General features: G+C 33.8%; 1 long non-coding RNA gene across 1 annotated transcript; it reads right to left on the bottom strand.

Moving 5' to 3' along the window:
• Window positions 1-31,179: 31,179 nt before the first annotated feature.
• Window positions 31,180-97,796, bottom strand: LOC145271150 (uncharacterized). Its single transcript, XR_013865712.1, has 2 exons — window positions 97,608-97,796; window positions 31,180-32,938 (listed from the first exon to the last, which is right to left on the bottom strand). It is a non-coding gene; the product is annotated as an uncharacterized LOC145271150 (long non-coding RNA).
• Between the last annotated feature and the right edge of the window lie 46,383 nt (window positions 97,797-144,179).

Raw genomic sequence — 144,179 nt, 5'->3', positions numbered from 1 at the left:
ACGCAGGTGAAAAATGCGGCCATTTTTTTAAAATCGAAACGGAAAACTAAATTATTAAAAAAAAAACAATTGTTTTTAATCTAAGATCCGTTAACACAATAAAAGTAAGACAGACGAAGTTATTTATAATCTAAGATTCCTTAACACAATGAAAATAACACAGATGAAGTTGTTTTGAATGTAAGATTCCTAAGCACAATGTAAATAAGACAGGGAAAGTTATTTTGAATGTAAGATCCCTTAGCACAATGAAAAATAAAACACGCGAAGTTATTTTGAATGTAAGATCCCTTAGCACAATGAAAAATAAAACACGCAAAGTTATTTTGAATGTAAGATCCCTTAGCACAATGAAAAATAAAACACGCGAAGTTATTTTGAATGTAAGATCCCTTAGCACAATGAAAAATAAAACACGCAAAGTTATTTTGAATGTAAGATCCCTTAGCACAATGAAAAATAAAACACGCGAAGTTATTTTGAATGTAAGATCCCTTAGCACAATGAAAATAAGACAGGGAAAGGTATTTTGAATGTAAGATCCCTTAGCACAATGAAAATAAGACAGGGGAAGGTATTTTGAATGTAAGATCCCTTAGCACAATGAAAATAAGACAGGGAAAGGTATTTTGAATGTAAGATCCCTTAGTACAATGAAAATAATACGGAGGAAGTTATTTTGAATGTAGTATCCCTTACCACAATGAAAATGAGACAAAAGAAGCCATTGTGAATGTAATATCCCTTAGCACAATGAAAAAAAGACAGGGGAAGGTATTTTGAATGTAAGATCCCTTAGCACAATGAAAATAAGACGGATTAGTTATTTTGAATGTAAGATCCCTTAGCACAATGAAAATAAGACGGAGGAAGTTATTTTGAATGAAAGATCCCTTAGTACAATGAAAATAACACAGAGAAAGTTATTTTGAATGTAGTATCCCTTACCACAATGAAAATGAGACAAAAGAAGCCATTGTGAATGTAATATCCCTTAGCACAATGAAAATTAGACAGGGGAAGGTATTTTGAATGTAAGATCCCTTAGCACAATGAAAATAAGACGGAATAGTTATTTTGAATGTAAGATCCCTTAGCACAATGAAAATAAGACGGAGGAAGTTATTTTGAATGAAAGATACCTTAGCACAATGAAAATAACACAGAGAAAGTTATTTCGAATGTAGTATCCCTTACCACAATGAAAATGAGACAAAAGAAGCCATTGTGAATGTAATATGCCTTAACACAATGAAAATTAGACAGAGGAAGCTATGTTGGATGTAAGATACCTTAGCACAATGAAATAAGACAGAGTACGCTATATTGAATCTAAGATTCAGGTGAAAAAGTTTTTTTAAATCAAAACGGAAAACTACCCCTCTTTTGAACACTCCTGTGTCTTATATGAGCAAATACGATCGTTTTCTTGAAATTCTATTTTTTATTTCCTTTACTAAATAATTTTCGTAATTTTGATCTTAAAAATATGATTGTTGTAGGGGGCTACTATCAAGGACTTAAGCATCAGGGGTACTGTGTCGGGAGTTGGGCAGCAAGATGTCGGGTCACGTTACACTTGAACTTCTGCATGTCAGTACAGTTGGGGAAGCAGGAACCTGGAATGAAATTCCAGAGTCTAGCTGTTCTGGGGAAGAAACTACTGGAGTAGAAAGCTCTCTTACATTAAGGGATCCCTACTGTGAAGGGGTGGGATTTAGTTGCTTGCCAGGTTTGTCGGGGGTATTTACGTTGAGGAGGCCAAGTGCGTGCAGTTCGTCAGAGCATTCATTGTTAAAGTGCTTGTAGAACAGGCAGAGGAATGCAACATTTCGTCAATGGGACAGAGGCTGAAGTTTAGATGACAGTTCAGGACCTATCAGATTGGCGACTCTCTTTTGAACCCTGTCTAGGAGCGAGAGACTAGTGGCAGATGCACCAGTCCAAATATGACAACAATACTCCATACATGGGCGAATGGTGGCCTTATAGAGGTACAAAATACTTTCGGCCGTTAGTAGCTTTGTAGCGCGGTAGAGAGAACCTACCTTCTTCACAGCGGTCCTGGCAATGCTCTCAATGTAATTGTTCCAACACATGTTTCCTGTGAACGTTAGGCCGAGGAGTTTAAAGGATGTACTTTCAGATAAAGAGTCATTGGCCTTTGCTATTGGTAGTATTGAAAGAAACAAGTTTAGTCTTGGAAGCATTGAATGTGACCATCCATTTTTGCCCCCATTCCACTACAGATCGGAGGTCATCTTCTAGTGTTTCTGCCATTTCTTTAGATATGTGTTCATTTGTTTTCCTGTCATGTCTGTTATAGAGCGTGGTGTCATCAGCATATATACCCACCTCAGGGACAATTTTGTCAGGGAGGTCATTTATGAATATTAAGAATAATGGAGGTCCAAAGATAGACCCCTGAGGCACTCCCGCATTTATATCATATTGTTTAGATGTACGACCATCAAGGACAACCTGGATTTTTCTCTTATCTAAGAAGGATCTAATTATGTTAAGTATTCTTCCAGTGATACAGTATGATCTGATTTTCTTGACAAGACCTTCATGTCAAAAACCTTAGATATATCTAGGGCTACTGCATGATTTCAGAAATTTTGTTCTGATTGTGTAGAATAGACTTCGTGGTTTAGTGGGGGATGCCCTTTTCTCTTCCCTGAAGCCTCTCTCCCACAGAAGAGACGTTGCGAGCCTGTCTTTGTTTTATCGTTATTTCCATGGCAGGTGCTCGTCTGAACTCCAATCCCTCGTCCCCCCTAACCAATCTTTCAGGAGAAACACCCGTCTGCCTGAAACTACTGTCAATAATTTTCCCCACTCTTTATCTGTGCCTAAATCCAAACATAGATTCCATGAGCAAAGCTTCTTTCTTAGAACTGCACGCCAGTGGAACTCTCTGCCGCTTGCCTGTTTCCCACCTGACTACAACTTGGACGTCTTCAAGTCCAACATAAACAAACTCCTGACAAACCGCCCCCTTAAGTAAGACACTCTATCAAAACCCCCAATACTAATGATTACTACAATACTATCTCATTGATTACTGTACACGCAATAACCCTTATCCCTGAGTGGTCTTCGGGCCTTGATAAGTGGTGACGCCCATGTAAAAAGAAAGGCGTCAAAAAAGTTGTATTTAAAATAAATAAAAACTGTTTATTCTTTTAAAATAGTTTTAAAAAATTTTTAAGTTCTGTATAAGTGTTTATTATGAAATTATTCTAACTTTACTGCATTCTCGATCGAACCCTCAAGTTCATGTCATAGTAAAATAAATGGCATGTTTCATCGTTAAGCAAATTTTATAACCATGGTAATCGCTGATGTTAATAGTGTTTTAATTATATATTATTATATACGATATATACGGCATAATCACATTGACACACCGGTTCTCGTCAGATCACCGAAGTTAAGCAACATTATGCCTGGCTAATACCAGATGGGTGACCATTTGGGAATTCTAGGCGCTGTATGTGCTCTCCGCTTATCTCGGCATTGTTTCCAGTCGTCTTGTACCTCAACTTGCCACTGGTATTCAACAATGTCGAATCAGGAGAGGCGTGGTTGGGGATTGCGCAACTCTTGCCACACAAATTTCACGCGCAGGCACCCTTACAGTGGGTATCCATAGTCTGTCAAGACTAAAGGAAGCCTTACTATTATATGACCGGTCCGGAAGCCGGTGATCATTAACCATTTTTAATAAAGGGAGGGGATCATAATTCTATGTTAAATGTATATATTATTATTATTGGGCTGAGATCATAGTGTAGTATCTGTTAACTGTGGCAAGCAGGGCCAAGGGTTAAAACATTATTGATTCGAGCGATGGAGGGTCGCTGGATCAATGATTATGATTAGAAAAATAAACAAATAGGGGAAAAAATGATTGACATAATATCGCAAAAAGGAATGTGAAAATAGATGTAAACATGATTTTTGGTTCGCATAAACATAACTAGATTTAAAAAAAAAAAAAGGTTGTTTTCATAATGTCTTTTTTTTTTAGTTCTTGAGTTGGAAGCCACAGAGCAAAAAATTCTTCCCGTGTTGACGCGAAGAAAACATATGCGAGGTTGCTAAAGAAAAGGTTTAATTTTTATGGAGCAATTCTGGTTTCTGATTGGTTGGTAGCAGAATGTGAATTAATTTCATTCGTCAGTTCTTAGCAGCATCGTTTATAAATAGAATCATCCGACTGTGTGGGATCATTATCACTCCATTGTGATGGGATGTGTCTCCTCGCGGCTTCGGCTGCATGGAGACAGGGTAGTACCAGTCAATGATTCGTCACTTGACACTCAGCCCAACAGGTGAGGGGCCAGGAACCGGCCCAGCACCTGTTGGACTGAGGTACACCGCCTGGGTAATACCTAGGAGGTCCACCCTCCCAGGCCTTGCCACCGGGCTTTCCGGTGGGGCAAGTTTATTGCTTGCTGCCTGAGGCGCCCCGACCGGGGAATGCCGACGGGGTTACTCAGGCAATTTTTAAAATTGCAGGAGTGCCCCTCCTTTAGGGGAGCCTGCAGCGTTCCCACTTTCCAGGCCTTGTGCCAAATAATGCTGAGGTGGGCAGCATTTAAATAACTACCCCATTAGTACTTCAAAATATTGCAACATCCTCCCTATTTTTTATAATGGGGAAGTCCCTTGTGTTTGTTCTGCTCAAAAATAAATATATATTTTTATATTCAATTATACAGAACAAAAATCAGAAATCATTTGGATCTTAGAATTTTAGCATTTAAAAAGACGCCAGTTTTAATTGTGTTCAAATGTCAAAAAGGAAAATTACAAAGATTTTTTTTTCTTTGTTTTTTTTCTTTTTTTTTTCGAAGCAAAAGTATTAGTTTCGCATTAGTAGGTTAAAGTGTTAATACAAATAAAATGGATACAGTTTAACGTCTTGTCCAGGACTATTTTTTTTTTTTTTGATATATAGAAATCTATATACATACATATATTTTAATATATAGAAATCTATATATAATATCGAATTATAAGCAGAATCTCCCAACAGAATCTCCCAAAAATATAGCAACAAAGAATAATTCACCAAACGGCGATACAGCCTGCTTCCCACCGGACTACAACTTGGATGTCTTCAAGTCCAATGTTAACAAATTCCTAATGAACCGTCCCCTTTAGTAAACACTTCATCAAATCTCCACACTAACATAATGTACTTGCAATAACACTTATCCCTGAGTGGCTTCCGGGCCTTGATAAGTGGTGATCACTGTGTAAAAAAAAAAAAAAAACATGTCACATGATTTAACTTACATTATCTCCTCCTCTCTTACTAAAATAAAAACATTGATACATAGGCTATGGTATGTTACTAATTTCTGTCTTGCCGCAAAATGTCGGCGCTTTAAACTGAGTTATCTCCCCTATGGCATGTTCAAAAAAATTCAAACGATGGCTCACTTCAATGCGCTGTCATAAAAACGTGTTTTTCGGCTGTAAAAAAGGTTGTCGAGGTCATTGAAAATGAAATAAACGTTTAAAATCACGGCAAACGAGTAGTTTTGTGGGTTTTTTTTTTATTACATTTCTAGTTTCTGATTGGTTGGTAGCAGAACGTGAATTAATTTGATTCGTTAGTTCCTAGCAGCGGCGTTTATAAACAGAATCTCCCGACTGTGAGGGGCCATACCTCTCATTATTAAAAAAATATAGTAAAAAAAGGATAATAATTCACCAAACGGCGATACAGCAGCCCCAGTACACAAGAATCAACAGTTTTATTTTGTATGTTTACATATCTCATGTTTTTTTTAATCATAGATATTATAATCTAGGGAGGATATAAAAAATGTAAGAATTAGTGACCTCCCCCAAACGCCCCCCCACCCCCACCCTGTAAAAAGCCAAAGGGCAAAAGATAAAGAAAACACAAGAGAAGGATTCATTTTTATGGAGCAATTCTGATAGAAATAAGAAGAGAAAATATGGACATCTCAAGCATGCAAAATACAGACTCAAACATACATTAGTTTGGGGATTGAGTTATGTTTTTAATAAGGAACAAAGAATGATTTTTGCAACCATGTAGAGAAAATTATTAGTAAAAGATATTGCAGCATGGTTGGAGGATTCGACATTCCTATCCTGTTGTGGTTTATTTCGTGAGCCAAGGGAGATAATTCATGTTAATTGCACAAGGGATCATCATCATCATCATCATCATCATCATCATCATCATGACGAACTCCTCTTTTATTTCCATACTTTGCAGACCAGGCGCAAATGCAGACCCCACAATTTTAATGAACCACCATTCTGCCAGATCAAACATACCCATTCCTGTGTCTCGATAAATCTTCTATCATTATAAGATATATTATAATATATATATATATATATATATATATATATATATATATATATATATAAAATCCATTCATGTGAAATCTTTTTATCATTTTTCTTTTACCTCCTATTCCCCTTACCTCACCCTTTTTTTTTTTTAACCAAGTAAGATCTGTGACTTACTTGTAGTTTCATTAAATACTTTTATATGCAAAATCCGATCCTGCATTTTGCTAATTCCTGCCCTCTGATGAGAAGGAGAGTGTTTCTTCGAAACTCCGCGGATTAAGGACTATCCACTTATCTTGTGCTTCCTTTTTTAAAATTAAATATGTTTTTAACTCTTTTTCAAGACGTCTTTTAACATGTTTTATTAATCATTTGTTCATATATATATATATATATATATATATATATATATATAAGATGTCTTTTTTTTTTTCATTTGTCATTCAATGTGACTCTTCCTCACCAGCGTTTCCTGTTTTCCATCAGCTGCCTAAGATCTTCAGGTTCATAGTTAGCGTTGTGTGCTATTTGTTGGATGTACATAGATCTAGGTCATCCTCTGCTTGCGCATTTGTGTTGTGGAGTCCATAGCAATACATCACTCACCAATTCATGCTTGCTCCTCAGACAATGACCAGCAAATCGTAGGTGTCTTTCCCTGCATGGTATTAGATATGGCAGGTAGGTTGCCATAAAGTTGCTGCTTCCTGGGATAATTTTGCCAAGATATATTTAATACTCTTCCTAGCATACATCTAGTTTTCTTCCCAATCTTTTGATGAGTGTCCAGGTTGTAGCACCGTAAACAAGAACAGACTCTACCACTGCCCTGAAAAACTGTTTTTTGTTACTTAACCCCGAAGTCCATACTGAACGCAGCCCATCCAGTGCGGCCCATGCTTTTGAGATGCAAATTCCGATATCTCTCCGTGGAAACTATGTTGCTGCCCAGATACGTAAACTCAGCGAATTTTTTCAGTGTTGATCCAACCAGAGCCCTGATCTCTCCCTTCACATTGAATGTCATAAACTTTGTCTTATCCGCATTTATGTGGAGACCAATGTCATTTGCAGACTTTTCTATCTCACATAACAGTGTTTGCGCATCAGCATTGTTGTTCGCGAACAAAGCGATATCGTCTGCGTAATCTGCATCAGTTATGTGTGCTGATTGATGACGTCTGTTTCTGGATTCATTTAGGCTGAAGTCTAGCATGTTGTGTATATCAACAGAGGTGCGAAGTACAAAGTCAAGACAGACAATGAAAAGAAACGGGATACGAGTATCCTTCTCATAAAACACACAAAGGAGAACCGGAGGTAAACTGTGGCTGTGTCCTGTAAATGACTGCCCATTAGCCGATTAGGATCGGCGCAGCGGCAACTTGGAAGCTGATTGGCTAACTAGAAAATTCAATAGCATATGTGTATAAGCGCGCGATAACCACAACTTTTTTTCATAAGTCTGTTGAATTCTCACGAGAATGAAATGCGGAATATTCTGTGTAGCTTAATTGCCATATATAATTTCATCAGTAGTGTTATTCGCGAACAAAGCAATATCGTCTGCGTAATCTGCAGTTCAATTTAGCAACATTTTCACAAGAGATGGAATACTGTTGCCACATCTGGGCAGGAGCTGCTAGAAAGGACTTGTCCTTCCTTGATAGAGTTCAAAATAGACCTCGTAGCCTTTTGGGGGATGTCATTTTCTCTTCCCTGCAACCTCTTTCTTACAGAAGAGATGTTGCGAGTTTGTCTCTGCTGTATAGTTATTTTCATGGCAAGTGCTCAGCTGAGCTCTAATCTATGGTTCCCCCCTTGCCAAACTTTCACAAGAAACACCCCTCTAGCAGAAAACACTATCACTAATTTCCCCCACTCTTTATCTTTGCCTAAACCTGAACGTAGATTCTATGAGAAAAGCTTCTTTCTTAGAACTGCACGCCTATGGAATTGTCTTCCGTTTTCCTGCTTTCCGGCTGACTACAATATGGTTATGTTCAAGTCTAATGTAAACAAGTTTTTGATGAGCCGTTATATGTATTGGCCCAATATGAACTCAGCCTCATCCTTAAAATGTCCCCTGCTATTCAACAGTAAGCTTTGCCCCACCCCCTCGAGTGTTGATAATCCATTAAATTCCAGAAAGCCCTCAAAATATTTAATCTAATAGAGTTACAATCAAGTTTATGACTTTCAATGTGAAAGGAGAAATCAGGGCTTTGGTTGGATCAACACTGAAAGAAGTCGCTGAGTTTACGTATCTGGTCAGCAACATAGTTTCCACAGAGAGAGATATCGAAATTTGCATCTCAAAAGCATGGACCGCATTGGATGGGTTACATTCAGTATGGACTGAAAAGGCAGTTCTTCAGGGCAGTGGTAGTGCCTGTCCTTGCTTACGGTGCTACAACCTGGACACTCACCAAAAGATTGGAAAGAAAACTAGACGGCACATACACCCGTATGCTAAGAACAATATTAAATATATCTTGCCAAAATCATCCCACGAAGCAGCAACTTTATGGCAACCTACCTGCCATATCTAATACCATCAGAGAAAGACGCCTACGATTTGCCAGTCATTGCCTGAGGAGCAAGCATGAATTGGTGAGTGATGTATTGCTATGGACTCCACGAGACGGACGTGCAAGCAAACGACGACCGAGATCCACGTGCATCCAGCAAATAGCACACGACGGTGAACCTGAAGATCTGAAGCAGCTGATGAATTGGTTGGTTGGTTTTTTTTGTTTTACGGCATATCAACCTTTTTCAGGTTATTTAATGCCGAATCTAATTATTTTGAGGAACGATTTTTAATGGAGTATATTTTTTTTTAAGTCACATTCTATTTAACCCATAATTGGGACCCTAAGAGATACTACCACTCCGGGTCAGAGTGGACCTAGGAGCAATGGCAATTAAAGGGTGGCTCCACACTCCCCAAAGCCTGCAAGGTGGGGCCTCACCATCGGGTATAGTTTTAGGTCATATCCAGGACCGCAGCTGATGGGAGAAAGGAAACTCTGGAGAAGAAGAGTCATATTGGTCCGTACAAGGAGCCTGTTCTGATGATGATGATGATGATGATGATGATGATGATGATGATTTTTCGTCAAGGGTGTGACACTATATCTTAGTGCCCCAGTTGTGGTGGTGGCTAACGCACCCTCCCCCCTGCATGGCCAGGTGGTAATTTGGCCGTAGGTGGAGGGATACGCAGAAAAATGCAATCCCATAACTCCCTTTCTTTTATCAACCTTTTTCTGTCCAGACCGCCATGAGGTGAGCACGTATTTTCTGTCCCTCTGTAAATGAGAAGAGCGAGAGGCCCCCCCTTCTTCGTAAACACTAGATAAGGTAGGTTAGTTAGTTTAAAAAAAGTAAAGGTGAAATCAATTGTAGGATGTGTAAATTGTATGTTAATATTGTAATATATATATATATATATATATATATATATATATATATATATATATATATATAGTGTTATAATGGAATAAATCCAGAGGAAATCCGGGTATGAGAGCTCAATGTGGTAAACAGAGCAATAAGATAAAAATTATAACACGGAAATTACATAATTGTCGATGCAATAATTTATTTCAACCTTATGGTATTTTCAAGCATCTAAATCAGACAATTACATTTTTGATACTGAAAAAAAGAAAAGAAAAGATCGGGCTTCGACACTCAAAAAACCAGAGGTGGCGGTAGTAGCAATCCACTTAATAAATTTAATAGAGAGGGTGGTAGGGATTTAAAAAGATAAAAATTAAAAATAACAAATAAAAATATTAGATTAGACACTTATAAGCGGCAGCTTGATGTAACCATAGATACACACACACACACACACACACACACTCACACACACGCAACACATACACATACACCCACATACACACACACGCCTCTAAGATGTACGTTCTGACATGTAAATGCCTTGACACGCGTTTACTAACCTAGGGAGAGAGGGGCGAAAGTATACGGATATATAGTGAAAGAAATAGAACAGCGCGTAATGGAAAAAAGAAGAAAAAAAGAGGAAGAAAAAAGAGGAGACAGTGATCAAATGTTAAGTGTCATATTAGTCTAGAAACTCTGAGAAAAGTAAGGGAAATATATATATATATATATATATATATATATATATATATATATATATATATGAACAAATGATTAATAAAACATGTTAAAAGACATGTTGAAAAAGAGTTAAAAACATATTTAATTTTAAAAAAGGAAGCACAAGATAAGTGGATAGTCTCTTATCTTGTGCTTCCTTTTTTAAAATTAAATATGTTTTTAACTCTTTTTCAACATGTCTTTTAACATGTTTTATTAATCATTTGTTCATATTATAAGCTCTATTTCCTTTTCGGTTTTATTGAGCTTTTACATCTGGTTGAGATTACTTTACTTGTAAATAATAACTCTTTAATATTTATAATATTATTTAAGTTTACCATTTTGATTACCTTGGTAAACTTATTGTGATTTTTATTTTATATATATATATATATATATATATATATATATATATATATATATATATGAGGTTTCAAGAAATATCATATGCTACTGGTACTGGATATATTTTTCGTGTTTTTATTCAATGTAACATGTTTATTCAGCTCGAAAACCATACAGTGTTTACCAATGTATTGAAAAATTCAAGATGGCGTCTGACTCTCTCTTTAACACGGTAAGTTTGGGAAAAGGTGTTATAAATAAAAAACTGGATAAAATACTGTTAAAACTCGCTCAATATACGTTACCATGACATACGTTGACATATTCGGCGGGTTTTTAATAGTATTTTGTCTAATTTTTTTTATTTATACCACCTTTTCACAAACTTACCATGTTAACGATGGAGTGAGGCGCCATCTTGAATTTTCCAATACATTGGTAAACACTGTATGTTTTTCGAGCTGAATAAACATGTTACATTGAATAAAAACACGAAAAATATATCCAGTTTGGTAGAAAAGTAACTTATCTTGCCTTTTGATAACATTTATTTGTTATGTATTTGTTTTTTGACAACTTTTTCGAATCTATGTGTACAGTAATACAAACCCATGTCTTCATTAACAGCGGCCCTTGAAACAAGGAGATCCTGGTGTGGCACTATATCTTAGTAGTGGTTGTTAACGCCCCCCTCCCCAGCATGGCTAGGAGGTGATTTCGCCATAGGTAGGAGGATACATAAGCAACCAGAATGCAGTGCACCAGTCCAAAATGTGACCGTTTCTAAGACATTTAGTCACGTGGGTCGGTCACTAGTTCGTGACCGACCCACGTGACGGGCTGATCGTGTTATATTGAATATTGATAGAATTTGAAAATTGAACTTATTGTAAGACAATTTAATTACTAAGTATTTAATAATTTTTAGTATAAAAAAAAAATATTGTAAAAGAATTTTATAATTTTTTTATGTTAAGATAGACTTTAAAAATTGAAATTATTGCAAAATAATTTAATTAGTAATTATTAATTAACTTTTAGTAAAAAAAGATATTGTAAAAGAATTTTTAATTTTTTACGTTAATTTAAGAATTGAAATTATTGTAAAAAATTTAATTACTAAGTATTTAATAATTTTTAGTAAAAAAAATATTGTACAAGAACTTTTTAATTTTTTTTACGTTAAGATAGGATTTAAGATTGAAATTATTGCAAAACAATTTAATTACTAAGTATTTAAGAATTTTTCGTACGAAAATAATATTGTAAAAGAATTTTTTAATTATTTTACATTAAGATAGAATTTAAAAATTGAAATTATTGTATAAAATTTAATTACTAAGTATTTAATAATTTTTAGTCATTTTTTTTAAGTATAGATATAATTTAAAAATTGAAATTATTGCAAGACAATTTAATTGCTAATTATTTAATAATTTGCAGTATAAAAAATACCTTAAAAGAATTTTTTCATCATTTTTCGTATAAAAAAAATTGTTGTAAAAGAATTTGTTAATTTTTTTTAAGTAAAGCTAGAATTTAAAAATTGAAAATATTGTAAAAAAATTTAATTACAAAGTATTTAATAATTTTTAGTATAAAAAAATATTGTAAAAGAATTTTTTAATTTTTTTACCTTAAGATAGATTTTAAAAATTGAAATTATTGTAAGACAATTTAATTATTAAGTATTTAATAATTTTTAGTATATTGTAAAAGAATTTTTTAATATTTTGACGTTAAGATTAGATTATGAATTGAAATTATTGCAAGACAATTTAATTACAAAGTATTTAATAATTTTTAGATTAAAAAAATATTGCAAAAGAATTTTTTATTTTTTTTTACCTTAAGATAGAATTTAAAAATTTAAATTATTGCAAGACAATTTAATTACTAAGTATTTAATAATTTTTAGTATGAAAAAAGTTTATAAAAGAATTTTTTAATTTTTTTACCTTAAGATAGAATTTAAAAATTGAAATTATTACCAGACAATTTAATTACTAAGTATTTAATAATTTTAGTATAAATAAAAATATTGTAAAAATTTTTTAATTTTTTTACGTTAAGATAGAATTGAAAAATTGAAATTATTACTAAACAATTTAATTACTAAGTATTTAATAATTTTTAGCATAAAAAATATTGTAAAAGAATTTTTTTTATTTTTTACGTTAAGATATTATTAAAAAATTGAAATTATTGTAAAAAATTTAAAATAATGTAGAAGAATGTAAAGTCATTTAGGTATTCGATCGTCTATTTACTTTTATTTTAAAGTTAATTAGCTCTCTCCAGTTATTATGAAAAAATATCGATTGAAATTTTTAAAAAGAATTTAATTACTAAGTATTTTATAATTATTAATATAAAAAATAATTATTGTAAAAGATATGTTTTTAAAAGTTAAAGTCACATTTAAGTAACCCAATTCGATTGTCTATTTATAGCAAACTATTTCTGTCTCTCCGTAAATGGGGGGGGGCGTCCCCCTCTCTCAATATTAGTTAAGGTTAGTTAATTAGTTTTAACGAAGTAAATGTGAAAATCAATTGTAATATTTAATATTGTAATATATATATATATATATATATATATATATATATATATATATGATGATTGCAACGTCTTGTCAGACGAGTGCCACTCCCTCAAAAATTTCAAATCCACGAGCCCAAATGCCTGAGGGAGTATCTATAGAAATATGATGTTACAGAGTCTTAGCTTTGTACGACAGCTAAGTCTCTCTCTCTCGGTTCAAAATGTTGAGATCCAGCAACAAGCAAGAGCAAGATAGCCAGCAACAAATTAAACTGCAGAACAGCTTAATGCGGGTACTGGTCTTCCGCTTTATGGTTTTTTAAATCAGAGATTTGCTTCTCCTAGAAAGGTTGCCTTCACCACGGCTTACGGGAGCCCTCTCCACCCCAATAAAGATATACACACACACAAATATACACGGTGCTAGTTGGCCGTTGACCCAGAAAAAGAGTTCATTCGCCCTTTGGAAGGTCTTGTTTTTAATCCTTCAGGGAGATTAGCCGCCCTCCTCGCCAAACAAGTCTGGTGGGGGAACCAGTTTAGTCGCCGGTGACCCGACCATGGGGCAGGTAGTACTGAGTTACATGGTACCAGTAGCATATGACATGACCTGATATATATATATATATATATATATATATATTGTAAGAAATTCTCTTACTCGTTTTTGCCTATGGCAGAATGAAAGAGACACAGAAAAGCAACAAAGGCTCACCTTAAATCCAAGAATAATTTTATTTACAAAAGGGTAAAAAAGGAGTCCATATTGCAAAAGAGTGCCCTCTTCAGCCAAATGGCGGGTAGTTCATGCCTTGAAAGGCGAAGGTAGTTTTCTTTTTGTTGAAGATGCTGGTAGAATCGGCTGCTCACAGAAAAGGTTGAGGGTTCTCGAAATCCTTCCAGACTGTTCAATACGAACAACGCACATTGCGATCGATGTTCATAAAATAGTATGCCCCCCTGTGGGCAATGATAATGAAGTAATTATTCCGTAGAACATTTTAGCCTCAGGCTTGTATCAGCATTTAAATGAGCGGAGATAACAAATGGGATAGAACCCTGCCTTAGTTCATTAGGCACGGAGCGAGATAACGCGCGTCGGCTTTGCTCGACACCGAATTGAAATCTGTTTTAAGAAACACAATATTCCCGCCAAATTCTGAATCCTCGGCAGCAACTGAACAATGCAATATCATTGGTCGAAATAATCGCGTGATTTCCAATCACGCGATTATCGCCCTTGCATTCTGAAATTTCTAACAATATATATATAACTACTTAATTTACTCACATAAAATTAATATACGAAAGTATAGATTTATGAATAAACTTTAAGTATTTACTTCAAACGTGCTCAATACATAGGTAGAGCTATATATATATTGCATACATTTTATAAAACAAATTTCTCATATATACTGCGGCCCGTGTTGTGTGTTTTTTGTGTCTGTCATAAATGTTTGCATTAAAGAATGAAGCGGTCCTTAACACAAAGAGATCCTGGTGTGGAACTATATCTTAGTGCCCCGCCCCGATAGTAGTGGTTGTTAACGTCCCACACCCCAGCATCGCTAGGAGGTGATTTGACCATAGGTAGGGGGATACATAAGTAACCAGAATGTAAGCCCACAATTCCTTTCCTTTTCTCGATCTCTTTCTCGTCCGGACAGCATGGGGTGAGAACGTGTTATTTTCCCTTTCTGTAAACGAAAGGGGGGCGCCCCCCATCTCTCTTAGCACTAGTTAAGATTTGCTAGTTTTAATTGTGGAGTTAGTTATCATTTGTAAAATGTTTTTGTAAAAATATTGTAATATTTTCTTGTAAAAAAAAAAAAGTTAATTTTATTACTCATATAAATTGCAACCTGTGTTGTGCGTTTTTGTGTCTACAATGTCTGCATTAAAGAAGGAAGCGGCCCTGGGGACTGGCCCATCGCCACATCATCCATGGGACCATGGCTTTAGCATTGGGATATGGTTTATTCCCCCAAGAATAGTGGTTAATGGGCAGAAATTGGAAGCTATATACGGATTAGAGCTCAGTCGAGCACTTGCCATGAAACTAACGATAAAGCAAAGACAAACTCGCTACATCTCTTCTGTGAGAAAGAGGTTGCAGGGAAGAGAAAAGGACATCTCCTACGAGGCTACAAAGTCTATTTTTAACTCTATCAAAGCAGGATAAGTCCTTTCTAGCAGCTCCTGCCCAGATGTGGCAACAGTATTCCATCCTTGGACGTACCTGGCTCTTATATAGATAGAGAATTGCATCAGCAGTGAGATATCTACTGAATCGATAAAAAGATCCCACAAGTTGGTCTGTTCACTTCGAAGGTTCTTACACCGTTCTCTATCTCTTCTGTGATCCTTCTTTTTGCCGCTTCGAAGATTTGATCAAGTGTGCTCGCCGCCATTTGTCTTTTTTCACATATCGATAAACACTGTATGATTTTCGAACGGATTTTACGTTTTAAAGTAAAAACACTGAAAACTTTTGCAGACTACACACACTATCTTGATTTATATTCAAAATAATTTTTCCCTACTAATTTTTATTTTTCATTGTGCTAAGGGATCTTTCAGTCTAAATAAGTCTCCTTTTATTTATTTATTTTTCAATGTACTAAGGGATCTTTCATTCAAAATTACACACCCTATCTTGATTTATATTCAAAATAATTTTTCCTTACTAAGTTTTATTTTTCATTGTGCTAAGGGATCTTTCAGTCTAAATAAGTCTCCTTTTATTTATTTTTTTTTCAATGTACTAAGGGATCTTTCATTCAAAATTACACACCCTATCTTGATTTATATTCAAAATAATTTTTCCTTACTAATTTTTATTTTTCATTGTGCTAAGGGATCTTTCAGTCTAAATAAGTCTCCTTTTATTTATTTTTTTTTCAATGTACTAAGGGATCTTTCATTCAAAATTACACACCCTATCTTGATTTATATTCAAAATAATTTTTCCTTACTAATTTTTATTTTTCATTGTGCTAAGGGATCTTTCAGTCTAAATAAGTCTCCTTTTATTTATTTTTTTTCAATGTACTAAGGGATCTTTCATTCAAAATTACACACCCTATCTTGATTTATATTCAAAATAATTTTTCCTTACTAATTTTTATTTTTCATTGTGCTAAGGGATCTTTCAGTCTAAATAAGTCTCCTTTTATTTTTATTTTTTTCAATGTACTAAGGGATCTTTCATTCAAAATTACACACCCTATCTTGATTTATATTCAAAATAATTTTTCCTTACGAATTTTTATTTTTCATTGTGCTAAGGGATCTTTCAGTCTAAATAAGTCTCCTTTTATTTATTTTTTTTTCAATGTACTAAGGGATCTTTCATTCAAAATTACACACCCTATCTTGATTTATATTCAAAATAATTTTTCCTTACTAATTTTTATTTTTCATTGTGCTAAGGGATCTTTCAGTCTAAATAAGTCTCCTTTTATTTTTATTTTTTTCAATGTACTAAGGGATCTTTCATTCAAAATTACACACCCTATCTTGATTTATATTCAAAATAATTTTTCCTTACTAATTTTTATTTTTCATTGTGCTAAGGGATCTTTCAGTCTAAATAAGTCTCCTTTTATTTATTTTTTTTTTCAATGTACTAAGGGATCTTTCATTCAAAATTACACACCCTATCTTGATTTATATTCAAAATAATTTTTCCTTACTAATTTTTATTTTTCATTGTGCTTATATAGATAGAGAATTGCATCAGCAGTGAGATATCTACTGAAACGGTAGCATTTTTCCAGCGGCTTTGAAAACAAAATAAATAATTATATTTCGTACTACGATTGTGTCGTGTTGCGTGTTTATTTGCAACCTCATCATTCCCTCCCTTTTATCGACCTTTTTCTATCTGAACCGCGATGAGGTGCGCACATATTTTCTGTCCGTCTATAAATGAGAAGAGGGGGAGGCATGGGGTAAGCACGTGTATATTTGTCGGGTTGTGTGTTTTTTTGTGTCTGCCATAAATGCCTGCATTAAAGAATGAAGCAGCCCTGAGGAAAAGGAAAATTCCAATCCGAATGCGACAAAAGGTCAAGACGTCATCTTGAGAGGATAAAGGAGCCACACGAACCCATCCAACATCTCAGGTATGGTTTTCTTCTTCACAGCATCATGGAACCATGTTTTGAACTCGATCAAAGCAGGATAAGTCCTTTCTAGCAGCTCCTGCCCAGATGTGGCAACAGTACTCCATCCTTGAACGAACTTGGCTCTTATATAGATAGAGAATTGCATCAGCAGTGAAATATCTACTGAAACGGTAGCACTTTTCCAGCGGCTTTGACAACAAAATAAATACTTATATTTCGTATATATTACGATTGTGTCGTGTTGTGTGTTTATTTGCAACCCCATAATTCCCTCCCTTTTATCGACCTTTTTCTATCTGAACCGCGATGAGGTGCGCACATATTTTCTGTCCGTCTATACATGAGAAGAGGGGGAGGCATGGGGTAAGCACGTGTATATTTGTCGGATTGTGTGCTTTTTTGTGTCTGCCATAAATGCCTGCATTAAAGAATGAAGCGGCCTTGAGGAAAAGGAAGATTCCAACCTGAATGCGACCAAAGGTCAAGACATCATCTTGAGAGGATAAAAGAGCCACACGATCCAACATCTCAGGTTTTCTTCTTGATCCTGTTGACTGTTCACAGCATCATGGAACCATGTTTTTATTGTTGGGATATGATTTATTCCCCTATTGAAAGTGACTTCACCATATATTATTTTTCATTGTGCTAAGGGATCTTACATTGAAAGTGACTTCCCCATATATTATTTTTCATTGTGCTAAGGGATCTTACATTGAAAGTGACTTCACCATATATTATTTTTCATTGTGCTAAGGAATCTTACATTGAAAGTGACTTCCCAATATCTTATTTTTCATTGTGCTAAGGGATCTTACATTAAAAGTGACTTCCCAATATCTTATTTTTCTTTGTTATAAGGGATCTTACATTGAAAGTGACTTCACCATATCTTATTTTTCATTGTTATAAGGGATCTTACATTGAAAGTGACTTCCCCATATATTATTTTTCATTGTGCTAAGGAATCTTACATTGAAAGTGACTTCCCAATATCTTATTTTTCATTGTGCTAAGGGATCTTACATTAAAAGTGACATCACCATATCTTATTTTTCATTGTGCTGAGGGATCTTACATTAAAAGTGACATCACCATATCTTATTTTTCATTGTGCTAAGGGATCTTACATTAAAAGTGACATCACCATATCTTATTTTTCATTGTGCTGAGGGATCTTACATTAAAAGTGACATCACCATATCTTATTTTTCATTGTGCTAAGGGATCTTACATTAAAAGTGACATCACCATACCTTATTTTTCATTGTGCTAAGGGATCTTACATTGAAAGTGACTTCCCAATATCTTATTTTTCATTGTGCTAAGGGATCTTACATTAAAAGTGACTTCCCAATATCTTATTTTTCTTTGTTATAAGGGATCTTACATTGAAAGTGACTTCCCCATATATTATTTTTCATTGTGCTAAGGAATCTTACATTGAAAGTGACTTCCCAATATCTTATTTTTCATTGTGCTAAGGGATCTTACATTAAAAGTGACATCACCATATCTTATTTTTCATTGTGCTGAGGGATCTTACATTAAAAGTGACATCACCATATCTTATTTTTCATTGTGCTAAGGGATCTTACATTAAAAGTGACATCACCATATCTTATTTTTCATTGTGCTGAGGGATCTTACATTAAAAGTGACATCACCATATCTTATTTTTCATTGTGCTAAGGGATCTTACATTAAAAGTGACATCACCATACCTTATTTTTCATTGTGCTAAGGGATCTTACATTGAAAGTGACTTCCCAATATCTTATTTTTCATTGTGCTAAGGGATCTTACGTGAAAGTAACTTCCCAATATATTATTTTTCATTGTGCTAAGGGATTTTACATTAAAAGTGACTTCCCAATATATTATTTTTCATTGTGCTAAGGGATCTTACATTGAAAGTGATTTCCCAATATCTTATTTTTCATTGTGCTAAGGGATCTTACGTGAAAGTAACTTCCCAATATATTATTTTTCATTGTGCTAAGGGATTTTACATTAAAAGTGACTTCCCAATATATTATTTTTCATTGTGCTAAGGGATCTTACATTGAAAGTGATTTCCCAATATCTTATTTTTCATTGTGCTAAGGGATCTTACATTGAAAGTTACTTCCTCATATATTAGTTTTCATTGTTCTAAGGAATCTTACATTGAAAGTGACTTCCCCATATATTATTTTTCATTGTGCTAAGGGATCTTACATTGAAAGTGACTTCCCCATATATTATTTTTCATTGTGCTAAGGGATCTTACATTGAAAGCGACTTCCCCATATATTATTTTTCATTGTGCTAAGGGATCTTACATTGAAAGTGACTTCCCCATATATTATTTTTCATTGTGCTAAGGGATCTTACATTGAAAGCGACTTCCCCATATATTATTTTTCATTGTTCTAAGGAATCTTACATTGAAAGTGACTTCCCCATATATTATTTTTCATTGTGCTAAGGGATCTTACATTGAAAGTGACTTCCCCATATATTATTTTTCATTGTGCTAAGGGATCTTACATTGAAAGTGACTTTCCAATAGATTATTTTTCATTGTGCTAAGGGATCTTACATTGAAAGTGACTTTCCAATAGATTATTTTTCATTGTGCTAAGGGATCTTACATTGAAAGTGACTTTCCAATAGATTATTTTTCATTGTGCTAAGTGATCTTACATTAAAAGTGACTTCTATGAAATAAAATAGTTAATTATATTTCTCATATATATTGCGTGTTGTGTTTTTTTTTTTTTTGCGTCTGTCATAAATGCCTTTATTACAGAAAGACGAAAAAAGCAGAATGCCATCAGGGTTAAGATGTCATCTTGAGAGAATGAAGCAGTCACTCAGCCACATCCGACATCTCTGACCCATTGCAACATCATTATGGAACCACGTCTTTATTGTTGGGATATGGTTTATTCCCCCGGGGGAGCTGGTTGCATTTCAAGGACGTTCCTCAACCAAATAACCCTCCCTAGGAAACGATAGTAGCATAGGCTGTCCATAGAGACAATAAATGCACAGTTTGATGTCAGTGTGGGAACTGTACACAATTATTCCTGAGGAACAGAAGATGTGGATGATTTGCGTAAATGCATCCACAATCCATCTTTGTCACAGACTCGGATAGGTTCCTAATAGTGGTTAATGGGCGGAAATCGGAAGCTGTATATATATATATATATATATATAATTTCTATTATCTAAAATCCCACCATCACTATTGCCCCCCTTTCTCTCTCTCTCTCTCTCTATATATATATATATATATGTTATATTCTGGAGGGTATAGGGGTGTCATAAAAGGAAGTGTCAAGAAGGAGATTCGTGTACGTGATCGTCTAGTTTCTAATCTTATTGTTCATGTCTTCGTGAGTGTGTGTTTGTGTACATGCATTTCTTAACATACCTTTTCATTCATGTGTCGTCGGTTGTTCCTCTGGTTTCATCGTCTCTTGGAGGGGAGCTGGCCTGTTGGATGAAGAATTCACTCCAAGATGATAATTAAGGTTTTATGTTTTTATTCACCTTCCAAAGGTCGACACAGAATGGAGGTGAACCTTGCTTGCTTGCTTGCTTGGTACACGTCAGCGTCCTCCCCAGCCCAGGGGGGGGGGACAGCTGAAAAGCCGTCTGTCTTCTTCAACACCCGAAACCAAACTGCCAAGAAAGAATCAGCTAACCTCATCACATGACACCACGTCATCTGGTCAGCTGACCCTTCTTCTGCAAACGTGTCCACTGTCCACGTTATTCACCTCTCTCTCTTTCCCTCCATCTCCCTCTCTCTTTCTCTATTCTCTAATAGAGACACAGAGAGAGAAAATAGAAAGAGTAAGAAAGCCAGAGAGAGGGGGGGGAGATGCTCTTTAACATATAGAACTGTGGGAACTGTACACAATTATTCATGAGGAACAGAAGATGTGGATGATTTGCGTAAATGCATCCACAACTCCATCTTTGTCACAGACTCGGATAGGTTCCTAATAGTGGTTAATGGGCGGAAATCGGAAGCTATATATATATATATATATATATATATAATTTCTATTATCTAAAATCCCACCATCACTATTGCCCCCCTTTCTCTCTCTCTCTATATATATATATATGTATATAAAAGCGAGTCTATAAATATAAAAGCGAAAATGTATCGATCGGCGGAAATGTCTGAAAGCAATCAGCTTTGATAAATGTGGAAATATTATTTCCTTATATCAGAAGACAATTGCTATTCAATTTCGACAAGTGGGGCTGTTTCATCCTACCCCCAACATCTTGGGGGGAAAAAAAAAAATTCCCGCACTAAATGAAATGCTACCCCGCAGTCAAAAGTTGACCTCATTAAGACATTAAAACATGCATCTGCTAATTTAAGTAATTAAATAAATTCAAACGTGTTTCCGTTAGCATCTCGCGGTGGCCCAATGGTTAATGTCGCACTCTTTTTTTTCACACTTTGATTTGAAACTTTGCCTCAAGGGTTTGGTACACAATTATTAATGACGAACAGAACATGTGGATGATTTGCGAAAATGCACAATTTCGTCTTTGTCACAGACACGGATAGGTTCATAAGAATAGTGGTTGATGGGCAGAAATTGGAAGTTATATATATATATATATATATATATATACTAGCATGGGTGCCGGTGTTAACTTTGACTCCTATTATGACCCCTTAAAATTTATGTAGGGCTCAAATCAAGTTATTAAGTTAAAGGATATTTCATTGAAAGTGGAATCACCGTATCTTTTTTTTTTTTTCATTGTGCTAAGGTATCTTACATTAAAAGTGTTTCACCATACCTTATTTTTCATTGTGCTAAGGGATCTAACATTAAAAGTGACATCACCATATCTTACTTTTCATTGTGCTAAGGGACTTTACATTAAAAGTTGTTTAACCATACCTTATGTTTCATTGTGCTAAGGAATCTTACATGAAAAGTGGCCTCAACGTACCCTATTTGTCATTGTGCTAAGGGATCTTACATAATAAGTGGCTGAACATTATCTTTTTTTTTCATTGTTCTAAGGGATCTTACATTAAAAGGTGCTTCACAATAGCTTTATTTTCATTGTGCTAAGGGATCTTTCATTAAAAGTGGCTTAACTATACCTTATTTTTCATCGTTCTAAGGGATCTTACATTAGAATATATAGTCTAAAGAAGCTTTGAATAAAAAAATGCAAAAATAAAAATAAAGAATGCAGTTTCAATTCCCGGAAGGATATATATCTATAGAAGAGAAAGTGTGTGTGTGTGTGTGTGTGTACATATCTCTACGCAATAACTCTGTCAATTTTAAGCCTACAGATTCGAACTTTGGTATACAGGTTACTGAGATTTGGGAAAATCGATGTGATTGGTTTTCGGACAGAAATTTGGCGGTTAAGGGGTCAAAGTTCAACGATTTGACCTTCGAGAACTCTACCAAACTCCTCCTACAATTTTGGGTCAAAACACGTGAAATTTTAGATATAGGTTCCTTGGACATGGATCTAACTTAATAACTTGATTTGAGCCCTAAACAATAAATTTTAAGGGGTCATAATAGGAGCCAAAGTTAAAAGAATTGACCTGTTTTTTTTTTTTTTTTTGCTCAGCATACACCTCAAAACACCGGCACCCATGCTAGTATATATATATATATATAGCTTCCAATTTCTGCCCATCAACCACTATTCTTATGAACCTATCCTGTCTAGCTGAATCAACTGTGAAAATTTTCCCCCACTCTATATCTGTGCCTAAATCAAAACGTGGATTCCATGAACAAAGCTTCTTTCTTAGAACTGCACGCCTGTGGAACTCTGTTCCGTCTGCCTGCTTCCCACCGGACTACAACTTGGATGTCTTCAAGTCCAACGTAAACAAATTCCTAATGGCCCGCCCCCTTAAGTAAACACTTCATCAAATCTCCACACTAACGTAATGTACTTGCAATAACCCTTATCCCTGAGTGGCTTCCGGGCCTTGATAAGTGGTGATCACTGTGTAAAAAAAAAAAAAAAAAAAAGTTCCAATACAACCGCTGAGATAACGACAATTTTTTACTTCGCTTATTCTTAGGTTTTCATTAACACCCCCCACCCCCCTCCAAACACTCGGGCAATGCCGGGTACCCCCCCCCCCTGCTAAGCAAGGGCTTTTAACGTTCGTTTTTCTGATTTTTTTTTTTACTTCGCTTATTCTTAGGTTCCCTTAGGTTCCAATGAAACCGCCGAGATACAACATACGGCTCTTTACAAACATCTGCAACTTTACAACCTGGCAAGGAAGAAGAAGAAAAGAAATAAAACAACATACTGAGGATGGAGTCTAGCTCCGAATTATATTTATTTGTTATAAATTTCAAACAAGTAAAATATTTGTTTATTTTTCTAATATTACTGAATAAGGTCTTTCAAGTTTATCTGTACTCCAGGGCGGATCATTAAAAATTTTGTATACCTCCTGGACAGGTTTTTAATGTTTTTTTTTTTTTTTGAAAATTTGAATTAATTTTCAAAACGATTTTTCTATTATATATATAGCAAACCGAAACATGCTCATGACTGTACAGTAACATATTATTGCTGGTGTAAAAACAAGTTAAGAGTGCACAGTTTGCTATGTCTTTACACGCACCCACATTATTATTATATATATATTTCAATTGGCATATGAACAATTACCAAATTTTCAATTATATAAACCCAGTAAAATTCGGAATACTACAAATAAGACAATATATACATATATGAATGTAAGTATGTTTATGTGTGTGGATATATATATGGGTATATGTGTGTATATATATGTATATATGTATCCATGTGTGAGTGCGTATGTGTGTTTATCTTTCCATGTACATGTGTAAATATTTGTATGTGCGTGTGTGGTTGTGTGTATGCATCTTGATATTTTTTATATATATATACACACGTGTATTTATGTATATATATATATATATGTATATGTTTATGTGTATGTATGTGTGCGTGGGTATTGGCATGTGTATTCACTCATTGTCGAATGTACGTTTGGACTTACCGTGGCCACTGCGAGTGTTCGAGAATGAACCCTTGCCATCAATCATTAAAAGTGACTTCCCAATATCTTATTTTTCATTGTACTAAGGGATCTTACATTGAAAGTGACTTCCCCATATTTTATTTTTCATTGTGCTAAGGGATCTTACATTGAGAGTGACTTCCCAATATCTTATTTTTCATTGTGCTAAGGGATCTTACATTGAAAGTGATTTCCCAATATCTTATTTTTCATTGTGCTAAGGGATCTTACATTGAAAGTAACTTCCCCTCATCTTATTTTTCATTGTGCTAAGGGATCTTACATTGAGAGTGACTTCCCAATATCTTATTTTTCATTGTGTTAAGGGATCTTACATTGAAAGTGACTTCCCAATATCTTATTTTTCATTGTGCTAAGAGATCTTACATTGAAAGTGACTTCCCAAAATCTTATTTTTCATTGTGCTAAGGGATCTTACATTGAAAGTGACTTCCCCATATATTATTTTTCATTGTGCTAAGGGATCTTACATTGAAAGTGACTTCCCCATATTTAATTTTTCATTGTGCTAAGGGATCTTAATATCTTATTTTTCATTGTGCTAAGGGATCTTACATTGAAAGTGACTTTCCAATATCTTATTTTTCATTGTGCTAAGAGATCTTGCATTCAAAGTGACTTCCACATATATTATCTTTATTGTGCTAAGGGAACTTACATTAAAAATGGCTCCCCCTCATCTTATTTTTCATTGTGCTAAGGGATCTTACATGAAAAATGACCTCCCCTCATCTTATTTTTCATTGTGCTAAGGGATCTTACATTGAAAGTGACTTCCCAATATCTTTTTTTCATTGTGCTAAGGGATTTTACATGAAAAGTGACCTCCCCTCATCTTATTTTTCGTTGTGCTAAGGGATCTTACATGAAATGTGACTTCCCAATATCTTATTTTTCATTGTGCGCCCCCCACCCCTATTTTCTCTTTGTTTCCCCCCCCCCTTTTTTCTCTCTCGTATTACTTTTAAAATCGTTGTTCCAAATAATAATAGCCATTTCTATAAGGTCTGACGAGGCTGCTGGATCGTAAATAGGGTCCGGCAACCGAAACATATGTAACCAAACAGATAAAATGGTGATAAAAATAACACGTGTATATATATATATATATATATATATATATATTTTTTTTTTTTTAAAAAAGTAATAGGCGGAAGTTTCTCGAGAACTCTTTCAGCTATCATCTCGTCAGGAGAAAATCGATAGCAACCTAAATAATATTGTGTCGTTTTATTTTTATTACCGTATCTTTCTCTTAAGTTACATTATTGTTTCAGCTACCCAGCCGTTTTTTTTGGCCGTCTGTAGCTTCCTCAGACTTTTACAGAAAAAAAACCCACACTACACTCCTTACTCGTTTTTACATCATCAGTAATCTGTTGCTACATAGTCATGAGCATGTTTCAGTTAGCTAGTTATTAGCAACTAGAGACCTCCTAAGGCAATACAGCTTATACGAAAGCAAAGTTTGCCACGAAAATATCATACATTATGTATATGTATATATATATATATATATATATGTATATATATATAAAGGAAATAATAATATAAGGAAATTCCGTCAATTCATCTATGTATTGTCTGTACTCAGAATTGTTCATGTAACTCAGTAAAGTTTGCCATGAAAATACCAGGTCTTCCGCGCCTCTTCATGTTCGCCCTGTGGTTTGCTGGGACAGGCACATCTACAATCTGGCAGGGTTTTTTCTTTCTTATTAATTTCTGTGACTGGGTGGAATTAGGATTTATTTTTCAAGTGTCGTCTCTTGTAATTTTTAATGCAGCTTCTCTTTTTTTTTACACAGTGATCACCACTTATCAAGGCCCGGAAGCCACTCAGGGATAAGGGTTATTGCAAGTACATTTTTAATGCAGCTACTATTTATTTTTCAAGTGTTTTTAACTATTTGTTCTTATATATATATATATATATATATATATAGTAATTTATAAAATGTATATGATGATTAAGCTACACTGAATATTCAGCGTTTCATCCACTCTAGGACTCCTCAGGCTTATACGCGAATTCTGTGGTTGTTTATTGTTTTTATATGCTCCTCTTCTATCGAGATTTTAGTTAGCCAATCAGCTTTCTAGTATCCACCGCGGCCCTTCCTATCAGCCAATGGGCATGCATTTTATCGGACAAAGGATCTGTTTTAAAACTAGGTTAGTGTTTTTTTTGTTTTTTTTTTAAATGTTAGTTTATATATAAATATATATACATGTGTACATACATATATGCACATATATATACATACATATATATATATATACATAGAGAAGTCTCGAAATAAAGACGAAACGTTGATGAACACATAACATGGTTTGTTCCTTTTTATTTTCTCTATTTTGTCGGAATACTATTTCAATCATTTTCACCATATATATACATACATATATGTGTGATCGTTTATGTATATTCATGTTTATTTAATTTATTTGTTTATTTTCTATTGTTTTTGTTAGTTTTAAAACTATTTTGTATCGCTATCCTAGAGCTAGTTTTATCTTGTGAACACAGTTGTTTGCTATTTCTCTTCTACAGTTTAATAGATGTTGGGGTTCTTTAAAGTACAGGATAGCAAATTTTTCATGAAGGCATAATCTACATGGGTCGTCTAGATGCCTACACGTGGTAGCTTGTCTTATTATTTTCTATTCGACTACCGGCGAATGTCTGCTTTCTTTGAGTTCCCAGTATTTATTCGCTAGTGTTGTTTTTATACAGCGTTTATATATATATATATATATATATATATATATATATATATATATATATCCTCTTAATTTGTTTTGACATCAGCAGCAATATGTATTATCTGAAAGAATTATATATAAACTGTCTAATTTAGTGTGTAAGATCAAAGTGTAGTATCTGTTCTTCGGATGCTGCACTTCTATTTCTTGTTCTCTTTCGGTGGAGGAGAAATCCTTCACGACTGAGACAATTTTTATTTTTGTACCTTTTCTCCACGTTAAAAAACGACCCTGGTGTCTAACTCTGTCCCGTGGGGAGGCATAGTAAATAGGTACATATATCTATATATATGTATCTGTATGCATGTGTAATGGTCGCCATAAATCTTAATTCAGTCAGCAGGAAGTTCTGTCAATTTAGTGTATATATATATATATATATATATAGGAAATTTATTACTGTGAGTCCAGAATGAGTTTACAAATTGTTTCAACTAGAGGAAAATCCTCAAAGAGAGGAAAAATCCAACTAGCATCATCAGAATTCATAGATGGACTAAGTTATAAAGTCAAATAAAAATGGAAAGATCGTAGATAAAGGGGAGTTAGAAAAGAAGGGGGAGTGGTGGGGAGAGGACGTTGGAGTTTAAAGTAGTAGGAGTGTATTAGAAAAAGAGAGGGGTTTATAATTAAATATTAATTATGTGTAAATTCTTATATACGTGTTTTTTAACAGTTTAAAATTAAAAGACGCTACTTTTGTTGATAACGGCATAAGTAACAGTTAATTTAAGTGATCCTTTAAATTAACTGTTACTTATGCCGTTATCAACAAAAGTAGCGTCTTTTAAGTTTAAACTGTTAAAAAACACGTATATAAGAATTTACACATAATTAATATTTAATTATAAACCCCTCTCTTTTTCTAATACACTCCTACTACTTTAAACTCCAACGTCCTCTCCCCACCACTCCCCCTTCTTTTCTAACTCCCCTTTATCTACGATCTTTCCATTTTTATTTGACTTTATAACTTAGTCCATCTATGAATTCTGATGATGCTAGTTGGATTTTTCCTCTCTTTGAGGATTTTCCTCTAGTTGAAACAATTTGTAAACTCATTCTGGACTCACAGTAATAAATTTCCTATATACTGCTCTGACTACACATTGAGCACTTTAGTCCGGTTTTTTTACCACTGGTAAATAAATATATATATATATATATATATATATATATGTTGAATATGAAAACTAATGGCTACACATACGCAAATATGTTTCAGTGACCACCCTGCTAGGGAAAATCACATCATCAGGCCAAGAATATCCACGTGGATATTCTTGGCCTGATGATGTGATTTTCCCTAGCAGGGTGGTCACTGAAACATATTTGCATATGTGTAGCCATTAGTTTTCATATTCAACATATTTATATATATATATATATATATATATATATATATATATATTTATTACAACACTATATATACATATTTCAAGGTCGTACCAGTAGTTTCATTGCACTGAATCAACCATAAGAGGTTGGAAAAAGTCAGCGCAAATTCATCAGCAAAAGCTGAAACAATGCAAAATAAACAAAAAGAGAAAAAAGGTTAAAAGCGTTTAAGACTCAGATTTTAAAATGGAACTTAGTAATCGACGCCAATAGATTCTGATTATGGAAGGAAGAAAGTGCGCATCTGTGTGTGTGAGAGAGAGAGAGAGAGAGAGAGAGAGAGAGAGAGAGAGGAAGAGTGTGCATGCGTGCATGCCCACGTGTGTATATATTTAACACCAGTGGGTATATATATATATATATATATAAAAGTGAACGTGCCTGTCTGTCTGTCTGTGTACATTTCCCTATGCAATAACTCTGTCAATTTTTAGTCTATAGACTCGAAATTTGAAATACCGGGTACTGAGATTTGGGAAAATCGATGTGACGGGTGTCAGCCAGAAATTTGGCTGTTAAGGGGTCAAATTGCAACGATTTGACCTTTAAGAACTCTACCAAACTCCTCCGACAATTTTGGGTCTAGACATTTGAAATTTTAGATATAGGTTCCTTGAACCTGGATCTAACTTAATAAAGTGATTTGAGCCCGAAACTATAAATTTTAAGGGGTCATAATAGGGGTCAAATTAAAAAAAATTTACTCTTTTTTTTTTTTGCTCAGCATACACCTCCAAACACCCGGGCAACGCCGGGCTAAAATGCTAGTATATATATATATATATATAAAATGAAAATTACAATTGAATTTACTAAAATGATCCAAGATGGTAAAATTAAAGTAAATTATAAATATTAAAGAATTAATATTTATAAAATTATCTCAGCCAGATATAAAAGCTCGATAATACCAAATAGGAAATAGAGCTTATAATATGAGCAAACAGTTAATAAAATGTTAAAAAACATTTTGAAATGAGTTAAAAACATATTTAATCTGAAAAGGAAACACTAGATAAATGGATAGTCCTTAATCCGCGGAGTTTCGAAGAAATGGTTTCCTTCTCATCAGAGGGTAGGAATTAGCAAAATGCGGGATAGGATTTTGCATGCAGAAGTATTTGATGAAACAACAAATAAGTCAAAGATCTTACTTGTAAAATTTTGCTAATTCCTACCCTCTGATGAGAAGGAGAGTATTTCTTCGAAACTCCGCAGATTAAGGACTATCCATTTATCTAGTGTTTCCTTTTCAGATTAAATGTTTTTAACTCATTTCAAAGTGTTTTTTAACATATTTCATTAACTGTTTGCTCACATATATATATATATATATATATATATATATATATATATATTGTGTACAGAAAGTTGTTAGTTGAGACAGATCATTGGTACCGTCGGTTTCAAGCCCGATAATAAGGCCCGTTTAAGGTATCCTTATCAAGCTTGATAAGGACACCTTAAACGGGCCTTATTATCGGGCTTGAAACCGACGGTACCAATGATCTGTTGGTTTCAAGCCCGATAATAAGGCCCGTTTAAGGTATCCTTATCAAGCTTGATAAGGACACCTTAAACGGGCCTTATTATCGGGCTTGAAACCGACGGTACCAATGATCTGTCTCAACTAACAACTTTCTGTACACAATATATATATATATATATATATATATATATATATATATATATATATAAAAGTAAATTCTTGGTACAGCAAAATGGAATGAGAAATTTCAGAGGAAACATAATTTAATTTAAATAAAAAGATCAAAGAAACAACAAAAAAACAAGAAACGGGCAGGTGGAATTGTTAAAATTTCCTTAAGGCCTTATCGTCTGACCCTCTAAGAGGAAACGTCAGAATGATAAATTAAAAGCTAAGAATCGAATGAGGAAAGAGGGAAATTGGTTTCAGTTGGAAAACCAGTGAGAGAAAAAAAAAATATACATATATATATATATATATATATCTTTTAACATGTTTTATTAATCATTTGTTCATATATATATATATATATATATATATATATATATATATATATATATGAACAAATGATTAATAAAACATGTTAAAAGACATCTTGAAAAAGAGTTAAAAACATATTTAATTTTAAAAAAGGAAGCACAAGATAAGTGGATAGTCCTTAATCCGCGGAGTTTTTGTTCATATTATAAGCTCTGTTTCCTTTTCGGTTTTATTGAGCTTTCTGTACACAAAATATAAGTACGCTCTTAAAATTTGGATTTTCCTTTTAATTGAGCACTCTGCTGGAATTCTTTTTCCAAAAAAAACTAATCATAATTATATATATATATATATATATATATATATATATATATATATAGAGAGAGAGAGAGGGTAAAAATGATGGTAGGTTTTTATATAATATATATATGTATTACATATTTAGTAACACACACTCTTTATTCGTTTTTACATCATCAGTAATATGTTGCTACACGGTCATGAGCATGTTTCAGTTAGCTATTTATAAGCAACTAGAGACCTCTTCAGGCAATACAGCATATACGAGAGCAAAGTTTGCCACAAAAATATTAGGTCTTCCGCATCACTCCGTAGAATTAGGATTTATTTTTCAAGTGTCGCCTCATGTGATTTTTAACGCAGCTACTCGTATAACCTTTGAACTCGCATAACGGACAAGAATACGTCTTTTCTCCTCTGTGGCGTCGCATGTGAACTTTCCAATTTGTGTGGTCGGCGAAGTTAGCTCCACACACTTCACAGCAAAACGGCTTCTCACCAGTGTGTGTTCGCATGTGCGTGGTCAAACGATAACCGGACGAGTATGCCGACCCGCATATGACGCAGAAATATGGTTTCTCTCCGGTGTGTGTCAAGTTGTGCTTCTTCACGCCATTCACCGACGAGAATGACAAACCACACACTTTACAGATCGGTCTCTCTGGTTTCTTAGGCTTCTGCTCTTCTGTCGTGCCTTCTTCGAGATGGACTCGCATATGCTTCCGCAAGGTGTATTTGTTTGCAAAGGAAGAACCGCACGTATTACACACCGTTTTCTCTTGCGTTTGCTTTTCTTTTAGATGTGTCTGCAGATGCGTCTTTAACGTATATTTGTTGGCAAAGGAAGAACCGCACGTACCGCAAACCGGTCGTTTGCCGTGTTTTTTCTTACTCATTTTCCACAGGAGGTCGTCACAGGAGGTTAGGGTTAGGGTTGTCTTCTTTGATTTAATTTTCAAAAATTCCCCTTAACTTTGCAAAGAATATAATTTTCCTATCCTCGTTTGACCATCTAAATAAGTTTCTTGATCTCTGTTTAACATACATATATATTCAAAATTTCCATTTCATATATATAACACTTGATCCCTGTTTCAAATACATAGATATTCGAATGTTTTATTAAAGTTCTTCTTAACCTCTCAAGCAAAGAAGTTGGGAATAAAATTTTTCTAATATCATTTGACTACGTAAATATGTTATAGTATACTGTTCTTGTGGTCTCTTGGTCTTACTGTATTCCAAGCGTACGTCACGGTCGTGTCCTCTGCTTTAATTTTCAAAAGTTCCCATTAACTTTTCAAACACTGAGTTTGCAAAGAAGTCTCTTTGGTTACTGGATTCCAGGAAAAGAATTGCCTTGGTCTGGTGGAGTATTCAGCTTCATGCTGTTACGTGAGATAACATCACTTGATCTATCGTTTCCCGTGATTTTTATTGCTCATCTTCAAGTGGTAATCCCTTTACAAAAATAGCTCCAAAGGTTTTGCTTTAATTTTCAAAAGTTCCCCTTAACTCCTCAAACACTGAGTTTGCAAAGTTGGGAATATAATTTTCCTATCCTCGTTTGAATATTTAAATAAGTTTCTTGATCTCTGTTTAAGATACATATATATTCAAAAATTCAATTTCATATATATAACACTTGATCTGTTTGAGATACTTAAATATTCCATTAAATTTTTAACACTTTAAAATATTAGCTGTTGCAAAAGATGTGATTATTAATGCTTTAAGTTAATCATTAAAATAGATTTTCTTTAATATAATATCAAAATGAAGTTTCCGTTTGTACATCTTCAAATGATAATCCTGTTCAAAAGAATTCCATGGTTGCGTCCTTTGGTATGAGTTTTCAATTTTCAAGAATGTTTTTCCACAAGCACAAGCAATACGTATCTGAAAAATAAAGTGATTATTTGTTAATGTTAAAAAAAAAATCCTGAAATAGATTGTTATGATTTCTATGCTAACGTTAGTATATTATTCCATTCTTTGAGTAGAGTACATTTATTCTTTATTTTTTATAAAAAAAACTCAATGGGAAACTTGAGCTTACACAACTCTTCAATATATTATAGGTATACTATATTATCCGAACCTGCTCCTCTTTCTTTCTTTTTTTCTTTTCTCAACATATATTATCCTTAATAACAACGTCTACAAAATGTAAATACAGCATTAATTGCACTTTACCCCCCCCCCTCCCCCAGGTCTATGTTGACCCCCCCCTCCTGCTTTCCATCTTCTTACTATCATCAATTATCAACTTTAATCTGCCTACCTATCCATATTATCCGAACCGGCCCCCCCCCTGCTCTTTTTTTTCTCTTTCTTTTCTCAACATATATTATCCTTAACATAAACGTAAATACCGCATTAAATGTATTCCCCCCTCCTCTTCTCCCCCCCAGGTATATGTCGACCCCCCCTTCCTACCCTTCCCCCTCCCAGCATTCGCATCCCTCCCGAATTATATAATTATATGATTTAACTTATGCAGAAATCAATAACACATCCAAAAGATCGCCCTAAAATCCGGCGTCCTCATAAAAAATACGTTGCCATGGTGACAATATTTACCAACTGCTATGATGGCTACTGATTACTTACTCCCTCTTACACAACAACAGATACCATGATGCAAAAAACCTCTACTCCCACTACTCCCCCCCCAAGTACTTTTTCAAAATTTAACGTATCTTTTTCTTTTTTTCAAACGTATCCAATAGACGCCCTTTAGCGTTTTCTCACAACTGAAATTCAACGATAAAATCTCCTCACACTACCACACGACCTCCCTCTCTATTTAATACCCCCCCAAATAACTTTCTATCCATTTCTGTAAGTTTAAACTTCAGTCCACCTATAAATTCCGATGAAATTGGTACTCTACCTCATCTCCTGGGGTGAAAATCCAATGGAAACAATAATGTAAATTTATTATGGGCTCAATAAAAAATTTAAAAAAATTATATATATATATATATATATATATATATATATTATTTTTAAAATGTAATTATCCACTGACACGTGTTTCGTCGTCTACGACTCAGAGTGGCTGTATCTAGCAAGATTCGAAATCGAGACCTCACGGTAATGATTTTCCAGTATATATAGTATCGGCCAAAATATTTCTCAATATTGAATCGTAATTTTTTTTTTTTTGGTACTAGTTTATACACATTGGTTCTATTTGTTTATTCTGAGTATTTCATATTTAAATATACATGAATAATTGTAAATTTTTTTTCCGTTCCTTATATTATGGCCGATACTGTATCTATATATATATATATATATATATATATTTACAAACATTTAAAAAAAAGAACATAGCTGTCCCCCCTCCAATGTTACAAAGGTCCTCGTTGACAACACAAAAATTATACAACGGGAAAATAATGTAAAAAAATTAAAGATTCTTGAAGCGTCGTACATTAGAACTCTTCAACCTAATATAAATGACATTGCATTTCAAAAAAGCAGTAACGTTCTGAAATGTCTTGCGTAGTCCGTGTTGGACGGACTTCGTACATGGTGTCTACGAACTTGCTGGTTTTAACACTCGAATTTTTAATCGACTTTTATTCTTAATCGACTTTTATTTTAACTCATCACTGACTATATATATTTTAGTTTTCATTTTTAATCCTCATTTTCGCAATCCTGTATTTTTAACACCTGATGATGATTCGTGGACGAATCGAAAGCGCTCGTAACAGTAACATGTATGGATCCTTTATCAATATTTTTGATTTTGAAACAAAAAAGACAATACGAAAAATTGAAAAATTAAAAAAAGAATTATAAGACAAAATGTCTCCGTTGTATTTAACAATATTTGCTTGAATGAAAAAATGCTGCCTAAATATACCAATATATATATATATCGCTTATATATATTTATATATATATATTATTTTTAAAATGTAATTATCCACTGACACGTGTTTCGTCATCAACGACTCATCAGAGTGGCTGTATCTAGCGAAATTCAAAATCGGGACCCAGCGGTAATGAGCCTAAACCCTTACCCCTGGACCATCTCGCCAGCTGTCTGGATATATCGCGATTTACTTAGATGCTGTTTTGTTTTGGTTTTAGCGATACGTTTTGAATGAATTCCATCATTTACGAAAGTGCATTTTTACCTAAATGCGAGTTGGGAATAATTTTTCCCTTTAACCAATTTGGTATCCCCACATGGGAAGCGGTATATATATTATTTTTAAAATATAATTATCCACTGACACGTGTTTCGTCGTCTACGACTCATCAGAGTGGCTGAATATAGCGAGATTCGAAATCAGGACCCCACGGTAATGAGCCTAAATCCCAATTTACTTAAATGTTGTTTATGTATATATATAGTTTCCTACCATCACTATTACCCCCTTTCTCTCTCTCTTTCTCTACTATTATATAAAAGTCACTTTCTGTGAGTTCGTTCCTTATAAGTTCCAAAACGGCTGGACCTATCTTTTGCAAATTTCACACACACACACACACATATATATATATATTGCAGAATTAAATTCACAATATTTTATTCAAAACAGGGAATACGATAAAAAGTGAGAAAAATGCCTTACTCCATGGTGTTTCAAAGATAGACCCTTCTCCTCAGAGGAAGAAAAAACGTTAGCAAAAGGAATATAAAAAAAAAATCGAAATTAGCGCAATTTTTGAAATGTTGCGAGTTTGTTTCTACTTTATCGTTATTTTCATGGCAAGTGCTCGACTGAGTTCCAATCTATGGTTCACCCCCTCGCCAAACTTTCACAAGAAACACTCGTCTAGCTGTAAACACTATCAATAATTTCCCCCACTCTTTATCTGTGCCTAAACCTAAACGTAGATTCCATGAACAAAGCTTCTTTCTTAGAACTGCACGCCTGTGGAATTGTCTTCCGTTTTCCTGCTTTCCAGCTGACTACAATAGGGTTGTCGTCAAGTCTAACGTAAACAAGTTTCTGATAAGCTGTTCCGGTAATCCTGCAGTATTTTACACACCGATTTCATGATCTTAGCCGAGCGTTGACGAATACTTTCGGCGTTAACGCCGACAAAAACCGAGAATTTGGAGCTACGGTGCAAGAACGCTAAAAGTATGTGAATAGCAACAACATTACAAGGAAAAGATATTACACACACACAACAAAATGGATAAAATTAATACAAAATATTTGGATAAAATAAATCAAACACTTACCGTAAGTTTTTTTAAAGTAAAATAAATTTATTTTGTTGAATATTTTTTTTTTGGTTCATTTTGTTTTCCGATAGTTTTTTTTTTGGGGGGGGGGGGGGGTAAGCAACAGTAATAAACACTTCAATGTTTTTTTTTGTTTTTAACAAAACGTTATTAAACAGTAACAACAATGTTTTTTTTTTTTCAGTAATGTTTGTAGGGGGGGGACAACAATTACTGTTTATCTTTAGTTCCGACTGGAAGATTTTCTACTGACTGTAGAGGCAAAGTAGGGAGCAAAGGGTTTTCAGAGGATGTGGAAAAAAGCTCCTTCCCAACCGGGTAGCCTTCCGCGATTTGATTTTGGGACACTAAAAACGTCCATGGTGGATGAGGACACATTTAAAATCCATTCAAAATAAAAAATAACTTCGCAGAAATATTGACAAAATTTGTTCAGAATTGCATTAAATTTTAAATTATTTTGGTGTTTTTTTTTTTGGGAGGGGGGGGTAAGCAACAGTAATAAACACTTCAATGTTTTTTTTGTTTGTTTTTAACAAAACGTTATTAAACAGTAACAACAATTTTCTTCCTTTTTTTTATCGCTAAATTAAATAGCTGAAATGAAAGGCTGTGTATTTTTACTTTGAACAATAAAATAACTGAAATGAAACGCTATGTGTGTAATTTCAATGAAAATTATTCGTCTGCTGCGCGTTCGTTTGAAGCGCCCTGATTGGCTGATAGAGTATCGTACCGCTCACCATGTTCCGGCGTTTTAAGTACTTGTAGAACAGGCAGAGAGATGCAACATTGAAAATCGTAGATATAAACAAGGCATAGTGCCACTTTGAAGTAGGGGACTACTATCAGGGACATAATTTGAAGGGAGTTGAGCAGCAAGGTGTCTGTTCACATTACACTTGAACTTCTGCATTTCAGTACAGTTGGGAAAGCAGAATCTCGGAAGGGAGTTCCAAAGTTTAGCAGTTCTGGGCAAGAAACTATTGGAGTAGAAGGCTTTCTTACACCTAGGGATCTCTACTGTGATGGGGTGGGATTTAGCTTCAGTTTTGTCGGTGATGCTCATGGCGAGGGGGTACAAGTGCTTGTAATTTGTCAGAGCATTACACTTGAACTTCTGCATGTTAGTACAGTTGAGAAAGCAGAATCATTATTATTATGATGGCTATATACATACATATATATATATGTGTGTGTTGCGGGGTTCGAATCGTTCGACTGGTGTTAATAGTGTCTGTAGGTATTTAATAATTATTATAGTAAAAAATAAATTATGACAGCCCCTTTAAGAAATTCGTTTCTTATCATTGAGCACTTTCAGTTGAATTAAAGTCGGTCAATTTAGCTCTTATGCATAGATCATCATATAACGATTAGATCACTGTCTGACTGACGTAAATGAACATTTCAAATTAAAATGCTTAAATTCAACATTATTTCATGCGGTTAATTGTAGCCGAATTGATTAGGTCTTTGCTAATCGAGCCAGAGATGTCTCGTGTTGCGGGGTTCGAATCATTTGACTGGTATTAATCGTGACACCCTGCACTGAAGATTCCTGAACGGCTGAAACACTAGTGTCTGTAGAGGTATTTAATTATTATAGTAAAAAATAATTATATATATATATATATATATATATATATATATATATATATATATAGTCATCTACATACAGTACTGTTTCGCGAAACTGATTGAATCCAAAATTCGACGATTTTTATAATAATTTTGCGACGTTTTGATTGGTTGTTTAGCACAGCCGTTGGTTATAAAAAATGATTGACGAATCCATTCGTCTCATACCCCCATCAGAAGTCCATTGTGATGGGATGTGTCTCCTAGCGGCTTCGGCTGCAGGGAGACAGGGTAGTACACGTCAAGGATTCGTCACTTGACATTCAGCCCAACAGGTGAGGGGCCGGGAACCGGACCAGCACCTGTTGGACTGAGGTACACCGCCTGGGTAATACCTAGGAGGTCCACCCTCCCAGGCCTTGCCACTGGGCTTTCCGGTGGGGCAAGTTTATTGCTTTCTGCCTGAGGCGCCCCGACCGGGGAATGCCGACGGGGTTACTCAGGCAATTTTTAAAATTTCTTTAGGGGAGCCTGCGGGGTTCCCACTTTCCAGCCTTGTGCCACATATTGCTGATGTGGGCAGCAATTAAATGTATACCCCCATTAGGGGTCAAAAATATTTTACAAGGATAATAGGCTGCAATGAATAAATTAATACTTTCTACTTGTTATATGTTAATGATGAAATGACATAGCTAACTTTTTTTTGAGATATTGTGTTGAACAAAGATGGTGGCATAGTTCAAATCAGTAACCAAGTTGGCGACGAAGAATCAAAAACGGTACATGGCGTAGTTAACCTGTTAAGTTTTGAGACATTGTGTTGAACAAAGATGGCGGCGTAGTTCAGATCAGTAACCAAGTTGGCGACGAAGAATCAAAAACGGTACATGGCGTAGTTAACCTGTTAAGTTTTGAGACATTGTGTTGAACAAAGATGGCGGCGTAGTTCAGATCAGTAACCAAGTTGGCGACGAAGAATCAAAAACGGTACATGGCGTAGTTAACCTGTTAAGTTTTGAGACATTGTGTTGAACAAAGATGGCGGCGTAGTTCAGATCAGTAACCAAGTTGGCGACGAAGAATCAAAAACGGTACATGGCGTAGTTAACCTGTTAAGTTTTGAGACATTGTGTTGAACAAAGATGGTGGCGTAGTTCAGATCAGTAACCAAGTTGGCGACGAAGAATCAAAAACGGTACATGGCGTAGTTAACCTGTTAAGTTTTGAGACATTGTGTTGAACAAAGATGGCGGCGTAGTTCAGATCAGTAACCAAGTTGGCGACGAAGAATCAAAAACGGTACATGGCGTAGTTAACCTGTTAAGTTTTGAGACATTGTGTTGAACAAAGATGGCGGCGTAGTTCAGATCAGTAACCAAGTTGGCGACGAAGAATCAAAAACGGTACATGGCGTAGTTAACCTGTTAAGTTTTGAGACATTGTGTTGAACAAAGATGGCGGCGTAGTTCAGATCAGTAACCAAGTTGGCGACGAAGAATCAAAAACGGTACATGGCGTAGTTAACCTGTTAAGTTTTGAGACATTGTGTTCAACAAAGATGGCGGCATAGTTCAGATCAGTAACCAAGTTGGCGACGAAGAATCAAAAACGGTACATGGCGTAGTTAACCTGTTAAGTTTTGAGACATTGTGTTGAACAAAGATGGCGGCGTAGTTCAGATCAGTAACCAAGTTGGCGACGAAGAATCAAAAACGGTACATGGCGTAGTTAACCTGTTAAGTTTTGAGACATTGTGTTGAACAAAGATGGCGGCGTAGTTCAGATCAGTAACCAAGTTGGCGACGAAGAATCAAAAACGGTACATGGCGTAGTTAACCTGTTAAGTTTTGAGACATTGTGTTGAACAAAGATGGCGGCGTAGTTCAGATCAGTAACCAAGTTGGCGACGAAGAATCAAAAACGGTACATGGCGTAGTTAACCTGTTAAGTTTTGAGACATTGTGTTGAACAAAGATGGTGGCGTAGTTCAGATCAGTAACCAAGTTGGCGACGAAGAATCAAAAACGGTACATGGCGTAGTTAACCTGTTAAGTTTTGAGACATTGTGTTGAACAAAGATGGCGGCGTAGTTCAGATCAGTAACCAAGTTGGCGACGAAGAATCAAAAACGGTACATGGCGTAGTTAACCTGTTAAGTTTTGAGACATTGTGTTGAACAAAGATGGCGGCGTAGTTCAGATCAGTAACCAAGTTGGCGACGAAGAATCAAAAACGGTACATGGCGTAGTTAACCTGTTAAGTTTTGAGACATTGTGTTGAACAAAGATGGCGGCGTAGTTCAGATCAGTAACCAAGTTGGCGACGAAGAATCAAAAACGGTACATGGCGTAGTTAACCTGTTAAGTTTTGAGACATTGTGTTCAACAAAGATGGCGGCATAGTTCAGATCAGTAACCAAGTTGGCGACGAAGAATCAAAAACGGTACATGGCGTAGTTAACCTGTTAAGTTTTGAGACATTGTGTTGAACAAAGATGGCGGCGTAGTTCAGATCAGTAACCAAGTTGGCGACGAAGAATCAAAAACGGTACATGGCGTAGTTAACCTGTTAAGTTTTGAGACATTGTGTTGAACAAAGATGGCGGCGTAGTTCAGATCAGTAACCAAGTTGGCGACGAAGAATCAAAAACGGTACATGGCGTAGTTAACCTGTTAAGTTTTGAGACATTGTGTTGAACAAAGATGGCGGCGTAGTTCAGATCAGTAACCAAGTTGGCGACGAAGAATCAAAAACGGTACATGGCGTAGTTAACCTGTTAAGTTTTGAGACATTGTGTTCAACAAAGATGGCGGCGTAGTTCAGATCAGTAACCAAGTTGGCGACGAAGAATCAAAAACGGTACATGGCATAGTTAACCTGTTAAGTTTTGAGACATTGTGTTGAACAAAGATGGCGGCGTAGTTCAGATCAGTAACCAAGTTGGCGACGAAGAATCAAAAACGGTACATGGCGTAGTTAACCTGTTAAGTTTTGAGACATTGTGTTGAACAAAGATGGCGGCGTAGTTCAGATCAGTAACCAAGTTGGCGACGAAGAATCAAAAACGGTACATGGCGTAGTTAACCTGTTAAGTTTTGAGACATTGTGTTGAACAAAGATGGCGGCGTAGTTCAGATCAGTAACCAAGTTGGCGACGAAGAATCAAAAACGGTACATGGCGTAGTTAACCTGTTAAGTTTTGAGACATTGTGCTGAACAAAGATGGCGGCGTAGTTCAGATCAGTAACCAAGATGGTGTCCAAGAATTAAATGCAGTCCGTGACGTAGTAAATGACGAACTGATTGAATCCAAAATTCAACAATTTTTATAATAATTTTGCGACGTTTTCATTGGTTGTTTAGCACAGCCGTTGGTTATAAAAATGATTGGCGAATCCATTCGTCTCATACCCCCATTAGGAGTCAAAAATATTTTACAAGGAGAATAGGCTGCAATGAATAAATTAATACTTTCTACTCGTTATATGTTAATGATGAAATGACATAGCTAATATATATATATATGTATAGCCTGACGATTGGGGCGCTGGACTGTAGAAACATAGTCTTCAGTTCGATCCCTAGAAATGGTTGAGCTATGCTGATGAGAGTTAATGAAACTTGAAACACGCATGTACGTAGATTACTGTTTTAAAATAATAAAAAAATAAATTAAAAAAAATATATTAACTAATTAGAGCGACTTTCTAAAATCTAGCTTTGAGGTGAAGCCATTATTAACCGAATCTATCGTTTAAAAAAACAACAACAACAACAAATATATATATATATATATATATATACTAGCAGGGGTTACCCGGCGTTGCCTGGGTGATCGGCCCCCTTCCCACTCCGAGGGGTAACAAAAAAAGTCACCCCTCTGGATTTACATGCTTGGTGCCGGCCTCCCCCCCCTTCAGGGAGAGATAATCCCCAACCCCACCTTCAGGGAGGAGGGTGCCTGGAGGCTTCTCCCCCACCCCCCAAGGAAAAAAGTCACCTCCTCCTGGCCTCTTCGCCCCCCCCCACCCTTGGGGGGGGGGGACACCAGCTCCCTCCTTTGGGGGGAGAAACTGCCAAGCTCCCCCCTTTCGGGTGAGAAAATGCCAGGCTTCCCCTTTTGGTGGGGGGATGGTGGCCAGCTCCCCCTGCTTGCCCGTAGGTGGGTGGAGGATCGGACGGACTTCCGTTAGGAACCCACCCTTGGGGGGGGGGGAAGGAAAGGGTATAGCCCCTCCCCGCTTTGGATAGGATTTAATAAACAAATAGAATTACAAAAAAAAGTAGAATCGATCAGGATCGAACACGCAAACTAACGGTTAACATACCCGAATTAACGATGATGCTTTTCCTTTGTTTCTAAAAGGGCCCTCCTCTGATCATGTCAATTTTTCTGACTGTCTTTGATGACTCTTGAAACTTCCTGTCTTGGTCAGACTTAAACAAGCTGCTCTATTGAAAAAGTCCGTTTTTGCTATGACGCCAGACGTGTGGTTCTAAAACGTGACCAACTCACGTGGCTTAGCCTACGTTTCCCAAATCCACTTCTGCATACAAAGCATTCTAAACTAACCTATTGTTTCAATTCTGTTGTCATAATATAATGAACAATTACATTCTTTTTACAATAGAATCAATATCTAACTATTTGCAAAACAATATCTAAATTCTAACATTGGAATTAAGGAATTTATTCTGAACGTTGTTTACAAGGTACGAGTCTCGACTTATCCTAATACCACTTTCCACTTATCTAATGTTCTTCTCATTTTAAGGAAAGGGAGGCAACCCTATTCCTGTAACATTGATAGCCTGCACAAATATTCGACCACAATGCTTACACATTATAGTATTTAAGGCGTTGCGTATTTTTCATATACCTCATTATAAATCTGAAGTTTACAATGTGATAACATGCATAATATTGCCATCAATCGTATTAAAAGAAAGGCATGTAAACATCATTTGTAACACACGCCAATGCAGCAGTAATAAAAGCAGACTGAAAAAACTAAATGACACTGAAATTATACCAAAAATAGTCAGACCGTTATCATTCCAAAGATCAGGATCGAACACACAAACTAACGGTTAACAGTTTAGTATGCATACCCGAATTACTCTCTTACCTTTAATAAATAAAAAAAATAAATAAAAAATGTAGTAAAAGAAAGTATAAGCAAATGAATGGATAAACGGGAACATACCAAAGTAATAAAATGAGAAAATGAAGAAAATCAGATTTACTGTGTGTGTTTATGGTGTGAAAGTCAGCGGGCTTGGTTGCCATAGCAACGTGACGTACACAAGGACGGTAGTGAACGTGTGTATGCACGCGCGTGTGCTGGGAATAGTAGTAGTACTAATAGTCTGTCCTTTGGAGGACAGCGTTTGTTTTCGTGTTGTGTGTACGTGTGTGCGGCTAGCGCCAGAGTGTGTGTGTGTGTGTGTGTGCGCTTGTGCTGGGAATAGTAGGTGTCGGAGGTTGGATTGTGATGGCTGGTGTAAGTTTCGTAATTTTGTAATTTGTAAGTGGCAAGTTAGGGAAAAAATAGACCCTCCCAAGATGGACAATAAATAAGGGCATAATTTTTTATGGTAAAGTTAAGAACGTAGGAACCATAGTTTTTTAGGAGATGTGATTATTGGATTAACCAATCAGAAACCGTCTGTGGCACACACATCTGTTTTTATAGATATATAGATAGATAGATAGATATATATATAGTAATCCACATACAGTACTGTTTTGCTGTATCACAGCTCATCACTGCGGCTAGATAGGCAACTACCTCAAGCCAGGATTGAAACCCGACCGTCTGTACGACAGTCAAGGCTCCTAGCCATTACGCTATTGGCGGCTGCTGGGCGAGTAGTGAGTTTAACGATGTCTTGACATCGTTCGAAATACCTTTGCTCGATTTGTTTACACATGGGCATGCCTGTACAAAGACAAGTTTGGAAACTTATTTAAGGCACAGCGCAACGTAATTACATCAGTATGTGAATAAAATTCACGCCTCAATTAGTCCGTCAGGTTTGTGTTCTAGCTCGCGACAGAGTTTTTTCACCTTAGAAAACCTGACATATATAAAGCACCACCTGTTTCCTGTACGCATTGTAAACCCCAGTCGTTTCATCATTTCACAACAGAAGTCAACAACTGTCGATTTGCCAAACGTTCGGTGAATTTCAAATTTACGTTCTTTAAAAGTGAATAGAATATTATTTGTTATTTTTTTTGCTTTAGATAATAAAATATAGTAATCTATATATATAAAAGCGAAAATGTATGTATGTATGTATGTACGCTTTTCCTCAATGTCCACAAAAGGCTTCTTTCAGAGAAGCGCTCGCTCGCTTCACAACTTTAAACTTTTTATATCATCTATAAATTGTAATATCTCAGTTAACCATGGAGCTCGCCTGTCTATTTAATTTTATTGACTTTCAAACGTTAATTATTTGACATTTCCCGCATTGGCACGCGTTACATTTGGTTTTCGGTATAAACAAAAAGCGAAACTCGACTCTAATCACAGGCCCCGCGGACAAGATCAAAGTGTAGTATCTGTTCTCTGATACATACACAGCGATAGGCAGTCGTGTTCTGGCGACACATTCTCGTGCCCGGAGAGCTTGTTGGGTAGCGTTCTGTCCGCACCCCCACTTTGTCTGTCTTTCTCTGCTCTCCCCCCTCCCCCACGGGGGGGGATCCGAGCTGATAATTTACGACCTTCCCGCGAGGGAGGGTCGGAAACACTTTCTCTCTTCCCTCCACTAACCTCCCACTCCCTCTCTCAGTTCTATCTCCCCTCTTGCCGCCTTTGGCGCCACTTCTTTTTGGCGCCAAAGTCGGCTCCCAATTTGGACGCCGACTCCACGTCACTCATTTTGGTGAATTATACAGAAGAGAGAGAGCTTTTTTCAAAAATGGACACCCCCAGCCCGGGGACCACCAATACAGATACCCCCAGCCAGGAGGCTACCACAAGAAAAACTGCTCCCCAAGAGGACGGCTCCCCAACAGGGGAAGCAAAAAGCAACGGGGCATACCGCCCGGACACGAAACCGAAGGACGCCCCCCAGAAGGGAGAAAACTCACCAGCAGCTCCCCAAGAGGGCGACTCCCCACAAAGGGGAGAAAAAACAATGTTGGACAGGGCATCCCGCTCTGACAACAAAAATCAAGAGGCAGTAGCCCCAAAGGACGATAAGAGAGACAGTGCTCCCCAGGAGGGCTACTGCCCCAAAAGGGGAGCAAATCAAGAAAACGAGGGGGCATACAGCCTAAACCTCCCCAAAACAAAAGTGGCAAAAGCTCCCAAGGACAATGCTCCCCAGGAGGCCGACTCCCCAAAAAGGGAAGTATTTCCTGGAAGAAGTATAGAGCAGGGAGAGTCGGTCCCAAAGGAAAGCGGAAAGGGAAATGCCCCTCAAAATAGCAACCCTTCCGCCAAGGAACAGCAAAAACAGTCCAACCTCACCAAAGATCCAACACCAACAAGAGGGTTGGCATGGGGGAAGACTGTAGAGAAGCAACTGTCCCCTCAAGAGTATAAAGACTTGTACTTGACCAAGTACAGACAATACATAGAGGGGGCAGAAATTAAACCAGTGCCAGGCGCTTGGGAGGCAATCGAAGACAGAGTGCTCTCCCTCATCATCTCGGATATGCCGGAAAACCGCCTCCTAGGGATGAAAAAGGAAGACATGGCAGGGCTCCTACATAAGCTAAATATCCCGGTATTATACCTGTACCAGAGGAGCTACGCCATGTGGGACATCCTCCTACCCACCAAGGAAGATGCAGAGAGACTCTCCCTCCAAGAAATAAAGCATGGGAGAGTCAAACTAACACCTGAATACCAGGGCAAGAGAAGGACTCGGGTGCAGGTATTTAATGTGCCAACCCAAATACCTGCGGAAGTATTAGGATGCCTCTTCAGCCAGTACGGTGAGGTAGAACAGGTGACCCCAATACGGTCAAAAACTGGGACTCACCTGGGCTGCTACACAATAGCAATGAGGCTGAAGAGGAAAGGTTTTCAGGCAATACCACCGCTGCTGACATACAAAGACGCCAGCATAACGGTAGTGGTGGAGGGCCGTCGTCCACACTGTTGGTTCTGCCAAAAGCAGGGCCACATGGCTAGGAGTTGCCCCCAAAGGGTAACCCCTAATCCAATAACCCAAAAGGCGGTCACATCCACTGAGACAACGCCCGCACCAAAACAGGCGGTAACAACCCCTGCAACTGCAGCACCAACCCCAGCTCCAAGGAAAACTCAAACCACCCAGGAGGCCAAGGGGGAAGAATGGAGCACGGTAGTGAGACAAAAGCGGAAACACTTAATCCCTTCTGCCACCGTCCCACCACCAGCCCAAAAATCGAGGCAGGAGCCTCTGCAAATGCAGAAACAACAACAGCCACCGCAGCCAATGCCGCGGAAACAACTGCAGCAGCAACTACTGCAACAGCAAAATCAGCAAGTGCAGCAGAAGCAGCAGCAGCAACGACACCAGCGAGAGCAGCAACAACAAAAACAGCTGCAGCAGCAAATAGAGGAGCAGACACAACCAACGGTCCCCACACCAATCGAGACGGGGATCAAGCGGAGAAAAGACTGCTCCTCTGAGGATGAATCCGCAAGTGAGAGGGAGAGGAACTCAACCTCACCTCTCCCCGGTTCATTCGAAAGAATGAAAAAGAAAAACAAAAGAAGAAAAGAGGAAGAAAAGGTGGCCCCCACTCCCTGTGAACATACACCACCCCTAACAACAAAATCCACTTCCACCCCCAAACCACACACTGCAACAACACCAGACACCGCACCAACACCAGACACCGCACTAACACCAGACACCGCACCAACACGAGACACCACACCAACACCAGACACCGCACCAACACCAACACCAGACACCGCACCAACACCAAACACTGCACCAACACCAACACCAACACCAGGCACCACACAAACACCCGTCCCCACACCAAGGCAAACTGAGCCACTACCCCAAAAAGAAAATGAAAAGAATGAACCGAGGGAGAGGAGAGACACCTCTGCCTCTTGCAGACCAAAGGTCCTTGCCCCTGAGGAACTATGTTATGTAGACCCTCTATCTGTGGCCACAGACATTTCCCATCGGCAGAGGAAAAACTTAAAACCTCTGCTCGATTACAAACAGATAGAGGGGAAAGATGTAAATATCCCCTCAAATTTCCCGGACGCCCCACTCCTAATAACCTTTGTCAGAACTCCAGAGGCCTGCAAGACCAACTTGTGGACAAGGCTGCAGGCCGCTGAAGGGGCGTTTCCGGGAATTGAACTGGTTAAAAAAAATGACCCTTCTCTTGATGAACTGTCAAAACAATGCAAGGGAAGGGTCCCAGTGTTGGTCCATCCGTCACTCTATAGGGCCCTTAAATTGACCTACCCTTTGGATGTCGGCGGCATTGTGAGAGAAGGTCAGGACATGAAAAACCTGACCACCTTGAGCATTGCACACAACGTCGGTGTCCTTTCCCCGGCTGACTTCGGAGCTGAGTGTAACACACCTTAAGGTAGGTACCATGGCTTTGAATTTGGCTAGTCTGAATGCGAGGGGCTTGAGATCATCGGGCCGGGCGGCTCGCCTCCGGCACGACCTCTTGTCCCTGGGAGTGGATGTCGCTGCGATTCAGGAGACGCATTTCGTTTCCTCTGTGGACTGTCAGGTGCTGGCCCGAGACTTTGAGGTTTTCTCAGCATATGGCAGCCCGCGGGGGAAGGGAGTTTCCGTGCTGGTTAAACGTACCCTGTCGGCGACGGTCGACGTTGTCCATAGAGATGCAGTGGGTAGGCTGGTTGTGGCCGATGTTGCCGTAAAAGATTCTGTGTTTCGGGTGATTGCGGTTCATGCGCCCAGCACCGCTCGTGAGAGGGTCTCATTCTTCAGTCAGCTTGACGCGTTTGTAGATTGTCGGAAGCGGGTAGTGCTAATGGGGGATTGGAATTCCATCTTAGACCCCGACATAGATAAGGTAGGAGGCGGAGCTAGAGGATCGGAGAGGTGCGAGTCCAGCCTGGCTGATCTGATGGCTAGATGCGGTCTGGTCGACAGGTTTCGGGTCGAGCATCCAGGGCGGGAGATGTGGACGTGGACCAATAGTGTTTCCTCCTATCCAAATACTTATTTGGACAGGATGTTAGTTAGGAGAGGCGAAGTAGACTTCTTATCTTGTCCCACGTTCACTTGGCTAGGCCAGACGGACCATAAATTAGTTATGGCCCGGCTGAAGCTAGGAAATAGGCCTAAGTTAGCGGGGTACTGGAAGTTAAACACCTCCCTTCTGGAGAGACAAGACTTCCAAGATCAGTTAAGAGAATTGATTAAAAAGGCACTAGTGGGGGCGGTTACCGGGAGTAAGTGGTGGTTAGGTCTCAAAGCCAAGATCAGAAGCTTCTCCGTCAAGTATGCCCAGCGCCTCGCACTAGATAAGGCCAAGACGAAGAAGAAGCTAGAGCAGAAACTAGCCCAGGCTACCGGGGAGGGTGATAGGGTTAGTCAGGAACTAGCTAAGCAGGACCTTCTACGCGAGACTAGCGAGCGTTACGAAGGCCAAGTAGTTAGAGCTAGGCTTAGAAAGATAGGCAACGAAGCAGTCAATTCTGATGCAGACGTGCGCCGTGAGGTTTCTAGGCGTGGCTCGGACAAATATATTGCAAAAATCAAACATCCGAATGGACGCACCCTGGAATCGACTCGGGAGATCTGCGAGGGGTTTCGAGAACATTTCGAGGAGCGTTTTACGCAGCAGCCCGATCTTCCGGTCCTTGAGTTTAGCGACTATTTGGCCGACTCTCCCCGCCTCGAGGCGGCTAGAGCGGCTGGTTGCGAGGGCCGGGTGACGGAGCAGGAGGTCTTTACTGCGCTGAAGCAGGTCAGCTGTGACAGATCGCCAGGACTTGATGGTCTGCCATACGAACTGTACTTGAGGCTGTCGCCCATGTTTCTGCCTCTTCTGACGGATATGTTCAACCATTGGTTTGCTCAGGGATCCATCCCAGGGCAGGTGACCAAGGGAGTGATCACATTGCTGAAGAAAGGTGACGGGCATGGAGGGGAAGAGTTAGATGACTACAGGCCCATAACTCTGCTAAACACAGAGTTGAAGATTTTGGCCAAGGTCCTGTCGAATCGGCTGCAGGTTGTTATCGACGAGTTGGTTGAACCAGAACAGAACTACGCTGTGAAGGGGAGATCGATTCAGAACAACTTGCACCTGATCCGCATGATCCTAGAGGGGGGAATAGATGACGACACAGAAGCCGCGCTGATAAACTTAGATCAGTCCAAAGCTTTCGATAGGGTCGACCATCGTTTCCTGGCATCTGTCTTAGAGGCCGCCGGTTTTAAACCGGACTTTTGCAAGTGGATCTCCATAATGTATCGGCAGCCCATGGCTGTCGTGCAAGTGAACGGAAAGCGCTCGAAACCCTTTGTTATCTCTCGGTCGGTTCGTCAGGGTTGTCCGCTGTCGCCCCTGCTTTATGTCCTGGCTTTGGAGCCTCTTCTCCGCAAGCTGAGACATGGGGAGGCAAATTCGGCCCTGCGCGGAATGGCTCTGCCTGGCGGCTCAGCTGCCAAGGTATCCGCGTTCGCCGATGATGTCACGATCTTCGTGTCGGGCTCCAGAGACATTGAGGTCGTGTCGGAGGCACTCACACAGTACGAAAGAATTACAGGGGCCAAGATAAACCGCAACAAGTCGGTAGGACTGCGGTTGGGCGCATGGAGTGGCAACGCAAACCTCCCTGCGCCCTTCAGCTGGACAGATGGCCCGGTCCGGATCCTCGGCGTGTGGTTCGGACCGGGTCTCCAGCTTGACAAGAATTGGTTGGAGGTACGGTCAAAGGTGGAGGCTGCAGTCAGTTCGTGGCTTCCTAGGAAACTTTCCTTAAAGGGTAGAGCTGAGGCGTGCGCCACTTACGTCTTTCCTCTCATCCTTTACCGACTGGCCGTACTTCCCCTGCCTGCACAACACCTAAAAGCTCTCGTCGAACTCTTGTCCTCGCTCCTTTGGGACAGAGGAAGACACTGGGTGAGCAGACAGGTCTGTATTCAACGTCCGTGTGAGGGAGGCTTGGGAATGCCGGACTTGAAGTGTCATCGAGATGCTGAGAGACTGGCCTTCCTGAGCAACTATATGCAGGAGGACCAACCGTGGCACCCCGTGGTTACTGCCGCCTTCCCCGACCTCGTTCTCGACCCTTCCATCGAGAGCCGTCGCAGGCCGCGGGGAGAATCTGCCTACATGAAAGAGTGCCGAGCCGCGCTAAAACGACTACCAAGGTCCAGTGACCTTGTGACTGCTACCCGTAGAGAACTCCACAGGGATCTAGTGAGGGAGGCCGCTGACGACCCGCTATGCGCGCGTTTGGGGTGGCAGCAGAGTGAGATCCGCTCCGCGTGGAGCTGGGCGCCAGGTTCGAGTCATCTGAACAATTCGGAGTTCTCTCTGACCTGGCGATTGGCCCGAAATGCACTTCCACTCAACAACATACAATGCAGTTCTGGGTTTCTGGAGTCGCCCGATTGTCCCCGTTGTGGGACAACGGCTGTGGAAACTACGGATCACGCTTTCTTTGATTGCCGCGAACTCCGCCAGTACTGGTCGTATGTCAGTGGGGTGACGGCTCGCATCGATCCTGAGCATCCTCGCCCAATTACTGTATCCAATGTTGTGGACAACGTGAGGCCGCCGTGGGACCGGGAAAGACAAATGGTCTACGTTACGATTCTGGCCGTGGCGAGAATGGTGATTTGGACGTCGCGTCTGCAAGGTTGCCGGGGGGTGTTGTCTTTTTCTGATCAAGATCTGATCGCGTTCTTTAAACACCAACTACGGGTGAAGATCAGATGTGATAGAAGAAGGCTGCATCGCGCGGCATTTGACAGAAGATGGATACATGTGGCAAGTCTGTGTGTACGAAGAGGAGCCAAATTCGAATACGTGTTCCCCGCCTAGGTGTGGAACGCGCAGTTCTGTAAAGTTAAATTAAACAAGTAGTCTCTCAGCTAGCTGAGTGTGTGTTCCATCCCTCCCCGATTAGGAAGCCTCCAAGATCCCCATCCCCTCTTACCTGCAATTTTTGTTTTTCACCCCTTCCTCTAAATTTTACCCATCTTGGAGAAAAAGAAATACAAACTAACCTCCATCCCTTACCCACAAAATTTTCTTTTCTCCATTCACCCCCATCTAGAGGGCATCCCCACCTAGAGACTGACCCGCAGAAGCGAGGTTCCTTTTACAAACCTAGTGGAACGGGCAGTCTATCAACTAGACGGGGTTGGGAGGGTCCTACTAATCACCTTTTGTTTTTTCTTCCCCCTCCCTCGACACAAATGAATTATTGTTACCATTTTATTGTTATCTTTTTTGTTTTTACACGTCAATAAAAAATGTTTTAAAAATTGGGAGTTACTAGGACGTCCCCCAAGATGAAAGGGTGAATGCGGTATTATGGTGAAAGAAGATACTAGCTGGGAGAAACTTTTGACTTTGTTTAGTTCTGGAGCGACAAGGATGACCAACGACCCCCAAAATCCCCCCTTTTGAGTTGGCCATGTGCCTAAGTTTTTTGTTCACCGTTAATTTTACTGTATTTTTTTAACATGAATAAAAGATTTAATATCTCAAAGTGTAGTATCTGTTCCGGCAGATGCTGCACTTGGGATGGTTTGTACCAGTCAATGGAGGGGAAACCCTCTATACTGGGACAATTATTATTTTTGGTAACCAGAGTGCCCCCTTTTTGCCTACTTTTAGGGGAGCTGGTTTTTACCTCACATTAAAAACGGCCTTGTGCCTAATTTGCTCAGTGGGGGAGCAAATAAATACCATCTGTTCCGGCAGATACTGCAAGCTATGACTAGCTATGACTAGCTCTGACTAGCAAAGACCAGATGTGGGGGCAACCCCACATGCCTGACCTTTAACCAGCTCCCATTTCCCACCTCTCGGGAGCTGGTCCCCTTTTCCCTTCCCCCTCCCTTCACTCCTCACATTAAAAATTGGCCTTGTGCCTAATTTGCTCGGTGGGGGAGCAAATAAATACCATCTGTTCCGGCAGATACTGCAAGCTATGACTGGCTATGACTAGCTATGACTAGCAAAGACCAGATGTGGGGGCAACCCCACATGCCTGACCATTAACCAGCTTCCATTTCCCACCTCTCGGGAGCTGGTCCCCTTTTTCCCTTCCCCCTCCCTTCACTCCTCACATTAAAAATCGGCCTTGTGCCTAATTTGCTAGGTGGGGGAGCAAATAAATACTATCTGTTCCGGCAGATGCTGCACTTAAGATAATTTGTACCAGTCAATGGAGGGGAAACCCTCTATACTGGGACAATTATTATTTTTGGTAACCAGAGTGCCCCCTTTTTGCCTACTTTTAGGGGAGCTGGTTTTTACCTCACATTAAAAACGGCCTTGTGCCTAATTTGCTCAGTGGGGGAGCAAATAAATACCATCTGTTCCGGCAGATGCTGCAAGCAAAGACCAGCTATGACTAGCAAAGACCATATGTGGGGGTAGCCCCACATATCTGACCTTGGTCAAGGTAGGGATCACCCTACGACCACAGTTACTATCCAGCTCCCATTTCCCACCTCTCGGGAGCTGGATCCCCCTTTCCCTCCCCCTCTCTCCACATTAAAAAACGGCCTTGTGCCTAATTTGCTCAGTGGGGAAGCAAATAAATCCACACAGGCCCAGGCGCCAGCTTCGGCGGCCCGGGCGACAAGATCAAAGTGTAGTATCTGTTCCGACAGATGCTGCAAGCAAAGACTAGCTATGACTAGCAAAGACCATATGTGGGGGTAACCCCACATATCTGAACTTGGTCAATGTAGGGATCACCCTACAGACCACAGTTACTATCCAGCTCCCATTTCCCACCTCTCAGGAGCTGGTCCCCCCTTTCCTTCCCCCTCCCTCCATCTCCACATTAAAAAACGGCCTTGTACCTAATTTGCTCAGTGGGGAAGCAAATAAATACACACAGGCCCAGAGCCAGTGGTCTCTAGAGAGCTAAGTAACATTTGGTCAATGTCGACTTCGTCATATCAGACGGTAGCTTTCATTTCGAGATGAGGGAGCGGGTTTTTAAAAACAAACAAACCGATTTATTGACCTCATTAAAAACTGTCCCGCACAAAATGCTAACTGCTGAATAGCTATCACCATCACGTCAATCAAAAACGCACACCTGTTTTTCTTTCACACTTTACTATTTTCCAACTGCTCATCATCAAGGCTTTGTTTTTTTTTCACAGGCACCTGTTTTTTTTCACATTTCGGGTTTTTTTCACACACACCCACAAACACCTGGGCAACGCCGGGTACCCTTCGCTAGTCTATATATATATAAAAGGCAAAATGTGTGTGACCATTTCGTGTATGTCTCGCAAAGGCTTTTCTCGAACACGCTCCGGGGGGGGGGTTACTATTGCTTAGAACTGTTTATATAGGCCGTAGATAATAATATGTAGGATTTGAGAATGCATGTAGCGTCTAGATTTATTTACGTCAATTTTTACAAAATTATTGCTATTTTGGCTTCTCGCGTGTTGATTGGGCTTTTTAGTATAAATAAAGTGAAACTAAACTCAAACGGACGTATTCTTGACATTGCGCCGGGAAAAACGTCCAGAAGCAATCAGCTTTGATCAATCTTGTATATCAGACCGTTGCTATTCAATCTGGACAATTGGGGGTGGGGGGAGCTGCTTTTACCTCCCCAACATCTGTTGGGGGAAAAAAACAGTAAAATTTGGGTAAACAAACCCAAACGCTGTGTGACTTCTATTTGACCTTCTTAATTAGGTCAAATGGAAGCAGCAGAGTTAACTTTTATTGCGCACGTCTGTTTTTATAGTTAAATAAATAAATTCAAACCTGCGTAACGTTGTCTGTCGCCGTGGCTCAATGGTTAACGTAGCACTTTTTTTTTTTTCACACATTAATTTCCAACTCAAGGGTACGGGTTCGATTCTCATACTCACCGACCAAAACATTTTTTTTATAATTAAATCCCCCCCCCCCCGGAGTTTTGATTTACCTCAAGACACCCGGGCATCGCCGGGTACCCCCCCCCCCGCTAGTCTATATATAAAAGTGAAAATGTGTGTATGATGTATGTTCGCTTTTCGTGTATGTCCAGATTTTATCAATGTGGAAATATTTTCCTTACATCAGACAATTACTGTTCAATTTGGACAAGGGGAGCTGGCCCCCCCCCCAAGATCTTAGGAAAATAAAAAAAAGCGTTCCCGCAGTAAATGAAATACTATTCCGCAGTCAAAGTTGACCTCATTAAGTCATTAAACCGTGCACCTGCCAAATCTAAATAAATTAAATAAATTCAAACATGTTTCCGTTAGTATCTTGCGGTGGCCCAATGGTTAACGTCACACTTTTTTCTTTTTTTTTTTCACACTTTAATTTCCAACTTCGCCTCAAGGGTTTAGGTTCGATCCTCATACTCACCAAAACTTTTTTTTTTATTTTAACCCCCCCCCCCCCGAGTGTTGATTTACCCAAAACCCCACACACCTCCAAACACCAGGGCAATGCCGGGTATAGGTACCCCCCGCTAGTATGGTTAAAAAATTGAAACATATCTGTAGTTGTTATTTTTTTTTTGCTTTATACAAGTTTTTTTTACATGGTAGTCACCACTTATCAAGGCCTCGAAGCCACTCAGGGATAAGGGTTATTGCGTGTACAGTAATCAATGGGATAACATCGTAGAAATCGTTAGTATTGGAAATTTAGTAAATTAAATTACTTAGGGGACGGTTCATCAAGAACTCGAGAATAAGGGTTAAAGGCCTCTCGAGGATAAGGCTTGATGCGTGTATTGCGTGGTAATAGCTAGTAGTGAAAATTTGGTATGATTAGATTATTTAAGAGAACGGGTTTTTCTATTTTTACACAGAAATGATCATTTATCAAGGCCCGGAGGCTACTCGAGGATAAGGGTTAGTGGGCATACATTAGTCAATGTCATTATAGCACAGTAAACATAAGTAGTGGGAATTTTGTAAATTGGATTACTTAGGGGGACGGTTCATAAAGAACTTGTTTACATTGGACTTGAAGACAATCAGATTGTAGTCAGCTGGAAAGCAGGCAATCGGGAGAGAATTCCACAGGCGTGTAGTTCTAAGAAAGAAGCTTTGTTCATGGAATCTACGTTTAGGTTTAGGCACAGATAAAGGGTGGTGGAAATTAGTGATAGTGGTTTCAGATAGATGAGTGTTTTTCGTGAAAGTAAGGCCAGGAGGGACCATAGATTGGAGCTCAGACGAGCACTTGCCATGGAAATAACGATAAAACAAGGATAGGCTCGTAATGTCTCTTCTGTGGGAGAGAGGTTGCAGGGAAGAGAAAAAAGCAATTTCCACTAAGCTATGAAGTCTATTTTGAACTTTATCATGGCAGGATAAGCTGCTTCTAGCAGCTCCGGCCCAGATGCGGTAACAGTACTCCATCATTGGATGTACCTGGCTCTTATAAGTGTAGAGAATTGCATCAGCAGTGAGATATCTACTGGAACGGTAGAACAATACTGCCATTTTCCCAGCAGCCTTGGACACAGATTTGATGTACGTGTTCCATCTCAGATCAGGAGTAAAGGTCAAAGCCCAGAAGTTTGTCAAAACATGAACCTCCCCAAGATGAGAGCCATTCATTTCAATTGATGCCAGACGGGGATCAGAGTGTTGATGATGTAAAGATAGAAGCTTAGTTTTAGATGCATTAAAATTAACCAGCCGCCTCTTTCCCCATTGCACCATGTGCTCAAGATCAGAGGAGAGAGAATCAAAGAGAACTTGGTCGTTTGTGACCTTTGAAGTGTTGCCATAAATGGTACTGTCGTCAGCGTCTACAAAACGAAGCTTTGTTCATGGAATCTACGTTTAGGTTTAGGCACAGATAAAGAGTGGGGGAAATTTTAGATAGCGGTTTCAGCTAGATGAGTGCTTTTTTTGTAAATGTCAGTCCAGGGAGGACCAAAGATATATCTTTTGTTTGGTATTATTTCTTCAAACGATAATCAAGCAGATTTTTAAAAGAATATTCGATTAAGGTTTACTTGTAGTTAGGAGATTCAGAGTTCTTATCGTGTTGCGGTTACCACCTGACGAAGGCCAGAAGAATAGTTGGCCGAAACGTCGTGAAACAACAATAAAGAAAAAGATGAGGATAATAGTCCGCAATAAATAAATTAATAAATAATACTAATCTCAATAATGAATTCCAATTAAAATTTTATATAACCATTCGGTACGGACCCGACCATAGAAGATCAGATAATAAATAAATGCTGATCTATAAGAACAAAAAATCCAACCTTGATTGCCCTTTGGGGCCCGTGGCGCAGTGGATAGAGACGTTGAATGTCTACGGTTCCAGATTAGAATTGTCTTAAGATAGCGGTTTCAGTCCTACCCAAACCCGGCCAGAGCCTTATTTGGCCAAAACGTGGTGAGACGACAACTATGGAAGGCAGTAATTGCTGAGGATGCAGTTAGGAGATTCGGAGTACCTATCCCGTCGCGGTTACCACCTGACGAAGGCCAGAAGAATAGTTGGCCGAAACGTCATGAAACAACATCTAAGAAAGATGAGGATAATAGTCCGTAATAAATAAATTAATAAATAATACTCATCTCGATAATGAATTCCAATTAAATAACATCGATCTTTTTACTTATATATCTATATGTATATTATTGCTCTGCAACAGTATTGAGCACTTTCTTCAAGTTTTTACTAATTACCATTTAATAAATAAATACAACCCCTTACTTGGCCAAAACGCGATGAGACGACAACTATGGAAGGCAGTAATTATTTATTAATTTTTATTTATTGCGGACTTTTCTTAGTTGCTCTATATAAGTAAATTGTACTTTTTTTTTTACACAGTGATCACCACTTATCAAGGCCCGGAAGCCACTCAGGGATAAGGGTTATTGCAAGTACATTACGTTAGTGTGGAGATTTGATGAAGTGTTTACTTCAGGGGGGGCGGTTCATTAGGAATTTCATAGAGAATTGCATCAGTAGTGAGATATCTTCTGGAGCGGTAGAAGGATCCCACCATCTTTCCAGCAACCTTGGCAACAGACTTGATGTACGTGTTCCATTTCAGATCAGGAGTAAAGATCAAACCCAGAAGCTTGTCAAAACATGGGGCCTCACCCAGACGAGAGCCATCCATCACAATTGATGCCAGATGGGGATCAGAGCGTTGATGATGTAAGGATAGGAGTTTGGTTTTGGATGCATTAAAGGTAACCAGTCACATCTTCCCCCACTGAACCACGCGCTCGAGATCAGAGGAGAGAGAATCAGAGATAACTTTGTCATTTACAGCCTTTGATGTGTTGCCGTAGATGGTCGTGTCATCAGCATAGATGTCAACGAATGATTTTAGTATGTGTTTAGGGAGGTCATTGATGTAGATCAGGAAGAGAGTTGGGCCCAGGATTGACCCCTGAGGGACTCCAGCATTAATACTGCACGCCTCTGATTTTTGTCCATCAACCACTACTCTTATGAGCCTATCGGAGAGAAATGATTTAATGATTGAGAAAACATTTCCAGTTATACCGTAGCTGGAAATCTTGTGAAGTAGACCCTTATGCCATACCTTGTTGAAGGCTTTTGATATGTCAAGAGCAATTGCCCTAGAAAGGAAGCCTTTGTCAAGAGATTTACTAATCCTGTGAGATATAACCGTCAGCCTTTGATGTGTTGCCGTAGATGGTCGTGTCATCAGCATAGATGTAAACGAATGATTTAAGTATGTGTTTAGGGAGGTCATTGATGTAGATCAGGAAGAGAGTTGGGCCCAGGATTGACCCCTGAGGGACTCTAGCATTAGAATGCACATCCACATCAGAATAGACGTTCGCGATATAAGAATAAATAAACAATATAAATAAAAACTATTAAAAACTCGTTAGATCACTGAAGTTAAGCACCTTTTAGACAGTCAGTACCAGATGGGTGACAATTTGGGAATACAAGGTACTGTATGTGGGAGGATGTCAACATTTCCCGCAATAACTGCAAGGACCTAACGTCCTCATCTCCTCCAACAGGTATATATATATATATATATATATATATATATATATATATATATATATAATATACATGCGACTGGTGGCAGCTTGTGAATTTCATACTCCCATGGAGCTTCCTTCTTTTGGAAGAAGCCGGTTAAACTTGCATAGGGTTAGTGCTGCTTGATATTGGTTGTCATCGAAATCGGTGAAATCGTTCATTTTTTTTTAAATCAAATCGATTGATTGCCTGCTCTAATTGGAGACCCATCGCTGTGCACTGAGAGGAAGCTTCATATACCTCCTTGCAGTGACTTAGTCTACTTAGTTCACAATACATTGTAGTCTATATTGCACTGTAGAGAATCTAGTGTCGAGTTCATAAAATTATCTGTAACTGATGGTTTCACTTTAAGATTAAAATGCAAAAGTCAAGTTTCGTAGTTCTAGCTAAAGTTAATACATAACCCTAAATGTATTACTTCTTAACCAGCTTTTTAAACGAGTTAAAAATAACCAGACTTTTTCAATTTGATAAAAGTTCCATTATAGCATATTTATTATAGGGTGGAGCTAGAACTGTTTAAAATCCCAGCTCAACCTAGATAAAGGCAAAAAGTATTCATATGACACTAAGAACAAATACAGAAGAAATGTTTGTTTGTTTTTTTATTCTATATTTTAATCAATCTTATTGAATACTAGCGGGGGTACCCGGTGTTGCCCGAGTGTTTGTTTCCGGGACGGGGGGGGGTTAAAAAATGTTATGGTAGGTAAGTAGGAAGGATCAAACCTGGAGTCATGAGTAAAAGTAGGAAAATAAAGTGTAAAAAAAAACAAAAAAAAAACATCTGCAACGTTAACAGTTCGGCCACCAAGAAAAGTCCATTCCAGTTGTTTAGGAAAAAAAAAAAAAAAAAAAAAAACGACTACGGTAGGTCGGCGCGAACGTGAAAATATAATGTGAATTGTCCAGCACGCTAACTACTACGCCACAGAGCACTGCAGCTTAGTTTAGTGATTTTAAATAACTTCACATGAAAGAACTACGAAGCCAAGCCGGTGTTCTCTTCTCAACTGTTCCTTATGAACGATCCCCAAACGGTGTTAAGTGGTGGCAGGGGGAGGAGGAATTTATTAGAGAGAAAATATTTTACCACTTCCATTGATCTTAACCGATTTTGGCCGTGACTTCTCAGCAGAAAAAGTATAGAAATCTAAGATTATCGAGGAATTTGAGAAATAATAAGCCTATAACACACCTCAGATATTGTTCTGCCGTTTGTGCATATTATATTTGCATGAAATATCTTGATTTTTTTATCCTATTAATGTCAAAATCAGATGGGAAAAAATGAGTTCATTTTATTTATATTTAGAAGATATATATATATATATATATATATATATATGCACCAGTCCACTACAAGTTTAAAAATTGAAAAATATTTAACTCGTAAAATTCAATTGATTTCATTACTGTTTTGTAAAAAATAAAAAAAATTTTTCTATTACATTTAAAACAACTTTAATAGTTTATTTTGGAAGTATAATCCATAAAGAAAATAAACAACCCACTTTTAAAAGAGAAATTACGAGTTTTTTATATTTCATTCGCAGTTTCGTGTTAGGGGTGTCAAAAATTCCTACAAAAATTCTGATACACCTAGTGCTCCACGGCTCCACTTCAATAATCACTTTTAAAATGGCGACTTTTATAGGTTTTCGGGTATGCTGAAAATGAATATCTTATTAAAAACAAACACAACCTTAATATTAGCAGGAAACTTTTGTGTGTGTGTGGTCAAATCTTCCACTTTTTATAATATAGTATCAACAGCAACAAAACGTAAGTAAAATAATATTTCATTTTTTTTTTTTTTTTTTTTTGTAAATATTCAGATACGTTACAACAGAACACCGACAACTCTAATTTGTTTTTGTTTTTTAGGGATAATCGAGGTCGCTGACAGCGAATCTGATAATCAAACCCGGGGCAAATTTACCGTTTGCATGGTATTAACCCCTGAACCCACAGACTACTTTCCGTAATAATGGCGTATTTATTATTTGACAATGATTATAAGAAAATATTGCCACGTAATATACACGAGGCAAAGAAAGCAATACCACGTCACGCTGTTATGGCTCAGCTGAAGCTAGGAAATAGGCCCAAGTTAGCGGGGTACTGGACGTTAAACACCTCCTTTCTAGAGATACAAGACTTCGGAGATCAGTTTACAGACTTAATTAAAAAGGCACTAATGGGGGCAGTTACAGGGAGTAAGTGATGCTGCAAAGATCAGAAGCTTCTCCGTCAAGTATGCCCAGCGCCTCGCACTAGATAAGGACAAGACGAAGACGCAGCTAGAGCAGAAACTAGCCCATGGCTATTTATTATCTGATCTTCCATGGTCTGGTCCGTACCAAATGGTATATATATCATTTTAATTGGAATTCATTATTGAGATGAGTATTATTTATTATTTTATTTATTGCGGACTATTATTCTCATCTTTTATTTAGTTGTTTCACGACGTTTTGGCCAACTATTCCTCTAGCCTTCATCAGGTGGTAACCATGACGGGAATGGAACTCCGAATCTCCTAACTGCATTCTCAGCAATTACTGCCTTCCATAGTTGATGTCTCACCACGTTTTGGCCAAATAAGACTCTGGCCGGGTTTGGTCATTTATTAATTTTTATTTATTGCGGACAATCTTCCTTAGTTGTTTCACAACCTTTCCGTCAACTATTCCTCTGGACTTCATTATCAGGTTGTAACCACGACGGGATAGGAACTATGAATCTCCTGATTGCATCCACTGCAATTACTGCCTTCCGTAGTTTTCTGGCTTGTCCAGTAAAGGCAATGATTTTTGAGAATAAAAAACGTTAAAAATTAAATCTTACGGTATAACTGGATGATATAATTCTGGATAAATATAATTCTTTGACAATAGAAGCGTACAGGTTGTCATTGACAGATGTACATCCAAGCAGCGTAACATTAATGCAGGAGTTCCTCAGGAGTCGATGTTTGGGAAAATAAGCTCCCCATAAAAAAGGGGAGTTTCCAAATGAATAGCAATTGTCTGGTATAAGCCCCCCCCCCCCGCATGGATCGTTCGTTTTCAGTTTTGCTTTTTTATACGGAAAAGCCAAACAAAACACGCGGAGAGTATAAAATATCTACGGAACAAAAATCTTAACAAATCATAGAAAGTGTTTTCAATCGATATTTATTCAATAAGGGACCAGTTTCTCCAATCTAGCAAAAATTGACAAGCTTTCCGGAGATGAGCTTTCCTAAATTCATATATATATATATATATATATATATATATATATATTAAATCCCCGAAACAGTGTTTCATGGTAAACAACTGATGATCCCTTGAAAAATAAATTATTTGTATTATAGTAAATTCGAGAGCGAGTTGGTGCAGTGATTGCAGGTGATTAAATGACTTACTGACTAGATGGTTTTCTAATGAATGATAAAAAATATTTTTTTGCATAGTTTTAAAGGTTAAAAACTTAAACGACTATATATATATATATATATATATATATATATATATATATATATATATGAAAGGCAACATGTGTATTAGTGTGTGCATATTTTGAGTATGTCCACCAAAGGCTTTTTTCGGGGGTTAGTCAGGAACTAGCTAAGCAGGACCGTCTCCAGGAGACTAGCGAGTATTACGAAGGTTAAGTAGTTAGAGCTAGGCTTAGAAAGATAAGCGATGAAGCAGTCAATTCTGATGCGGATATGCATCGTGATGTTTCTAGGCGTGGCTCGGACAAATATAGTGAAACATCTGGATGGACGCACCTTGGAATCGACTCGGGAGATCTGCAAGGGGTTTCGAGAACATTTCGAGGAGCATTTTACTCAGCAGCCTAATCTTCTGGTCCTTGAGTTAGCGACTATTTAGCTAACTCTCCACACCTCAAGGTAGCTAGAGCGGCTAGGTGCGAGGGCCAGGTGACGGAGCGGGAAGTCTTTACTGTGCTGAAGCAGGTCAGCTGTGACAGATCGCCGGGTCCCGTTGGTCTGCCATACGATCTATATTTGAGGCTGTCGCTCATGTTTCTGCCTCTTCTGACGGATGCGTTCAACCATTGGTTTGCTCAGGAATCCATCCCAGGGCAAGTCACCAAGGGAGTGATCACATTGCTGAGGAAAGGTGATTGGCATGGCGGGGAAGTGTTGGACAATTACAGGCCCATAACTCTGCTAAACACAGTTGAAGATTTTGGCCAAGGTCCTGTAGAATCGGCTGCAGGTTATTATCGGCAAGTTGGTTGAACCGGAACAAAACTATGCTGTGAAAGGGGAGATCGATTCAGAACAATTTGCACCTGATACGCATGATCTTAGAGGGAGGGATAAATGATGACACAGAAGCAGCGCTGATCAATTTAGATCATTCCAAAGCGTTCAATAGGGTTGACTATCGTTTCTTGGCATCTGTCTTAAATCAAACTTCTGTAGGTGGACCTCCGTGATGTATCGACAGCCTTCTATTTTTTTTCAGACCAGCTACCGGCCCCTTTTGGGCTGGTTAAAGCTTTGCTTTTTATTGTTCTGCCTCCTGTAGAGGCCACTAACTGCCTTGTTTTCGATCTTTTTCAGGTTGTCTCTCTTCCTAGGCTCGACTTAAGCAGGTGGCCGGTCTGCGTCTGAGGTGGTTGGAGTCACATCCAACAGAATCCTCAGCCAGGCCAAATCGGCGGGTCTGAGCCAGGGAGAAGACGCAGAGGGGGAGGGTAGCTGGTCCGGGCTTCAGTGCAGAAATGCCTAGCCTGGGGTCCAGTTCCCAGAGGGGGCTTTGGCCCAATCTGGGGCCTGGATCAGGCCCTGAAAAAGTTCCACCACCCCCCGACACGCGGTCCACGCTCCGCTCCTTTGCCTAGCCCGGGTTCTAGTGGTTGTGTCCCTGACATGCCCACTGGTTCAGGCCAAGTAGAGAGACCATCAGGTACGGTCGGTGCTGCCCCCCACACTAGACCCGGTGCTGGCCCCTGCACAATCACTGTAGAGGAGTCCGTCGCACTAGGCGGCGGCTCCTGGAGTATTTCTGACACTGCTGTCCCTGGCAGTGGTAGGTTTAGGCCAGCTGGGAGAAGTGATCCGGCTCGGTGGGATCGGCAGAGGAAGAGGGCTTTAACTGTTAGCCCTCCCGCCCATAGTAGGACAGAACTCCTAGGGACGGGATTAAGACCTTCCACCTCTGCCGATTTCTCAACTTTGAGAACCACCGACCCGGATCAGGCGTTTAAGAACGATGTGCTGGACGACCGGGAAGAGGCCATCAATATGCTCTCACGGCTGGACTCTCAGCTTAATTTCACAGTGAGCCGGGATCTGCAATGCAGCAGCGATGAAAGCGGCCAGGAAGAGAGTCCAACGGCAAGAAAATAAGTAGCGAGAGCATCCCGTTCCAGGAGGAAGAAGGGGGCTGCTCGCTCAGACCAAAAGAGAGGGGCAGTTGGTGTCACACCAACCCCAATACCATCGTCCCTGGCTGAGAGCCCGGCAGGTTGGCCAACACTGCAGGTTGTCGCACATGTTTGTCCCGATTCTGACGGGTGTGTTTAACCACTGGTTTGACACGAAATCTATCCAGAGTCAGGTTACCAAAGGCATGGTCACACTTCTGAAGAAGAAGGATACACATGTTGGGGGGTTGGATGATTTTAGGCCCATCACGTTGTTGAATACGGATATTAAAATTCTGGCCAGAGTTCTGGCGAATCGTTTGCAGGTTGTTATCACTGACTTGATCGAACCGGATCAGAATTACGCTGTGAAGGGGAGATCAATTCAAAACAATTTGCATTTGATTCGTACAGTCTTAGAAAACCTAGAAGACGACACTGAAGCCGCACTGATCAATTTAGATCAGTCTAAGGCGTTTGACAGGGTGGATCATCGTTTCCTGATGGCTGTTCTAGAGACCGCCGGCTTTGGGTCCACCTTCTGCAGATGGATTTCCATTTTGTATGCTCGGCCGACGGCAGTTGTGCAGGTCAATGGGGTGCGGTCGGCGCTGTTCGCAGTTTCTATATGTCCTCACGTTGGAACCATTCCTTAGGAACGTGAGGTCTAGGTTGGCTGGACCGGCCCTGCGCGGTATTGCTCTTCCTGGCGGTGCGCGAGCCAGGGTTTCCGCATTTGCCGATGATGTCACCGTATTCGTTTCCAGCGTCGTAGATATTATTACGGTGATTAAGGCTCTCAAGCGTTATGAAAAAGTTACAGGGGCTGTAGTCAATCTCAGCAAATCCGTTGGCCTGAGGTTGGCCGCTTGGCGGGGCCCGAATGCTCTGCCTGGTGCATTTGTCTGGACGGATGGCCCGGTCTGGATCCTTGGTGTTTGGTTTGGGCCCAGTCTCTGTCTTGATAATAATTGGTGGGAGGTACAGACCAAGGTCGAAGCATCTGTGAGGATTTGGCTTCGAAGGGGATTGTCCCTTAAAGGTAGAGCGGAGGCATGTGCTACTTACGTGTTTCCGCTGATCCTTTACCGACTGGCTATACTTTCTCTGCCTGCGGTCCGAATGGCGACCTTAACGCGTGCACTTTTTTCACTGTTGTGGAATGAGCGACGGCCGCTTGTCCGTAGACAGGTCTGTACTCAACGTCTTGAAGATGGGGGCCTGGAGATGCCTGACCTGGCAAGTCATAAAACGCCGAAAGGTTGGCATTCCTGGGTAGAACTCTGATTGGGGTCCCGCGGTTGGTGAGGCTTTTCCCAACCTTATCCCCAATCACTTAATTGAATGCCAAAGAAGACCTAGAGGGCAGTCAAAATTCCTCAACGAATGCCGAAATGCGCTTAGAGCAATGCCAGGGTCCCTTGACCTTGCACGGCCTAGAAGGGCATTGTATCGGGTTTAGTGGTGGAGACCGCTTCAGACCCGCTTGGGGAGCAGCTGCAGCTGTCGGAGGGGGAGGTCCGATCTCTATGGAATTGGGTGCCAGGCCGGGGATATCTTAACAATTCCGAATTTTCCCTGACCTGGCGATTGGTTAGAAACGCTTTACCCCTCAATGACATACTGTTCAGAATTGGTAGTACGTTTAGTCCTTTTTGTCCACGGTGCGAGGAAGATAGTCTGGAAACTGTAGATCATGCATTTTTTACTTGTTCCAAGCTCCGTGAATTCTGGGGGTATGTCGGCGAGGTCACGGCATGCATCGTTCCCGATCAGGTGACGATCCTGGATTTAGCATCCATTGTCTATAACGCAGATCCCTTGTGGCCTAGGGAGGAACGAATGGTGTTCCTAGCGATCTTGGCCGTAGCTAGACTGGTAGTGTGGGTTTCACGCATAGAGATAGGGCGTGGGGGGGGGGGGGGAAGCCGCCTTCTCATTGGGATCTGATTTTGTATTTTAAACACCAACTTAAAATCAAAATCAGATGCGATGGAAGGAGGTTATCTCGCTCACAGTTTAGTAGCAGGTGGATTCACACCCCTAGTTTATGTGCGTTCGTGCAAAACAGGCTTGAGTGCGTGTTCCCTGCCTAGGCATGGCACACGCCGACCGTAAAAGCAATCCCCAGACAAGATCAAGACAATCCCGTAGTGGATCAGTCCCTTAGCTAGTTGGTATAAATGAGTTCCATGTCCCCAATCTTTATTTTAGGTGTTAGGATACTTCCAAAGAAGCCCAGTCCTGATTAATTTATTTTAGTCCAAACCCGTCCCGATGTTATTTTTCTTGGAGGTCACCGAATATCCCCATGCCCCCCCCCTTTATTTTGTCCGTAGTTGTGCCCATTCCCTCTTAGGAAGTGCCCCCTTGTTTTCGGCTGATACCTGAAAACAGGAAGCATTTCAAAATTAAATAGGTAAGGGTGGGTCCTGATTAACACATTCATCGCTTAACGTTTTATTTGGTTCATTTATTTTTTATTACTGTTATTTTTCTTTATTTTGGGGTGTTTTTAAGGCTCTCATTACCCCCCGCCCATCACCCGCAGATATCATACGCATCACAATTTCCATTTTGTCATTATTGCATTGTAAATAAAAGTCATTATATATTTTATTTTAAAAAAAAAAAAAAAAAAAAAAAAAATTGTACATATTGTCATCTGGGGCTTTAAGTAGATCCAACCCCTAGAGTGAATGCGGTATTGTGGTGAATGCAACTAGTTATAGGAAATAGACCAAGTGGACGACCCCCGACGCCCATCCCCCCCCACACCCCCCCTTTCTGGCCTCATGCCACATTTAAAAAGAACTACTTGCCTATTTCATATAATTTTAATTTTAAAATTTTGTAAAATCTGTGATTTTTCTTCTTAAATAAATACTTAAATAAGTAGAAAAGAGGTTTTAATATACCTGCTCTGTTCACTCATTGAGCACTCTTTTGATAGACACATGTTGTTTCATTGGATGTACTTCTAGGAAACTAAACTCTACTGGCTATATATATATATATATATATATATATATATATACTTGTTGATTGTTATATAAACATGCTCACATCCCGCTGCTACAAATAGCCACTTGTTTCAATCAAACAACAGATATCATCAGGCAGCGACTTGACTATTCAAAAGTTCAATGAATAACCTATTATTATTATTAATAACCTAGATTATTCATTGAACTTTTGAATAGTCAAGTCGCTGCCTGATGATATCTGTTGTTTGATTGAAACAAGTGGCTGTTTGTAGCAGCGGGATGTGAGCATGTTTATATAACAATAAACAAGTATTATCAGCTCTTTTTATTGAGCACTATCTAACAACCTCGTTGAATTCATTAGTCCATTACTTTTGAATAAAAAACCCCGAGTATATATATATATATATATATATATATATATATATATATATATATATATATATATGCAACATTTCTTGTGAAAATGGACCCGTGTGATTGTGTGCGTACGTGTGTACACACAAATAAAAATCCAAATAATACGAATAACCAATCCTCATCTAATAAAAATCCAGAAACGTCAAAAATTAATTTTATCATTTGACTAACATTAAAAAAAAAAAATTATTTATGATTTAATATTAAAATCTATGAATAACAAGACACAATTATACGTGAATAACCTAATTTTATTATCTGTTAACGTTTTCATCTGAAAATAGCAAAAATATGAACACAGGAATTACGAAAATTAAATTTCACAAAAAAAACGTAATTGGCATGATGTAAGGAGAGCATTTTGTTTATCGTTTGTGTCAAGGTGTCTAATGTTGGCATGTGGCCAATGAAAAATGCAACCTATAAGAAAAGACAGCTTTTATCAGTTGATGGATGGCATTTTTTAAAAGTGATATTTCCGATGTATGGATTCGATTAAAGTATTTTATATATTCTCCTGAACATTATCCTTCGTCATCTAATGCTCAGTGTATTTACAAACAACATAATTTTCTAGGTATTCAATAGAGCAGATGGCTGACTTATTTTTCTCTTCTTGCTAACGACCTGGTTTATGTTGTTAGCAAGTAATTAGCAAATTTATTGCAAGGCACAATTGATGGATGGCATTTTTAAGTAATATTTCCGATGTATGTATTCGATTAAAGTGTTTTATATATTCTCCTGAACATTATCCTTCGTCATCTAATGCTCAAGGGTTGTATTTTAACACAAACAATATTCTTTCTAGGTATTGAATAGAGCAGATGGCTGACTTTTATTGTTCTGTTCTTGTTAACGACCCAGTTTATGTTGCTAGCAAGTTTGCGTTAAATACAGAAAATTAAATTTCACAAAAAAAACGTAATTGGAATAATGTAATGCTTTAAGTTTTTTGCTTTTTTTTTTTTTTCTGCCACTGTGGAGATTCTATACGCCACTTGTAAATAAACATACATGTGATGTATCTATTTACTATGCCTCCCCACGGGACAGAGTTAGACACCAGGGTCGTTTTTTAACGTGGAGAAAAGGTACAAAAATAAAAATTGTCTCAGTCGTGAAGGATTTCTCCTCCACCGAAAGAGAACAAGAAATAGAAGTGCAGCATCTGAAGAACAGATGGTGTTTATTTGCTCCCCCACTGAGCAAATTAGGCACAAGGCCGATTTTTAATGTGAGGAGTGAAGGGAGGGGGAAGGGAAAAAGGGGACCAGCTCCCGAGAGGTGGGAAATGGGAGCTGGTTAAAGGTCAGGCATGTGGGGTTGCCCCCACATCTGGTCTTTGCTAGTCATAGCTAGTCATAGCTTGCAGCATCTGAAGAACAGATACTACACTTTGATCTTGTCCCGAAGGCCAAGAGATGTATATCGGTAAGTAAATAACCCAAATCGCAGAAGAGCGGCGAGATGTCTTCAGAACCATCGAAACGAGCCAAGTTCTTCTCAAGTAGGGGAGAATGTGATTCAGCATGAAACAAAGGTACGCAAATGTCAAAAAAGAAAAAAAAAAAAAAACTGGAAGGAAGCAAAGGAGGAAGGGGGGGCGTAGAGGGGTAGTTGAAAAGAAGAACGAATTTATACGAGAATAGATAGATAGATAGATAGATTTTCAAAATAGGAATGTCCAAAAGTAAGGACAAAATTGAGGAAAACAATGTAAACCGTTGTTGGAAAGCGTACATGGAAGGTCGAGCCTTATTGGCTGTGGCACTGAAGCCATGGTTTCTCTTTCAGGGACTTTCATTGGACCGCTAAAAACTTCCTGCGCGCGCAGTTTTAAAACAAAAAAAACATTTTCGCTCTCTTTGCAAAAAACTCTACTCGAGTGTAGACGTTAAATAAAGTGTCTCCCTAAAAGGCACAGCCTCGAGGTCAACTGTGCTTGTAGCATCATCCCCCTTTTCCTTTAACCAAGTATTTTCTCCTATTGTGATAGGAATTTTTTAGACAAATATCGTCTTTACTAGAACTAAAACAGTTCAGCTCCGTTTATGGAGTTTTATTCTTTCAGATACCATAATTAAATGGTTTCTGTTCCCTTTTACTAGCTTCTCCGAAGAGAAGCAATTTAACTCTGCAAAACTACCAGACTCTCAGAGACGCGAGAAATTGGGCATATTTTTCGCAAACCTACCAAGAAGGCTGAAATTCGTCATCGCAGGTAAGACTTGCTTTTATCCATTGTCCTTTTTCTGCACTCTGCCGAGTTCTAAGGCGTGTGAGACAATTAATTCTCACACCGTATGCTATATTATAATTTTTGATTTCCTCTAAAGAATAAGTCTTACACCCCATTAGAGAGATTTCAGAGAAAGTGAAAGGTTCCTAGAGTGTTGTAGGCAGGTTTGTTAAATCCTACAATGATACTGGCAAAATAGTTAGTGATTTTAAAACCGGCAGATTAAATAAGGCTATCAACAATTTCTCCCACTCTTTATCTGTGCCGAAGAAGAGACGTTGCAAGCCTGTCTTTGCTTTATCGTTATTTCCATGGCAAGTGCTTGTCTGAGCTCCACTCTCTCATCCCCCCTCGCCAATCTTTCACAAGAAACACCTGTCTGCTCAGCATACACCTACAAGCACCTGGGCAACACCGGGCAGAAATGCTAGTAATAATATAAACACTCGTCTAGCTGAAACCACAGTCAATAATTCCCCCCATTCGTTATCTGTACCTAAACCTAAACGTAGATTCCATGATCAAAGCTTCTTTCTTAGAACTGCACGCCTGTGGAATTGTCTTCCGTTTTCCTGCTTTCCAGCAATGTGAACAAGTTTCTGATGAGCCGTTCCACTTAAGTTAACAAATTTACCGAACTTCCATTACTATCGATTACTATATTGTCTTTTTGACTACTCTACACTCTTTAACCCTTATCCTTGAGTGGCCTATCGGCCTTGATAAGTGATGAAGCCTATGTAAAAAAAAAAAAAATTTATAGGAGTATAGATACTGAGAAATGCCTAGAGGATACCAAAAAATAGAATAAATGCAAAAAAAAAAAAAAAAAAAAAAAAAAAAAAGAGGTATTTTTTTTACGACCTTCCCAAGCATAGTAGAAACACCACCGACTACCCTGTGTTAAGAACGGCTTTTTGGGGTGCTTATAATATGCTGGGGCATGTTGTAAATATTTACCAAAAAATAAATTAAACGCCTAAACAATAAGACAATTTGGATACTTTTACAGTTTAATCAACATTAAAAAAATGAAAATATCAAGAAATGGTTATATTGTACGCATCCGTTTTGGATTGAAGATCTCCGAAAAAAAAACAAAAAAAAAATTCACTTAATTTGATCGAATAGTTTTTTTTTTTTTTTACAGCGGAAAAACGTCTTTATGATAACATGTTGGAGGTAGCCATCTTTGAAATTTTTGAACACGCTACGGGGAGATAACTCAGTTTAAATCGCCGACACTCCCTCCCCATCTTTAATTCTAGCTTTTCTTCCTAAAAATCGACCCTTTTGCTCGGTATCATAACAATTTGGGTTTTTTTTTTGTAAAAAAATTATTTGATGAAATTAAGTGACTACTCTACACTCTTTAACCCTTATCCTTGAGTGGCCTATCGGCCTTGATAAGTGGTGACGTCTATGTAAAAAAAAAAAATTAAAAAAAAAAATAACGAAAAGAAAATTTTCTTGTCATAGCCCTAGTATTTACTAACTTACCGTTATTTCACCAGCACATATTTACGTATATTTTTATCGTCCTTTTTCTTTGTTATGGTGTGTCGTATCTGGCTTTCGATTTTGCACTTTGCTCTACAAAAAAGCTTTTCTGACCAATTCTGTCACAAGTCAGACAAGTTTTTATTCGTTCGCTTGGCCTTCGGGACAAGATCAAAGTGTAGTATCTGTTTTTCAGATTGCTGCACTTCTATTTCTTGTTCTCTTTCGTTGGAGGAGAAATCCTTCACGACTGAGACAATTATTATTTTTGTACCTTTTCTCCACGTTAAAAAACGACCCTGGTGTCTAACTCTGTCCCGTGGGGAGGCATAGTAAATAGGTACCACAAAGCACGGCTCGTAACTGATAAATTGGACTTGGTGATTACTAGGGCTAGGATAAAAGAATATTCTTCGTATTGTTCTGACTCTCGAGTGTGTATCCGTTGATATCTTATACGCTTTTATATAGAGTAATGTAGCTCCCGGTTGATTAACTGTGTTAACTAAAACGTTGTAGATCTTGTTTGTTGCTGTCCTACTCACTAGATAACATTTTTTGTGACGTCATCCAGTAAAAAAAAAAAAAAAAGAGAAGATAATCCTGTACTGTGGATGATGTCATTCATTAAATAGAGAGAGAGGGGGGGAGAGGGGGGAGGGAGAGAGAGGGAGAGAGGGGGGAGGGGGGAGAGAGAGAGAGGCGGGAGAGAGGGAGAGAGAGAGAGAGAGGGGGGGGAGAGAGGGGGGAGAGAGAGAGGGGGGAAAGGGGGGGGAGAGAGGGGGAGAGGGAGAGAGAGAGATCTGTTATAACATTTCATTTCAACAAGCAGTCATCTAGTTGCTTAACTGTCTAAACACTTTGAGATCTACTATCTGTAAAGTACTCAAAAAAAAAAAAAAAAAAAAAAAAAAAAAAAAAAAAAAAATTATTTGATGAAATTAAGTGAAATTTTTTTTTCGGGGGACTTCATTCCATAACGGATACGTACAATATAACCTTTTCTTTTATATATGGTGTTTTATTATATATTATCCTTAAATATATGGTCTTTTGTTATATATATATGGCGTACTATTATCCTTATATATATGATGTTTATGTTTATATATATATATATATATATATATATATATTATATATATATATATATATATATATATATATATATTATATATATATATATTATAAGGTAAAATTAAAAGCCAAGAACAATGCGAGATTTTTTTTATATAGAGTAAAATTAAATGAAAACAAAAGAAATAAATTTCTTTTTTTTTGTTGTTTGTTTTTTCTTTTTCACACAAATTTTAACTCTTGTTTTCATTTAATTTTACTCTATATAAAAAAAAATCTCGCATTGTTCTTGGCTTTTAATTTTACCTTATAATTTTCTTCAACAATGCTTCAAGCAAACTACAATCTACTTATAAGTGAAAGTGTCTGTGTGTGTCTGTGCACATTTCCCTACGCTATAACTCTGTCAATTTTAAGCCTACAGATTCGAAATTTGATATACAGGGTACTGAGTAGTGATGGGACGATGCCAAAATTTTTCCCGATTCCGATTCCGTTCAAAATTTCCGATTCCGATCCGATTCCCGATTCCGATTCTTGTAAAATTTATACATATTTAATTAGAGATTTTTTTTTGTTTGTTTTTTCGTAAATTTTCAAATTATTACATAAACCCCTGGTTAATGTCCGCGTATATTTTATCTCAAATGTTTGCCTTGTAATTGATTAAAAATTGTAACACAACAAAACATTTATTTTGATTTTAAAACAAAGCTATATTGTACCAGTTCGTATTTACTGTATAACATGCTACTTACATGAATAGTGGAAAATATTCGAAGATTGGTAGGCAAAATAAGAAAACGATGTAAGAACAATATATTTAACAACGCCACTTAGCAAAGCCACATCTCATTGTTACGAACGAATTTCTAAATAATAATATTACTATTATGAAAACCATTTTTAACGTGAGATTGCGTGAGCTTTCTGTGCTTTCTCTCGCAGCTAAATCCCTATTCCAAAATGAAATATTACTTTTATAGATTACGTGTTAGAACATTTTTTTAATTGGCGGAAAGAAAAGCGATCATTTAGAATTTAGAGTGTAAGATCAGTTTCGAATATAAATTTAACGTAAAATGATCATCATTGCTGGCCATCCTAATTCTTTATGGCTATTAACTAAAGTGTTTCCCACTAAATTAAGTTCGGTTTGCAACGTTGTAAAACCATGTGTAATCGCTTAAAAAGTAGACACCCTATCCCCAATAAGCGCACATAATTTAAAATTGGTAACACACTACAGCTCATGTTACGTTATATTTATTTGTGAAACTGACCGTCTATTTTAAATTTCTAATCGTTTTATATATATATATATATATATATTTTATAATCATGAGTGTTTATAGGCAATCTTTTTATTTCATTTTTAAATAGTTACGTGTAAAACGGTACGTAGATGTAAATAATGTATTCTCGTGAAATTATCGGTGTTTTTATTCCGTTTTCATTTTTCGCCCATCGCAATTATAACTTTTTGTTGTGAAAAGAAAAGTTCGATTCTCCATTTTTTAAAAGACACGGACCCTTCCTACTACTAACCTTCAGTCCGTGATAATACAAAAAAAAAAAGCGATTATTTGTGCTTTTATGATTTTGCCGATTGGGTTGTGAGTCAATGGTAAAAAAATTAGTTAACTGCTTTAAAACGATTCGAATGGCTGGGAAACGGGGGATCATTTTATATTAAATTTAGAAATTTAGGAAAAAGGGCCATTTGGGTTTGTATTACTGTACACATAGATTCGAAAAAGTTGTCAAAAAACAAATATAGAACAAATAAATGTTATCAAAGGCAAGATAAGTTACTTTTCTACCTAACTGGATATATTTTTTATGTTTTTATTCAGTGTAACATGTTTATTCAGCTCGAAAAACATGCAGTGTTTATCGATGTATTGGAAAATTTAAAATGGCGGCCGACTCTCTCTCGGAGAGGGTACGTTTGAGAAAAGGTATTATAAATAATAAACTAGACAAAATACTGTTAGAAATTCGCTCAATATATGTTACCGTGACATAAGTTGACATGTATTCGGTTGTTTTCTAACAGTATTTTGTCTAGTTTATTATTTATAATACCTTTTCCCAAACGTACCCTCTCCGAGAGACAGTCGGCTGCCATTTTGAATTTTCCAATACATCGGTAAACATTGCATGTTTTTCGAGCTGAATAAACATGTTACACTGAATAAAAACCCGTGAATTATATCCAGTTAGGTAGAAAAGTAATTTATCTTGCCTTTGATAACATTTATTTGTTCTATATTTGTTTTTTGACAACTTTTTCGAATCTATGTGTACAGTAATACAAACCCGAACATTTGTGCATTCATTAAATTGTTTTAGTATTTTTAATATTTTTTCTAACATCTTCCATTGGTTGGATTCCAAAGAATGTGGTTTTGCATTTTCACTGTAATATGCAATAAGAACATTCTTTTGTTCGAATACTCTCGACAGCATAGCATACTGACTGTTCCATCTTGTATTAACATCCTGAATGAATCGATGGTTGGGCAAATTAAAATTTTTCTGGTATTCCTGGTACTTTGCAAAAGCTGTCGGCGAATGGTTAAAGTGCCCAACTATTTGTTTACAAACAGATATGATGATCTTCACAAATCTCTGTGTAAAAATGGCATCATTAAGCGTCAACTGTAACGTGTGTAAAAAACATGGTAAAGCTGCATAATTCGTTTGAACAGTTGCTGCTGCCATATTAGCTGCATTGTCTCGTATAATAATATGGATTTTGCAAGAAATATCAAATTCTTCTACTGTGTTTTTAATAATTTCACTAATATTGACTGCAGTGTGTGATGCTGTAAATGGAGTTATTCTTAAAACTGCACTTTTTTGCTCAAAGTTTTCAGTGATCCAATGAGATGTCACACTTAGAAAAGATAAGTTCGCTATACCAACAGACCAACCATCACTGGTAAGAGATACATAACTAGCAGTGTTTATTTCCTCCTGTATCTTATTTCTGACCTTCCTATATATCATGCACAATATTTTCTTTGATATACTTTCTAGAAGGTATTATATAATTTGGACAAATGTGCTTCAATAGTCTTTTGAAACCAAGGTCTTCTACAATAGAAAAAGGTTGTAAGTCAATTGCAACCATTTCGCCAATATATTTATGAATTCTTTGAGCTCTGCTATCATTTATATCCCAAGTTTTATTTTCAGCGACAATATCATGCAAGGTTTGTTGCTTAAAGGAATCTGACAATTTTGGCGCGTTTCATAGTTAAATCATCTCTTCTTTCCTTTTCTCGTCTTTTTCTTTTTGAAGTTCTTTGCGATGCTGTGTATGTAAGTGTTTCAACATGTTTGTTGTGGTAAAAGAAGAAGCGTGTGTTCCTCTAGTTATTCGCGTATTGCACAATTGGCATATTGATTTATTTTTATTATCATCAGAAATCTTAAAAAATTTGTCCAATTGTTTTTATTTATACCACCTTTTCCCAAACTTACCATGTTAACGATGGAGTGAGGCGCCATCTTGAATTTTCCAATACATTGGTAAACACTGTATGTTTTTCGAGCTGAATAAACATGTTAAATTGAATAAAAACACAAAAAATATATCCAGTTTGGTAGAAAAGTAACTTATCTTGCCTTTTGATAACATTTATTTGTTATATATTTGTTTTTTGACAACTTTTTCGAATCTATGTGTACAGTAATACAAACCCGATGTTTTTTTTTATTAAATTGTTAGGTGACTGTACGGAATAGTTACAAAACGCCTTCCTCTCCCCATTTTAAGAACGACTTTCGGAATGCCCCTCCCCCCAATCTCTCCATGGTAAGAACGGCTTTCTAGATTGTGAGTCTAATTTTTATCACTAATGTTTAATGACGATTTCTCAGAATTTTGACACTGCCAGAAGTTTGTCAAATTTAAAAAACAACAACGTTGATACATCTTTAATCTTACTGTAAAAAAAGAAAATTCTAAAAACAATTTATTTTTTAACTTTTCTGAATCATTTGTTTTTGTTTTGTTTTTTAGATATAGTTTAAAAATGTATAAAAAGGTAGGTACTTATGCAGATAGCGAACCAGACGTAACTTAGCGTAAGATTTCATTGTATGGAAGATCAAACGGACATAATTTACTATAATAATTGATAAGAAAAGGAAGTCAATAAAAAACATTAAAATGAAAGTTATCTTTATTAAAATCCGGCGGATGACCGTTTGATAAATTGTTTTTATTACTATAATTTTTTTGGTATAAATATTTTTTTTTAAACTTTTATTTCGTAAATCAATTTTGGGGTTTGTATTACTGTACACATAGATTCGAAAAAGTTGTCAAAAAACAAATATAGAACAAATAAATGTTATCAAAGGCAAGATAAGTTACTTTTCTACCTAACTGGATATATTTTTTGTGTTTTTATTCAGTGTAACATGTTTATTCAGCTCGAAAAACATGCAGTGTTTACCGATGTATTGGAAAATTCAAAATGGCAGCCGACTCTCTCTCGGAGAGGGTACGTTTGGGAAAAGGTATTATAAATAATAAACTAGACAAAATACTGTTAGAAATTCGCTCAATATATGTTACCGTGACATAAGTTGACATGTATTCGGTTGTTTTCTAACAGTATTTTGTCTAGTTTATTATTTATAATACCTTTTCCCAAACGTACCCTCTCCGAGAGAGAGTCGGCTGCCATTTTGAATTTTCCAATACATCGGTAAACATGGGTTTGTATTACTGTACACATAGATTCGAAAAAGTTGTCAAAAAACAAATATATAACAAATAAATGTTATCAAAGGCAAGATAAGTTACTTTTCTACCAAACTGGATATAATTTTCGTGTTTTTATTCAATTTAACATGTTTATTGAGCTCGAAAAGCATACAGTGTTTACCGATGTATTGGAAAATTTTAAATGGCGGCCGACTCTCTCTTTAACACGGTAAGTTTGGAAAAAGGTGTAATAAATAATAAACTAGACAAAATACTGTTAGAAATTTGCTCAATATATGTTACCGTGACATAACTTGACATATATTCGGTGGTTTTTTAATAGTATTTTCTCTAGTTTATTATTTATAACACCTTTTCCCGAACTTACCGTGTTAAAGAGAGAGTCGGCCGCCATTTTGAATTTTCCAATACATCGGTAAACACTGTATGCTTTTTGAGCTGAATAAACATTTTAAATTGAATGAAAACACGAAAATTATATCCAGTTTGGTAGAAAAGTAATTTATCTTGCCTTTGATAACATTTATTTGTTATATATTTGTTTTTTGACAACTTTTTCGAATCTATGTGTACAATAATGCTGAATAAACATGTTACACTGAATAAAAACACAAAAAATATATCCAGTTAGGTAGAAAAGTAACTTATCTTGCCTTTGATAACATTTATTTGTTATATATTTGTTTTTTGACAACTTTTTCGAATCTATGTGTACAGTAATACAAACCCCAATTTTGTAACTCTTTATGTTCAATTTTGTCACTTTTGGGGGGTAAATGTATACAAGTACTACAACACGGCTCCAACCAATAAAATTTAGTTTTATCCAGGTTTTCGGGGTCGCTGACAACGAATCTGATAATGAAACCTGTCGCAAATTTACCGTTTACATGGTATTAACCCCTGCAGCTTGGCTCTAAGCAAGCCATGGGAGGGAGGGGGGGCTTTCTTTTTATTTATTCTTTTTAATTTGATTTTCATGACACGTTTTATTCAAATGTTAGGTGAAAGTACAGAATAGTTTGGGCGTGTACTTTCACCTAACATTTGAATAAAACGTATCATAAAAATCAAATTAAAAAGAATAAATAAAAAGAAAGCCCCCCCCCATGGCTTGCTTAGAGCCAAGCTGTAGGGGTTAATACCATGTAAACGGTAAATTTGCGACAGGTTTCATTATCAGATTCGTTGTAACCCTAAGTTAGACTGGTAGGTTCATGAAACCCTAACCCTAACCCTAACCCCGCATATTATCACTTAAAAAGTAACCTCCATTGTTTTTTTCGTTTTTAACAGAAGACGTTTATTATTGTTTTTTTTTTTCATTTTTAACAGAAGTCGTTTATTATTGTTTTTTTTTTTCGTTTTTAACAGAAATCGTTTATTATTGTTTTTTAGTTTTTAACAGAAGTTGTTTATTATTGTTTTTCTTTTCGTTTTTAACAGAAATCGTTTATTATTGTTTTGTTTTTTTCGTTTTTAACAGAAATCGTTTATTGTTTTTGTTTTCGTTTTTAACAGAAGTCGTTTATTATTGTTTTTTTTTTTCATTTTTAACAGAAGTCGTTTATTATTGTTTTTTTTTCGTTTTTAACAGAAATCGTTTATTATTTTTTTTTAGTTTTTAACAGAAGTTGTTTATTATTGTTTTTTTTTTTTCGTTTTTAACAGAAATCGTTTATTATTGTTTTTCTTTTCGTTTTTAACAGAAGTCGTTTATTATTGTTTTTCTTTTCGTTTTTAACAGAAGTCGTTTATTATTGATTTTTGTTTCGTTTTTAACAGAAATCGTTTATTATTGTTTTTTTCAGTAGAAATCGTTTATTATTGTTTTCCTTTTCGTTTTTAACAGATGTCGTTTATTACTGTTTTTTTTTCGTTTTTACAGAAGTCGTTTATTATTATTTTTTTTAGTTTTAACAGAAATCGTTTATTATTTTTTTTTTCGTTTTTAACAAACACACAGAACTTACATACTATAGCAATCTTTGGGTACTAGTGCATGAGCTGGCCTGGGCGTGGCTTATCACTCGCTCGGATTTCTCCAGTAAAATGACGTCACATGCTGCCATCTGACGGAGAAAATGGACGAGGGGTGGGGGTGGGGGGGGCTTACAGAGAGAGAAAACGCGAAAAAATAAATGGCCGACAGGGGGGGGGGGGGCTAGCAACGCCAAATACAAGTTTCCAGAATATTTCAACACGAAACTGCTTGAAAAATTAATTCTAGCATTTTCTTTAATTACTATAAAATTAATATAGTGGTAAAATTATTTAAAAAAAAAAAAAAAAAAAAAGAAAACAGAAGCCAAACCATTTCAAAAAAGGTCAAATTCACGAAATTAGCCATTAAAAGAATAATAAATGGTAACAATAACATTATCAATAAAAGTTATTTTCCAACTTATCTGCATCATTCGTTGGCATTTTTAAGTAGTTTTAAGTGCTTTTTATTTCATATCGAATGTTAGAGCGGTTTCCGCTAACTTTACCAAGTTCTAAAATGCCGTAAAACATACCCTGTTTTTTTTTTGTTTTTTTAATAATTACTACTTTTTTTAAATAGAAAAATGAATGATGCAGGTAAGTTGCAAAGTAATTTTTATTGTGAAATAATAACAGAAAAACTTACCGTAATTATTTTTCACATGCATGGGAGTCAAATAGAAGAAAACTTGTCGTAATGTTTCCAAGGAAAAAAGCTAAACAAAAAAAAAATGGACGACTGGGGGGGGGGGGCTAGCAGCAGCAACAGCGCCAAATACAAGTTTCCAGTGCTTGAAAAATTAATTAACGAATAACACCGACCACTCTAATTTGTTTTTTGGCTTCAAATTTGTGACGTCATTTTACGGAGAAATCCGAGCGAGTGATAAGCCAATCTTTGGTTAACTGTCCTTAAACGTTAGAATTACTTGGATATGGAGGCTTATTTTCTGTTAAATTTACATGTAAAACAGACACTATGAATTCTTAATTATTTTTCTTCGTCTTGTTTGGTGGATGATTTTTCGGAATAAGAAAGGAAGAAAAAGGGGCGAAATAAATGAATACACAACGAATAAATGTTACCAAAAGCAAGCGAAGCTACTTTTTCAACTACCTGGATAACTTTTTAATTTTATTTTTTGTAGACTTATTTTAAGTGTTTTTTGGGTTTGTATTACTGTACACATAGATTCGAAAAACTTGTCAAAAAACAAATATATAACAAATAAATGTTATCAAAGGCAAGATAAATTACTTTTCTACCAAACTGGATATAATTTTCGTGTTTTTATTCAATTTAACATGTTTATTCAGCTCAAAAAGCATACAGTGTTTACCGATGTATTGGAAAATTTAAAATGGCGGCCGACTCTCTCTTTAACACGGTAAGTTCGGGAAAAGGTGTTATAAATAATAAACTAGACAAAATACTATTAAAAAACCACCGAATATATATCAAGTTATGTCACGGTAACTTATATTGAGCAAATTTCTAAGAATATTTTGTCTAGTTTATTATTTATTACACCTTTTTCCGAACTTACCGCGTTAAAGAGAGAGTCGGCCGCCATTTTAAATTTTCCAATACATCGGTAAACACTGTATGTTTTTCGAGCTGAATAAATATGTTACATTGAATAAAAACACAAAAAATATATCCAGTTAGGTAGAAAAGTAACTTATCTTGCCTTTGATAACATTTATTTGTTATATATTTGTTTTTTGACAACTTTTTCGAATCTATGTGTACAGTAATACAAACCCTGTTTTTTTTGGTAAATTTTTCGTTTAGGACCACCTCCACAATTTTCTTTAAAATGACGACTTTTCGACTATGCTGAATACGAAAATGTCATTGAAATATTGCAGAGATGAGTAGTTATCAAGTTATACCAAAATGCAGTATTCAATGTATTCTTTGGCGGCCATTTCGTAACGCGCACGCGCGTGCGAGAATCGCCTGGCTAGAATATCATTTTCCTGCTTGAGGCCGAAAATAAATTTTATTCAATGAAAATACAGAGTTTGTTTTCTGTGAATAGTAGATCGGGTAAAAAAAAACGGTTCTGTTCCCGAGTCCGTGATAATTTACGCTGCGCTAAGCTCACCTAACCGAATTGAGGATGGCTTACGCCCCCTCAATCCGGGGAGTAAAGTAAGCGCTCGACGGGGGGGGGGGGATTAGCCCGGCTGCGCCGGTGCCCCCCCCCCTACTTTGTCTGTACAGTCGGTTTTTTTTTTGCAGTGATCGGAACTTTTTTCAAACTCCAATTTTACTAACAACAAATATTACTAACTAAATTAAATTTGGCATTTTTTTTTTTGGAAAATATCCGGAGGGTGGGTGTGGTGGGTGGGGCGGCCTCAAGCAGGAAAATGCGCGTTAAAAATGGCCGCCAAACAATACAGTGAATAATGCATTTTTTTTTAACTTGATAACTACTCATCTCTGCAACATTTCAATGCGATTTTCGGGTTTGTATTACTGTACACATGGATTCGAAAAAGTTGTCAAAAAAACAAATATATAAAAAATAAATGTTATCAAAGGCAAGATAAGTTACTTTTCTACCTAACTGGATATATTTTTTTGTGTTTTTATTCAGTGTAACATGTTTATTCAGCTCGAAAAACGTGCAGTGTTTACCGATGTATTGGAAAATTCAAAATGGCAGCCGACTCTCTCTCGGAGAGGGTACGTTTGGGAAAAGGTATTATAAATAATAAACTAGACAAAATACTGTTCGAAATTTGCTCAATATATGTTACCGTGACATAAGTTGACATGTATTCGGTTGTTTTCTAACAGTATTTTGTCTAGTTTATTATTTATAATCCCTTTTCCCAAACGTACCCACTCCGAGAGAGAGTCGGCTGCCATTTTGAATTTTCAAATACATCGGTAAACACTGCATGTTTTTCGAGCTGAATAAACATGTTACACTGAATAAAAACACAAAAAATATATACAGTTAGGTAGAAAAGTAACTTATCTTGCCTTTGATAACATTTATTTGTTCTATATTTGTTTTTTGACAACTTTTTCGAATCTATGTGTACAGTAATACAAACCCCGATTTTCGTATTCAGCATAGTCGAAAACCTATATATGTCGTCATTTTAAAGGAAATTGTGGAGGTGGTCCTAAACGAAAAAAATACCTTTTTTTTAATTTAAAATGATGGTAGTGTAAAGCCTATTGAGTTAAAACGAAATCACAATGGTGGTCATATTTGAGCCATATTCGAGTCTCGATAATAGCTCAGAAATCAAAGTACTGATAGAAACGCACCCAAGAAACGTTGCTATGTTTATCTGATGCCATGTGAGAACAAGAAAAAAAGGTCGACATACCACTTTTAACTCTCGATAATGACTCAAAAATTAAAAATTAAACAATATACTAGTAGAAACCCACCCAATAAATGTTACCAAAGGCAAGATAAGTTATATGTCTACCTAGCAAAAGAATATATTTGACTTTTACAAAAAAAAAAAAAAAACAATTAGAACTTTCGCATTACATTAAAATAAATATTAAACAAAAATAAAGTAAAAATATGCTGGTAATTAATTTTCAAATCATGAAACACATTTTGAATATCTTTAAAAATACACTTACATTTTATGTTGCCAAATTGTCGAAGCCAAACCATATCGAAGACGCTCTTTCTGCTAGTGGTCTAGGACCTAGGTTTTTGAGCTTGGTGGGATGTAGACGGCACTGGCGCCTCCCTAAGTATATGATACCGGCAGAATGAAAGAAAGTCACACATAAACATGACATTCAATTCAAGGCTAAGCCTTTTCACACCTTTCGTCTATTTCTTGTCAGGCAGGATTGCTAACCTCTGCTACAGAAATTAAAATTGTCTCAGTTTTGTTTATCTAAAGGTTCCTATTTACTTACACCCCGCTAGAGCAAAGTTAGACATAGGTCGGTTTTTAATCTGGGGAATATCCAGCTCCCCAAAAAGGGGCACTTTTGATAGGAACAAACACTTACAATTGCCTCAGTTTAGAAGGATTTTTTATCTAAAGGTTCCTATTTACTTGCACCCCACTATGGGCAAAGTTAGACATAGGTCGGTTTTTAATCTGGGGAATATCCAGCTCCCCCAAAAGGGGCACTTTTGATAGGAACAAAAACTTACAATTGCCTCAGTTTAGAAGGATTTTTTATCTAAAGGTTCCTATTTACTCGCACCCCGCTAGGGCAAAGTTAGACATAGGTCGGTTTTTAATCTGGGGAATATCCAGCTCCCCCCAAAGGGGCACTTTTGATAGGAACAAAAACTTACAATTGCCTCAGTTTAGAAGGATTGTTTATCTAAAGGTTCCTATTTACTTGCACCATGCTAGGGCAAAGTTAGACATAGGTCGGTTTTTAATCTGGGGAATATCCAGCTCCCCCAAAAGGGGCACTTTTGATAGGAACAAAAACTTACAATTGCCTCAGTTTTGAAGGATTGTTTATCTAAAGGTTCCTATTTACTTGCACCATGCTAGGGCAAAGTTAGACATAGGTCGGTTTTTAATCTGGGGAATATCCAGCTCCCCCCCAAAGGGGCACTTTTGATAGGAACAAAAACTTACAATTGCCTCAGTTTAGAAGGATTGTTTATCTAAAGGTTCCTATTTACTTGCACCCCACTATGGGCAAAGTTAGACATCGGTCGGTTTTTAATCTGGGGAATATCCAGCTCCCCCCAAAAGGGGCACTTTTGATAGGAACAAAAACTTTCAATTGCCTCAGTTTAGAAGGATTGTTTATCTAAAGGTTCCTATTTACTTGCACCATGCTAGGGCAAAGTTAGACATAGGTCGGTTTTTAATCTGGGGAATATCCAGCTCCCCCCAAAGGGGCACTTTTGATAGGAACAAAAACTTACAATTGCCTCAGTTTAGAAGGATTGTTTATCTAAAGGTTCCTATTTACTTGCACCATGCTAGGGCAAAGTTAGACATAGGTCGGTTTTTAATCTGGGGAATATCCAGCTCCCCCCAAAGGGGCACTTTTGATAGGAACAAAAACTTACAATTGCCTCAGTTTAGAAGGATTTTTTATCTAAAGGTTCCTATTTACTCGCACCCCGCTAGGGCAAAGTTAGACATAGGTCGGTTTTTAATCTGGGGAATATCCAGCTCCCCCCAAAGGGGCACTTTTGATAGGAACAAAAACTTACAATTGCCTCAGTTTAGAAGGATTGTTTATCTAAAGGTTCCTATTTACTTGCACCCCGCTAGGGCAAAGTTAGACATAGGTCGGTTTTTAATCTGGGGAATATCCAGCTCCCCCAAAAATTGCACTTTTGATAGGAACAAAAACTTTCAATTGCCTCAGTTTAGAAGGATTGTTTTTCTAAAGGTTCCTATTTACTTGCACCATGCTAGGGCAAAGTTAGACATAGGTCGGTTTTTAATCTGGGGAATATCCAGCTCCCTCAAAAATTGCACTTTTGATAGGAACAAAAACTTACAATTGCCTCAGTTTAGAAGGATTGTTTATCTAAAGGTTCCTATTTACTTGCACCATGCTAGGGCAAAGTTAGACATAGGTCGGTTTTTAATCTGGGGAATATCCAGCTCCCCCCAAAGGGGCACTTTTGATAGGAACAAAAACTTTCAATTGCCTCAGTTTAGAAGGATTGTTTATCTAAAGGTTCCTATTTACTTGCAACATGCTAGGGCAAAGTTAGACATAGGTCGGTTTTTAATCTGGGGAATATCCAGCTCCCCCCAAAATTGCACTTTTGATAGGAACAAAAAATTACAATTGCCTCAGTTTAGAAGGATTTCTCCTTCATTGAACAGGGAGAAAATAGATGAAATGTAGCATCAGCACAGATACTACACTTTCTTCCTAAGTGATAGTACGTAATACGATTTCCCTCGTGTACTCCGACTCCTATAAGTTTTTTGGGTTTGTATTACTGTACACATAGATTCGAAAAAGTTGTCAAAAAACAAATATATAACAAATAAATGTTATCAAAGGCAAGATAAGTTACTTTTCTACCTAACTGGATATATTTTTTGTGTTTTTATTCAGTGTAACATGTTTATTCAGCTCGAAAAACGTGCCGTGTTTACCGATGTATTGGAAAATTCAAAATGGCAGCCGACTCTCTCTCGGAGAGGGTATGTTTGGGAAAAGGTATTATAAATAATAAACTAGACAAAATACTGTTAGAAATTCGCTCAATATATGTTACCGTGACATAAGTTGACATGTATTCGGTTGTTTTCTAACAGTATTTTGTCTGGTTTATTATTTATAATACCTTTTCCCAAAAGTACCCTCTTCGAGAGAGAGTCGGCTGCCATTTTGAATTTTCCAATACATCGGTAAACACTGCATGTTTTTCGAGCTGAATAAACATGTTACACTGAATAAAAAAAAACAAAAAATATATCCAGTTAGGTAGAAAAGTAACTTATCTCGCCTTTGATAACATTTATTTGTTCTATATTTGTTTTTTGACAACTTTTTCGAATCTATGTGTACAGTAATACAAACCCAGTTTGTCAAATTTAAATAGATCCTAAATGCGAATCTCGTTTTTGAGATTTCCCAAAGTGCTATTACGTCACAGGTGTCAGAAGTAACTTTTTTCATCTGTGTGGTAATTTCATTCACCTCTTCAGTATCAGAATTTTTGTAGGAATTTTTGACATCCCTAACAAGAAACTGCGAATAAAATATAAAAATCTCGTAATTTCTCTTTTAAAAGTGGGTTATTTATTTTCTTTATGGATTATACTTCCAAAATAAACTATTACAGTTGTTTTAAAAGTAATAGAAATATTTTTTTTTTTTTTAAAAAACAGTAATGAATTTTCCGAACTCAATATTTTTCAATTTTTAAACTTTAAAAATCTATCAAAATTTTTCTATTGATTCTATTTTTACGATATTTTCAGGGTCAATGTGAAATTTTATGTCCTTTCCAATAAATCGAATATAATATTTTAGACAAACGTTTTTTTTTAAATTCACGCCCCCCCCAAGTGTCACCCATTTTGAAATGTCTATTAAAAAGTAAATAATTAATTTATGTCGGGGAGTTTTATATATCACAAATTGAAGAGAAAAGGTCAATAAATAATATATTCAAATTTAAAACAAAAAAAATCGCTTTTTTAGAAATTTACCTGTAAAGTCCGAAGTTTAAAACCTTATTTTATAAGAACACATTGTTTTTTTTTTGTCTTTTTTTTGTCTTTTTTTTTTTTTTATGAAACCTTGGTCCTTGCTCCTTTAATTGAAAAAATAATTAGGGCTTGAATTACATTTTTCGAGGAGTTATAAGCTTGGAAAGATGGGGTGGAATTATTCACTATTTTCACGAAATTTCTGACACTGCTACCTCTTCTCCCCTATTATAAGTTGAACACTGGGCAGAAATAAATGAAAAAAACTCCCTTATTTACAAACAAGTTCCTTTTATTTTAATTAGTTACTTCTATTTATTTGTTTATTTACCATATATTCGATTCGATGTCTATACTAATAAATGCCTTAAAAATAAGAATTATCGAACATTTATTACTATAGACAACAAAATGAAAAGGTAAAATATACAACAAATAAATGCTACCAAACGCAAGATATGCTAAAAGTAAAAATAAAATAAAAATAAGCAGTTTATATATTTTTCAAAAATACAAACAAAATAACTTAGGCATAAACAATTATAGCGAGGAACAGTTCATTTGATGACGGCTTCTGATATTGAAATCAGAAATCAACATTATGTTATTCGTTCCTCGTAATTTATGTACACTTAGTGCTGTTTCTTTTTTATGGAACTCCTGCATTACAACATGTCGGCAATGGAGACGAGTTATCGACCCCTTTATGAAACTCAAATATAAAGAAGTTTCTTCATAAATATTTCATGTTTTTTAAATTACTACATTGATGAATTAAAATTATATTTTGATACATTTTATACAACCTTAATGTAACCCCCCCCAAAAAACTACTAAAAACAATCTATAAATGGTTTTAGCATATTTTTTTTTCAATTATGAATCACTCATTAAAAAGAAATATTAAAACTTTAAAATTAGAGTTCGATACATTTTTATACTTTAAAATTAAGTACTCCTTGTGCGTTGAGTCTTATAGTTCAGATATTCAATGACCTCTTCCCTTGGTGCGGAAATAAACTTTTTTTATTTTGTAAAAAAAAGAACGTATTGTACTTATGGATGTTTGATACCGAAAGAAATATTAACTTAAAAAAATAATGTTACTTTTATTTCATTAAATTGTTAGATGAAAGTGCAAAATAGTTCACCCCACCTCCATGTTAAGAATGGCTTTCTAAATAGTTGTTTGTACTCTCGGGGTGTCAAACATTTATAAGTACCTATTTTACTGTTATTTATATTGGAATCAGTTTATAATTTTATGTCAGAAATATACTCAGTGACCGATTGACCCCAGAAATGTCCCCAGAACGGTTTCATATTCAACTGTGAGATAAAACCTTTTCGCACGTATACGCGACAACACGTGTTATCTTTCACTTTAGTTTATGTGTCTGTTGAATTTTTTAATAAGGCAATAAAACTATTTTTGGTAATTAACAACATTGATACAGTTTAGCTTTGAGAATTTTGTGTTACTGTTCCCATTCCAGCTTTGGACTACTATTCTCATCTTGAGTATTCCTTTTTACTTGCTTCCCCAAGAGGGCAAAGTTAGACACAAGGTCGTTTTTTTATGTGGGCAATATCCAGCTCTCCTACAAGAGGAACTCTGGATCAGAACAAAAATTAAAATTGTCTCAGTCTGAAAGGATTTATTAATTCTTCATTGAACGGGGAGATAATAGGTGGAGTATAGCATCAGAAGTGATACTACTACACTTTGTTAACGTATCAGTCGATGCAACCTCCGACAGAAATTCTATGCAGATTCTCGAGTTCAACAGAAACATTCCAGAGTTCAATATTTATTCAATAATAGCAGTTTTGGATAAATAAGAAAAAATGGCAAAGCTAACTTATCAACGATTAAATACATTCAATGATAAAATAAATTTAGAGTGCACCAAAATTAGTTTTTTCTTTTATCAAAGATAAAAGCCAGTCGAGGATAAGTGTCAACCAGGGAGCTTTTAATTACACTAAACAAAGTGCATCTTTTCTGGATCATTTTTATTTGTTTTTGTTTTAGGGGAAAAAAAAACTTATCCCCGTGTGTGTTTTATCCTTGATAACTAGCGATTCATTATGAAAAAAGAACCCAAAAATACAACTACAACTTGTCCAGAAAAGATGCATTTTGTTTAGTGTAATTGAAAACTTCCACATTAACCCTTATCCTCGAGTGTGTTTTATCCTTGATAAGTTGCGATTCATTAGTCCTAAGTACCCCATTTTGGGGAGCTAAATAGTCACCAGATTAAAAACCGACATTGTGTCTAACTTTGCCCTCGCAGGGTGCAATTAAATAAGAACCGTTAGATAAACAATGCTTCTAAACTGAGGTAATTGTAATTTTTTGTTCCGATCGAAAATGCCCCTTTTTGGGGAGCTGGATATTCCCCAGATTTAAAACCACCCTTGTGTCTAACTTTGCCCTAGCGGGGTGCAATTAAATAAGAACCTTTAGATAAACAATGCTTCTAAACTGAGGTAATTGTAATCTTTTGTTCCGATGAAAACTGCCCCTTTTTTTGGGGGGGGGGGCTGGATATTAAAAATCGACCTTGTGTCTAACTCTGCCCTCGTTGACGGCAAGAAAATAGGAACTTTTACAAAACCCAAAATGAGGTTAGAATTTGGGACCCCATAGCTTCAGTAGCACCTTTTGGTGCCATTTTTACCTAGTTATTCACTTGTGCCATTTTTACCGGTGCCAATTTTACCGGTGCCATTTTTACCAGTGCCATTTTTACCGGTGCCATTTCTACCGGTGCCATTTTTACCGAGCACCCACTGTAGCATAAACGACGGCTTCACCAAGCAAACTACGTTGGAGGGAGGGGATTTTTTTTTTTTCCAGGACATAGAATTTTCTAATTTTTAAAAATACATTATAGCACATTTTTGGGTGGAAAATTTAAAATTAGCTGAAAAAGAAATAAAACAAGAAAAGGAAAGCACTCCAAGTTGGAGTAGGGGGGGGGGGTAATTTATCTGTTTTTTTTTTTTTTTTTTTTTTTTTTTTTTACCTGGAACATAGAATTTTCAAAAAGTAACGCACCGACATTTACCAATTAGAACACCATTTAACATTTTCCGAAGATTTTACTATGTACATTGGGGGCGCGAGCGGGGGGCGGGGGGATGTGATGTTGGGGCGCGCGCGCCCACAATGTACACAGTAAAATCTTCGGAAAATGTTAAATGGTGTTCTAATTGGTAAATGTCGGTGCGTTACTTACGGAAAAACGTTTAAGTAAACTGCAAAAGCACCTATTAAGCCACATAAGTTCTATAATTGAATCCCCCTCCCGCAAAAAAAGAATGAAAAACATAAAGATGTTTGGTGCTTATGTTTTTGTAAACCACATTAAAAACTATGCGAGACAAAAAAAAAAGTCTCCCAATTTGTTGTATTTTTCTTTAACTGTAAGTCATTATAAAAATGTCAGTCCGTAATTTTTTGATTGGTACGCCATGTGAGAAGGCAGTTTGCTAGGTGAAGCAAGCCGTCGTTCATTCTGCAGCATGCGCACGCGCATAGCGTAAACGGAAGCTGCAAAATGGTGGAAAGTTATTCATGGGTTCAGGGGTAAATACCATGCAAACGGTAAATTTGCCCCAAGTTTGACTATCAGATTCGTTGTCAGCGACCTCAATTACCTATAAAAAAACAAATTAGAGTGGTCGGTGTTCTGTAGTAGCGTATCTGGATATTTACCCCTTTTCTGTACTTTAATCTAACCATTTAATAAACCAAACATAGTACTTATGCAGAGAAGGTACCGTGCTGAAATAAAGGTCATTATTTAGAGAGCCATTCTTAACATGGGGAGGGTGTTTTGTAAACTATTCTGTACTTTCACCTACCAATTTGATAAACAAAAAAATATTACTTATGCAGAAAAGGTACCGTGCTGAAATAATAAAGATATTTAGAAGCCATTCTTAACATGGGGAGGGTGTTTTGTTAACTATTCTGTACTTTCACCTACCAATTTGATAAACAAAAAAATATTACTTATGCAGAAAAGGTACCGTGCTGAAATAATAAAGATATTTAGAAGCCATTCTTAACATGGGGAGGGTGTTTTGTTAACTATTCTGTACTTTCACCTACCAATTTGATAAACAAAAAAATATTACTTATGCAGAAAAGGTACCGTGCTGAAATAATAAAGATATTTAGAAGCCATTCTTAACATGGGGAGGGTGTTTTGTTAACTATTCTGTACTTTCACCTAACAATTTGATAAACAAAAAAATATTACTTATGCAGAAAAGGTACCGTGCTGAAATAATAAAGATATTTAGAAGCCATTCTTAACATGGGGAGGGTGTTTTGTTAACTATTCTGTACTTTCACCTAACTATTTGATGAACAAAAAAATATTACTTATGCAGAAAAGGTACCGTGCTGAAATAAAGGTCATTATTTAGAAAGCCATTCTTACCATGGGGAGGGTGTTTTGTTAACTATTCTGTACTTTCACCTAACAATTTGATGAACAAAAAAATATTACTTATGCAGAAAAGGTACCGTGCTGAAATAAAGGTCATTATTTAGAGAGCCATTCTTAACATGGGGAGGGTGTTTTGTTAACTATTCTGTACTTTCACCTAACAATTTGATAAACCAAAAAATATTACTTATGCAGAAAACATACTGTGCTGAAATAATAACGTTATTTAGAAAATCATTCTTAACATGGGGAGGGTGTTTTGTAAACTATTCTCTACTTTCACCTAACAATTTAATAAACAAAACATAGTACTTATGCAGAGAAGGTACCGTGCTGAAATAAAGGTCATTATTTAGAGAGCCATTCTTAACATGGGGAGGGTGTTTTGTAAACTATTCTCTACTTTCACCTAACAATTTGATAAACAAAAAAATATTACTTATGCAGAAAACATACTGTGCTGAAATAAAAACGTTATTTAGAAAGCCATTCTTAACATGGAGGGTGTTTTGTAAACTATTCTCTACTTTCACCTAACAATTTGATAAACAAAAAAATATTACTTATGCAGAAAACATACTGTGCTGAAATAATAACGTTATTTAGAAAGCAATTCTTACCATGGGGAGGGTGTTTTGCAATAATTCTGTACTTTCACCTTACAATTTAATAAACAAAAGATGCAGAAAAGGTACCGTGCTGAAATAATAACGTTATTTAGAAAGCCATTCTTAACATGGGGAGGGTGTTTTGCAACTATTCTGTACTTTAACCTAACAACCTGATAAACAAAAAAAGACGTCACTTATGCAGAAAAGGTACCGTCCTGAAATGAAAATGTTATCATTTAGAAAGCCATTCTTAACATGGGGAGAGTGTTTTGTAAACTATTCTGTACTTTCACCTAACAATTTAATAAACAAAAAATATTACTTATGCAGAAAAGGTACCGTGGTGAAATAATAACGTTATTATTTAGAAAGCCATTCTTAACATGGGGAGGGTGTTTTGCAACTATTCTGTACTTCTACCTAACAATTTAATAAACAAAAAATATTACTTATGCAGAAAAGGTACCGTGGTGAAATAATAACGATATTATTTAGAAAGCCATTCTTAACTTGGGGAGGGTGTTTTGCAATAATTCTGTACTTTCACCTAACAATTTAATAAACAAAAGATGCAGAGAAGGTACCGTGCTGACTGCTGAAATAATAACGATATTATTTAGAAAGCCATTCTTAACATGGGGAGGGTGTTTTGCAACTATTCTGTACTTTCACCTAACAAATTAATAAACAAAACATGGTACTACGCAGATATGGTGCCGCTGCCGCGTTGAGATAATAACGTTATTATTTAAAAAGCCATTCTTAACATGATTAAGGGAAGGGGGTGTGACCGTGTGTGCCGATTCTGTACTTTCACCTAACAATTTAATAAAAACGGGGTACTTCTACAGTTTATCGCCGAAAATGGAGACGCTATTTTTTTTCGGGCACCTGTCGTTAAAATCAGAGGTAGAAATCACTATGGCCGAAGTAAGTACGAAAATAAAAATAACAAAACAAAAAAATTACAAAAATCGTTTTATTAAAATTACATTTTCTTACGAAAACTTTTCGGATTTGTATTAATGTACATTCGAAAAAGTTGTCAAAAAATTTAAAATGGCGGCCGACTGTCTTTGAGGCGATAAGTTTTGGAAAATTAATTATAAATAAAAAACCAGACAAAATACTGTTAGAAACTCGCTCAGTATATGTTACCGTGACATAGACTGACATATATTCGGTGGATTTTTAACAGTATTTTGTATAGTTTTTTTTTTTAATTTATAACTCATTTTCCCAATCTTACCGTCTCCCGAAACTGCAAATAAAATATAAAATCTCGTAATTTCTCTTTTAAAAGTGGGTTATTTATTTTCTTTATGGATTATACTTCCAAAATAAACTATTAAAGTTGTTTTAAAAGTAATAGAAATATTTTTTTTTTTTAAACAGTAATGAAATTAATTGAATTTTACGAGTTCGCCATTTTAAAAGTGATTATTGAAGTGGAGCAGTGGAGCACTAGGTGTATCAGAATTTTTGTAGGAATTTTTGACACCCCTAACACGAAACTGCGAATAAAATATAAAAAACTTGTAATGATTATTTTCTTTATGGATTATACTTCCAAAATAAACTATTAAAGTTGTTTTAAAAGTAATAGAAATATTTTTTTTTTAAACAGTAATGAAATTTCCGAACTCAATATTTTTCAATTTTTAAACTTTAAAAATCTATCAAAATTTTTCTGTTGATTCTATTTTTACGATATTTTCAGGGTCAATGTGAAATGTTATGTTCTTTCCAATAAACCGAATATAATATTTTAGGCAAACATTTTTTTTTTTTAATTCACGCCCCGACCCCCATTTTCAAGTTTCTGTTAAAAAGTAAATAATTAATTTACTGACAAATTGAAGAGAAAAGGTCAATAAATAATATATTCAAATTTACAACAAAAAACAAGTAGTGTTTTTTAGAATTTTACCTGTAAAGTTTGAAGTTTAAAACCTTTTTTTTTTTAAACCATGTTATTTGTTTTTTTGTTTTTTTTAATGGAACCTTGGTCCTTGCTCCTTAAATTGAAAAAAAAAATTAGGGCTTGAATTACATTTTTCGAGTAGTTATAAGCTTGGAAAGACAGGGGGTCGAATAATTCACGCCTCCCATTTTGAAATGTCTATTAAAAAGTAAATAATTAATTTATGTACCAAAGTTTTATATATCACAAATTGAAGACAAAAGATCAATAAATAATATATTCAAATTTAAAACAAAAAAAGTAGTGGTTATTTTAGAAATTTACCTGTAAAGTCCGAAGTTTAAAACCTTTTTTTAAAAAAAAACAACGTTGTTTGTTTTCTTTTTGTTTTTTTAATGAAACCTTGCTCGTTGCTCCTTTAATTGAAAAAAAAAAAAATAGGGCTTGAATTACATTTTTCGAGGAGTTATAAGCTTGAAAAGACCGGGTGGAATTATTCAACATTTTTCACGAAATTTCTGACACACCTACCAATGTATTCGAAAATTCAAAATGGCGGCCGACTCTCTCACAAAGACGGTAAGATCGGGAAAAGGAGTTATAAATAAAAAAACCAGTGAAATTACTGTTAAAAACCCGCCGAATATATGTCAGCCTATGTCACGGTAACATATATTGAGCGAGTTTTTAACAGTATTTTGTCTGTTTTTTTATTTATAATTAATTTTCCCAAACTTACCGCCTCAAAGAGAGAGTCGACCGCCATTTTGAATTTTCCAATACATCGGTAAACATTGTATGTTTTTCGAGCTGAATAAACATATTACATTAAATATAAACACTAAAAACATATCCAGTGGGTAGAAACGTAACTTATCTTGCCTTTGATAACATTTGTTATATATTTGTTTTTTGACAACTTTTTTGAATCTATGTGTACAGTAAAACAAACCCAAATATTTTATTTTCTGTTTTATATATGAAAATGGACTCTGATTTATGAAAGTATGATAGGTTATGAAAAGGAAGGGTTGTAAAGAGATGGCTTCAAATTTGGGGGTATCAAAACCAAAGCAAAATATAATGAAAGTAAAAATAAAATAGATAAAACCCATAATTTATTATACCATACCTGTTCACACTGAAACACTTATCACAATATTCTGTGGATCTATATTAAAAAACCTTGTTAAACTTTGTGACATATTTCCATTCTATGGAGGTCAGGTGCGAACGAACACCCCATAATTTTATTATACCATATTTCTTCAAACTGAAACATAATTATCAAAGTATACTTACGCAGATAGATATGAAAAGTCTTTATTAAAGTTTGTGCCTATTTCCATTCAATTTTATTATACCATCCCTATTTAAGTTAAAACATACTTATCAAAGTATTCTTATGTACATCTATATCAAAAACACTTGTAAACGTCTTTTTTTTATTTTTTATTTTTTTATTTCCATACTTTGTGGACCAGGCACGAACACAGACCCCACAATTTTAATGAACCACCGTTCTGCCAGATCAAACATACCCATTCCTGTGTCTCGATACATCTTCTATCATTATATGTAATCAGTTTTTTTTTTAATAGTCAACCGTATAGAAGCCTATTCGTGACCAGACACACACACACAGACATTCAGCTTTATATTATATATACCCTCCACCGGACTATCCATTCATGTGAAATCTTTTTATCATTTTTCTTTTACCTCCTATTCCCCTTAACTCACCCTTTTTTTTTTGTTTGTTTGTTTTTTTAACCAAGTAAGATCTGTGACTTACTTGTAGTTTCATTAAATACTTTTATATGCAAAATCCGATCCTGCATTTTGCTAATTCCTGCCCTCTGTTTTATTAATCATTTGTTCATATATGTATAATGTTTCATAAAAAACTTCCGTTTTCATTAATTAAATCAAAACATTTCCAATTAAACAGTTACGGATATATGTTTTTTTTTTTTTTGTTTTGTTATTTTTTCCTGCTAGTGCTTACTGCTTCGGTCATAGGAGTTTAAAATACTGATTTACGCCCTCTCATTCTAATGACAGGTGCCCGAAAAAAACAAAAAAAAACATGGTGTCTCCATTTTCGGCGATAAACTGTAGAAGTACCAAAAACAGATATCTTAAGACTTTAATTAAACTTTTCGGGTTTGTATTACTGCACACATAGATTCGAAAAAGTTGTCAAAAAACAAATATATAAAAAATAAATGTTACCAAAGGCAAGATAAGTTACTTTTCTACCAAACTGGATATAATTTTCGTGTTTTTATTCAATGTAACATTCAGCTCGAAAAACATACAGTGTTTACCGATGTATTGGAAAATTCAAAATGGCGCCCGCCCGACTCTCTTTAACACGGTAAGTTCAGGAAAAGGTGTTAAAAATAAAAACTACACAAAATACTGTTAGAAATTCGCTCAATATATGTTACCCACCGTGACATAGGCTGACATATATTCAGTAGTTTTTAAATAGTATTTTGTATATTTTTTTTATTTTTAACTCCTTTTCCCAAACCTGCCGTGTTCAACAGAGAGTTAGCGCCATTTGTAATTTTCCGATGCATCGATAAACACTGTTTTTCGAGCTGAATAAGCATATTACATTGAATAAAAACACTATAAACATATCCAGTTAGATAGAAAAGTAACTTATCTTGCCTTTGATAACATTTATTTGTTATATATTTGTTTTTTGACAACTTTTTCGAATCTATGTGTATAGTATAGGCACCGCCAAAAATGGCCGCAAAATCAAGTTGTTGTTGTTTTTTAAAACTAAATTACATTTATTAAAATCCATTATTTCTGAGTAACTTTTTTTTTCCAGAAAGATAAAACCCTGAATTTTATCATATAGAAAACAGAATAATGTAAAACTTTTTCTACTATTTTTAATTCAATTTTAAATGTTAAATTTTCCCAAAAAGTTAACAATTGACATTTTTTGTCTTGCACAAAAAACGTACTTAAATATTTTTAAAAAAAAAAGGGTTTTTGAAATAATTAATTTATTTATTTATTGTCTAACTAAGATTTAGGATGATTTTCTAAGAGAAAATGCAAAAATATTATAATATAAATACCTGAATTTCAAATAATTCCACTTATTCATATAGGTAACCAGATATTTCGCGTGGACGTAGAGTTCAGATCGACTCTGTTTACGTTTTCGTTTGATAAGGAGAAAACTATGGAAGACCAAACAGGCCAAAAAAACTTATTTTTCAATGACGAAATTTTCAATGTATTATTAAGCTGAGGCTGGCCAGTACCAGATGGGTGACCATTTGTATGATTTTAATTTTTAATGTGTATGTGTGTGAGGGCCAGGCTCCCCAAAATGGGGGGGGGGAATTTAAAGCAGAATAAAAAAAATTATTTCAGCGCGTTTGGTCCACCGTAGTCGAAAGGCGGCAAACGTTTTCAAACGGGATCGAAAAAAATGATGCTATTTTTAACACAAAGGGCACAATATTTATCGAAATTTTTTTTTTGTATCGATTATTCAAAGCATGCCCTGTTTAATAATGGTCATGCATTATTCGGCTCGCTAAAAAGAAATTGTTAATTTTTTTATCAAAAATTTTAAAATGGCTTTTTTCGTATAAATATTAAAAAAAATTTTTTTTGTTTTGCTTAACTTAAATTAATTATTTTATTTAACATATTCACCGAATTTCACACTTCAAAACTCAAAAGCGGGATAATTAAACACAATCGAAGTTCTGATATTCAGACATCAAAATAAGGTATGCAAACAATTTTTTTTTTTTTTTTTTGAATCTATAATTCTGTCCCTTACAACAACACAATATGTTTTGTACAGTTTCAGATGATTATTTTAAGCATATTTATTCCCACTTCAAAACAAGGGGGGGGGGGTTGTAAGCAAATATATATATATATATATAAATATCGTTTATGAAAAATAAGTACACTGTTATAAAGTTCATTCTTCTCCTAATAATCGCTGAAAATTTCGTATTGATCGGATAATTACCTGATTTTTGGTAGATTTTTAAAAAGACGGTCCGTCAAAAAGTACTGACCTGCCACCCCCCAGTTTTGGCGGTGCCTAGTATAGTAATACAAACCTCAAACCTGTAATTTATCTTGCCTTTGGTAACATTTATTTGTAGTATATTTGTTGTTTTTTTTAGGTTTGTATTACTGTACACATAGATTCGAAAAAGTTGTCAAAAAACAAATATATAGCAAATAAATGTTATCAAAGGCAAAATAAGTTACTTTTCTACCTAACTGGATATATTTTTAGTGTTTTTATTCAATGTAACATGTTTATTCAGCTCGAAAAACATACAGTGTTTACCGATGTATTGGAAAATTCAAGATGGCGTCTCACACCCTCGTTAACACCGTAAGTTTGGGAAAAGGTGTTATAAATAATAAACTAGAGAAAATACTATTAAAAACCCGCCGAATATATGTCAACCTATGTCACGGTAACATATATTGAGCGAGTTTTTAACAATATTTTATTCGGTTTTTTATTTATAACACCTTTTCCCAAACTTACCGTGTTAAAGAAAGAATCAGACACCATCTTGAATGTTCCAATACATCGGTAAACACTGTTTTTCGAGCTGAATAAATATGTTACATTGAATAAAAACACAAAAAATATATCCAGTTTTGTAGAAAAGTAACTTATCTTGCATTTGATAACATTTATTTTTTATATATTTGTTTTTTGACAACTTTTTCGAATCTATGTGTACAGTAATACAAACCCCCATTTTCGGCGATAAACTGTAGAAGTACCGAAAACAGATATCGTAAAACTTTAATTAAACTTGGAAATACTATTTAAAAAAAAAAAAAAAAAAAATAGTGCAGATCCACTAATGACAGGTGCCCGAATAAGTTCCCTCCCTGGCATCTAAATTTTAACCACGTGTTGACATTTAAAACGTACCAACGGTGTAATTTCAAAATCGGTCCCTTTTTAGTCATGCAACGCCATTTTTACAGCCCAAAACTGCATATATGTCTATAAATAATATTTTACTTACTTTTTTGGTTCTTGTCTTTTTTAGAACAGATGCGCTGGAAATGGAGGGTTTTCTGGTTGACGAACTCACAATCAGAGAGGGATTTCTTTTTTGTTTTGTTTTTTGTTTTTTTTGTTGTTGAAGAGTTACGAACCAGGAGAGATAATCCATTTAAATTTGCTTTTAGGACGAAATTTCGGAAATTCTAACTCTGTGTATTTATTTGTTTCCCACTGACCAAATCAGGCACAAGGCCGTTTTTTATTGGTAAATTTTTAGATTAGGTCCACCTTCACAATCTTTTTTAAAATGACGACTTGCATAGGTTTTCGACTATGCTGAATACGGAAACCGCATTGAAATTTTGCAGAAATAAGTAGTTATCGAGATATAAAAAGTTGAAATATAACCCTACCCCCTCTCTGCCCGAGGGCCGGGCCGCATCCGTCGCTACCCTAGTTCACGGGAGCATACTTGTGATGTACTTCTGGCTGTGTTCGTCACTCCCAGTTCACAGGACCATAGATGCAACCCAGCAGGGCTACATTCTTACTTGTCTAGTGGTGGACCCCTCAAGGGTGACCAGACTCTCACTGGTCACTGGAAAATATCTTTCTGCTGCTCAGGGCACACGAAATGTACATGACCCTAAGTCCGTGTGGCAACATTGTCGATTTCGGCCGTCACTCTGGCTTCGTGCTGGATCCAGTCTGTCTCCTTCATCATCTGGCGTCAGGGCATACCTGAAACAAACTGCATCTTCATCCAGGCTGGCAAATCGAGAAACAAGGAAAAACTGGGACATTTTTATATAACGAAACAAAATAATTATTCATAAATCGTTTTACACTTGTTTAGTCGAGTTCTTTGATTCAAGCTTCATGATGCAGGTTGTATACGTAAGTTCCACTAATCAATTTCCCAGCTAAGAACAAGAGCTTTTCAACTTAGCTCTTATGAGGGTTTTGCCCCCCCCCCCAGGCGGGGTGAGAGCGATGTGGACGCCTCGAATGCCAGCCAGTAAAAGGGACTCTAACTCTAAAAAGCCAATCGTTTTTATCAAATCAGTAATTCCTCCTTCCACCCTTTTGGAGTTATTCTTTCTTTTTCTTTAGAGCCTATCTCTACCAGACCTCACCCCCCCCACCTGCACTGAAGTTTTTTACTTGTTACCAATTAGGCATGATTAGTCACCCAGGTCGAACAATGCCTGGCGGTGACCCCTACTTTTTGACCCCCATTCTTCATCTCGCTCAACAGAGATTTTAAAAACAACCTTTCCAGCAATACAGTAGTACAATGAAAGACAATATTAAATTCTATTGTTGATAGATGTGTAGTCGTTTGTCTTTCTCTTAAAAACCCCACCCCGGTACTGATGTGATAAGCGATAACTATTTATTTCCCATTGAAATATTTTATTTCTCCTGGACATTTTTCATAAACATCTGTTTTTCCTTGACCAAGTGTCAGCATGCCCCCCCCCAACCATACCTCATCCTCTCCCATCTTCTCTTCCTCGATTTGAAAAGCAAGATCATCTGTTGTTGCCAGGGATCTCGTCATAGTAATATGCATTGTATTCTTTAGTGGCCATCTTTGTTACGCACGTAGATTTGTATATTGCGCGCACATGCGCGCAACAAAGATGGCCGCCAAAGAATAAAATGCGTAATACAACTTTTTATATCTCGATAACTACTTATTTCTGCAATTTTTCGATGTGATTTTCGTAATCAGCATAGTCGATAACTTTTAAAGTCGTCATTTAAAAGAAAATTATGGAGGTGGACCTAATCTAAAAAAAAATACCTTTTTTTTTTAATGTGGAGAGTGACAAGGAGGGGTTTCCCTTACATTAACATATAATGTATTGCTACAAGAGTCTTATATGTGGGGTTTGTATTTATTTGTTTTTTCCTCACTGAGCAAATTAGGCACACGGCCGTTTTTTAATGTGGAGAGTGAAGTGGAAGGGGGGCAGCTCCCCCGGGAGTGGGGGAACTGAATAGTTAGGTGCATCAGAAATGTGGAGAAAAATTTTTGATACCCCTAACAGAAAACTGTGAATAAAATATAAAAAAACTCGTAATTTCTCTTTTTAAAGTGGATTGTTTATTTTCTGTATGGAATATACTTCCAAAATAAACTATTAAAGTTGTTAAAAAAAATAATAGAAATATTATTTTTTTTAGTTTTTAAAAAACAGTGTTTACAAAATGTTTACAAAATGCTGGCGCGCCTTTATGCAGCCATTTTGTTTTACGTAATAAAATCTATAGAAGTTTACGAGTTGAATATTTTTCATTTTTTAAACTTTAAAAATCTATCAGAATTTTTCTATTGGTTCAATTTTTACAATATTTTTTCAGGGTCAATGTGAAACTTTATGCTCTTTCCAATAAACCAAATATAATATTTTAGACAAACGTTTTTTTTTTCACCCCCCCCCCCATTTTTAAATGTCTATTAAAATTTTAATAATTAATTCATGGGCCAAAGTTTTATATATCACAAATTGAAGATAAAAGATCAATAAAGAAAATATTCTAATTTAAAACAAACAAAAAGAATAATTTTGGGGGAAATTTACCTGTAAAGTTGAAAGTGTAAAACCTTTTTTTAAAAAAAAAAACACTTTGATTCTTTTTTTTAATGAAAGCTCACGTTATGCTTACATCGTCAAGTAAATACTAGATGCTGACGGCAAATTTTTCTATTTCATTGAATGTTTTCTTTTTTTTTTTTAGATATCAAAAAAAAAAAATTAGTCGATGAAGAAGTATTAAAATATATCAATCAAAAACTTGTGTATTTCATAAAAAATTTAAAAAAATCGATGAAGCAGATTTTTTTGTTCTAGGGGAAAACTTATAAGTGAATGGGCATTTCTTTTTAACTACGGAGGACGAAAAATACTAATTTTGGTTAACACACGCAATAAAAAAGAGAAATTATTTATGTCCCTTGGACAAATCCGTAAGTGAAGAGAACTTTATTTAAGTAATATACTTAATATCTACAATTAACCTATGCTCGCTTGTATTGATAAAGAGGCCTCGCTGATATTTCTGCCAAACCTCTGGATATAGTTTATAATTAACTGTTACTATAATTGTAACTGAAATCTACAGTGATATTAGCTGCGGCACTAGGACTTTTTTCTGAATAGATACAATGTTTTATCCCCAACCTTAATGACTACCTAAAAATATGAATTCCGAATCACGACGAAATAATTGTTTCTCTTTACTTCCAAAACGACTGCCTATGTCTAACCTGCATGCAACATAAAAAGAAGGGAAAAATTTTATTCCTTTCTCCCAAACTAAAACAATATTGTAAACTCTAAATCCAAATGAAACTCTACTGTATTCTGTAAGTAAATAACCCTGACCCTTGAAAGCTAACAATCTGCCCCCCCACTAGCTGCCACTAACACCCTACATCATACATATGCCTTAGTAGTGGAATCCTTAACCTCAAGTTCCTAACTTTCACATACTAACCGCCTAACGGTCTTCACTAAACATTTCTACCCCTGACATGCATTAGAGTTCATTCCTATCCAGTTAGGTACTTACCAGCTAAAGTATGCATTAATATATATATATATATATATATATATATATATATATATATATATACATACATATATATACATAAGTTGCATCAATATATATATATATATATATATATATATATATATTGCATCAATATATATATATATATATATATATATATTGCATCAAGATATATATATATATATATATATATTGCATCAATATATGTATATATATATTACATCAATATATATATATATATATATATATATTGGCTGTAATTGTGGTACCCTTTGCCAGGAAATCTGTCATCACTATTCCGTCCTTCGTCAGGTGGTAACCGCGACAGGATAAGAACTCCGAATCTACGGCCAAGGATGGAATACTATTGCCATATCTGGGCAGGAGCTGCCAAAAACAGCCTATCATGCCTTGACAGAGTACAAAATAGACTTCGTGGTTTAGTGGGGGATGCCCTTTTCTCTACCCTGCAACCCCTCTTCCACAGAAGAGACGTTGCGAGCCTATCCTTGTTTTATCCTTACTTTCATGGCAGGTGCTCGTCTGAACTCCAATCCCTGGTCCCCCCTCGCCAATCTTTCACGAAAAACACCCGTCTAGCTGAATCCACTGTGAAAAATTTCCCCCACTCTATATCTGTGCCTAAATCAAAACGCGGATTTCATGAGCAGGGCTTCTTTCTTAGAACTGCACGCCTGTGGAACTCTGTTCCGTCTGCCTGCTTCCCTCCGGACTACAACTTGGATGTCTTCAAGTCTAATGTTAACAAATTCCTAATGAACCGCCCCCCTAATTAAACACTTCATAAAATCTCCTCACTAACATGATGTACTTGCAATAACCCTTATCCCTGAGTGGCTTCCGGGCCTTGATAAGTGGTGATCACTGTGTAAAAAAAAAAAAAAAAAAAAAAAATCTCCTAACTGCATTTTCAGTGAGAAGACAACTACTATGAATGGCAGTAATTGCTGAGAATGCAGTTAGGAGATTCAGAGGTCCTATCCCGTCGAATAGTTGGCCGAAACGTCGTGAAACAACATCTAAGAAAGACGAGGAAAATAGTCCGCATTAAATAAATTAACAAAGAGAAATTTACACAAAATGAAATAAAATTTTAAACTTTAGACTGACTGCAGAGTGAGGGAACATTAAATGATCACCCACTTCCAGACCATAAAATGCGTACGTATTGTTTTTTTGTTTTTTTGTTTTTTTTTAATTACATAACAATTGCCTCTTCCTAGATGGTTTTGCAACAAACAATACTAAACCAAATCCGATACTCCCTAGAAGAAACTTAAATTTACTTAAATTAATTTTGAGTAGTCTAATTGGACTAAGATATAAGTTTAATATAGTTTTGTGTAGTTTTATTTAAGTAATACTTACTGTTGAACTATTTACAAGTTTGATCATTTTTTAGTATATTACCAATTAAGTTATGAGCACTTATTTATGTGAGCCTAGTTACCGATTTGTAGATCACGGTATTTTACAGAATTTATTCTGTTAGTCAAGTATATGTCCTCTAAAATTCAGTTTTGTATATATTAATTTAAAACTCTCTATAACTCTTAAAGGAAAACTGAAATTATCTTCTTTTTTTTTTTTTTTTTACACAGTGATCACCACTTACCAAGGCCCGGAAGCCACTCAGGGATAAGGGTTATTGCAAGTACAGTACGTTAGTGTGGAGGTTTGATGAAGTGTTTACTTAAGGGGGCGGTTCATTAGAAATTTGTTAACATAGGACTTGAACACATCCAAGTTGTAGTCCGGTGAGAAGCAGGCAGACGGAACAGAGTTCCACAGGCGTGCAGTTCTAAGAAAGAAGCTTTGTTCATGGAATCCACGTTTTGATTTAGGCACAGATATAGAGTTGGGGAAATTTTTCACAGTGGATTCAGCTAGACGGGTGTTTTTCGTGAAAGATTGGCGAGGGGGGACCAGAGATTGGAGTTCAGACGAGCACCTGCCATGGAAATAACGATAAAACAAGGATAGGCTCGCAACGTCTCTTCTGTGGGAGAGAGGTTGCAGGGTAGAGAAAAGGGCATCCCCCACTAAGCCACGAAGTCTATTTTGTACTCTGTCAAGGCAGGATAGGCTGTTTTTAGCAGCTCCTGCCCAGATATGGCAGCAGTATTCCATCCTTGGACGTACTTGGCTCTTATATAGATAGAGAATTGCATCAGTAGTGAGATATCTTCTGGAGCGGTAGAAGGATCCCACCATCTTTCCAGCGACCTTGGCAACACTGCATTTATATTTGCCCTCTATAGGCCCCACATGTTTTCCATTTCAGATCAGGAGTAAAGGTCAAACCCAGAAGCTTGTCAAAACTCACCCAGACGAGAGCCATCCATCACAATTGATGCCAGATGGGGATCAGAGCGTTGATGATGTAAGGATAGGAGTTTGGTTTTGGATGCATTAAAGGTAACCAGCCACATCTTCCCCCACTGAACCACGCGCTCGAGATCAGAGGAGAGAGAATCAGAGAGAACTTTGTCATTTACAGCCTTTGATGTGTTGACGTAGATGGTCGTGTCATCAGCATAGATGTCAACGAATGATTTAAGTATGTGTTTAGGGAGGTCATTGATGTAGATCAGGAAGAGAGTTGGGCCTAGGATTGACCCCTGAGGGACTCCAGCATTTATATTGCAGGCCTCCGATTTTTGTCCATCTACCACTACTCTTATTAGCCTATCGGAGAGAAATGATTTAATGATTGAGAAAACATTTCCAGTTATACCATGGCGTGAAATCTTGTGAAGTAGACCCTTATGCCATACCTTGTCGAAGGCCTTTGATATGTCAAGAGCAATTGCCCTAGAAAGGAAGCCTTTGTCAAGAGATTCACTAATCCTGTGGGATATAACCGTCAGCACATCTGCGGAAGATCTTGCAGAGTGGAAACCATATTGTGTGTCACTAAGAAGGTTATTCCTTCTGAGGTGGTTGACTATTTCTCTATTTAATATAGATTCCAGCAACTTACTCATAACACACAGGAGACTTATTGGTCTGTACTGAGAGGGAGATGACTTATCACCTGAATTCTTAAATACAGGGCAAACTGATGAGGTCTTCCAGGGAGTCGGAAAGCACTTCTCCTTAAGGCAGCGCTTAAACAGTTTCGTAAGTATGGGAGCAAGTTCTGGTTGAAGCTTTTTTAACACTATAATTGGGATGCCATCAGGGCCAGTTGCTTTACTGGAATCTAGGTTCTTGATTAGCTTGGCGACCTCATGCATGGATATTTGTATGTTACCTAGCTTGTTCTGTGTTATAGGAGGAAATATGGAGAGTCGATGGCCTTCGTTGCATAGAGTAGAATTAGCTGCAAAGTTCTTTGCAATTAGTTTGGCCTTGTCTGATGCTGACGAGATGACCTCTGGTCCATTAATAATGGTTGGGATAGAACGCACACTTCTGTTCAGGATCCTATTTGTTATTTGCCAAAACTGGTGGGAACCAAGCCGCTGATCAGCTACCTTGGATTTAACAGACTGGGCATATAGCTCTCTTGCATTTTTTATTACTCTTTTACAGTGATTGCTGGTAGTCCTGAAAGCAGCTTTAGTTTCAGTGCATCTATTACGTTGGTAGCTATGGAAAAAGTGATTTCTGTGCGCGATAGCAGCAGCACATTCTGGGGAGAACCAGGGCTGGCTGTTAGGTTTTTGTTGGAATTTTTTAGATGGTATGAATTGGTCTATGCCTACAATTAACCATTCGGTCAGATCTGATACTATAGAGGACACTTCCTTTTTAAACATGGAGTGCAGAGGTAAATCAGATATGAATGTACGGAAGCTATCCCAGTCAGCCATAGAGTATCGGTATACAGTACAGTCGAGGGGTACATCTGGGAGCTTCTTACATTTCGTTTTTATCTTAACTGATACGATGGAGTGGTCGGAGGATCCTAGAGGAGAATGAATGGAACATGAACATAGCTCAGCGGAAGTTGAGAGAAAAAGGTCTAGGAGGCTTGCATATTGACCGGGTGTATCGGGCACACGGGTGGGTTTACGAACAATCTGAGTGAGGTCATAAGCAATGGCAAAATCATGACAAAACCTCCCCTCATCATCAGTCTTATTTGAATGGGTCAGCCATTCCACGTTATGGACGTTGAAGTTACCACAGATGTGGATGTTAGCTGAGGGATGTGAAGACAGTATGTGGTCTATTTTCTCAGATATGCTCTTAAAGATAGTAACTCCGCTGTTGTGGGGCCTATAGAGGGCAAATATAAATGCAGTGGTGTTAGCAAGTGCAACCCTGAAGCACATATAGGGTAAATTAGGATCTTCTCTAGAGATATCCCTGCCACACGGGAAGCCATCCTTAATGTAGGCACATATTCCATGCCCATGGCGATCTTGGGTGTCAGATTTAGCTGTTAAATTAGAGTATCCGGTAATTATGAACTCATCTAGGAAAGTGGTCGGCCCTATTCCAGTTTCACTTAGAAATAATATGTCCGGTTTCGTCTCCTGTAATTGGGTTTCAACCTCTGGAAGGTTGGAACGTAGACCCCTGATGTTGGAGAAGGAGACCTGGTAGTAGGGGTCTACGTTGGAAGATGGGGTTCTAGGTTTAATCGAGTTTTTATTCTGGAGATATTTCATGTTGAGGTTTTGGGATTTGTGGAATACAGAGAGGGAAAGTAAGAGAGAAAAAGACAGGAGCAAACCCTCTCAGGGCTGATGGACCCAGTAGATCTTCCCAGATCACCCGTCTAGGAGAAGGAAAACTCTGAAACTAAACCAAAGGGGATGGAGGCCTCTCCAGTCTTGGACGACAACCTTCCTAGAGCTGGTGGCTAAAACAAATTACCGGTCTGCAAACCTAAATTGCTTAAGGAGTAGATAGGCTCTGTCTATCGCTGGCTTCCATACTCCTTCTTTGCCTATCACAGGTGAATCGATAAAACACTTGTTTCCGACACATCCCAGCCTTCATAACTGGGCATTTGGGAGTGCTTGAGTGCCTGTGCAATTATATTGGGGTGATCTTCTTCTGATGGGCTGAGGGTACCGGATTGACAGTTCCTGGCTGCTGTTCCCAACTGGTAGTACAGGTGCCCTAACTCTTTGGTAGCGCTTAGAGCGGCTGCTCCATCAACAGTTGTATAATATCGGGATGTTTGTAGTGCCATGTTGCGCATGGAAAGGGACCCTGCACTCATCCCCGATGGGCTTTTCCGAGGCCACAGTCCTAGTTGAAGAAAGGTCAATTGATGGTCTACTTGTGTTGCATGTCTGATATCCTGCATAACCTCTTGTTCAGCTCCCCCTCACCTAACTGAAACTCTTTAAAAACATGATGACACTAAAATCTAAAAATAAGCTTAAACCAGGCCTAGGGACAAACAAATTCAACTTGCCTCCTCCCTTGAGGCTTGCATTCACTAACATCCGTGGGCTTAGAACTAATTTAGCTGATGTTGAAGCATTTCTCCTAACAAATACCCCGGATATCCTAGCACTAAGCGAGACTAACCTACACTCCTCCATCCCCTCTAACTACTTTAATATGCCTGGCTATCTCCATCTCTGCCGTAAGGACTCTGACAGACATATGCATGGACTTGGAGTCTACATTCGTAACACCCTCCCCCTGACGAGAGAAACAAACCTAGAAATGGACGATCAAGCCTTTATGTGCTTTAGACTAAACATACAACATAACATTAGCTACTTTTATTTTCTCTACCGCTCTCCCTCGACCCAGGACTGCACCATAATAAACAAAGTCTCTGACAGCATAGACACAGTACTCTCCCTCGACACTAGCGCACAAGTACATGTATTTGGTGACTTTAATGTCCACCGCAAAAACTGGCTTGGATTCTCTACTTACACAGATGCAGCGGGCAGCACAACACATAGTTTTGCTATAGCAGACTCCCTATCACAAATGGTTACGTTTCCAACCCGTTTCCCTGACCAGCAAGAACAACAAGCATCACTTCTAGATCTGTTTCTGACTACAGTTTCCGAGGATTGTACAACAAATGCTAACAGCCCACTCGGGAACGCTGACCATGCAGTGATAATGGTAGAAATCGCCCTAAATTCTAGACCCAAAACTGAAGAGCCAGTGCTCAAAACAACGAGATATTATTAAAAGGCTGATTGGGAAGCCATCAGAGATTTTATCAGAAATATTTTTTCTCTTCCTGCTGAACAGTGCGCAAATGAGACCACTGAATGGTTCAAAACAGCAATGGAAGCACATGTTCCCATGCGGAAATTTTATAGCAAGCCCCACTCTCCCCAACGGTTTACTTCGACTTGTGCAACTGCCATTGCTCAAAGGCAGCATGCATACCGCAGATTTAACTGACATAAGTCCAGTTCAAACAAACAGAAGTATATAGAAGCTAGAAGTAACGTTAAGAAAGAAATAGCGACAGACAAGAGAGAATTTACTGAAACCACAAAAAAATTCATCGAAGCACAAAAATTAGGAAATCGTGACCTCTGGAAAATCTACAACAGTGTAGTAAATAATGGGCAATCAACAATTCCCCCGCTAACCAACAATCACAAGGGTGTTTGCTCAGCAACCGACAAGGCTAATATGCTTGCCAGCCGGGTTTGCCTCGAACTCGACACTGGACCCTTCCAACCACCCCCTGCCTGAATTTCCTTTGCGGACAGACGCCTCGCTAGACGATCTTAAAATCACCCCTGCTTAGGTACATGCTATCATAAAAAATCTTGACACTTCAAAAGCATGTGGACCTGATCTGATCCCAGCTGTGCTATTAAAAAAGTGCTCAGCCGAAGTAGCCCCAGTTCTCTCTAAAATCAACAACAAATGCCTTAATGAATCATGCTTTCCGGGCTGTTGAAAAACTGCTTCTGTGGTACCAATATTCAAGAATTCTGGTAAAAGAACTGACCCATCAAATTATCGCCCCATTAGCCTCCTCCCACTTTTTGCCAAAATAGTTGAGACCATAATTAACCATGCTCTAGTCCGGCACCTTACAGATGCTAAACTTCTGACTGACAAACAATATGGATTTAGACAAGCCCGTTTCACAGCTGACATCCTCACTGTAATCTCTGAACGTATATACCATTCACTGGACAAAGCCGGGGAGGGCAGAGCGGTAACTCTAGATATATCCAAGGCTTTTGACAGGGTATGGCATGAGGGTCTCTTCAGGAAAATTAAATCATACGGTATCACTGGTAGAATACTTAGCATAATTAAATCCTTCTTAGATAAGAGAAAAATTCAGGTTGTCCTCGACGGTCAAACATCTAAACAGTATGATATGAATGCGGGAGTGCCTCAGGAGTCTATTCTTGGACCTCTATTGTTCCTGATATTTATTAATGACCTCCCCGACAAAATTGCCTCTGAGATGGGTATATATGCTGATGACACTACACTCTATAACAGGCATGACAGGAAAACAAATGAACACATATCTAAAGAAATGGCAAAAACACTAGAGGATGTAGTGGAATGGGGACATAAATGGATGGTCACATTCAATGCTGCCAAGACTAAACTGGTTTCCTTCAATAATTACAAGAAACCTTATCTGCCACCAATAGCAATGGCCAGTGACTCCCTGTCTGAGAGTACATCTTTCAAACTGCTTGGCTTAACGTTCACAGGAAACATAAGTTGGGACAATTATATTGAAAACATTGCCAGGGCCGCTGAAAAAAAGGTAGGCTCTCTCTACCGTGCTAGAAAACTACTGACACCTGAAAGTATCCTGTACCTCTATAAGGCCACCATTCGCCCATGTATGGGGTATTGTTGTCACATTTGGGCTGGTGCATCTGCTACTAGTCTCTCGCTCCTAGATAAGGTTAAAAAAAGAGTCGCCAATCTGATAGGCCATGAACTGGCATCTAAGCTTCAGCCCTTGTTCCATCGACGAAACCTTGCATCCCTCTTCTTCTTTTACAAGTATTTTAATGGTGAATGCTCTGATGAACTGCAGACTTGTTCCCCCACGACATAGACACCCTCGACAAACCCGACAGGCAGCTAGGTCCCACCCCCATACAGTAGAGATCCCTAGATGTAAAAGATCTTTCTACTCCAGTAGTTTCTTCCCCAGAACCGCTAGACTCTGGAATTCCATTCCAGGTCCCTGCTTCCCCAACTGTACTGACGGCACCAGTTCAAGTGGAACGTGAACCGACATCTTGCTGCCCAAATCCCTACATAGTGTCCCGGTGGTTGTTGCCCCTGATATTAGCCCCCTACACCAAAGTGGCAATTTGCCTTGTTTGGGGTGAAAATGTAATATAAAAAAAAATTTTTTTTTTAATTTCATTTTAGCAGCAGCTATTTAATGCTTCGCACAAAACACTTTCCGAAAATGCGATTTTCTACGACCCTCGCTTTAAAAAATGCCGTCGAGCGTGGCGCAAGATAAGTATTATCCAAATCACCCTAGTCCTAAAAAATACTAACTTTGTCATTTCTTCTCTTTTAAATTTCTTATTTGATTTTGTAATTATGTGTATTTTCATTTATATATGCATTTGTCTTTTCTCTGGTTAGCTTTTTAAATTCACCCCCCCCCCCAAGCAAAACTCAATCACGTTCTCTTCCAACTAAAATAATTCCACGCTCTGTACTTAGGCTAAAGATAAAATAGTATTAGGCAGGATAAATTTTCCGAAATTAGCACAAACGTGGACTTATTTTTTCTACCGTAGAAGTCAGAAGAACTTTATTTAAGTAATATACTATATATCTACAATTACCTTTTCTAGGTTGGTTGGTTGGTTGTTTTTGTTTTACGGCATATCAACCCTTTTCGGATTATTTAATGCCGAATCCAAAGATTTTGAAGAAAAAATTTTTAATAGAATATATTTGTTGTTTTCAAGTCGGTTTCTATTTAACCCATAGTTGGGACCCTAACAGGTACTACCACTCCGGGTCAGAGTGGACCTGGGAGCAATGGTAATTAAAGGGTGGCTCCACACTCCCCAAAGCCCACAAGCTGGGGCCTCACCACTGGATATAGTTTAAGGTCATATCCAGGACCACTGGATATAGTTTAAGGTCATATCCAGGACCCCCATTGAGGGACTTTTACCCTCTGCAGGGGGGCAGTCGGCGTATTCTAATGCTCCACCGACAGGGCCCCTTTTCTAGGACCCTCACTTTAAAAAATCCTTTTATTAAAAAAAAAATACATGGAATTTAAAATATAAACATGGATAAATTCTTAACAATGAAGAATGAAACTACCCATTTAATAGTATTTTTTTAGGTAAGTGATTTTTTGGCATCTATATACATCATTCAACCACGGTAGTGGTTGAATATATGCTTAAGTCTGAAATTGAATGAATCAAGACACATTCAAACCCCCACCACTAATTCTGTTCGCAACCAAATTTCAAACAGGTTATATAGTTGGATAGAACACCTCATTAGCTACATTTTGAAAAATTTTTTTTCGAAAATTGGTTCAGTAGAAAAAAAGTTCCAACAAAATATGTGGGTTCACAAACAGGAGAGTAAGTACATACATAAGTGACTAACGCTTTTTTTTATTTTGCATAACTTTTTTTGTATATAAATATTTTTTACTGCAATTTTGCCAATGTGACATGTTAACGCAACGGTTAGAGTCCCGGGGGTTGATGGAAAGATTTTAGGTTCAATCCCGTGTATCGTTTTTTTTTTATAATTAAAAAACCGAACTTTTTTTTAATAACTAATGTTTTTTAACTCTCCTTATGATTTTATAGCAAAAAATGGTGAATTTATCGATTAAAAATATTAGTAAATTCTATGATATACATATTCTTTGAATGAACTCAAATTTTTCGTTATCACATTTGATGAAAAATGTAGTCATTTCATAACAACTACAGCGATTCGAAATTAAATTGAAAATGTTATATGTTATCGTAACGGGTATAGAGCCGGGATTGGGTGGAAAGATTTTAGGTTCAATCCCGTGTAATGGTTTGTTTTTTTTAATTAAAAACCGATGAAAATCGAACTATTAATATGCTAATAATTCGCCGGTTCCAAGTTATTATTATAACTACTACTCTTAGAGGTGCTGCTGCTGCTGCTGCTGTGAGATCGGGTCTTGTCCATATTATCATCAGCAGCAGTGAACCTGCTTGCCTAGTTTCGGAAGTAAATAAGTCGAATAATACATGTGAACTTAAAAGACTAAAAAGAGGAAAATACTAGTGAGAGTGGCAGAGATAATCAGAAGAAGCCAGAAAAAAAATGGATAAAATAAAAGGTTTAGTTTTTATTTAATTTTATTAGAAGAAATGAAAGAAAAAACAACACAACTTTATTTAAACTAACTCGGAAATACTGAAAATAGTTTAAAGATTTTTAAAGGTAAATTAAAAAAAAAAAGGATACAAGCAGACGTCACTTAAAATTTTGATGACAATGAAACTTGGATAACATAAAAGGTTTAGTTTTTATTTTATTTTATTAGAAGAAATGAAAGAAAAAACAACACAACTTTATTTAAACTGACTCGGAAATACTGAAAATAGTTTAAAGATTTTTAAAGGTAAATTCAAAAAAAGGATAAAAGCAGACGTTACTTTAAATGTCGATGACAATGAAACTTGGATAAAATAAAAGGTTTAGTTTTTATTTTATTTTATTAGAAGAAATGAAAGAAAAAACAACACAACTTTATTTAAACTGACTCGGAAATACTGAAAATAGTTTAAAGATTTTTAAAGGTAAATTAAAAAAAAAAGGATACAAGCAGACGTCACTTAAAATTTTGATGACAATGAAACTTGGATAACATAAAAGGTTTAGTTTTTATTTTATTTTATTAGAAGAAATGAAAGAAAAAACAACACAACTTTATTTAAACTGACTCGGAAATACTGAAAATAGTTTAAAGATTTTTAAAGGTAAATTAAAAAAAAAAAGGATACAAGCAGACGTCACTTAAAATTTTGATGACAATGAAACTTGGATAAAATAAAAGGTTTAGTTTTTATTTTATTTTATTAGAAGAAATGAAAGAAAAAACAACACAACTTTATTTAAACTGACTCGGAAATACTGAAAATAGTTTAAAGATTTTTAAAGGTAAATTCAAAAAAAGGATAAAAGCAGACGTTACTTTAAATGTCGATGACAATGAAACTTGGATAAAATAAAAGGTTTAGTTTTTATTTTATTTTATTAGAAGAAATGAAAGAAAAAACAACATAACTTTATTTAAACTGACTCGGAAATACTGAAAATAGTTTAAAGATTTTTAAAGGTAAATTAAAAAAAAAAGGATACAAGCAGACGTCACTTAAAATTTTGATGACAATGAAACTTGGATAACATAAAAGGTTTAGTTTTTATTTTATTTTATTAGAAGAAATGAAAGAAAAAACAACACAACTTTATTTAAACTGACTCGGAAATACTGAAAATAGTTTAAAGATTTTTAAAGGTAAATTCAAAAAAAGGATAAAAGCAGACGTTACTTTAAATGTCGATGACAATGAAACTTGGATAAAATAAAAGGTTTAGTTTTTATTTTATTTTATTAGAAGAAATGAAAGAAAAAACAACACAACTTTATTTAAACTGACTCGGAAATACTGAAAATAGTTTAAAGATTTTTAAAGGTAAATTCAAAAAAAGGATAAAAGCAGACGTTACTTTAAATGTCGATGACAATGAAACTTGGATAAAATAAAAGGTTTAGTTTTTATTTTATTTTATTAGAAGAAATGAAAGAAAAAACAACACAACTTTATTTAAACTGACTCGGAAATACTGAAAATAGTTTAAAGATTTTTAAAGGTAAATTCAAAAAAAGGATAAAAGCAGACGTTACTTTAAATGTCGATGACAATGAAACTTGGATAAAATAAAAGGTTTAGTTTTTATTTTATTTTATTAGAAGAAATGAAAGAAAAAACAACACAACTTTATTTAAACTGACTCGGAAATACTGAAAATAGTTTAAAGATTTTTAAAGGTAAATTAAAAAAAAAAAGGATACAAGCAGACGTCACTTAAAATTTTGATGACAATGAAACTTGGATAACATAAAAGGTTTAGTTTTTATTTTATTTTATTAGAAGAAATGAAAGAAAAAACAACACAACTTTATTTAAACTGACTCGGAAATACTGAAAATAGTTTAAAGATTTTTAAAGGTAAATTAAAAAAAAGAAAGGATACAAGCAGACGTCACTTAAAATTTTGATGAGAATGAAACTTGGATAAAATAAAAGGTTTAGTTTTTATTTTATTTTATTAGAAGAAATGAAAGAAAAAACAACACAACTTTATTTAAACTGACTCGGAAATACTGAAAATAGTTTAAAGATTTTTAAAGGTAAATTAAAAAAAAAAAGGATACAAGCAGACGTCACTTAAAATTTTGATGACAATGAAACTTGGATAACATAAAAGGTTTAGTTTTTATTTTATTTTATTAGAAGAAATGAAAGAAAAAACAACACAACTTTATTTAAACTGACTCGGAAATACTGAAAATAGTTTAAAGATTTTTAAAGGTAAATTAAAAAAAAAAGGATACAAGCAGACGTCACTTAAAATTTTGATGACAATGAAACTTGGATAACATAAAAGGTTTAGTTTTTATTTAATTTTATTAGAAGAAATGAAAGAAAAAACAACACAACTTTATTTAAACTGACTCGGAAATACTGAAAATAGTTTAAAGATTTTTAAAGGTAAATTAAAAAAAAAAGGATACAAGCAGACGTCACTTAAAATTTTGATGACAATGAAACTTGGATAACATAAAAGGTTTAGTTTTTATTTTATTTTATTAGAAGAAATGAAAGAAAAAACAACACAACTTAATTTAAACTGACTCGGAAATACTGAAAATAGTTTAAAGATTTTTAAAGGTAAATTCAAAAAAAGGATAAAAGCAGACGTTACTTTAAATGTCGATGACAATGAAACTTGGATAACATAAAAGGTTTAGTTTTTATTTTATTTTATTAGAAGAAATGAAAGAAAAAACAACACAACTTTATTTAAACTGACTCGGAAATACTGAAAATAGTTTAAAGATTTTTAAAGGTAAATTCAAAAAAAGGATAAAAGCAGACGTTACTTTAAATGTCGATGACAATGAAACTTGGATAAAATAAAAGGTTTAGTTTTTATTTTATTTTATTAGAAGAAATGAAAGAAAAAACAACACAACTTTATTTAAACTGACTCGGAAATACTGAAAATAGTTTAAAGATTTTTAAAGGTAAATTCAAAAAAAGGATAAAAGCAGACGTTACTTTAAATGTCGATGACAATGGAACTTGGATAAAATAAAAGGTTTAGTTTTTATTTTATTTTATTAGAAGAAATGAAAGAAAAAACAACACAACTTTATTTAAACTGACTCGGAAATACTGAAAATAGTTTAAAGATTTTTAAAGGTAAATTCAAAAAAAGGATAAAAGCAGACGTTACTTTAAATGTCGATGACAATGAAACTTGGATAAAATAAAAGGTTTAGTTTTTATTTTATTTTATTAGAAGAAATGAAAGAAAAAACAACACAACTTTATTTAAACTGACTCGGAAATACTGAAAATAGTTTAAAGATTTTTAAAGGTAAATTAAAAAAAAAAAGGATACAAGCAGACGTCACTTAAAATTTTGATGACAATGAAACTTGGATAACATAAAAGGTTTAGTTTTTATTTTATTTTATTAGAAGAAATGAAAGAAAAAACAACACAACTTTATTTAAACTGACTCGGAAATACTGAAAATAGTTTAAAGATTTTTAAAGGTAAATTAAAAAAAAAAGGATACAAGCAGACGTCACTTAAAATTTTGATGACAATAAAACTTGGATAACATAAAAGGTTTAGTTTTTATTTAATTTTATTAGAAGAAATGAAAGAAAAAACAACACAACTTTATTTAAACTGACTCGGAAATACTGAAAATAGTTTAAAGATTTTTAAAGGTAAATTAAAAAAAAAGGATACAAGCAGACGTCACTTAAAATTTTGATGACAATGAAACTTGGATAACATAAAAGGTTTAGTTTTTATTTTATTTTATTAGAAGAAATGAAAGAAAAAACAACACAACTTAATTTAAACTGACTCGGAAATACTGAAAATAGTTTAAAGATTTTTAAAGGTAAATTCAAAAAAAGGATAAAAGCAGACGTTACTTTAAATGTCGATGACAATGAAACTTGGATAACATAAAAGGTTTAGTTTTTATTTTATTTTATTAGAAGAAATGAAAGAAAAAACAACACAACTTTATTTAAACTGACTCGGAAATACTGAAAATAGTTTAAAGATTTTTAAAGGTAAATTCAAAAAAGGATAAAAGCAGACGTTACTTTAAATGTCGATGACAATGAAACTTGGATAAAATAAAAGGTTTAGTTTTTATTTTATTTTATTAGAAGAAATGAAAGAAAAAACAACACAACTTTATTTAAACTGACTCGGAAATACTGAAAATAGTTTAAAGAATTTTAAAGGTAAATTCAAAAAAAGGATAAAAGCAGACGTTACTTTAAATGTCGATGACAATGAAACTTGGATAAAATAAAAGGTTTAGTTTTTATTTTATTTTATTAGAAGAAATGAAAGAAAAAACAACACAACTTTATTTAAACTGACTCGGAAATACTGAAAATAGTTTAAAGATTTTTAAAGGTAAATTCAAAAAAAGGATAAAAGCAGACGTTACTTTAAATGTCGATGACAATGAAACTTGGATAAAATAAAAGGTTTAGTTTTTATTTTATTTTATTAGAAGAAATGAAAGAAAAAACAACACAACTTTATTTAAACTGACTCGGAAATACTGAAAATAGTTTAAAGATTTTTAAAGGTAAATTCAAAACAAGGATAAAAGCAGACGTTACTTTAAATGTCATGACAATGAAACTTGGATAAAATAAAAGGTTTAGTTTTTATTTTATTTTATTAGAAGAAATGAAAGAAAAAACAACACAACTTTATTTAAACTGACTCGGAAATACTGAAAATAGTTTAAAGATTTTTAAAGGTAAATTAAAAAAAAAAAGGATACAAGCAGACGTCACTTAAAATTTTGATGACAATGAAACTTGGATAACATAAAAGATTTAGTTTTTATTTTAATTTATTAGAAGAAATGAAAGATCAAACAACACAACTTTATTTAAACTGACTCGGAAATACTGAAAATAGTTTAAAGATTTTTAAAGGTAAATTCAAAAAAAGGATAAAAGCAGACGTTACTTTAAATGTCGATGACAATGAAACTTGGATAAAATAAAAGGTTTAGTTTTTATTTTATTTTATTAGAAGAAATGAAAGAAAAAACAACACAACTTTATTTAAACTGACTCGGAAATACTGAAAATAGTTTAAAGATTTTTAAAGGTAAATTCAAAAAAAGGATAAAAGCAGACGTTACTTTAAATGTCGATGACAATGAAACTTGGATAAAATAAAAGGTTTAGTTTTTATTTTATTTTATTAGAAGAAATGAAAGAAAAAACAACACAACTTTATTTAAACTGACTCGGAAATACTGAAAATAGTTTAAAGATTTTTAAAGGTAAATTCAAAAAAAGGATAAAAGCAGACGTTACTTTAAATGTCGATGACAATGGAACTTGGATAAAATAAAAGGTTTAGTTTTTATTTTATTTTATTAGAAGAAATGAAAGAAAAAACAACACAACTTTATTTAAACTGACTCGGAAATACTGAAAATAGTTTAAAGATTTTTAAAGGTAAATTCAAAAAAAGGATAAAAGCAGACGTTACTTTAAATGTCGATGACAATGAAACTTGGATAAAATAAAAGGTTTAGTTTTTATTTTATTTTATTAGAAGAAATGAAAGAAAAAACAACACAACTTTATTTAAACTGACTCGGAAATACTGAAAATAGTTTAAAGATTTTTAAAGGTAAATTAAAAAAAAAAAGGATACAAGCAGACGTCACTTAAAATTTTGATGACAATGAAACTTGGATAACATAAAAGGTTTAGTTTTTATTTAATTTTATTAGAAGAAATGAAAGAAAAAACAACACAACTTTATTTAAACTGACTCGGAAATACTGAAAATAGTTTAAAGATTTTTAAAGGTAAATTAAAAAAAAAAGGATACAAGCAGACGTCACTTAAAATTTTGATGACAATGAAACTTGGATAACATAAAAGGTTTAGTTTTTATTTTATTTTATTAGAAGAAATGAAAGAAAAAACAACACAACTTAATTTAAACTGACTCGGAAATACTGAAAATAGTTTAAAGATTTTTAAAGGTAAATTCAAAAAAAGGATAAAAGCAGACGTTACTTTAAATGTCGATGACAATGAAACTTGGATAACATAAAAGGTTTAGTTTTTATTTTATTTTATTAGAAGAAATGAAAGAAAAAACAACACAACTTTATTTAAACTGACTCGGAAATACTGAAAATAGTTTAAAGATTTTTAAAGGTAAATTCATAAAAAGGATAAAAGCAGACGTTACTTTAAATGTCGATGACAATGAAACTTGGATAAAATAAAAGGTTTAGTTTTTATTTTATTTTATTAGAAGAAATGAAAGAAAAAACAACACAACTTTATTTAAACTGACTCGGAAATACTGAAAATAGTTTAAAGATTTTTAAAGGTAAATTCAAAAAAAGGATAAAAGCAGACGTTACTTTAAATGTCGATGACAATGAAACTTGGATAAAATAAAAGGTTTAGTTTTTATTTTATTTTATTAGAAGAAATGAAAGACAAAACAACACAACTTTATTTAAACTGACTCGGAAATACTGAAAATAGTTTAAAGATTTTTAAAGGTAAATTAAAAAAAAAAAGGATACAAGCAGACGTCACTTAAAATTTTGATGACAATGAAACTTGGATAACATAAAAGGTTTAGTTTTTATTTTATTTTATTAGAAGAAATGAAAGAAAAAACAACACAACTTTATTTAAACTGACTCGGAAATACTGAAAATAGTTTAAAGATTTTTAAAGGTAAATTAAAAAAAAGAAAGGATACAAGCAGACGTCACTTAAAATTTTGATGACAATGAAACTTGGATAACATAAAAGGTTTAGTTTTTATTTTATTTTATTAGAAGAAATGAAAGAAAAAACAACATAACTTTATTTAAACTGACTCGGAAATACTGAAAATAGTTTAAAGATTTTTAAAGGTAAATTAAAAAAAAAAAGGATACAAGCAGACGTCACTTAAAATTTTGATGACAATGAAACTTGGATAACATAAAAGGTTTAGTTTTTATTTTATTTTATTAGAAGAAATGAAAGAAAAAACAACACAACTTAATTTAAACTGACTCGGAAATACTGAAAATAGTTTAAAGATTTTTAAAGGTAAATTCAAAAAAAGGATAAAAGCAGACGTTACTTTAAATGTCGATGACAATGAAACTTGCATAACATAAAAGGTTTAGTTTTTATTTTATTTTATTAGAAGAAATGAAAGAAAAAACAACACAACTTTATTTAAACTGACTCGGAAATACTGAAAATAGTTTAAAGATTTTTAAAGGTAAATTCAAAAAAAGGATAAAAGCAGACGTTACTTTAAATGTCGATGACAATGAAACTTGGATAAAATAAAAGGTTTAGTTTTTATTTTATTTTATTAGAAGAAATGAAAGAAAAAACAACACAACTTTATTTAAACTGACTCGGAAATACTGAAAATAGTTTAAAGATTTTTAAAGGTAAATTAAAAAAAAAAAGGATACAAGCAGACGTCACTTAAAATTTTGATGACAATGAAACTTGGATAACATAAAAGGTTTAGTTTTTATTTTATTTTATTAGAAGAAATGAAAGAAAAAACAACACAACTTTATTTAAACTGACTCGGAAATACTGAAAATAGTTTAAAGATTTTTAAAGGTAAATTAAAAAAAAGAAAGGATACAAGCAGACGTCACTTAAAATTTTGATGAGAATGAAACTTGGATAAAATAAAAGGTTTAGTTTTTATTTTATTTTATTAGAAGAAATGAAAGAAAAAACAACACAACTTTATTTAAACTGACTCGGAAATACTGAAAATAGTTTAAAGATTTTTAAAGGTAAATTAAAAAAAAAAAAGGATACAAGCAGACGTCACTTAAAATTTTGATGACAATGAAACTTGGATAACATAAAAGGTTTAGTTTTTATTTTATTTTATTAGAAGAAATGAAAGAAAAAACAACACAACTTTATTTAAACTGACTCGGAAATACTGAAAATAGTTTAAAGATTTTTAAAGGTAAATTAAAAAAAAAAAAGGATACAAGCAGACGTCACTTAAAATTTTGATGACAATGAAACTTGGATAACATAAAAGGTTTAGTTTTTATTTAATTTTATTAGAAGAAATGAAAGAAAAAACAACACAACTTTATTTAAACTGACTCGGAAATACTGAAAATAGTTTAAAGATTTTTAAAGGTAAATTAAAAAAAAAGGATACAAGCAGACGTCACTTAAAATTTTGATGACAATGAAACTTGGATAACATAAAAGGTTTAGTTTTTATTTTATTTTATTAGAAGAAATGAAAGAAAAAACAACACAACTTAATTTAAACTGACTCGGAAATACTGAAAATAGTTTAAAGATTTTTAAAGGTAAATTCAAAAAAAGGATAAAAGCAGACGTTACTTTAAATGTCGATGACAATGAAACTTGGATAAAATAAAAGGTTTAGTTTTTATTTTATTTTATTAGAAGAAATGAAAGAAAAAACAACACAACTTTATTTAAACTGACTCGGAAATACTGAAAATAGTTTAAAGATTTTTAAAGGTAAATTCAAAAAAAGGATAAAAGCAGACGTTACTTTAAATGTCGATGACAATGGAACTTGGATAAAATAAAAGGTTTAGTTTTTATTTTATTTTATTAGAAGAAATGAAAGAAAAAACAACACAACTTTATTTAAACTGACTCGGAAATACTGAAAATAGTTTAAAGATTTTTAAAGGTAAATTCAAAAAAAGGATAAAAGCAGACGTTACTTTAAATGTCGATGACAATGAAACTTGGATAAAATAAAAGGTTTAGTTTTTATTTTATTTTATTAGAAGAAATGAAAGAAAAAACAACACAACTTTATTTAAACTGACTCGGAAATACTGAAAATAGTTTAAAGATTTTTAAAGGTAAATTAAAAAAAAAAAGGATACAAGCAGACGTCACTTAAAATTTTGATGACAATGAAACTTGGATAACATAAAAGGTTTAGTTTTTATTTTATTTTATTAGAAGAAATGAAAGAAAAAACAACACAACTTTATTTAAACTGACTCGGAAATACTGAAAATAGTTTAAAGATTTTTAAAGGTAAATTAAAAAAAAAAAAGGATACAAGCAGACGTCACTTAAAATTTTGATGACAATAAAACTTGGATAACATAAAAGGTTTAGTTTTTATTTAATTTTATTAGAAGAAATGAAAGAAAAAACAACACAACTTTATTTAAACTGACTCGGAAATACTGAAAATAGTTTAAAGATTTTTAAAGGTAAATTAAAAAAAAGGATACAAGCAGACGTCACTTAAAATTTTGATGACAATGAAACTTGGATAACATAAAAGGTTTAGTTTTTATTTTATTTTATTAGAAGAAATGAAAGAAAAAACAACACAACTTAATTTAAACTGACTCGGAAATACTGAAAATAGTTTAAAGATTTTTAAAGGTAAATTCAAAAAAAGGATAAAAGCAGACGTTACTTTAAATGTCGATGACAATGAAACTTGGATAACATAAAAGGTTTAGTTTTTATTTTATTTTATTAGAAGAAATGAAAGAAAAAACAACACAACTTTATTTAAACTGACTCGGAAATACTGAAAATAGTTTAAAGATTTTTAAAGGTAAATTCAAAAAAAGGATAAAAGCAGACGTTACTTTAAATGTCGATGACAATGAAACTTGGATAAAATAAAAGGTTTAGTTTTTATTTTATTTTATTAGAAGAAATGAAAGAAAAAACAACACAACTTTATTTAAACTGACTCGGAAATACTGAAAATAGTTTAAAGATTTTTAAAGGTAAATTCAAAAAAAGGATAAAAGCAGACGTTACTTTAAATGTCGATGACAATGAAACTTGGATAAAATAAAAGGTTTAGTTTTTATTTTATTTTATTAGAAGAAATGAAAGAAAAAACAACACAACTTTATTTAAACTGACTCGGAAATACTGAAAATAGTTTAAAGATTTTTAAAGGTAAATTCAAAAAAAGGATAAAAGCAGACGTTACTTTAAATGTCGATGACAATGAAACTTGGATAAAATAAAAGGTTTAGTTTTTATTTTATTTTATTAGAAGAAATGAAAGAAAAAACAACACAACTTTATTTAAACTGACTCGGAAATACTGAAAATAGTTTAAAGATTTTTAAAGGTAAATTCAAAACAAGGATAAAAGCAGACGTTACTTTAAATGTCATGACAATGAAACTTGGATAAAATAAAAGGTTTAGTTTTTATTTTATTTTATTAGAAGAAATGAAAGAAAAAACAACACAACTTTATTTAAACTGACTCGGAAATACTGAAAATAGTTTAAAGATTTTTAAAGGTAAATTAAAAAAAAAAAGGATACAAGCAGACGTCACTTAAAATTTTGATGACAATGAAACTTGGATAACATAAAAGGTTTAGTTTTTATTTTATTTTATTAGAAGAAATGAAAGAAAAAACAACACAACTTTATTTAAACTGACTCGGAAATACTGAAAATAGTTTAAAGATTTTTAAAGGTAAATTCAAAAAAAGGATAAAAGCAGACGTTACTTTAAATGTCGATGACAATGAAACTTGGATAAAATAAAAGGTTTAGTTTTTATTTTATTTTATTAGAAGAAATGAAAGAAAAAACAACACAACTTTATTTAAACTGACTCGGAAATACTGAAAATAGTTTAAAGATTTTTAAAGGTAAATTCAAAAAAAGGATAAAAGCAGACGTTACTTTAAATGTCGATGACAATGAAACTTGGATAAAATAAAAGGTTTAGTTTTTATTTTATTTTATTAGAAGAAATGAAAGAAAAAACAACACAACTTTATTTAAACTGACTCGGAAATACTGAAAATAGTTTAAAGATTTTTAAAGGTAAATTCAAAAAAAGGATAAAAGCAGACGTTACTTTAAATGTCGATGACAATGGAACTTGGATAAAATAAAAGGTTTAGTTTTTATTTTATTTTATTAGAAGAAATGAAAGAAAAAACAACACAACTTTATTTAAACTGACTCGGAAATACTGAAAATAGTTTAAAGATTTTTAAAGGTAAATTCAAAAAAAGGATAAAAGCAGACGTTACTTTAAATGTCGATGACAATGAAACTTGGATAAAATAAAAGGTTTAGTTTTTATTTTATTTTATTAGAAGAAATGAAAGAAAAAACAACACAACTTTATTTAAACTGACTCGGAAATACTGAAAATAGTTTAAAGATTTTTAAAGGTAAATTAAAAAAAAAAAGGATACAAGCAGACGTCACTTAAAATTTTGATGACAATGAAACTTGGATAACATAAAAGGTTTAGTTTTTATTTTATTTTATTAGAAGAAATGAAAGAAAAAACAACACAACTTTATTTAAACTGACTCGGAAATACTGAAAATAGTTTAAAGATTTTTAAAGGTAAATTAAAAAAAAAAGGATACAAGCAGACGTCACTTAAAATTTTGATGACAATGAAACTTGGATAACATAAAAGGTTTAGTTTTTATTTAATTTTATTAGAAGAAATGAAAGAAAAAACAACACAACTTTATTTAAACTGACTCGGAAATACTGAAAATAGTTTAAAGATTTTTAAAGGTAAATTAAAAAAAAAAGGATACAAGCAGACGTCACTTAAAATTTTGATGACAATGAAACTTGGATAACATAAAAGGTTTAGTTTTTATTTTATTTTATTAGAAGAAATGAAAGAAAAAACAACACAACTTAATTTAAACTGACTCGGAAATACTGAAAATAGTTTAAAGATTTTTAAAGGTAAATTCAAAAAAAGGATAAAAGCAGACGTTACTTTAAATGTCGATGACAATGAAACTTGGATAACATAAAAGGTTTAGTTTTTATTTTATTTTATTAGAAGAAATGAAAGAAAAAACAACACAACTTTATTTAAACTGACTCGGAAATACTGAAAAAAGTTTAAAGATTTTTAAAGGTAAATTCAAAAAAAGGATAAAAGCAGACGTTACTTTAAATGTCGATGACAATGAAACTTGGATAAAATAAAAGGTTTAGTTTTTATTTTATTTTATTAGAAGAAATGAAAGAAAAAACAACACAACTTTATTTAAACTGACTCGGAAATACTGAAAATAGTTTAAAGATTTTTAAAGGTAAATTCAAAAAAAGGATAAAAGCAGACGTTACTTTAAATGTCGATGACAATGAAACTTGGATAAAATAAAAGGTTTAGTTTTTATTTTATTTTATTAGAAGAAATGAAAGAAAAAACAACACAACTTTATTTAAACTGACTCGGAAATACTGAAAATAGTTTAAAGATTTTTAAAGGTAAATTCAAAAAAAGGATAAAAGCAGACGTTACTTTAAATGTCGATGACAATGAAACTTGGATAAAATAAAAGGTTTAGTTTTTATTTTATTTTATTAGAAGAAATGAAAGAAAAAACAACACAACTTTATTTAAACTGACTCGGAAATACTGAAAATAGTTTAAAGATTTTTAAAGGTAAATTCAAAAAAAGGATAAAAGCAGACGTTACTTTAAATGTCGATGACAATGAAACTTGGATAACATAAAAGGTTTAGTTTTTATTTTATTTTATTAGAAGAAATGAAAGAAAAAACAACACAACTTTATTTAAACTGACTCGGAAATACTGAAAAAAGTTTAAAGATTTTTAAAGGTAAATTCAAAAAAAGGATAAAAGCAGACGTTACTTTAAATGTCGATGACAATGAAACTTGGATAAAATAAAAGGTTTAGTTTTTATTTAATTTTATTAGAAGAAATGAAAGAAAAAACAACACAACTTTATTTAAACTGACTCGGAAATACTGAAAATAGTTTAAAGATTTTTAAAGGTAAATTCAAAAAAAGGATAAAAGCAGACGTTACTTTAAATGTCGATGACAATGAAATTTGGATAAAATAAAAGGTTTAGTTTTTATTTTATTTTATTAGAAGAAATGAAAGAAAAAACAACACAACTTTATTTAAACTGACTCGGAAATACTGAAAATAGTTTAAAGATTTTTAAAGGTAAATTCAAAAAAAGGATAAAAGCAGACGTTACTTTAAATGTCGATGACAATGAAACTTGAATAAAATAAAAGGTTTAGTTTTTATTTTATTTTATTAGAAGAAATGAAAGAAAAAACAACACAACTTTATTTAAACTGACTCGGAAATACTGAAAATAGTTTAAAGATTTTTAAAGGTAAATTCAAAAAAGGATAAAAGCAGACGTTACTTTAAATGTCGATGACAATGAAACTTGGATAAAATAAAAGGTTTAGTTTTTATTTTATTTTATTAGAAGAAATGAAAGAAAAAACAACACAACTTTATTTAAACTGACTCGGAAATACTGAAAATAGTTTAAAGATTTTTAAAGGTAAATTAAAAAAAAAAAGGATACAAGCAGACGTCACTTAAAATTTTGATGACAATGAAACTTGGATAACATAAAAGGTTTAGTTTTTATTTTATTTTATTAGAAGAAATGAAAGAAAAAACAACACAACTTTATTTAAACTGACTCGGAAATACTGAAAATAGTTTAAAGATTTTTAAAGGTAAATTCAAAAAAAGGATAAAAGCAGACGTTACTTTAAATGTCGATGACAATGAAACTTGGATAAAATAAAAGGTTTAGTTTTTATTTTATTTTATTAGAAGAAATGAAAGAAAAAACAACACAACTTTATTTAAACTGACTCGGAAATACTGAAAAAAGTTTAAAGATTTTTAAAGGTAAATTCAAAAAAAGGATAAAAGCAGACGTTACTTTAAATGTCGATGACAATGAAACTTGGATAAAATAAAAGGTTTAGTTTTTATTTTATTTTATTAGAAGAAATGAAAGAAAAAACAACACAACTTTATTTAAACTGACTCGGAAATACTGAAAATAGTTTAAAGATTTTTAAAGGTAAATTTAAAAAAAAAAGGATACAAGCAGACGTCACTTAAAATTTTGATGACAATGAAACATGGATAACATAAAAGGTTTAGTTTTTATTTAATTTTATTAGAAGAAATGAAAGAAAAAACAACACAACTTTATTTAAACTAACTCGGAAATACTGAAAATAGTTTAAAGATTTTTAAAGGTAAATTCAAAAAAAAAAGGATACAAGCAGACGTCACTTTAAATTTTGATGACAATGAAACTTGGATAACATAAAAGGTTTAGTTTTTATTTTATTTTATTAGAAGAAATGAAAGAAAAAACAACACAACTTTATTTAAACTGACTCGGAAATACTGAAAATAGTTTAAAGATTTTTAAAGGTAAATTCAAAAAAAGGATAAAAGCAGACGTTACTTTAAATGTCGATGACAATGAAACTTGGATAAAATAAAAGGTTTAGTTTTTATTTTATTTTATTAGAAGAAATGAAAGAAAAAACAACACAACTTTATTTAAACTGACTCGGAAATACTGAAAATAGTTTAAAGATTTTTAAAGGTAAATTCAAAAAAAGGATAAAAGCAGACGTTACTTTAAATGTCGATGACAATGAAACTTGGATAAAATAAAAGGTTTAGTTTTTATTTTATTTTATTAGAAGAAATGAAAGAAAAAACAACACAACTTTATTTAAACTGACTCGGAAATACTGAAAATAGTTTAAAGATTTTTAAAGGTAAATTAAAAAAAAAAAGGATACAAGCAGACGTCACTTAAAATTTTGATGACAATGAAACTTGGATAACATAAAAGGTTTAGTTTTTATTTTATTTTATTAGAAGAAATGAAAGAAAAAACAACACAACTTTATTTAAACTGACTCGGAAATACTGAAAATAGTTTAAAGATTTTTAAAGGTAAATTAAAAAAAAAAAGGATACAAGCAGACGTCACTTAAAATTTTGATGAGAATGAAACTTGGATAACATAAAAGGTTTAGTTTTTATTTTATTTTATTAGAAGAAATGAAAGAAAAAACAACACAACTTTATTTAAACTGACTCGGAAATACTGAAAATAGTTTAAAGATTTTTAAAGGTAAATTAAAAAAAAAAAAGGATACAAGCAGACGTCACTTAAAATTTTGATGACAATGAAACTTGGATAACATAAAAGGTTTAGTTTTTATTTTATTTTATTAGAAGAAATGAAAGAAAAAACAACACAACTTTATTTAAACTGACTCGGAAATACTGAAAATAGTTTAAAGATTTTTAAAGGTAAATTAAAAAAAAAAAGGATACAAGCAGACGTCACTTAAAATTTTGATGACAATGAAACTTGGATAAAATAAAAGGTTTAGTTTTTATTTTATTTTATTAGAAGAAATGAAAGAAAAAACAACACAACTTTATTTAAACTGACTCGGAAATACTGAAAATAGTTTAAAGATTTTTAAAGGTAAATTCAAAAAAAGGATAAAAGCAGACGTTACTTTAAATGTCGATGACAATGAAACTTGGATAAAATAAAAGGTTTAGTTTTTATTTTATTTTATTAGAAGAAATGAAAGAAAAAACAACACAACTTTATTTAAACTGACTCGGAAATACTGAAAATAGTTTAAAGATTTTTAAAGGTAAATTCAAAAAAAGGATAAAAGCAGACGTTACTTTAAATGTCGATGACAATGAAACTTGGATAAAATAAAAGGTTTAGTTTTTATTTTATTTTATTAGAAGAAATGAAAGAAAAAACAACACAACTTTATTTAAACTGACTCGGAAATACTGAAAATAGTTTAAAGATTTTTAAAGGTAAATTCAAAAAAAGGATAAAAGCAGACGTTACTTTAAATGTCGATGACAATGAAACTTGGATAAAATAAAAGGTTTAGTTTTTATTTTATTTTATTAGAAGAAATGAAAGAAAAAACAACACAACTTTATTTAAACTGACTCGGAAATACTGAAAATAGTTTAAAGATTTTTAAAGGTAAATTCAAAAAAAAAAGGATACAAGCAGACGTCACTTAAAATTTTGATGACAATGAAACTTGGATAACATAAAAGGTTTAGTTTTTATTTTATTTTATTAGAAGAAATGAAAGAAAAAACAACACAACTTTATTTAAACTGACTCGGAAATACTGAAAATAGTTTAAAGATTTTTAAAGGTAAATTCAAAAAAAGGATAAAAGCAGACGTTACTTTAAATGTCGATGACAATGAAACTTGGATAAAATAAAAGGTTTAGTTTTTATTTTATTTTATTAGAAGAAATGAAAGAAAAAACAACACAACTTTATTTAAACTGACTCGGAAATACTGAAAATAGTTTAAAGATTTTTAAAGGTAAATTCAAAAAAAGGATAAAAGCAGACGTTACTTTAAATGTCGATGACAATGAAACTTGGATAAAATAAAAGGTTTAGTTTTTATTTTATTTTATTAGAAGAAATGAAAGAAAAAACAACACAACTTTATTTAAACTGACTCGGAAATACTGAAAATAGTTTAAAGATTTTTAAAGGTAAATTAAAAAAAAGGATAAAAGCAGACGTTACTTTAAATGTCGATGACAATGAAACTTGGATAAAATAAAAGGTTTAGTTTTTATTTTATTTTATTAGAAGAAATGAAAGAAAAAACAACACAACTTTATTTAAACTGACTCGGAAATACTGAAAATAGTTTAAAGATTTTTAAAGGTAAATTCAAAAAAAGGATAAAAGCAGACGTTACTTTAAATGTCGATGACAATGAAACTTGGATAAAATAAAAGGTTTAGTTTTTATTTTATTTTATTAGAAGAAATGAAAGAAAAAACAACACAACTTTATTTAAACTGACTCGGAAATACTGAAAATAGTTTAAAGATTTTTAAAGGTAAATTCAAAAAAAAAAGGATACAAGCAGACGTCACTTAAAATTTTGATGACAATGAAACTTGGAAAACATAAAAGGTTTAGTTTTTATTTTATTTTATTAGAAGAAATGAAAGAAAAAACAACACAACTTTATTTAAACTGACTCGGAAATACTGAAAATAGTTTAAAGATTTTTAAAGGTAAATTCAAAAAAAGGATAAAAGCAGACGTTACTTTAAATGTCGATGACAATGAAACTTGGATAAAATAAAAGGTTTAGTTTTTATTTTATTTTATTAGAAGAAATGAAAGAAAAAACAACACAACTTTATTTAAACTGACTCGGAAATACTGAAAATAGTTTAAAGATTTTTAAAGGTAAATTCAAAAAAAAAAGGATACAAGCAGACGTCACTTAAAATTTTGATGACAATGAAACTTGGATAACATAAAAGGTTTAGTTTTTATTTTATTTTATTAGAAGAAATGAAAGAAAAAACAACACAACTTTATTTAAACTGACTCGGAAATACTGAAAATAGTTTAAAGATTTTTAAAGGTAAATTAAAAAAAAAAGGATACAAGCAGACGTCACTTAAAATTTTGATGACAATGAAACTTGGATAAAATAAAAGGTTTAGTTTTTATTTTATTTTATTAGAAGAAATGAAAGAAAAAACAACACAACTTTATTTAAACTGACTCGGAAATACTGAAAATAGTTTAAAGATTTTTAAAGGTAAATTAAAAAAAAGGATAAAAGCAGACGTTACTTTAAATGTCGATGACAATGAAACTTGGATAAAATAAAAGGTTTAGTTTTTATTTTATTTTATTAGAAGAAATGAAAGAAAAAACAACACAACTTTATTTAAACTGACTCGGAAATACTGAAAATAGTTTAAAGATTTTTAAAGGTAAATTTAAAAAAAAAAGGATACAAGCAGACGTCACTTAAAATTTTGATGACAATGAAACATGGATAAAATAAAAGGTTTAGTTTTTATTTAATTTTATTAGAAGAAATGAAAGAAAAAACAACACAACTTTATTTAAACTAACTCGGAAATACTGAAAATAGTTTAAAGATTTTTAAAGGTAAATTCAAAAAAAAAAGGATACAAGCAGACGTCACTTTAAATTTTGATGACAATGAAACTTGGATAACATAAAAGGTTTAGTTTTTATTTTATTGTATTAGAAGAAATGAAAGAAAAAACAACACAACTTTATTTAAACTGACTCGGAAATACTGAAAATAGTTTAAAGATTTTTAAAGGTAAATTCAAAAAAAGGATAAAAGCAGACGTCACTTAAAATTTTGATGACAATGAAACTTGGATAACATAAAAGGTTTAGTTTTTATTTTATTTTATTAGAAGAAATGAAAGAAAAAACAACACAACTTTATTTAAACTGACTCGGAAATACTGAAAATAGTTTAAAGATTTTTAAAGGTAAATTCAAAAAAAGGATAAAAGCAGACGTTACTTTAAATGTCGATGACAATGAAACTTGGATAAAATAAAAGGTTTAGTTTTTATTTTATTTTATTAGAAGAAATGAAAGAAAAAACAACACAACTTTATTTAAACTGACTCGGAAATACTGAAAATAGTTTAAAGATTTTTAAAGGTAAATTAAAAAAAAAAAGGATACAAGCAGACGTCACTTAAAATTTTGATGACAATGAAACTTGGATAACATAAAAGGTTTAGTTTTTATTTTATTTTATTAGAAGAAATGAAAGAAAAAACAACACAACTTTATTTAAACTGACTCGGAAATACTGAAAATAGTTTAAAGATTTTTAAAGGTAAATTAAAAAAAAAAAGGATACAAGCAGACGTCACTTAAAATTTTGATGAGAATGAAACTTGGATAACATAAAAGGTTTAGTTTTTATTTTATTTTATTAGAAGAAATGAAAGAAAAAACAACACAACTTTATTTAAACTGACTCGGAAATACTGAAAATAGTTTAAAGATTTTTAAAGGTAAATTAAAAAAAAAAAAGGATACAAGCAGACGTCACTTAAAATTTTGATGACAATGAAACTTGGATAACATAAAAGGTTTAGTTTTTATTTTATTTTATTAGAAGAAATGAAAGAAAAAACAACACAACTTTATTTAAACTGACTCGGAAATACTGAAAATAGTTTAAAGATTTTTAAAGGTAAATTAAAAAAAAAAAGGATACAAGCAGACGTCACTTAAAATTTTGATGACAATGAAACTTGGATAACATAAAAGGTTTAGTTTTTATTTAATTTTATTAGAAGAAATGAAAGAAAAAACAACACAACTTTATTTAAACTGACTCGGAAATACTGAAAATAGTTTAAAGATTTTTAAAGGTAAATTAAAAAAAAAAGGATACAAGCAGACGTCACTTAAAATTTTGATGACAATGAAACTTGGATAACATAAAAGGCTTAGTTTTTATTTTATTTTATTAGAAGAAATGAAAGAAAAAACAACACAACTTAATTTAAACTGACTCGGAAATACTGAAAATAGTTTAAAGATTTTTAAAGGTAAATTAAAAAAAAAAGGATACAAGCAGACGTCACTTAAAATTTTGATGACAATGAAACTTGGATAAAATAAAAGGTTTAGTTTTTATTTTATTTTATTAGAAGAAATGAAAGAAAAAACAACACAACTTTATTTAAACTGACTCGGAAATACTGAAAATAGTTTAAAGATTTTTAAAGGTAAATTCAAAAAAAGGATAAAAGCAGACGTTACTTTAAATGTCGATGACAATGAAACTTGGATAAAATAAAAGGTTTAGTTTTTATTTTATTTTATTAGAAGAAATGAAAGAAAAAACAACACAACTTTATTTAAACTGACTCGGAAATACTGAAAATAGTTTAAAGATTTTTAAAGGTAAATTCAAAAAAAGGATAAAAGCAGACGTTACTTTAAATGTCGATGACAATGAAACTTGGATAAAATAAAAGGTTTAGTTTTTATTTTATTTTATTAGAAGAAATGAAAGAAAAAACAACACAACTTTATTTAAACTGACTCGGAAATACTGAAAATAGTTTAAAGATTTTTAAAGGTAAATTCAAAAAAAGGATAAAAGCAGACGTTACTTTAAATGTCGATGACAATGAAACTTGGATAAAATAAAAGGTTTAGTTTTTATTTTATTTTATTAGAAGAAATGAAAGAAAAAACAACACAACTTTATTTAAACTGACTCGGAAATACTGAAAATAGTTTAAAGATTTTTAAAGGTAAATTCAAAAAAAAGGATACAAGCAGACGTCACTTAAAATTTTGATGACAATGAAACTTGGATAACATAAAAGGTTTAGTTTTTATTTTATTTTATTAGAAGAAATGAAAGAAAAAACAACACAACTTTATTTAAACTGACTCGGAAATACTGAAAATAGTTTAAAGATTTTTAAAGGTAAATTCAAAAAAAGGATAAAAGCAGACGTTACTTTAAATGTCGATGACAATGAAACTTGGATAAAATAAAAGGTTTAGTTTTTATTTTATTTTATTAGAAGAAATGAAAGAAAAAACAACACAACTTTATTTAAACTGACTCGGAAATACTGAAAATAGTTTAAAGATTTTTAAAGGTAAATTCAAAAAAAGGATAAAAGCAGACGTTACTTTAAATGTCGATGACAATGAAACTTGGATAAAATAAAAGGTTTAGTTTTTATTTTATTTTATTAGAAGAAATGAAAGAAAAAACAACACAACTTTATTTAAACTGACTCGGAAATACTGAAAATAGTTTAAAGATTTTTAAAGGTAAATTAAAAAAAAGGATAAAAGCAGACGTTACTTTAAATGTCGATGACAATGAAACTTGGATAAAATAAAAGGTTTAGTTTTTATTTTATTTTATTAGAAGAAATGAAAGAAAAAACAACACAACTTTATTTAAACTGACTCGGAAATACTGAAAATAGTTTAAAGATTTTTAAAGGTAAATTCAAAAAAAGGATAAAAGCAGACGTTACTTTAAATGTCGATGACAATGAAACTTGGATAAAATAAAAGGTTTAGTTTTTATTTTATTTTATTAGAAGAAATGAAAGAAAAAACAACACAACTTTATTTAAACTGACTCGGAAATACTGAAAATAGTTTAAAGATTTTTAAAGGTAAATTCAAAAAAAAAAGGATACAAGCAGACGTCACTTAAAATTTTGATGACAATGAAACTTGGATAACATAAAAGGTTTAGTTTTTATTTTATTTTATTAGAAGAAATGAAAGAAAAAACAACACAACTTTATTTAAACTGACTCGGAAATACTGAAAATAGTTTAAAGATTTTTAAAGGTAAATTCAAAAAAAGGATAAAAGCAGACGTTACTTTAAATGTCGATGACAATGAAACTTGGATAAAATAAAAGGTTTAGTTTTTATTTTATTTTATTAGAAGAAATGAAAGAAAAAACAACACAACTTTATTTAAACTGACTCGGAAATACTGAAAATAGTTTAAAGATTTTTAAAGGTAAATTCAAAAAAAAAAGGATACAAGCAGACGTCACTTAAAATTTTGATGACAATGAAACTTGGATAACATAAAAGGTTTAGTTTTTATTTTATTTTATTAGAAGAAATGAAAGAAAAAACAACACAACTTTATTTAAACTGACTCGGAAATACTGAAAATAGTTTAAAGATTTTTAAAGGTAAATTAAAAAAAAAAGGATACAAGCAGACGTCACTTAAAATTTTGATGACAATGAAACTTGGATAAAATAAAAGGTTTAGTTTTTATTTTATTTTATTAGAAGAAATGAAAGAAAAAACAACACAACTTTATTTAAACTGACTCGGAAATACTGAAAATAGTTTAAAGATTTTTAAAGGTAAATTAAAAAAAAAAAAAGGATACAAGCAGACGTCACTTAAAATTTTGATGACAATTAAACTTGGATAACATAAAAGGTTTAGTTTTTATTTTATTTTATTAGAAAAAATGAAAGAAAAAACAACACAACTTTATTTAAACTGACTCGGAAATACTGAAAATAGTTTAAAAATTTTTAAAGGTAAATAAAAAAAAAAAAGGATACAAGCAGACGTCACTTAAAATTTTGATGACAATGAAACTTGGATAACATAAAAGGTTTAGTTTTTATTTTATTTTATTAGAAGAAATGAAAGAAAAAACAACACAACTTTATTTAAACTGACTCGGAAATACTGAAAATAGTTTAAAGATATTTAAAGGTAAATTAAAAAAAAAAGGATACAAGCAGACGTCACTTAAAATTTTGATGACAATGAAACTTGGATAACATAAAAGGTTTAGTTTTTATTTAATTTTATTAGAAGAAATGAAAGAAAAAAACAACACAACTTTATTTAAACTGACTCGGAAATACTGAAAATAGTTTAAAGATTTTTAAAGGTAAATTCAAAAAAAGGATAAAAGCAGACGTTACTTTAAATGTCGATGACCATGAAACTTGGATAAAATAAAAGGTTTAGTTTTTATTTTATTTTATTAGAAGAAATGAAAGAAAAAACAACACAACTTTATTTAAACTGACTCGGAAATACTGAAAATAGTTTAAAGATTTTTAAAGGTAAATTCAAAAAAAGGATAAAAGCAGACGTTACTTTAAATGTCGATGACAATGAAACTTGGATAAAATAAAAGGTTTAGTTTTTATTTTATTTTATTAGAAAAAATGAAAGAAAAAACAACACAACTTTATTTAAACTGACTCGGAAATACTGAAAATAGTTTAAAGATTTTTAAAGGTAAATTCAAAAAAAGGATAAAAGCAGACGTTACTTTAAATGTCGATGACAATGAAACTTGGATAAAATAAAAGGTTTAGTTTTTATTTAATTTTATTAGAAGAAATGAAAGAAAAAACAACACAACTTTATTTAAACTGACTCGGAAATACTGAAAATAGTTTAAAGATTTTTAAAGGTAAATTAAAAAAAAAAGGATACAAGCAGACGTCACTTAAAATTTTGATGACAATGAAACTTGGATAAAATAAAAGGTTTAGTTTTTATTTTATTTTATTAGAAGAAATGAAAGAAAAAACAACACAACTTTATTTAAACTGACTCGGAAATACTGAAAATAGTTTAAAGATTTTTAAAGGTAAATTAAAAAAAAAAGGATACAAGCAGACGTCACTTAAAATTTTGATGACAATGAAACTTGGATAACATAAAAGGCTTAGTTTTTATTTTATTTTATTAGAAGAAATGAAAGAAAAAACAACACAACTTAATTTAAACTGACTCGGAAATACTGAAAATAGTTTAAAGATTTTTAAAGGTAAATTAAAAAAAAAAAGGATACAAGCAGACGTCACTTAAAATTTTGATGACAATGAAACTTGGATAAAATAAAAGGTTTAGTTTTTATTTTATTTTATTAGAAGAAATGAAAGAAAAAACAACACAACTTTATTTAAACTGACTCGGAAATACTGAAAATAGTTTAAAGATTTTTAAAGGTAAATTCAAAAAAAGGATAAAAGCAGACGTTACTTTAAATGTCGATGACAATGAAACTTGGATAAAATAAAAGGTTTAGTTTTTATTTTATTTTATTAGAAGAAATGAAAGAAAAAACAACACAACTTTATTTAAACTGACTCGGAAATACTGAAAATAGTTTAAAGATTTTTAAAGGTAAATTCAAAAAAAGGATAAAAGCAGACGTTACTTTAAATGTCGATGACAATGAAACTTGGATAAAATAAAAGGTTTAGTTTTTATTTTATTTTATTAGAAGAAATGAAAGAAAAAACAACACAACTTTATTTAAACTGACTCGGAAATACTGAAAATAGTTTAAAGATTTTTAAAGGTAAATTCAAAAAAAGGATAAAAGCAGACGTTACTTTAAATGTCGATGACAATGAAACTTGGATAAAATAAAAGGTTTAGTTTTTATTTTATTTTATTAGAAGAAATGAAAGAAAAAACAACACAACTTTATTTAAACTGACTCGGAAATACTGAAAATAGTTTAAAGATTTTTAAAGGTAAATTCAAAAAAAAAGGATACAAGCAGACGTCACTTAAAATTTTGATGACAATGAAACTTGGATAACATAAAAGGTTTAGTTTTTATTTTATTTTATTAGAAGAAATGAAAGAAAAAACAACACAACTTTATTTAAACTGACTCGGAAATACTGAAAATAGTTTAAAGATTTTTAAAGGTAAATTCAAAAAAAGGATAAAAGCAGACGTTACTTTAAATGTCGATGACAATGAAACTTGGATAAAATAAAAGGTTTAGTTTTTATTTTATTTTATTAGAAGAAATGAAAGAAAAAACAACACAACTTTATTTAAACTGACTCGGAAATACTGAAAATAGTTTAAAGATTTTTAAAGGTAAATTCAAAAAAAGGATAAAAGCAGACGTTACTTTAAATGTCGATGACAATGAAACTTGGATAAAATAAAAGGTTTAGTTTTTATTTTATTTTATTAGAAGAAATGAAAGAAAAAACAACACAACTTTATTTAAACTGACTCGGAAATACTGAAAATAGTTTAAAGATTTTTAAAGGTAAATTCAAAAAAAGGATAAAAGCAGACGTTACTTTAAATGTCGATGACAATGAAACTTGGATAAAATAAAAGGTTTAGTTTTTATTTTATTTTATTAGAAGAAATGAAAGAAAAAACAACACAACTTTATTTAAACTGACTCGGAAATACTGAAAATAGTTTAAAGATTTTTAAAGGTAAATTCAAAAAAAGGATAAAAGCAGACGTTACTTTAAATGTCGATGACAATGAAACTTGGATAAAATAAAAGGTTTAGTTTTTATTTTATTTTATTAGAAGAAATGAAAGAAAAAACAACACAACTTTATTTAAACTGACTCGGAAATACTGAAAATAGTTTAAAGATTTTTAAAGGTAAATTAAAAAAAAGGATAAAAGCAGACGTTACTTTAAATGTCGATGACAATGAAACTTGGATAAAATAAAAGGTTTAGTTTTTATTTTATTTTATTAGAAGAAATGAAAGAAAAAACAACACAACTTTATTTAAACTGACTCGGAAATACTGAAAATAGTTTAAAGATTTTTAAAGGTAAATTCAAAAAAAGGATAAAAGCAGACGTTACTTTAAATGTCGATGACAATGAAACTTGGATAAAATAAAAGGTTTAGTTTTTATTTTATTTTATTAGAAGAAATGAAAGAAAAAACAACACAACTTTATTTAAACTGACTCGGAAATACTGAAAATAGTTTAAAGATTTTTAAAGGTAAATTCAAAAAAAAAAGGATACAAGCAGACGTCACTTAAAATTTTGATGACAATGAAACTTGGAAAACATAAAAGGTTTAGTTTTTATTTTATTTTATTAGAAGAAATGAAAGAAAAAACAACACAACTTTATTTAAACTGACTCGGAAATACTGAAAATAGTTTAAAGATTTTTAAAGGTAAATTCAAAAAAAGGATAAAAGCAGACGTTACTTTAAATGTCGATGACAATGAAACTTGGATAAAATAAAAGGTTTAGTTTTTATTTTATTTTATTAGAAGAAATGAAAGAAAAAACAACACAACTTTATTTAAACTGACTCGGAAATACTGAAAATAGTTTAAAGATTTTTAAAGGTAAATTCAAAAAAAAAGGATACAAGCAGACGTCACTTAAAATTTTGATGACAATGAAACTTGGATAACATAAAAGGTTTAGTTTTTATTTTATTTTATTAGAAGAAATGAAAGAAAAAACAACACAACTTTATTTAAACTGACTCGGAAATACTGAAAATAGTTTAAAGATTTTTAAAGGTAAATTAAAAAAAAAAGGATACAAGCAGACGTCACTTAAAATTTTGATGACAATGAAACTTGGATAAAATAAAAGGTTTAGTTTTTATTTTATTTTATTAGAAGAAATGAAAGAAAAAACAACACAACTTTATTTAAACTGACTCGGAAATACTGAAAATAGTTTAAAGATTTTTAAAGGTAAATTAAAAAAAAAAAAAGGATACAAGCAGACGTCACTTAAAATTTTGATGACAATTAAACTTGGATAACATAAAAGGTTTAGTTTTTATTTTATTTTATTAGAAAAAATGAAAGAAAAAACAACACAACTTTATTTAAACTGACTCGGAAATACTGAAAATAGTTTAAAAATTTTTAAAGGTAAATAAAAAAAAAAAAGGATACAAGCAGACGTCACTTAAAATTTTGATGACAATGAAACTTGGATAACATAAAAGGTTTAGTTTTTATTTTATTTTATTAGAAGAAATGAAAGAAAAAACAACACAACTTTATTTAAACTGACTCGGAAATACTGAAAATAGTTTAAAGATTTTTAAAGGTAAATTAAAAAAAAAAGGATACAAGCAGACGTCACTTAAAATTTTGATGACAATGAAACTTGGATAACATAAAAGGTTTAGTTTTTATTTAATTTTATTAGAAGAAATGAAAGAAAAAAACAACACAACTTTATTTAAACTGACTCGGAAATACTGAAAATAGTTTAAAGATTTTTAAAGGTAAATTCAAAAAAAGGATAAAAGCAGACGTTACTTTAAATGTCGATGACCATGAAACTTGGATAAAATAAAAGGTTTAGTTTTTATTTTATTTTATTAGAAGAAATGAAAGAAAAAACAACACAACTTTATTTAAACTGACTCGGAAATACTGAAAATAGTTTAAAGATTTTTAAAGGTAAATTCAAAAAAAGGATAAAAGCAGACGTTACTTTAAATGTCGATGACAATGAAACTTGGATAAAATAAAAGGTTTAGTTTTTATTTTATTTTATTAGAAAAAATGAAAGAAAAAACAACACAACTTTATTTAAACTGACTCGGAAATACTGAAAATAGTTTAAAGATTTTTAAAGGTAAATTCAAAAAAAGGATAAAAGCAGACGTTACTTTAAATGTCGATGACAATGAAACTTGGATAAAATAAAAGGTTTAGTTTTTATTTAATTTTATTAGAAGAAATGAAAGAAAAAACAACACAACTTTATTTAAACTGACTCGGAAATACTGAAAATAGTTTAAAGATTTTTAAAGGTAAATTAAAAAAAAAAGGATACAAGCAGACGTCACTTAAAATTTTGATGACAATGAAACTTGGATAAAATAAAAGGTTTAGTTTTTATTTTATTTTATTAGAAGAAATGAAAGAAAAAACAACACAACTTTATTTAAACTGACTCGGAAATACTGAAAATAGTTTAAAGATTTTTAAAGGTAAATTAAAAAAAAAAGGATACAAGCAGACGTCACTTAAAATTTTGATGACAATGAAACTTGGATAACATAAAAGGCTTAGTTTTTATTTTATTTTATTAGAAGAAATGAAAGAAAAAACAACACAACTTAATTTAAACTGACTCGGAAATACTGAAAATAGTTTAAAGATTTTTAAAGGTAAATTAAAAAAAAAAAGGATACAAGCAGACGTCACTTAAAATTTTGATGACAATGAAACTTGGATAAAATAAAAGGTTTAGTTTTTATTTTATTTTATTAGAAGAAATGAAAGAAAAAACAACACAACTTTATTTAAACTGACTCGGAAATACTGAAAATAGTTTAAAGATTTTTAAAGGTAAATTCAAAAAAAGGATAAAAGCAGACGTTACTTTAAATGTCGATGACAATGAAACTTGGATAAAATAAAAGGTTTAGTTTTTATTTTATTTTATTAGAAGAAATGAAAGAAAAAACAACACAACTTTATTTAAACTGACTCGGAAATACTGAAAATAGTTTAAAGATTTTTAAAGGTAAATTCAAAAAAAGGATAAAAGCAGACGTTACTTTAAATGTCGATGACAATGAAACTTGGATAAAATAAAAGGTTTAGTTTTTATTTTATTTTATTAGAAGAAATGAAAGAAAAAACAACACAACTTTATTTAAACTGACTCGGAAATACTGAAAATAGTTTAAAGATTTTTAAAGGTAAATTCAAAAAAAGGATAAAAGCAGACGTTACTTTAAATGTCGATGACAATGAAACTTGGATAAAATAAAAGGTTTAGTTTTTATTTTATTTTATTAGAAGAAATGAAAGAAAAAACAACACAACTTTATTTAAACTGACTCGGAAATACTGAAAATAGTTTAAAGATTTTTAAAGGTAAATTCAAAAAAAAAGGATACAAGCAGACGTCACTTAAAATTTTGATGACAATGAAACTTGGATAACATAAAAGGTTTAGTTTTTATTTTATTTTATTAGAAGAAATGAAAGAAAAAACAACACAACTTTATTTAAACTGACTCGGAAATACTGAAAATAGTTTAAAGATTTTTAAAGGTAAATTCAAAAAAAGGATAAAAGCAGACGTTACTTTAAATGTCGATGACAATGAAACTTGGATAAAATAAAAGGTTTAGTTTTTATTTTATTTTATTAGAAGAAATGAAAGAAAAAACAACACAACTTTATTTAAACTGACTCGGAAATACTGAAAATAGTTTAAAGATTTTTAAAGGTAAATTCAAAAAAAGGATAAAAGCAGACGTTACTTTAAATGTCGATGACAATGAAACTTGGATAAAATAAAAGGTTTAGTTTTTATTTTATTTTATTAGAAGAAATGAAAGAAAAAACAACACAACTTTATTTAAACTGACTCGGAAATACTGAAAATAGTTTAAAGATTTTTAAAGGTAAATTAAAAAAAAGGATAAAAGCAGACGTTACTTTAAATGTCGATGACAATGAAACTTGGATAAAATAAAAGGTTTAGTTTTTATTTTATTTTATTAGAAGAAATGAAAGAAAAAACAACACAACTTTATTTAAACTGACTCGGAAATACTGAAAATAGTTTAAAGATTTTTAAAGGTAAATTCAAAAAAAGGATAAAAGCAGACGTTACTTTAAATGTCGATGACAATGAAACTTGGATAAAATAAAAGGTTTAGTTTTTATTTTATTTTATTAGAAGAAATGAAAGAAAAAACAACACAACTTTATTTAAACTGACTCGGAAATACTGAAAATAGTTTAAAGATTTTTAAAGGTAAATTCAAAAAAAGGATAAAAGCAGACGTTACTTTAAATGTCGATGACAATGAAACTTGGATAAAATAAAAGGTTTAGTTTTTATTTTATTTTATTAGAAGAAATGAAAGAAAAAACAACACAACTTTATTTAAACTGACTCGGAAATACTGAAAATAGTTTAAAGATTTTTAAAGGTAAATTCAAAAAAAAAGGATACAAGCAGACGTCACTTAAAATTTTGATGACAATGAAACTTGGATAACATAAAAGGTTTAGTTTTTATTTTATTTTATTAGAAGAAATGAAAGAAAAAACAACACAACTTTATTTAAACTGACTCGGAAATACTGAAAATAGTTTAAAGATTTTTAAAGGTAAATTCAAAAAAAGGATAAAAGCAGACGTTACTTTAAATGTCGATGACAATGAAACTTGGATAAAATAAAAGGTTTAGTTTTTATTTTATTTTATTAGAAGAAATGAAAGAAAAAACAACACAACTTTATTTAAACTGACTCGGAAATACTGAAAATAGTTTAAAGATTTTTAAAGGTAAATTCAAAAAAAGGATAAAAGCAGACGTTACTTTAAATGTCGATGACAATGAAACTTGGATAAAATAAAAGGTTTAGTTTTTATTTTATTTTATTAGAAGAAATGAAAGAAAAAACAACACAACTTTATTTAAACTGACTCGGAAATACTGAAAATAGTTTAAAGATTTTTAAAGGTAAATTAAAAAAAAGGATAAAAGCAGACGTTACTTTAAATGTCGATGACAATGAAACTTGGATAAAATAAAAGGTTTAGTTTTTATTTTATTTTATTAGAAGAAATCAAAGAAAAAACAACACAACTTTATTTAAACTGACTCGGAAATACTGAAAATAGTTTAAAGATTTTTAAAGGTAAATTCAAAAAAAGGATAAAAGCAGACGTTACTTTAAATGTCGATGACAATGAAACTTGGATAAAATAAAAGGTTTAGTTTTTATTTTATTTTATTAGAAGAAATGAAAGAAAAAACAACACAACTTTATTTAAACTGACTCGGAAATACTGAAAATAGTTTAAAGATTTTTAAAGGTAAATTCAAAAAAAAAAGGATACAAGCAGACGTCACTTAAAATTTTGATGACAATGAAACTTGGATAACATAAAAGGTTTAGTTTTTATTTTATTTTATTAGAAGAAATGAAAGAAAAAACAACACAACTTTATTTAAACTGACTCGGAAATACTGAAAATAGTTTAAAGATTTTTAAAGGTAAATTCAAAAAAAGGATAAAAGCAGACGTTACTTTAAATGTCGATGACAATGAAACTTGGATAAAATAAAAGGTTTAGTTTTTATTTTATTTTATTAGAAGAAATGAAAGAAAAAACAACACAACTTTATTTAAACTGACTCGGAAATACTGAAAATAGTTTAAAGATTTTTAAAGGTAAATTCAAAAAAAGGATAAAAGCAGACGTTACTTTAAATGTCGATGACAATGAAACTTGGATAAAATAAAAGGTTTAGTTTTTATTTTATTTTATTAGAAGAAATGAAAGAAAAAACAACACAACTTTATTTAAACTGACTCGGAAATACTGAAAATAGTTTAAAGATTTTTAAAGGTAAATTCAAAAAAAGGATAAAAGCAGACGTTACTTTAAATGTCGATGACAATGAAACTTGGATAAAATAAAAGGTTTAGTTTTTATTTTATTTTATTAGAAGAAATGAAAGAAAAAACAACACAACTTTATTTAAACTGACTCGGAAATACTGAAAATAGTTTAAAGATTTTTAAAGGTAAATTCAAAAAAAAAAGGATACAAGCAGACGTCACTTAAAATTTTGATGACAATGAAACTTGGATAACATAAAAGGTTTAGTTTTTATTTTATTTTATTAGAAGAAATGAAAGAAAAAACAACACAACTTTATTTAAACTGACTCGGAAATACTGAAAATAGTTTAAAGATTTTTAAAGGTAAATTCAAAAAAAGGATAAAAGCAGACGTTACTTTAAATGTCGATGACAATGAAACTTGGATAAAATAAAAGGTTTAGTTTTTATTTTATTTTATTAGAAGAAATGAAAGAAAAAACAACACAACTTTATTTAAACTGACTCGGAAATACTGAAAATAGTTTAAAGATTTTTAAAGGTAAATTCAAAAAAAAAAGGATACAAGCAGACGTCACTTAAAATTTTGATGACAATGAAACTTGGATAACATAAAAGGTTTAGTTTTTATTTTATTTTATTAGAAGAAATGAAAGAAAAAACAACACAACTTTATTTAAACTGACTCGGAAATACTGAAAATAGTTTAAAGATTTTTAAAGGTAAATTAAAAAAAAAAGGATACAAGCAGACGTCACTTAAAATTTTGATGACAATGAAACTTGGATAAAATAAAAGGTTTAGTTTTTATTTTATTTTATTAGAAGAAATGAAAGAAAAAACAACACAACTTTATTTAAACTGACTCGGAAATACTGAAAATAGTTTAAAGATTTTTAAAGGTAAATTAAAAAAAAAAAAGGATACAAGCAGACGTCACTTAAAATTTTGATGACAATGAAACTTGGATAACATAAAAGGTTTAGTTTTTATTTTATTTTATTAGAAGAAATGAAAGAAAAAACAACACAACTTTATTTAAACTGACTCGGAAATACTGAAAATAGTTTAAAAATTTTTAAAGGTAAATTTAAAAAAAAAAGGATACAAGCAGACGTCACTTAAAATTTTGATGACAATGAAACTTGGATAACATAAAAGGTTTAGTTTTTATTTTATTTTATTAGAAGAAATGAAAGAAAAAACAACACAACTTTATTTAAACTGACTCGGAAATACTGAAAATAGTTTAAAGATTTTTAAAGGTAAATTCAAAAAAAAAAGGATACAAGCAGACGTCACTTAAAATTTTGATGACAATGAAACTTGGATAAAATAAAAGGTTTAGTTTTTATTTTATTTTATTAGAAGAAATGAAAGAAAAAACAACACAACTTTATTTAAACTGACTCGGAAATACTGAAAATAGTTTAAAGATTTTTAAAGGAAAATTCAAAAAAAAAAGGATACAAGCAGACGTCACTTAAAATTTTGATGACAATGAAACTTGGATAACATAAAAGGTTTAGTTTTTATTTTATTTTATTAGAAGAAATGAAAGAAAAAACAACACAACTTTATTTAAACTGACTCGGAAATACTGAAAATAGTTTAAAGATTTTTAAAGGTAAATTAAAAAAAAAAAGGATACAAGCAGACGTCACTTAAAATTTTGATGACAATGAAACTTGGATAAAATAAAAGGTTTAGTTTTTATTTTATTTTTTTAGAAGAAATGAAAGAAAAAACAACACAACTTTATTTAAACTGACTCGGAAATACTGAAAATAGTTTAAAGATTTTTAAAGGTAAATTAAAAAAAAAAAGGATACAAGCAGACGTCACTTAAAATTTTGATGACAATGAAACTTGGATAACATAAAAGGTTTAGTTTTTATTTAATTTTATTAGAAGAAATGAAAGAAAAAAACAACACAACTTTATTTAAACTGACTCGGAAATACTGAAAATAGTTTAAAGATTTTTAAAGGTAAATTCAAAAAAAGGATAAAAGCAGACGTTACTTTAAATGTCGATGACAATGAAACTTGGATAAAATAAAAGGTTTAGTTTTTATTTTATTTTATTAGAAGAAATGAAAGAAAAAACAACACAACTTTATTTAAACTGACTCGGAAATACTGAAAATAGTTTAAAGATTTTTAAAGGTAAATTCAAAAAAAGGATAAAAGCAGACGTTACTTTAAATGTCGATGACAATGAAACTTGGATAAAATAAAAGGTTTAGTTTTTATTTTATTTTATTAGAAGAAATGAAAGAAAAAACAACACAACTTTATTTAAACTGACTCGGAAATACTGAAAATAGTTTAAAGATTTTTAAAGGTAAATTCAAA

Source organism: Euprymna scolopes, chromosome 46 (assembly GCF_053919585.1).
Source record: "Euprymna scolopes isolate OS-2025 chromosome 46, ASM5391958v1, whole genome shotgun sequence".
NCBI classification, from domain to species: domain Eukaryota; kingdom Metazoa; phylum Mollusca; class Cephalopoda; order Sepiida; family Sepiolidae; genus Euprymna; species Euprymna scolopes.
The sequence above is the reverse complement of the archived record's forward strand: the minus strand, read 5'-3'. Positions and strand labels throughout refer to the sequence as shown.